This window comes from Hippocampus comes, unplaced genomic scaffold (genome assembly GCF_001891065.2).
Source record: "Hippocampus comes isolate QL1 unplaced genomic scaffold, H_comes_QL1_v1.1 scaffold261, whole genome shotgun sequence".
Lineage (NCBI taxonomy): Eukaryota > Metazoa > Chordata > Actinopteri > Syngnathiformes > Syngnathidae > Hippocampus > Hippocampus comes.
Genome location: NW_017805824.1, coordinates 6555345 through 6695864, shown reverse-complemented (window position 1 = coordinate 6695864; position 140520 = coordinate 6555345). Strand labels below are relative to the sequence as shown.

Sequence of the window (140520 nt, the reverse complement as noted above, 5' to 3'; positions counted from 1 at the left end):
GGGGGCTGGAGCCTATCGCAGCTGTCTTCGGGCAGTAGGCGGGAGACACCCTGAACTGGTTGCCAGCCAATCACAGAGCACACACAGACGGACAACCATCCACGCTCACACTCACACCTAGGGACAATTGGGAGTGTTTAATCAGCCTGCCATGCGTGTTTTTGGAATGTGGGAGGAAACCAGAGAAAACCCACGCAGGCACGGGGAGAACGTGCAAACTCCAAACAGGAAGGCCGGAGCCGGAATCGAACCCACGACCTCTGCACTGTGAGGTTGACGCGCTCACTTCCACCCAACATCCGTAATATTGATTCTCTTCCCACATTCAAATCCCATCTCAAAACCCAGATATTCAAAATCGCATACTCAATTTAAATTCATCGCCTTTTATTATTTATAATTTTATCTGTGGTTTTATTGTTTTTGTTGTTGATTGTAAAGTGTCCGTGAGTGTTTTGAAAGGCGCTTATCAATAAAATGTATTATTATTGTTATTATAACCACTCGACCGCTGGGCCGCCCACCATTGTTAGAGTATTCTTTAAAAATCTTTTCTCTTTTCAACCAGCGGCTCCCAGTTTTGAAGAATCAATCGTACACCATTTCTGTGGTAATTTGTATTAGCGGTGTTCCGATTGTGTGGCCACTGATTGTGATCGTTCGATTTCCATAAAAAAAGTATGTGACTGGCGCAGGTGTGGATCAATGCCTTTCATTGCATATCACAAAAGGGCTTGTACGTACTTTGCAGCCGGTAGCCAACAAGAGACCAGCTTGTGTGCAGTGCAGTGTCCCCTCCCCATTTCCTTAACACTGCACCTGACAGACCAAACCAGTAACTGAATCGTAATATACGTGTGCGCATGTTCCGCAATGTCAATTTGAAATAATGTCCTGTTTTAGTGTCACAAAGGGATGGAAATTTAGATGAATTAAATAAATCACAATCATTCGATAAATCGCTTCATCAAAAAGGTGACTGACAGATAATTATCGATGAAGAAAATAAACATTTGCAAGCAGCTGTAAAATTGAAAGATGTGCAGCTAATCCATGTGATCCGGACTGAAACAAGATCAGCCAATCTCACTCATAGAGGATCGTATCGGAATCGGCAGCATAAAGCCCTGCTCACCACACCCCAAGTTGATATAATTATTTCCTGGTTTGTAGTGACATGTTTTGCTGAAAAGTTCATCACATTTGTCCTTGGATTCACACGACAACAACACAGTCAATTTTATCGAAATCCGTTGATGACTTTTTGGAGCTGTGACCTTGCTGCAAAAACAGGCCCTCAATGAATCACATTTCCCTTGAATCATACAAAAGCTCCTGGGAAATGTTTTCAGTCTCTTATTCCATGTATTTCGTGTTTTGCATAGCGATACACAGACATTATGAGCCCATCTACTCTAATCTACGGAATCCGCAGTATATCCATCCAGATGTATCCATCCATCCATTCTTTATATGCTGCTGATGCCGTTTAGGGTTTCAGGGAGTTGCAGCATGTCCAATTAACACTCACATTCACTCCCTGAGTAGGAACTGAACGCATGCAAGTCAAGCGAGTCAATCACTGGACTGTGATGCGTCTAATCAAATGACATCCAGCACCAATTCAGCATGAAGATCATAATGATCAGTTTTAATCATTAAGTGGGAATTTATTTAACAATGTAATTATTATGATGGGTGTAGCTTATAGTGTGGGTATACCATTTACTAGCACAGCTCTCAGCATGATCCGATCCAACTTGACACCAGTGCAAACTAAAATCACAATAATACACATCCAGTTAAATGAATACCTTTTTGACAGTGTTACTCAAAACCGAGGGCTGTTATTTTTGCAAAGACGGAATTGTTGATGCAGCTCTGATATTACTGTAGATCTCATTTTACTGCAGATCTTTATAATGTTGTAGGTGGGTGGTGTTTTTTATTTCCCGATGGGATACTGTAACCACCAGGAATTTTATTTCCTATCTGTGATATGAAGGAATGTTTTCACGCCACTAAGTTCAAACTGTCAAAATGAAAGCAACTTAAAAAGGGCATTGAAATATGATTGGTTAAAAACTCTACCATAATAAATAAGTTATTTTTCGAGTGGCGTTCAATGTTATTTAAAATAACATTGAAAGCCACTCAACTAAGTGGAAATAATATGACGTAAAGAATACAGAGAATAATTTTGTTAACATATTTATAAAAATAAAATAACAAATTTATGTTATTCTCAGAAAAGTAAATTTACTTTTCTGAGAATGTTTAGGCCAGCAGAGAAGGCCTTGCTGGCCCTCAGGGTCCGCCACTGCTTAGAAGGAAGCGGGGCATTTGGGTGGCATCTTACGGTGTTAGCAAAAGAGCACAAGATAATGCGGATAGGCATGAATGGGTGAGTTTTTTCAGCAAATAGTAAGCTTGAGATTCTCCCCCAAAGCTTTCCCAGCAGGTCAGTTTGCAACTAGTGAATCACCAAGGCATTCACTTACACTGTGTAGTATGAATCCATATCTGGAGTCTTTCTTGGAGCACCTTACATACATATGGTACTGTATATGTTTTCATAATGCATTAAGTAGACCAGACCTTGGCAAAGAATGGCACAGGGGCGACATCCGACCCGCCCACAGTCTCTCACCGACCTTCAAAGTGACCATGAAGTCAAAATATTCTTTTCTTTTTCTTGAAAAGTCCACCATGAAAATAATTTTTCAGTCATGTACAGTCCTCCGCTCGTGACTTCATGCATTCAATTCCTCTTGAGTAGGTCTGAACCAATTGGAGGACGGAAAAGTGCTGATGTCCCCAGATGGCTTCTTGAAGGCGTGTATATTGAATCTGAAGTCTGATTGGTTCAGATTCTTTAACAAAAAAATCCCCAAAACGATCATGTCGTTTCAATAGTTTGGGGCCAGCAATCCTGAATTTGAAGGCATTGGGAAGTTTACATTGAAACCTACAACTGACTGCAGCCAAGACACACACTATTAAATGCAGAGAAAAGAATGTTGGAAATGCCGTATTGGCCTGATTATAAGACGGCCCGGATTATAAGACGACCCCCTCTTTTTCAAGACTCGAATTTGAAAAAAGACTTTTTGAGCACCAAATTAATTTTTATACAGAAAATAATTACAGTACATCTGAAACAAATGATTATAACAATATATTTGAGAGAAAAAGCACTTTATCTTTCCTCATTCAAATCTTAATATCTGAACATTTAAATATGTAAACTAAAGTGCAATCACATTTGTAAATGAATGGCTTCTGGTTTTTGAAATGTAAATTACATCATAACTTCTCAGCTGCCGTTAACCTGGCCGATCTTCGACCCACTTTTCTCCAGATTGTCGCTATGTTTTTCCATTTTTTGTTGTCTCTTCTATTATTTACGTCTCTTTTCTTTCTTACCGCTATTTTTTATTTTTCTTCTTCATGCTACTGCTATTTTTATTTTTATTCTTCGTGACAGGGATTCACTTTGGCCTGGGGAGTAAAGTTCAGCATTTTATATTGAATCTGAAGTCTGATTGGTTCAGATTCTTTAACAAAAAAATCCCCAAAACGATCATGTCGTTTCAATAGTTTGGGGCCAGCAATCCTGAATTTGAAGGCATTGGGAAGTTTACATTGAAACCTACAACTGACTGCAGCCAAGACACACACTATTAAATGCAGAGAAAAGAATGTTGGAAATATATGTACTGTATGTCCGATATTTAATACATTTCTCCAACTTTTTCAATGCAGGCTGGTGCGTTTGATAATGTTTAGGCCAGCAGAGAAGGCTTTGAAGAACCTGACGGGATGCCACTGCTACATATTAGACTGAAAATGCACACATCGCAATTTATTGGCTATTCAAGACAGCCTTTTCTCAATTCAATAATAATAATATTGACAAAGTTTAGGTTAAAATGTTGGCTTGGCCCACGGCAAGTGTTACAGTTTCTCATGTGGCCCCTTAGCAAAATTAATTGCACATCCCCATGTAGACTTTCAAAGTCGTTGCTCTGCAAATTAAGCCACGTTAGGTTGAAATAACACTGCTAATCGCACTGCTCGAGTTGCTTTGAGGCACTGATTTGTAAGCCGTGCCCTACAACCACAAAACAGCTGTAAGAGAGTGCATGTCTAATGAAACAAAATAACCCTGACATATTTTAGTGGCCACATAAGGAAAAGTTCTAACAGCTTTTAGATTTTTATGTTTTTGTAATTACAAATGTTATTTCTAAAGCTTGGAAAACAGCACAAGAGAAGATGATCTGGACACAAGTCTTTGTTATGCTTTGGGCCTGGTGCCAGATCATTTGATTGTTTGGTGTCTTGTAAGTCCACACAGGCTGGCTGTACTATTGCATGCATGACACAATCATAAAAATGCCATTCATCATTTGTTCATTCGTTCACTGTAAGCACAGAAACAATACTTGTAAACTGCAAGGTTCTACTGTATTGTACCTCTGTGGATCCTACATGATCAGGGTAAAGTGATGTAGGCAGTGCCCCTATATGTGCATTTTCTTGGAGCCATTTTTATTGTCACCGCAACTCAAAAAACCCATTTCAGTTTCAGATAGCATCACACTTAATAGAGCACAGATTTCAAGGACGAACCGTGATAAAAGTAAAATAATAAAACAACAAACAAGTCATGGTGGACTTTTTTTTTAAATTTTTGGCCACAGTTTCCAGTTTGACAAGAATGCGGCAGTAGATGACAACAAATGGCCTTTTAAGTTGTGCATCTTTTTTTCAGAGTTTAAAACAATTCCCAGGTGTCTTTCGAACATGTCTCTGCCATGTTTTCATCAAAATACCATAAGAACCAAGAATTCTGTACATTTCACCATTTTTTTTTTTTTTTGCCATATGGTGAATTTATGTTTTCTTAGGGGCAGATTTTTCTCATGGGAGGCATGGTGTTCAATTGATTAGCATGTCCACCTCACACTGCAGAGATCCTGAATTCAAATCCGGCCCCGGCCTTCGTTTCTGGAGTTTGCATGTTCTCCCCGTGCCTGGGTTCTACGGGTACTCCCACATTCCAAAAACATGCATGGTAGATTAATTGAACGCTCTAAAATTGTCCCTAGGTGTGACTGTGAGTGCAAGTGTTTATTTAGCTATGTGTGCCCTGTGACTGGCTGGCAACCAGTTCAGGGTGTACACTGCTTGCTGCCCGAAGACAGCTGGGAAAGGTTCCAACACACCCGCGACCCTCGTGAGGATGAGCGGATCAGATCATGGGTGGAAGGACGGATGATTCTCATGCAGTGCGCCGGCCTTCATCCCGCCCCATTATTGCTGAGTCAATAGTGAGCCTTGCTTCCATGAGATTGATAATCCAATGGGCTGAATCTCCTTTTGCCGTCTCATTTTGTGTTCACGTTGACCAGCGGCCTACTTCTACTGGTGAGGATTTTTTTCATTCATTTTAAGTAACATTTACAAAGAACATAACATTTAAAAAGAAACACGAAGCTCTTAAACTCATCCAGGTGAGGGGCTGGCAGGCTATAATATAATGCCCACAACTTGTAAGTAAATACTTAACTAATTCCCGTCATCAATGACCCACACCATTATTTGCAAAATTTCTCAAAAACAAAAAAAACAAAATACAAATAAGAATGTGTTTTTTGCCGTTGACGTCACGGATCAGATCAATATTATTAACCTGTGCGTGCCCACGTGTGTGTATAGGCGTGTGTGTATGAGATGGTGGGATTGAAGCTAACTCATCTTTTTGTAACTTTTACTTGTAACAAACAATGGTAATATGGAAAGGTTGGAAAAATGCTATTAAATCAAATTTCACTCATGAGATGAATCTATCTATCACTCCATCCACCCAACCCATCACTTTGATTTTATTTTTTAATTTAAAAACACCCCATATTTGGTATGGAGTAATTCACAAAAGCCCCACGGTGACATCAGGATGGAAGAGAATAACAGCTTGCTCACAAGACACATCTTCAGAAATGGGCAAGATAACTGAAGATTGACTTGATTGTTTGATTTCACACTGAGTCTGTGGGCAGGCACCACAGAGACCCAACTATTTGTGTGCACGACATTAAAAAGTCAAATTTCCATTTTGTACACTGGTGTAACATCCATTTGTCAACATAATCAACAAGGATGACTCAATAACACAAAGAGTAGTACGCATGTGGTACATTGATGACGTTATATGACAAGATCCTACCATTTTTTTGGGGGGGGGGCGGGGATGTTTTCACCATTGTTGAAAGCATATTTCATTTGCAGGCTACTTTCTGGTCTAACGAAGAGTCAATGTCCCATGACTGTCAATTGCAGTCTGGTTGGTTCCGATGTGACTCCAACAATAAAATTGAAAATAAATTTGCACCAGGGTTGTATTTAACATGCTCCCCTTAACTGTAATTGCTTGTATTGATTGGGTTACCGATCTTTGCTTTATCTCTTTAAGGCCTGCAGGACAGTGTTAAACAGTTATAAAGCAGTTGGTCAACAAATTTGTAATCTGTGCAGTTTTATCCTACACATTCCTGAGTGGAAAGTTGCACTCCTCATTTGACATTCGTTAGGATTCCTAAATGGACACAACTATTCAATTCCCCTGCAGTTGGCTAAATTGGAACACAGTTTTTCGTTTTATTATAATTACCCTTTCTACAGAGATCCAAAATGGATTTTGGTAATTTTCAGTTAATTGCAGCAATCCAATCCAGTTTGATAAGAGTAACCGTCAGTTTACGATTCCTTGAGGTACACCCAGTAATTCAATCGCTATCTTGTGATATATACAGCAATAACAGTAGGATACATTTAGTCCGCTATCAAATGATCCCACTTACTGCGGCAAAGGCCTGTGGTCGAAAGAAGATGAGTTAAGCTTCTCATAAAGACCAAATTAATGGGTGAAATATTCACAGAATCACAAGGGAGAGAGATGTTTGTTTTTCTTAAGGGTGAATCGAGACAGACATGGTGAAACTATTTCTTTTTGTGTAATTGATGCTTTTATCGAAGACACGCATCAAAAGATGTGAGGGAGTCAGAATTCATGTTCAGTGTTCAGGCAGAAAAGTGCAGTCAAACAAGAGTGTGTCATCATGTCATTTACTGTTTACCAAATAAATCTCGTCTGTCGGGATCAATAAAATGTCATCAAAGCAAATATTCTGCAAGACGTTATGTTCCCAAGTCACAAAGGAGCATATTATCCTTCTTAAATAACCACCTGGCAATCCAGAAGTGGGATTTTTTTTTTTCTTGCCAACTCCATCAATTTAGGAGAATGGTAAATAAAGCCTTACAAAATCACATATTTTATTCATAAGGACCTGCAGTGTGCACAGTGTGGGCTGCAATCAGTGTGTCGCCCAGTCAGTTTCTCATCCATCAGTGTTGTTGCCGCTGACATCTTTGGCATTTGCACACACCAACCCCTTTTTTCCACAAGACAATTTTATCTTGCACACTATGGTTTCCATTATTATAAAATCAATTCCCTGTACTGTTCCACTATTATTAGCATTGCCAAAAATGGTACAGGATACATTGCAGTGTGTTGGGATTTCTCTATTTCTGTGTGAAAACAACTATCTATCTATCTATCTATCTATCTATCTATCTATCTATCTATCTATCGAATCTTATCTAGACATCCATTCATCCATCCGTCCATTCACCCGTCTGCCATTCTCTAATCTATCAATTCTATCACGGGAGCAAACTGCTCCATCTGTCTCAGGTTCGAAGTGTGCCTTTTCCAGACGGCATGTTTCAACTCCTTGCTCATATGGGATTCAGATCATTATCATATAAAAGGCCACTTCAGACTAGTCCGGTATTTCATATTTTGTACTGAGCCATTCTGTGGGGGTGTTTGTGACATTATCTTGTCGGAGGAGCAATGACCCATGGCTGACACTGAGCTTTTCAACAGTAGAGAGCAGATTTCAGTTCAGAATGCCTTGGCAGACATTGTTTTGCCCATTTTAAGCCCTCAGCCATGCCTTTGATACAAATTGGGACGATGTTTTAACTTATGATAAAATATTATCCATAAAGTAATCTGTCTGTTGGCAGGAGACTTAAATAAATACACTTAGATGAATAAAGCTCTTTGCTCCTACAGATGCCTCCTAAGAAAGAGCAACCGATCCATCACATCTATAATCTGATAATGACATCATTCTGTGACCGTCTAGAACTTTTTATCGTTTGGGAAATGTTTCACACCTCCCGGCATCGCTCTAAAGCCCATCCTGAGTATGCGGTTGATGGATGTGCTCCGAAATGTTTCAAGCAGTCACACGCGCCCGCAGGTAGAAGATATATCAGCCATCAAGCAACTCATCTTTTCTGTAATATGAACGAATGCTATCGGCAGGGACTGGTGGTGACTAAGATGGCGCTCTTTTCACATTTCTCAAACGAGCAAAAAGAAAAAGTAAAACAGTTGTATTTCAAGGCCGGGTTATTTTTTTTATGCTTCAGTCGCTCCTACTTTGCTGACTACTTGACACTTGCCTTCTTTTCTCTTGCGGTTCAAGAGTCCATCACGCTGCTGGTTTTCTTCCTCATAAATGTAAACTCTGTTCACTCTTCAAACACAGATGCCTGCGGTCCCTACTCTGGATGCCCCCCCCCCCACCCCCCGTGCCCCCACACGGCATTGACTGTGACCTACTTGTCCTCACACTTCTCTTTGTGTGTCCACAGTTTTTCATCCTTCTTCTGCTCATCTTCTTCTTGGAAATCCTGTCCATCATGCTGTTCTTCATCTACCAAGATAAGGTAAATGCCATTTTCTTAGATTTTTCTTCACCGTAAAGCAGCCGAAAGGAATATTCTCTTTCCGTAACTGCACATTAGACGTAATTAAAGTGCATTCATTGGTTATGTGCACAGTATGTTTACTGTCAAACACCTCTATTTGCATCAGCCTTTCTGTGACCTAACGATGTTTCTTCAATGAATGGCTTGTTTAATAGCAAACGTGTGATGACTATCCAACATCTAGGTGGTGCAGGGAAGTGAGAAAGAACGGAGGTCATTTGTTCCATAACATCACACGCTATACGTTATAAAAACACCTTATTCGTATTTTACTGCAGGTCTGTCGATTAAGGCGGCTGGATAATTTCAATGCGCAATCAGGTTCTTGTGTAGTTTAACAGCGTGAGCAACTATAGAAAAAGAAATGGCAGCATCGCTGCTGCTAATATGGGATATTATAGACTGCTCGAGTGACCTTGATTAAATTATCTGTCCTCATAAGTTGAAGTGTAATTTATAATTGATGCACTGGAGACTGAAATGTGCTGCTGCTGCAGAATTTTAGCAGGAGCAAAATCTTTTGACACGGCATGGCCACTGTCACACCTGACGATGAACGCGTCATCTGTTCTGTCTATTATGCACCATCTTGGCAGTCCAATTGACTGTGTGAGAATATTGGGTGCTGGGGGAATGACAGTCCACGTAATACTTCTGGGATGATGTACAGTAGCCAAGACACTTATGGCACTGGTGCATAAGGCCTTGAGGTTCAATGCCATAACCTGATTACGTTTATGTGATACTGTGATGCTGAATCGACTGAACCGTAGTCAAGAGGGCACATCACATCACGAGGATCTGCAATCTTGATAAACATGACACAGACGATTAGAAATAAGAAAATCAATTTGCTGTTTTGTTTGAATCCCGGGTCATGTGCAAAGCAGCAGTTATCAAATCAGTTCCTACTTTTTCGACTATCTTCTCATTAGCTATAAAATACAATGAGCTGTGTGTGGGAGTGCTGGTATGTGTCCTTTCATTATAGACTAATTTCTCATAGACCTTGAGTGACTAATTTTACGGTGTCAGATATGACAATGAAATATTTAATCAAAAGTACATGGCTCAGTTTTCCCCCCAAAACCCAGAAAATCTGTTTAATAACCTTAAAGTAAACAATGATTTGCGCTCAAGTGACAAATAATTAGGATGCCGTAATTGTTTGAGCCTGAGAAGAAAAGAGCTGAAAGTCAACAAACTCTGCTTGCGTTGTAATCACCTGAAAGGCAAGTAGTTACAGTGGATGTGGGTTAGCGGTTGTCCTCTAGAGACACATAATGACCACAGCTTCTGCACTGCTTTTGAATTATGGGGGCTGTTCATAAATCACCAGCAATTCTAAACCACCAGTGTTGCATTATTTATGTGTTGAGGCAAAACATGTTGTCTCCGAAGACAGCAGCCAAGGCCAAGCCTGTCGTGAGATGCCTTAATGCAGAATTTAGGTAAATAAAAATGTACTGTTCTACTTTGACCAGTCTGCTGTCTACCATGATAGACCCAAGAGCTCTTTATTGGGTTGGTTCTACTATCTCAGCTCAAAAGCTCAACATTTTCTTTTCTTATTACCTTGGTGATTCCCAATGAGTCGTCTTGAAATGGTAAATGTGTTCCTCAGATTCTACAATCTATCTTCAGTTTCATTGTATGAATGGCATAAAGACATTCTTACCACAAGGCTGTTAGTAAGCACGAAGCGAATGTGGTCCCACATCCACTTTCACTTCACATTCGTCATCACACAAAAGCAGAACGTTTTAAAATGTTCAAACGAGCCTGAAGTTTCATGGACATTCTTTTCTTTCATTGTTTTAAACCAAATAATATTTGTAAACATCCACCACAGTTAATTTTGCCTTATCATACCCAACAAGGCTGCTTGAGACCAAATGGGGCCCGAAGAGAAATTTTTTTTGGAATCCCCCCCCCCCCCACCACCACCCACCTTATTTTCCACATGTATCGTAGGTACAAAATGACCATACCACCGCATGTCATAAGGCAACCTTTAATTAACAGTAAACAGTTAATAGTGTGAATAAAATACAAATAGATTCAGCTTGAATTAAATCAATCAATCAATCTCAAATGAAAATAACTTCAAACTCAAATAAATAAACATATCTATAGACATAGGGCCCTATTTTGGCTTGGCGTAAAAATGGGCACATCATTTTGATGCCGGGACAAGTCTAACTTAACATCCCGTTTGGAACTGCGATGCGCCTCAGTGGGCTTTGTTCACGGAGCTGCCGCACCCACAGTACACTTGATAATTTGGTAAGAGAAAGTAGACTGCACTCGACGTAAAAACATACGCATCTGCATTTTTGTGCCGTCTATCTTAACTTTGTTGTTGTTTTTTTTTACTGTAATTAACACATGACTAATAAAAATGAATTCAAATGCACGATTGTCTCTTTTGTGCACAACGCCACGAACTGTATATAAAGCACAAAGCATTTCCTTATATAGCCAATACTGTTTACTCAAGCAACCCCGCCGTACTCGCACCAGTGAACGAACAAACACGAGACGGGCGGGACTTTCCATCATTTGTCAGCAAAACGGGGCGTCTGTCAGTGATGAACTGACGGACAGTCTCTAAGTAGTGACGGAATGCTCACCTCTGATTTTTTTGTGGAAGGTTAGCAAAGTCTTGCCTGAGTATCTCTGACTTTTTTTTTCAACACATCAAATGTTCCTGTGTGAATTTCAACCGATTTGACAGTTGGAGTTACTCATTAGCGATCCTCTCAACTTTTTTCTGAAATATCACACACCATGTCATTGTCAAAACACAGAACATTTGTGTTGTTTCTGCTACATACAGTAGCTGTTTCTTGCCAGATCTGGCTTTGGTGCCTTATTATCGGTTGGTGGTCCAGTAGCTGATCTCATTTGCTTAAAAATGTCCACTTTCATATCTTTCACTGGTGCTGTGATCTACCGAGGCTTGCTGGTCAGATGACAACAAGGCAAACCTGTTTCTCAGTTCAATGCCCGTGTTTCGCATTCATTTTGTGCAATACGGTTTCCTTTTTCTTGCGGGTATCAAAGTCCAAGACTGATGATTTCTTGATGTTGATGCAACCTTTTGCATGACCCAACAGGCTTCCTTATGTATTTGTTAATAGTCAGATCTGGCTGTTGAGGGAAAACTCCTCACTTTTGGCTTCACTGCCAGCAAAATAGAGGCACTCTCAGTACTGATATCAACAATTCCAAATTTGGTCTTCAGCTGTGTACAGCTTCTGCATGGCGACTTCTGACATGTTTTTATGTTGGTACCTATCTTGGTTTGCCTGTCGTGCGGCACGGTGGATGACTGGTCAGCATGTCCGCCTCACAGTGCAGAAGTGCAGGGTTCGATTTCGGCACTGGCCTTCCTGTGGAGTTTGCATGTTCTCCCCATGCCTGCATGGGTTTTCTCCGGGTACTCTGGTTTCCTCCCACATTCCAAAAACATGCATGGCAGGTTAATGTTCCGAGGTGTGAGTGTGAGCGAGGATGGTTGTTCGTCTCTGTGTGCCCTGTGATTGACTGGTAACCAGTTCAGGGTGTACCCCGCCTACTGCCCGAAGACAGTTGGGATAGCCTCCAGCCCGCCCGCGACCCTCATGAGGATAAACGGATGAGAAAATGGATGGATGGTTTGCGGGTCTGTACCATCTTCTTAACCGCTGGTTTTCCACAAAACGGTACTTTCATATGAAAGCGCCGGAGATGCACTTGTCATCTGTGTGCAAACAGAGCTTCCCAGGAGTTTTCAGGCAATTTACAGGGGAATCCAAAGTGACCTCAATGTCAGATTTAAACTTGAATCTTGCATTTGTCGCCATGTTGTTGTGTTAAATGAAGCTGCCATCCAATCATATGCAAAGTGTCCCTCGCTGGCCTGGGGTGAATCAATTCAGAGGATTTGCTGAATCAATATTGAATTGTGGTGGGTGGAAGTTGCTGAATCTATATTGAATTGCAAGGGGAAATATTGCAATGCTGTGATGAAGCCATATTTTCCTCCCACCTACCGTATATTATTCTCTTATGTGAGGAAAAATCTCTGACATTCCAATGAATTGCAGTTACTATGAAATATTTAGCCAAGCATAAGTATGATCGCATTCATTACAATACTAATATAATATCTTTGTGTGACATAACCTAGATTTGATAATGTTATCTCACAACCTTTGGAGCCCTGATCCTAATCTATCTGTGATCATCAAGCTCTCCCGCTCCATCACCATGGTAACTCCTGAGAAGCACCCCGGCCATTGGCATGGATTTAAAGCCATGTGCTGAGCCTTACAGATGCCATTACCTTAAAAATCAATCAATCAATCAATAAAGAGTGCTGCAGTAGGTGCATGTTGGTCAAGTACATTTGAGGAATTGGGGATCATCACACTCAACGGCCCGCTTTATTACGCCTGCTTTAGGCTTGATGAAAGACTTCATGACGCAGCTGGAAGCGACATCAAACGGCTCCTAGATCTTCCTCACAACCATTTGTTTCACTCTGCTGGCTCCTAAGGGTGATGGAAAGTCCTGTGAGGTTAACATCAGTGGAAACAGTGTGACACAGTAGTGTCAGAGCAAATCGAAGAAGGCTGACTCAGTGGTGCACGATTGAAAAGTTGATGGATGTGGGTTTTATTCAATGTCAGTGGTTTTACTCTCTTTCAAATTTACTCTGCAGTTTTTCATCGCCTCCGACAGCAAGACTTTTATCAACAACGTGACTCTCAGGTTACCTCTGACAGCCATCAGTTGGATGCTTTGTGTTAATATTGCTGTAAAATTGAGGAAATAAAGACAATCAAAAGAGAACCTGAACAAAAAGGAGACAAGAAAAAGAAACGGGGATCTTACCAGGAGGGTTCGATGTTCGACACTCTACATTACTTATTTGGAAAGAAATCATATTTTATTTAGGTGAGACAAAAATGTAACAGTTTTCCTGTCAGCTGAAGTGAATAACAATATCCATTGATATTTTGGTTAACGTATCCACACTGTAAAATAACATGTGGCCAAAAAGCCAACTATCCCTCCAATTATATCTTTATTGGTTCTCCAGGGGTCTATCCTAGCTGACAAAGGGTGAGAGATCCGCAGCCAATCAAAGGCCTAACACACAGACACGGCAACCATTCGCACACGCAGCGACACGCTATTTAGAGATCTCCAATTAACCTTACATTGATGCTGTTGGTCTGTGGGAGGAAGCTGTCACCCATAGAACCCACACATGCACAGGATGAGAAATACAGTCGCACCAAAAAAAAACAAAACAAAAAAACAAAACAAAACAAAAAAAAAAGCCCATCTACCACCAAACACGGTTTCCAATAATATCTCTAAAACCATTTCGCCTCATTCTTGTGAATTATATATATATATATATTTTTTTTTTTTGCTGACACTGGTAGGTATTGCAGTAATGGACATTTCGCATTTGAGTTTATTCACTCATGAAAGTGCCTGTAGAGATTTTAAAGGTTCCTAACAAAGCACAATGAGAGAAGATGGAAACCAATTGAAAGCGCTGACGCAGAACTGATCAATACAAGAACGCTATCACAGCATGTGCCTGCGTCATGGCTCAGAGAAGTTACCCTGAGGTGTCTATCAAGTCCTTATGTAACGGTATTGATGCATTTGAAGCCAGTTACTGTACACCAGTGATGTAAAACTAGTTATAAAATTATATTGGAAACACATGCTCACCTTATTTCCACTCATCTTCTCTCAAAATGCCAGTGGAGAGGGCAAGACCGACAAACTTATCTTAAAGTGTCTGTGTCGTCCTGCTGCTGGCGCAGTTCGTCTCCTCACCTCTGCATGACATTAGCCGTGAGGTCAGTGCTGACATGAGCTGTTTCCTCTATACACGCCTCTACCAGAATGTGTCATAGCAAGGCTGTAGGGTTTGATTTGCAGTCTGTGTGCTTTGGGACAAGTCAAGGTGAGGTAATGCTGCAGTAAAAAGCAAGCGGTCAGGAGTTATGCCCATGTAGGTCACAATATACAAAACCGTAGTTTGATGCTCCAAGGGGTTCTTTTTGTTCTTATTCATATCAGTGAGGTGAATCGACAGGACCACTCAGCTCAGCTGAGTGGGAATAATAAAGTTTGGAAATGTTTGTCATGGTGTGTATTATGTTTCTGTTATAACATTGCTTCTGACCAATAGATCTGTTACGCAATTACAAGGCTTGTTTAATTGTCTTTGAAATGATGACACATGTAATTGTGGAAGAAGCAGCACACCAGAGTATGCTCGAGTCACTCATGTAAAATGCACCAATTCAGAAACCGAACAGGAAAGGCAAGGCAGGTGTGCTCTCAAAAACTATTTACCGGTAACTAGAAAAACAAAAACAAGGAAAACAAGACACTTTGGGAAAAAAAAAAAAAAAAAAAAAAACTAAATTAACATCTCTGAACCAAGATTCAAAGTAACAAACCAAAACCGGAGCTAAAATAACCGCAAAAGGAAACTAGCAGGACACCAGGACACATGACACAGCAACAGGGACACATGTAGCAAACAATGAACCGAACAAAGACAGAAAGAGCCTCATGTTCAAAGACTTGCATGCTTTTTGTACCAAAACACAATGAGGGGCAAATCCAGAACATGTCGCGTGCACATAAAAATCCAGACGCATGAAACTGTGATACGCATCGATCCAAGCAGATACCTTTCATGAATCCCAATTAATGCACAATAGTTGGAGTAGCAGACTCTTCCATCCCAATGCCTCCATATAAACAGGCAAATTACTATAAAGAGGGCTTGTCAATGAGAATAATCATGCTGCATTATCAAGCCATGAGTCACAAATGAAAAAAAGAACTAAACAAAATGTAAGCGTTAGACCCTTGTAAACAAAGTCAATGCCTGAAAAGGTGTTCTTTTTGGTACACTGTCCTCAGGAGTCAACAAAAGGCTCCGTGATGAAAATCTTTCGAATATGTCGGCTGCCTCTGATCGTGGTGGAATGTGCAAGTTAAAGCAGCATCAATTTGTGATTGCAGAGGTTTAAATTTAAAAACAAGGTCGGATACACCCTCCCCTGCCCCGCCGTCATTAAAAGTATTTCAGGGCATTTCCACTGCCGATAGTAGATAGCGTGTTCAATGCGCTTCTTGAAATGGCATAAATTCGTGATCGACTGGCCATTCGCCCCAGGCATTCCCTGCTTCTCACGCCATTTATCGACTGCATGTGAATTTCTGACTACCTTTATGTCCACACTGCCAATTATAATCAACTCTGCGTGTTAATTGTTCATCTGATAAATTATTTTTTTTCACATTAATAACTAGAGATGGGCACTTTCGTCTATTTTGCCAACCCATCTTCCATCCTTCGTCCGAGCCCTGGGCACCCTGACGTTATTGTCCCTCTGTCCTTATTTATAAAATAATTGTCCTCCCTCGCCGTCCGTCCTCAGCCTTTTAAACTGCTTCCGTCATTACAATTCACCAGTCTATCCGCCCCCCCACCCCCCAAAAAAAAAAAAATCTGGCTATTACAATAATAATATTATCCTCTAATTAAAATGACATCAAGCATACAGGATATGTATTTAAAATGTAAATACTGTATACTGTAAATTACATAAATACACTTTTTTTCCCAGCTATATCTGTCAGAATGATGCCGTGTGCTATTCAGAATTCCTATCCAGTACAGTATACTTTTGAAAGGCTGCATCAGGTAGGCAAATAAACTCATTGGTTTTATTCTATACAATGCAAATAGATTGAAATGTATCTTACTCCGAGAGAAGATGTCTCCTGGTGGAATTTGTTGACAAGCGTGGCTCCTCCTAAGTAGCAGTTTGAGGGTTTGCTTCGGTCTCATGTTAACAATTGACGACACGAAGCCCATCTCCGGGCTAAACATGTAGAATCATTTGGTGAGGAGAGGGAAAAAAAGACAAATTCATTAGTGGACAGAGTGCTCGTTCTATGCGCCCCCATATCTGTAAAGCTTCAAACAGCCCACCCGTGAGACGAGCTAAGTTCCATTTCAAGCGTGATAGCTCCCTCTTTCCACATCATTACTGTTGCAGCAACAGACGTCGGACCACTGGGGCTTGTAAAGATATCACGCGGCTGCAACTCCGAATAATTTCCAGCTTGAGTAATTTTCATTTCTCATAGAATGCCAAATGAAATTGGACAAACACCGCCGGCCAATCACGTCAGTAAAGTTTAAGCATATCAAGGAAGTGCTCATATGAGAGAAAACAAGATATTTATTTGTATAAACGTGGATAAATATGACAAGTGCGCAGTGACAGTTGGACAGCTGCAGATAACAATGCCGAGAAATTGCAAGCATAGTTTCATTAGTAATTTGAATTGAAGGCAAAAAGTCAATCTTATATGTTGAGCATTTTGACAATGTTTAGGTTTGTACGGCATCCCTCAAGTGACATGGAGAAAATAAACCAAGAAATAAACAAATAACAAACGTCCTTCCCCGCTAGCGCAAGTTTATTTACCTGCGTGAGCTAGCTTCCTGTGAACGGCAGTCAATTTTTAACCTGTTTCCAGTGCAGTGAGACAATGTCAGCAGAAGAGGAATTAAAACTCTTTCGTCAAAACAAGGACTATACCAAATAGTGTAATCGACCCATTAAAAGAAGTCGTGGATAATTGTTACGGTAACTTCCACATGGATAGACCCTAAATGTTACTCTCTTTGTCACCCTTATTTACTCATTGACTCATTGTTAATATTTTGTGCTGTTATTTACATCAGCACAATGCACAACGAGTGATAATTTCTTCAGGTACAAAAGACATTTTTTTTTAGATGAGAAATGGATGGGGGTGAGATCTTGCCCCAAGTGGAGGAGTTTAAGTATCTTGGGGTCTTGTTCACAAGCGAAGGCATGAAGGAGCGGGAGATCGACAGGCGGATCGGTGCAGCATCTGCTGTGATGCGGACTTTGTATCGGTCTGTCGTGGTAAAGAAGGAGCTGAGCCAAAAGGCAAAGCTCTCAATTTACACGTCAATCTACGTTCCAACCCTCGCCTATGGTCACGAGCTATGGGTCGTGACCGAAAGAACGAGATTCCGGATACAAGCGGCCAAAATGGGTTTTCTCCGCAGGGTGTCCGGGCTCTCCCTTAGAGATAAGGGGAAAGAGATGTCTGTGCTTCCCTGCTGAAGCTGTTGCGCCCGCAACCCGACTCCGGAAGATGGATGGATGGATGGATGCTGTGTGTGTGTGTGTGTGTGTGTGTGTGTGTGTGTGTGTGTGTGTGTGTATATATATATTATACAGTGATAATTTTACAGTTTGATCCCTGCGACTCCAGGGACTCGTTGATCAGAAAAGTACGTGTCGCATTATGCATTGAGAGAGTCCCAAATTTCAAATTCTGAAATCGTCTACTTATTCAATTGCATATGATAATAACACAAACAACAACAATATACATAGATAAAAGGTTTATTTCGTTTTAACAAATGCTCCAAAAATTTAAATAATTCAGGCATACAAGATTTGCTGGGAAATAGGTTCTTGTTTCATCCCATGTTTCAGTCGTTGAGTTTATAAATTCTCCTCTCTTTACTCTGCTTCCAATGATGCAAGGCTTTCTCAAAGTCAACTTTATGATATCTCTGCAATAAAGTTTCACAACACTTGTTCGCAACACTTGTTTTAACGTTACACAACTTGGCAATCATCTGCTTTCCACGAGGTGAAGGCCGATCCCGCCAATCTCGAACAGAAATCTCGTCACGCGAGATTACTTAACGCGAGATCAAAACAACAATGGCGGCGATTGTCAAACTGCGATCGTTGCTGGAAAAAAAGATTTACCGTAGTTTTTTTTTTCTTTTTACTGAGAAATTTCCTTGCATCCCAAAAACACACATTATTTGGAACTGTGCATCTGGCAGGAAAATTATGCGTCTAGGACGCGAGATGCAGAGGTAACGGGATGGCTGTTTTATATATATATATATGTATGTGTATATATATATATATATATATAAAGCTCCATATTTGGGCTTTACTTAAAGACTTAAAGGACTCTTTGTATGGTGTCAGAGTAACTTTGGCCGTTAAAACGCAGGCTCAAAGGATGTAGCCCTAAATTGGGACTCAGTCAAGCTCCGAGTTGATGGGACTGGCTTGTAATCTGTGCAACCGAACTGTCGTCTAATCAACTGCCTCTCTTTTTCAAAAAAATGTAACATTTTCTGAGATGAATTTGTGAAAAAACAAAAATCTGAAATGTCATGTCTGTTGTGCTTCTGGCCTCAAAATATTCATGCTCCTTCAGGACATCACAAAGAGCTCAGTTGTATGTATGATGAGTGTGTTGCTTTACAAGCACCTTCGGGGAACTGTGTGGGAAAACTGATAACAGATTGGGGTGAACTGGCAAAGGTGCAGATTTTTTTTTGTTTGCTGACTTTTCGTGATGCATGGATTTAATTAAGCAGTTAAGGGGTGAAAGGCGTGCACTTGAAATCCAACAAGGTTTTGAGGCAAAGGATGAAAAACTATTTCCAACCTTGTGCTGTCAAATGTTAGCCCTGGGTGAACATCTGCGATATTACAAGATCCTTCAAGGATTGTCTGGGCTGCCGTGACAATAACAGCAGGGGACTACAGAAAATGCATAAAGTTAGAACCGAAAGGATTTTATATCAAATAACCAACACAAGCGTTCAGCACAGTGGGGGCGTGGTTCGCACATCAACCTCAATATTGAGAAGTTCAGGGTTCAGTTTTCATCTTACGTATGCAAAGTTAGCCTGTATTCCCCAAGGTTGTCTGGTTTTGTCCGAGGACTCTGCTTTATTAACACATTCCAAAAACATGCATCATGGGTTATCTGAGGACTTGTGCGAATGTGAGTGCGAACGGTTGTTTGTATGTGTTTTATATGTATGTTAAAAATGACGCTGTCTTGCATTTATGAATTTTATGATTATTGTGTAAATCTTTATGATCTCTGAAAATTGAGGTAATTCTCCGTAAAATGTTTTTTTTTTTAATTTTTAATCAGGATTCACAAGTTACACTTGTACATAAAATTATCTGTGCAGGTGTTACGAAGAGCGTGTTTGGTTTTTATTTTGAGATATTATGTATATGAATAATCTATTAGTTTATGAACATGATATCAGAACAAGAGGTAGGACAGAATACGTTTTTCCACTTGCTTACTTTGAACAGGTAAACTCCGTTGAATGATGAGATCCTTTAAGTTTTTTTGTTTCTTTCATTCTTTCTTTTGTTTTGCATTTTGTAATGTGTCACTATGCTCAATAATTCAATCAATCAATCAATCAATCAATCAAATGAATGAAGTTGGGGCAACGTCTCCTTGATTCCTTCACTTCCCTCATCTTCCTTACACCATTGATCGTCTCCTTTCATGGCCGGCAAGCATGACTTGATTAGAAACAGCGAATGGAAATGTGCAGGCATTGTAAATCATTTGGCCCAGCTAATGACTTCGATGAGTTGTTTAATAGTAGACATTTACGTGTGTTATTGCCATGCTCCAGGACCGAATTAGAAGTCGAGCCTTTTATTTCAGATCCCGGTCATTACCTGAGGATCTCTGCGTACTACAAATCCCGTGTTAAAAAGGTTTGTACTTGAGTTTAGTGAAGCTGTAGAAGTTCCCCAGTATTGACTTATCTGTCCTGAGGCAGGAGAAGACTATAATGTGGATTGTCTACTGGAGTGGCTTCCCCCTATTTGAAATGTACGGCAACACTTCCAGTGATTTACACCCACACCCCAAGCTGGGGGGGAAAAAAAGTGCCGTGCAGTCAAATGAAATGCCCTTGAAAAGTTTGACTTGGACTGAAAATGGGCTTGTAGTCAAGGGAAGGTTCCCTTGGGCCAATGATGTAATTAAAGTATTCACAGGACCCAGGTCTCACCAATATGCATGGACAAAACCACCGTGTGAGGAAGGAAGGAAATAAGTCTGCAAGTTCAGACAGAAACGTAGGGCAGCGCATCACGTGAGCATCGAGTGATTTTCTTCGCTTGGGAAAAAAAAAAAATGGTTATTTATCAATGACTTCCACGTATCAAAATAGCAATTCAAGCCATCAATCAATCATGTTCAAATCTTTCTCGATCCTTTGAAGAAAAGGGAACATTGTTGTTTTTTTATGCAGTCTGGCATATTGTGACAAAGTAAATTATCACTCGTTTTGGTGTTTGCTCACGGGTGCCTTTATCTGCTACCCTACTGTCTGCCTGCTCCATTGATGGCTTGGAAAGGCTCGTCGGCCTTTGCAGTGAGCTTCTAAAGTGAGGCATTTTTCTCGTCATTTTATACTCTGTGTGGGAGTATGTTCTTTCACCTGGGCCGTCCTTTGTTACATACAGTACTGTACCATTTCAATGTACAGTAAATGCATTGCTTTGATGAAGCTGTAAATTTGTTGTTTTAATTTTGCTCTCCATTCTTACATTGCCTTTGTCACGTTTTGCGTGATGGTAGTTGTAGGACCCCAAAAAGCAGGCAAGAGGCAAGGAGGAGCAGAGTGGACTGACCAAGGTGTACAGTATTTAACAGGAGCACAATGTAAAAACATGAACTTGAAGCACTCAAACAAAGTCCTGGAAATCACAAGGAAGCCAAAGTAAAAAAAGAAACCCGTGACATTAAAATAAAACGTGACCGGAGCACACAGAAACTCACAGCTCACAATTACCCAACGAAGACTGACAGAACTCAATGTGCAATGTGTGCCGTGTGAACACCCCTAGAGACTGAGAGAACTCTGTGAACTAAATCCAAGCAAAGTGACGAGACAACGAGAAACACCTGGACAAGACATGAAGGGTTGAGGGAGCTGATTGGTTAACACAAGGGACACTGATAACAAGAACAGGTGGCGAGAAAAAAGGGCACATGAGGGAACAAAACCAAATGGAACCAGACAGAAACATAACAACCTTTACATTTTATGGTTTCGATGTACAGCAACCAATGTTTGCTTTGGAGTAAAAGTGGCACATTTATATGAATTTAAATTTCTTTGGAGGAAAATGTAATTCTGACATGTTCAAGTGCTTTCAATTTGCAAAAGCATTTGTTTATGCGTACTGCTCTGCCTGTATAGACGTTCGTCTGCCCCGGAACATGAATGCTTTCACCCCCTTGTATGTGGTTCACTGCGCCAACGTTCTGTCCTCTCCATCGCTTTCTCAAAGCCATGTCTTTCTGTCAGTCCTCACACCGCCATATATATCTCATCTCATCTCATCTCGCATCTCTGCTTGTAGTCTTACCATGTGAATAATTGATGCACCATCTTGGACTCGTCTGGTGTAGTTAAAAGGCAAATGAAGTCCCGGGGACAACGTCAATACAGAGCTAAAAGTGAAACTGCGGCTGTTGCTTGCCTGGCTGACTTTCACAGGAGTCACTCTTTACTAATGACCCACTTTAGAAGCATCTTTCTTTTGTCATTTGCAAAACTTCAGGCTTTTGCAGTCAACTTGAATCTCATGTAACAGCTGCTCGAGCTAGATTCTTGCGTCACATGCCGCCTGCCACAAGCTGCTGTTGTGATGTCAGGAAGCAGCATTTAGCGGGGCTCTATTTAGAAACCAGAACAATTGCTCTTTAAGGTTGCAAGAAATGCGATTTTGCATCATCCTTTCATTCAGAATTCTCTTTCAACTCCATCTTTCCGAGCGTTTCAGCCAAATGATGTTTAATTAATGTTTTGCACGGTAAAAACATTTTCTGCATTTTTAATAAAATCCTGTAAGCGTAGGCCATTGTTTTGAGTGCACGGTCACACTCACTGTGTGACATCGATTGAATTTCAATAGTTTTATTCTTATTCTTAATTTGGGTCACCACAGATAACCATTTGAATGATTTCCATCCGTGGCAGAAAATGAGTTATGGCATTCAGGGCTCGGGGAGGAGTGCGGGGAAGGGAGGGCAGCACCTGTGGAAACACATGAATGTCTCCAGGCCTTATTGACTAGCCTGACGAAATTCTTGAAAATCCATCCTCTCTTCCTGAAGTTGTTACGAAAGGTGAGAAAGGTAAAAAAAACCCAGGATGACCCAGATACTTGCTTCGGTGGGTGGATGTCAGAATTACATTCATGCACTTCTGCTTCTATTGATTCACTGTCTGCTGGATGTGAAGGCAGGTAAACACAAACAGCAATAATGCAAAGAAGGAGAGGTCTGATCAACACTATGAAGAAATCTTCACACTTTGTCGTTGACACATTATACTCGCTCTGTTGCTTCCGTTGGGATTTTTATAAGCTTGTTCTCGTTAGAATGTGTTTGAATTGTGTACAAAGAATACATATTGAGCGTAAACCTTTTCTAGGTTATCGGAACATACTCCAATTGTACTTGCGGTATTTATTTTTAAATAATTAAAAAGCAACAGCATGCATATTTATATTTTATATTTTGTTTGCATGTTCTCACCATGCTTGTGCGGGTCTTCTCCAAGGAACCGCGGCAACACGCATGTAAGCTTCAGTGAACAGTCGGAACTGCCCGTAGTGTGGACATGAGTGGGAATTGTATGTGATTTGTACCCTGTGATTGGCTGACAACTAGTCCAAGGTGTATCTCACCACTTGCCCAAAGTCAGCCGGGATAGGCACCAGCTCACCAGTGACACCAGCACAAGCACGATTTAAAAAAAAAAAAAAAATCAAGTCATCTGCCCATACATTTTGCAAAAGCTGAATGGTGGACATGTTTGTCAGCAGGGCTCCAAATTGTGGTGTGTGTGTGTGTGCGTGCGTGCGTGCGTGCGTGCGTGTGTGTGTGTTCGGGCGAGGGGGGGGGGGGGGTTAAACTCTCCCAAAATCTTATCATATCCTTGTGAAAACAAGCGGCACTGTTCTGAGTTTCTTCCATATTCCAGTGAGTTCTGCATTAGAGGAAAAAGTATATTTCGTTGTTTTTGACACGAGTGTCAAAGCACCCGAGGATAAAATCATTATTTCGTCTTCGCTAAGACCTTCGAGAGCTTCAATAATAGGGTCTTTATGACAACGGAATACACTAAACAATTGTGGTTTTACTGGAATATGAGCAAGCTGGAAGATCGGCTCTGGTCAGATGTTTGCTTCTTGCAGAAAATCTTGGTTGTTTGTTCTTGGTGAATATGTGACGCAATGCAATATATCTTCTTTTCGTGCAGCAAATTTATTCCACCGTGCCCTGGCAAATATGTGAATGATGAAATGTCTTTTTTTTTTTCAAACAATTTGATGGTCAAGAATACAATATGAATGCCTCAGTTGCCCTTCACCTATTCTAAATGTAATTTCATGCCTATGAGAGGATTTTGGATCAATATGCTCGACTGCCTTCCTCTCCAACCATATTAAAATCAGAAACTGAGGGAATATGATTTTGAAGGATTTTATTTTATTTTTTTCCAGTTGAGTTTCTTGTAGGAACTGTCAAAGAGCAGCATCATCCATGTGTTTTCTTTTTTTTGTCACTTATAAATCCCCAGTGTGGCTGTTTTGAACAGTGGTTCAATTCACCTCTCGACCATGTCCAAATGACAGTGCGATGTAAATCAGTGGCCTCGGGCTCAGCTGGTTACTTTGGTAACCAGAACATTCAGCTGGCAAACTTTTCCTCTGGGTCAAAACTGTCATATAAAACAATTAATATTCATCCGTTGTTGAAGGTCAGTTTTAAAACACATCGACTGCTTAGCATATATGTCATCTTTATTGTCCAAATATGTAAAACATACAAGGAATTTGTCATCGGTAGTATAGGCTACCTTACCCTATATTGCAATAACAAGCAACTACGACAAACAAAGACACGACATATAAGTATAGAAAGACTTTCCGGAATGTCAGGGTACCATTGTGCAGTAGTACTACCCACTGACAGCTGTTCGAGTATGTGCAGAGTCATCAAGCAGAGGTAAAGTGGTGCCGTACTTACAATACTATGATGGTTGTGCAGTTGGTGCAGATAATCGTTGCACCACTGACTAGTAGCATTGATTGTAGTTCAACTTTAGGTGTGCCATTATGCAGAAAGTCCTTGAGCGCTTTGAAGTGTCTGGTGCTGTGGAATATTGATCAAGGATCATGTACGTAGAGAGCTGGAGCAACAATGATCAGTGCGGTAATGCTGGTCCACAAAAATGCAGAGCCACGATAGATTTGAGTCACTGTTTAGGGAAGAAGCTGTTTGAATGTCTGCTGGATTTGGTGTGCATAGTTCAATAGCTCTTACCTGAGGGGGTAGCTGGAAGAGGTGGTGGGCAGGGTGTGCGGGGTCCATTAGGATTTTCCTTGCCCTTGTCTTGGTTCTTGCGGAATGCAAGTCCTTGAGAGTTGGTAGGGTGGTGTCAATGTTTTTTTTTTTTTTTTCCGCAGCCCTAACTGTCCATTGCAGTCGCTTTTGTTTTTTTTGTTTTTTTTTGTGGCGGCACCAAACCAGACTTTGTGTGTGCGTGTGTGCGTGTGCGTGTGTGTGTGTGTGTGTGGCTGTATAACCCTATAACAATCTAACCCTCTAACCCTACAACCTGCGCAATATTGTGCATGGCCTGAATAAATACAATGTATCTTTCTTTTTTGGCATAAGTTTCCAATGGGAAAAATAGTGATAAATAGTTCACCATATCTTACACTCCTTCCTGTGGGAAGGTATCATAAGCTTTGTGAAAAGCAATCATTAATTCACCAACAAACTTACCAATTTTAAAAACAGCCACATTAGTTTCACATTCTTTTACAATAGATTTGAATTCTCCCAGAGTGATACGTTCTGGCAAGTTCAGATCCTTTTGTGAATTATTCCATGAAAAAGGATCAGCATATTTCCTTGCGACTAGAAAAACTGTTTGCAACCACTAAAAACTGTTGACAAACAACCGTTTGCAACGTTGACCAAACCCTGGAAAAAAAAAAAAAAATCAACATTCACTACGTTCACAAACACTCGTAAACCTTTGCCGCTCTGTGCGATACCGACTTAAGTTCTTACAGTAAATAGGATTTTTAAAAAAATCTTTTGACCCGCTGAGATATATAAAACAAAAGAAAATGTATTTTCTACATTTAAATCCTTTGACTTGAAGTTGCATGAAGCCCCACACTTGCCAGTTGTAACATTTAATCGGGATGATGTCCTCCTTTACATAGCCAGGTTGGAAAATGTTGAGTTCACATGATGTTTGAAATTGATTTTAAAATCAATGTTTTGAAAATTTCTGGTAGAATGTAGTTGATGCCCATTTTAATTGTATTGTTTCATCCCTCAAGCTATGTACTGTATTCAGTGAGGCATTTTTTAAAATTTTATCTTTAAAAAATTTTTTGTGAACGAATCACTTAAAATCAACCACTTCTAAAGTAAAATACATTATCTAAACTTTCAAGCAGTCAGGGCAGCCTTGGATGATGACAATATCATGAATGGTTTTATTTGAGTAGCTGCAAATGTCTTGTTGATTTCACCTTGCCTCGTCTATGTTTGCAGGTGGTCAAATGAATCTCTTGAATTGCACTGCCGCGTAAACTCACAGCCAAGATGTGGAATTTTTATTTTCCCTCTTGTTTCTCTCAGATCGACCACTACGCCCAGAGGGATTTGAAGAAGGGCCTCCAGCTTTTTGGCACAGAGGGCAACGTGGGTCTGACTAACGCCTGGATGATAGTTCAAACTGATGTAAGACACGATGACCAGTAGTTGGATCCTACAGAAATAGATTCATCATGTTACCCAATACGTTCTTCACATGTCTTGCTTTTTATCAGTCATTTGCAGGTCTTGGTCTGTAATCATTTTTGAAGTTAACAGAATGTGTCACTTTACAGTCCATGTCGATTTTACTTACCAACGTTCAAAAGAAAAAAATCTATCAGCAAAGAAAAACAGCTCATATATCTCTGCCACACTCCGAGTTTCCCCAACTTTAAAAGGCTGTGGTGAAAAAGCTGACAGATAAATGGATCATCCTCTCGGAGAGGTAATCTTTGTTGCCAGCTTTCACTTTGATGTGCTTTACCCGAATATTTGTTTTCAATTTCAACGGAAAAAGGAGAAGCAATTTGTGATTTTTGAATAATGTGGTGAGGATGCGTGGAGCTGATAGTGCGGCTAGTGAATGTCTTCAGGAGGCATTAAATGACATATCGGAGCCTCCTGTGCTCTTTGGGTTTATTTTCACATGCACGAGCGAGCGTTCCAGCGAGCAGTTTTGTTCCATTAGGACATGATGACAGGTCAGGCCTGTTTATGTGTCTGCGTTAAGCCACACAGCAGTCACGTGTTTGCGTATGATCAAAAGCCTCCACGCTGACAACGGTAAATAAAATATGCAATAATGTGTGTCAGCCTGCGTGGGCGTTAATGTGCACTTTTAGCTGCATGCAGGGTGATGGCGTGGGACTGGTCCGTCTTAAGCGGAGCAGTTTGACACCGTTCGTGTTCAAGCATGATCGCACTTCACTGTTGTCCCATAAGTGTATGTTTGTTGTTATGTGTGTGTGCATAAGTAAGAAGCTCCATAAAAACTGAGTCTAGTTGAGCTAAAGCCCATTAAAAAAAATAGCTCGTGTTTTCCCACAGCTCTCTCCACCAAGCCTCCTTCACACATGCTGAGTCACTGAATAGATAATAAGGAAGATGTCCCTGGAGCAGAGTTCATCCCGAATAGTATTAACTCACTGAATACTGAAGCATCTCCTTCCACAAAATGAGAAACAATAGACTGGATATGTGGAAAGATGAAAGGTGTCAAAATTCATCAATTAATCGGTCATCAAAATTATTCAACATATATTTTGAGACTCAACTAATCATTTAGAGAGAATATTAGAGTAAATATTCTCCTATTTTTGTAGTCCTTCATGAAAGCAGAATGATGATCTTTTGCTTCTGCTTTGGATAGCAATCTGTCACGTTTTACATGGTGGTAGTTGTAGGACCCCAAAAAGCAGGCAAGAGGCAAGGAGGAGCAGGGTGGAACTGACCAAGATGTATTTAACAAATATGCAAACAGGAGTACACTGGAGAAGCACGAACTCGAAGTACTCAAAGTCCTGGACATCACAAGGAAGCCAAATTAACAAAAGAAACCCGTGACATAAAACAAAACGTGCCGTGACAGGAGTGGAGCACACAAATACTCAAATATCGCACACTACTCACAACTCACAATGACCCAACTAAAGGGGTGTTCACACGGCAACTTTTACTCCGGTGTAGCACCGGGGCTGCCCCCCGTAGAGCGTTCACACATACAAAGTCATACCTGTGTAGCCCCTGAAAACAGCTGAAACCGGAGCAAATGTAACACTGCTCAGGAGGTGGTTTAAAAATTTATTCCGGAGTAAATGCTAGTTTGCGAGGCAGCACCGATATAAAATGGGACGTGTGAATGCTACAGGAGTAGACTCGCTACACGTGAGAAGAGTTGATTACATACGGGTATTGAATGCGTTGCTTTCGTACTCTGTTGTACGGTTGTTACGGTGTCTGATAGACCACAGCGTTGATTTGTCTGGAGAAGTATAAACCATGGTTTTTCGATATGTCACAAACAAGGTAGGGAAAAGGAAGGGAAGTACCCTATACGCATGCCCTGCTCAATGTCGTATCGCACGGCCGCACAAACCGCCGTGTGAACGCAAGTGGGGCTGCGCTGGGGTTAACACGCTTCTCTTTATTTAGTCAGCGGCTTTGTACGTGTGAACGCTCCACAAAATTTGCTCCGGTGTAAGATATATCGCAACAAAATACATCGGTGCAGCACCGGTGCAATGTGTGCCGTGTGAACACCCCTACAGACTGACAGAACTCTGGGAACTAAATACAAGCAAAGTGACGAGACAACGAGAAACACCTGGACAAGACACGAAGGGTTGAGGGAGCTGATTGGTTAAACACAAGGGACACTGATGACGAGGACAGGTGGCGACAAAAAGGGAACATGAGGAAGCAAAACCAAACGTGACCTAAATGGAAAAATAACACAATCATCAACATTTTACCTCATTTAAGGACAAAATCAGTAACTGAATCATAATTTTCAAAAATAACACTGGTCAACAGCAAATTTGTATCAGAGCAGGCTTTAGGTGTCCCAATTGATTTAAAAATTGTCTAATTTTTTTCGAGCACTTTGGGTTTTTGAAATATTTTCATTTTTGTTTTTAAATTTGACAGTGCACAATATGGATTTCACCATGTATTGTAATTGATAGCTATGATGTTGTTGGGAGAGAAAAAAAAATCACCTGTTGCCGAACCTAGCAATTATTCAGAAATATTACTAAATATGTTACTGTATATTGCATATTATATCCAGAATCAGCCCCACCCCCCCAAAAAAAATCAGCTAGAAAATTTTGCTTACTTCCTGATGACAAAATTTTGTCAAAAGATTGTTGACTGGTGTAATTGTTATATGCCATATCAATAACCTGTAATTGACATTTAATTGAATCTGAGTAACCTCAGAAATGTGAATCCAACTTGTTGCCCTTTGCATTGATCACTACCCAAGAAGTAGCTCTCTGTTTCAAAATCGGTGAGTGCAACATCACTCCCTCTTGTGTGATAACTATTGTTTATTTGGGTTTGTTTCATCATTAAACAGTACCAATTAACAATCAGTTAATAACCAATAAACAGGAGAAAAAAATTGCATAATCACACCGGATTCTTTGATGAATCAAGTTAATAATCGATAGACTAATCTAATGTAAAAATGTGATAGAAACAGCCCTTGTAAAGACTCAGTCATCCATCCATCCATTATTTAGTCGGACTGTGTGTGATATTGTTTTAATTTCCTTTTTTTCTTGATGAAAATCCATTCTTCAGTCATTGTTTTATGGGTGAGCCAGAGACACTGCAATTCGTTAGCTGGATTACAGTCCGCAGAGAGCGCAACATGTAGGGCACTTATCTGATTCTTTTCATGAAATGCACAGATTTGTGTATTATGGCAAATGTGAGACCTTGTCAGATCATGTAGCAGCACAAAGGAAGAAGACAAAGAGGTGATGAATTAAGTGGGTTTAGAAATGATCTTCGAAGCAAAAGAGATGTGCGCGAAAGAAAAGTGGCTCATTTGAACTCGATGTGTGTGTGTGTGTGTGTGTGTGTGTGTGTGTGTGTGTGTGTGTGTGTGTGTGTGTGTGTGTGTGTGTGTGGGGCGGGGGGCGGGGGGGTTACGGATCTTATTCAGAGCCACTCAATGAGTTGCGCTCTCACTGTGATCGTGACATGAAACTGACAAACACTCTCTTGTCTGCAGTTCCGCTGCTGCGGAGTGACCAACCACACGGACTGGTTTGAAGTCTACAATGCTTCTCGTGTGCCGGACTCCTGCTGCCTGGAGTATAGCGACAACTGCGGCCTGGACAACCCGGGAACATGGTGGACAGCGGTAAGCACTGGCATGACAATGCAACCGGAGGGTTTCTTCTCAGTCTTTTCATCCCAGCTTTGATCCCCAAACAATAAAAACATCTCAGAGTAGAGCTCTGTTACTCCAGATAGCAATGTAGGAACTGGATTTCATTTCGGGTTCACAAAACCCAAGAGTGGAAAACGCAAGCAAGGTTTAAATATGCAAATGTGAAAGTTAAGATGCAGGCCTTTCAGCAGTTCTGCCCCCCCCCCCCCCACCACCACATTAGTGTGGATTCAATTTTATCCGAATTGCAGAAAAGTTAGTCAACGGCTTACAAGTTGGGCTGCGAATACGCTCACCGAATTTTGCTACTGGCAGTGTGGGTTCAGCTCCCACTCAGTGATGGTGTGAATGGTTGAATGGTCTCCACATGTTCGCTGCGATTGACTGGCAACCAATCCACGGAGTAGTCTGCCTTTATCCCAAAGTAAGACGGTTGGATCATTGTGTCACAGATTTTTTTTCAAACGGTCCCACACAAGGTCAGCAGGAGATACTTTTTTAAGAATCCAGGGAGATTGAACCGTCCGCTGTTTCATCCTTATGGAGAATTCAAGAGAGAGAGAGAGAGAGAGAGAGAGAGAGAGAGAGAGAGAGAGAGAGAGAGAGTTTTTAGGGGGATTACAGCATCTGAAATTCTGATGTGGCAGCAGCATGGATCCAGTAGTTCGCTATCTGTCATTTTTGCCAAAATCATGATGATCATGAATGGAAATGCATTGATTCTGTCCTCTTTTTTTTTTTTTTTTTTTTTTTTTTTATTGTTTAATTGCATGATTTGAACTTATGATAGATTACGCTGCATAGGTTGTTGATGTAGTCTAAATGGAAAATCCATACTTGACCCTTTTAGAGTGTTGTAGAAGATTTAATGCTGCTGTGTGCTTCTAGTTAATGGCTACAGCACCTTGAAATACAATTAGTACCTCCAGTCTATGTTGCATGATGCAGCAGGTTTTTACTCAAGGATTAAAGCTGCAGAAAGCTATGTAAGAACAGCTCGCATCAAATATTCATTCAGAACAAACACCACATCCCTGCGACCTGTTCTTCACCCCTGCACTCTATTGCACTGCATTTGTAAAATTGCCCGGTTGTTTGCACTTCCTATTAACTTGTCACTTAGTGGCATTAGCGCCATTCTTTCAGTCATGAGCTAAGTGGGAAACCCAGTGGCCTTTCTCCGTCTTTGTAAACAGGAATGGAAAAAAATTCATCCTGAACAACCATGGCCCCATCTTCAATATGTCCTTTGCCTTCCCTAGTTGTTTTTTTTTAACATCACACCTCCATTTTGGTGAATTGTAGTGTAATTTTAGCATCCCAAATTTACCACCTGGAATACTGTGTTCTCTTATGGACAGATTTCTAAAATAATGTTCTATTCTTGTAAGATTCCAGCAAGCCTTGTCCTCATTGGCTTCAACAACAAAATAGACATTGCACAGTGCCCAAATGGTCCATTTTCACCATGTTAAGATGATTGACTGCATATTTTTATGGGTACCACCATTAGGCTATCACATGTTGCTAAGATGCTAAAAATGTAGGTACCGGTAAACAAACAAGAGGAAGCCATGAGTTCATATGAAATTTGTAATGAATATAATAATCAAAGTAGTGAATGAACTAATGGAAAAATGTGATTAATTTGTCCTCCAAATAAATATAGTGACACTGTGATAAAACTTATTCATGCTATGGCTGAAAATGTGAAATATTCATATTTCAGACGCATAAAGCCAAGTCACTCTCCATCTTTACCGCTCTATGTAGGAAAGTTGCTAACAACGATGCTGCTCGAATACAGTTGTATTATTTTATGACTGTGAAGGTTGCATCTTAGAATTCGAATGCACTACAATCATTGATACATCAAGGTGGGAATGGAATGGGAACAGAAATGATTAAAGAAATGCTAAATAGCACAAAATTGCAGACACTAATAGCAGTAGCGCGAAGCACCTGTCCTAATGGCTAATGTTTATCATCTGGTAATCACCACAATGACAATGACTACTCGACCACAAAACGATTCTTCTTTACCTTTTGGCGTGTCCCGTTAGGTTCGCCAAAGCATGTCATCCTTCTCCAGCGAAGCCGATCTACTATGTCCTCCTCTCTTACACCAACAACCTTTGTGTCTTCCCTCACTACATCTATCAACCTTCTCTTAGGTCTTCCATTAGATTCCTTGCCTGGCAGCTCTACCCTCATCATCTGTCTGCCAATATACTCACTCTCTTATCCGACATGTGTCCAAAGCATCGAAGTCTGCTCTCACTAACTTGACTCTAACCTTGGCTGTCGCTCATTCATAAAACATTCCAGCCTAAACATAACCTCCACATCTTCAGCTCCTCCACCTCCAGTTCTGCTTCCTGTCATAATTTAAGTGCCACTGTTTGTAATGAGTACAAAATGGCCAGCGTCACAGACCTTCCCCTTCATCCGAGCAGAGACTATTCTATCACATAACACTCCTAACGCTTTCTTCCAACCTGCTTGGGTCTGTTTCTTCACGTCCTTTACTCCACTCAACGTTGCTCTGGAGTGTTGACCCCAAGTACTTAAATTCTCCACCTTTGCTATCTTTTCTCCCTATAGTTCCACTCTTCCTCCTCTGGTGCATGCCTCCACCTCTCTCAATGTACCCCCTCCTGTTCCCTGCTTTTTTGATATGGATCTAAATGTCATCTGTAAACATCATGGTACACAGTGATTCCAGCCTGAACTCATCTGCCAACCATCACTATTGGAAAGAGAAAGGAGCTGAGAGCGGACCCCTGATGCACTTCCACCTCCACCTTAAATTCTTCTGTCACATCCAAAGCACACCTCACCACTGTTCGGCTACCCTTATACATGTCCTGTACTATTCGAAGTCTCTGCCACTTCAGATTTACTCATGCAACAGCACAGTTCTTGTCTGGTACCCTGTCATATGCTTTTTCGAAATCGACAAAGACGCAATGCAGCTCCCTCTGACCTTCGGTGTACTTCTCTTTTAACAGCCCCAAGGCAAATTATGTATCTGCTGTACTTATCCTGAAACCGTACGGATTCTTTCCCACAACTTAATTCTGTGGTTCATCAACTTGATTCCTCTATAATGTTATACTCTTTTACTAGTTCTATACTTTTAGAACAACTCTGCACATTAACCTTGTACTTAAAAATGGGCAATCCTCCTTTGCTCAGGCATCTTTCACCTATGAGAATTCTATGAACAACCTGGTCAGAGCCACCTCTCCTTGATATTTCCATACCTCCACAGGCATGTCATCAGCACCAACTGCCTTTCTATTTTTCATCTTCTTTAGTGACTTTCTAACTTCCCCCTTACAGGTCAATGCTACTTCCTAGTCCAGCACAATTGCCTCTTCTATTCTTCCTTCTCTTTCATTTTACTCATACATCAACTCCCGACTCCTTAAAGTACCGGCACCAGTCAAGACATTTGCATCTTTATCCTTAATTAACCCTGACTTGCTGCACACCATTCCCGTCTCTACATTTCTGTCTGCAACCCTAGTGAGGATAAGAGGTTCAGAAAATGGATAGATGGAGGATGGATTGGCAACAAATATCTATCTTTCTCTCCTTTTTTTATTGTCAAACCTGGCATACATGGTGTCATATGCGACTTGTTTGGTATTTGCTGCCTCTATTTTCGCCTCAGGTCGCATCTCTTTTCATTCTCGTCTCCTCTCCTCATCCTCTCAGTACTCCACTTCTTTGCTAATTCTTCACACATATCAGTTGTGTCATTTGGCTTGGAGAAAATGTTACGTCTTGAGCTCGCAAATCAGCTCTGACTTCTCTAACATGATTTATCTATTCTCAGATACACCACTGAGGTCCACCCGGGTTCTGTTTGATGAATAACACTGGAGCAGGCTCACTGCATTACTTTCCATATTGATCCTGCTGAGAATGAATGTACCTTGTGCTGCGAGATATAAAGTATATATTTTTTGGTTCCTGTTGTTTCAGGCAACTGCAATATAAATTGTGTCTTTGGTTTATGTGGCTCTGATTCAGCTAATTCATATTTGGATGATATAAGATAAGATAAGAAAACCTTTATTTGTCTCACAATGGAGAAATTCCCAATTTACAGCAGCAAAATTATGAAAGGGAAAAGTAGAAGAACAAAAGTATATAAATAAATATAAATTATAAAATATAAATACAAGAAAAATGGGTGAGTGGGGTGAGTCCAGGTTTTCAGGTCTGTCTATTCAATAGCCTGAGAGCAGTCGGCAGGAACGAGTGGCGATACCTCTCCTTCTTGCAGTGTGGGAGTATCAGTCTCTGGCCGAAGGAGCTGCCCAATGCTGTCAGGGTGGCCTGGAGGGGGTGGGAGGGTCTGTCCATCATAGCTTTTAGATTGGCTGCCTGTTGCCCACCTCCTCCAGAGTGTCCAGGGAGCAGCCCGGAACAGAGCTGGCCCTCCTGACCAGTCGGTCCAGTCTCTCTCTGTCCCAGGCTGAGATGCTGCCTGACCAGCCGACTATGCCATAATGAATGGCTGAGGCCATCACAGTCTTAGAAGGTTTTAAGGAGTGACCCCTGAACTCCAAAAGACCTCAGTTTTCTGAGCAGGAAGAGTCGGCTCTATCCCTTCCTGATCAGAGTGTCCGTGTTGTTAGACCAGTCTAGTTTATTGTTGAGAAGAACACCCAGATACTTATAGGAGGTCACCCTCTCTATGTCCGTACCCTGGATGTTAATCGGTGCAGGTGAAGACTGTTTCCTGCAGAAATCCACAACCAACTCCTTAGTTTTCCTGTGGTTGATCTGGAGGTGGTTCTGCAGGCACCAGTCCACGAAGTCCTCCGTCAGTCCCCTGTACTCCCGATCATTAGTACTGTACTCATTAGGTCCGTAATGAGGCCGACGAGTTCCACAGCTTTGGAAAACGTCGTGCCTCGTCCCAGTGCCTAAGACCCCCCCACTGGAAGGAGCTCAACAGCTATAATATAGTATAAATAGTACAGTCACCTATCTGTGTCTGTAGAAATTAATTATTGAGCGAGAATGCCTGCGCTGTATGGTAGAAGCAGCTTCACCCGTTCTTCACTCAGTTCCAAAGTTAGTTCACTGATCAGAAGCCGACACAGAGCTCAATGTCTAAAAGTTGCCTGGGGCAAACATTTGCCACCCAGCCCTTCTCGCAAATCATTCCACCATCACTTGTAATCCTGCGTTCACCTTTTCTTTGACACCTCTCCTCCTTTGTGTCACGCCCGTCCATCTCTGACCAAGAGGACACTGCTGCAGTCTTCCTCGATGATATCATTTTACCTCAAACAGAACTTCAAAAAGGATTTTCAAATACAACGCAGATGGTGAAAATGTTCGAAAAAAAAAAAAAAGAATCAGAATCAGAATCATCTTTATTGGCCAAGTATGTAGAAAACAAAAGGAATTTGTCTCCGCTATCACGGGCTGCGCTCGTATTATCCGTAACACGACTAAGTATCGAAAGGCATTCCGTAATGTAAGGGTGCCGTCGTGCAGTAGTACCACCCACTGACAGATAGCGGGACAATGTGCAAAATATCAAGCAGAGCTAAAGTGATCAGTGGTAGAATATAATACTGTGACAGTTGTGCAGTTAGTGCAGATAATCGTAGCTCAGGTTGTTTGGACCGGTGAAATAAAGGTCAACTTGTAGAGCACAGCAAGAAGATAAATGTTTCAGGAAGGAAAGGAACAAAATTGTTAGATGGATAATTGCCTTAAACACACTGCGATTCAGTGGCCAAGTCTGTCACCTTTAGAACTTGCTTTTTCACTCGCTGATGACTAAAGCAAAAGTGAAAACGGCGAGACCCACAAAGAAGCAGCAAATAAAGGTGGCAGCAATGGCAAAGCATCTCCGGGAATGCAAGTCACATTTCAGTCATGCATGCAGTACGTTGAACCGACTACATAAAGTATAGTTGACCCATATCGGAAGTAAAATTGGCAGCAAAAGGTTGCACCTTTGACTTTTCTCTAGGAAGACTTTCTGCAATATTTGAGGGTCTCTGTGGGAATATTTCATATCATCATTCATCCAGAAGAGCATTTATGATGTCAGTGGTCATTGACGTTGGACCTTGAAGAGGGTCTGGCTCACAATCTAGTTTTGACTTCATCCCAAATGTGTCGGTGCATCAAACTTTTGCAACTCTGCACTTTATGGCCCTTGCTTTATGCACTGGGGCACGGTTAGGCTGGAAAATAATAAAATACCCTGCTCCAAAATATTGCCATTGAACTATAGAAAAATGTCTTGGGAAGACTAAAAATTAAGATTAGAAGAGAACTGCAACACTGATTCATGAAGTAACTGATATCCTTAGGCTGTCGTCGACATGTTCTCCCCTAACAGACTCACATGAAATGAATCTTTTTTTTGTGCGTGCGTGTGTGTGTGTCAACAGCCGTGCTACGAGCGGGTGAAGGACTGGCTTAATGAGAACCTGGTGGCCCTGTGGATCTTTGCTCTATGCACAGCCCTTACTCAGGTAATTAAAGGGACTCCCGTGATTTGTGTGTCTCTTTTTGATATTTCCACTTGCATGGAGACACTCATGACTTTTGGTTCGATAAACCGAACATTTATGGTGTCCTTTGAATTAAGCGCTGCCGCAGGATTTCTGTGAATAGCAAAAGCGCAGACTTCTTTGGTGCGTTCGCACTGAAGACCACATGAAGGGTGGGGGTGGGGGGTAGGGGGGAAGGGGGTTGACACTCCATAAAACTCTTTTATCTCCTTTGCAGCCGATTGCTACGTGACATGCCTACACAACAGGAAAAGTGAAACACTGTTCTTGAAGGCATAAGTCACGTGGTTCCTCTTCTGCGGCAGCTTCATGCTCATTTGTAGTCAGCCATTAGACTCTCAGCGGTGCTTTGAATCTTCGAATACAGCCAAATGAACCAGAAAGTAGATGTAATCAACGTAACAGTGTTTGAGCGTCTATGTAATTATGGCTCATGCAAAATGATGCATTACCTTTTTTTTCCCCAGAGTAACTATTTGGGAAATATGCGAACTTGGCCGCGGCTCAGTGAGCTTAAATGCAAATACAAATCTCTATTACGACTCTCTTAAAATGCAAAATATGCACGGAAAAGCACGTTTATTTTAGTGTTACATTAATGATGGCTAATATTTACAAAAATCTGTGTAATTTTAGTAAATCTCTGTATAATTGAACGCTGAGTCCCCACTACTGCTCAAGCATTTCTTTTTTTATTATTTGCAGTTCTCTTCGACTACAATCTTGATAAGGATTGATTGGACAGCTCATTGTTTTGTCTTGAGACATTTAAAATAAAATAAAAAATACATTTTTAAAAATGGCATATCGGAGAGGAAGAAACTACTGTATCTGCGCCTTTATCCAGATTCTTACCAACATGTTTTCTGTGTAATACGTCCAACTCTACCTGTTCTATTATTTATTGCTTTACTACATATGTCAAAAATAATTGCTTAAAAAAAAAGGGTCATTAAAACATCAGAGCTCGTGCCTGCCTCTGCACAATAATAACACATTTCATATCAAATTCTGATTTTTATGAGGGCCCCACTCATGAGTGTAAGTCAGCAACGAATGGCCCCAGCTGAGCAGGATCAGCAGTAGAAAAAAATTAAAAGAAAAAAAAACGAACAGAAACCAGAAGGAGTGGGTGAGCACTTGTCACTGAGCTAAGCAGTGGGAGAATCTCAGATCCTTGCAGTGTGTTGCTCAAGGACACGTTTACCATGTAAACATCGAGAGCGGGAGACGAAATGGCTGAACCTACAGTTTAACCGGCAACCTGCTGGACCTCGGAATCATAAATCCCGAGAAATGTCATTTATTACGACACGCTTGTGTACCCTTTACTTCCTCTTGTGTGAAATGACGGTGATGAACTTGTGTACTTGCATGGTGTCACTCTCTTTTAGATGTGTAGACCACACTAATAAAACCGCTGGTGCTTAGCACGAGCTCATCTCAATCCGACTGTTATGTAAAGGATGACGTATTTCACCCACAATTTTCTGTTGCTGGGATGCGAGCCATGACTCACTGGACACAGCATTTGATACACAAATTCAGTTTTTTTGAAGGTGCAAAGGAGTTGCAGGCAAAATTACTTTGTTAAAACGCCAGTAAATTTGTTGAAATAATTTTTCAAGTTAGGCAACATGGTTTTTCTTTTAATTGTAGACATTTCGGGAATAAACAGCTTTGTTCAAAAAGTTCAGGGAGCTCAGAGTGTCATTATCATCATCTCTTATATCCATCCATCCATCCATTTTCCGATCCGCTTTATTATCACTAGGGTTGCGCAGGGTGCTGGAGTCGATCCCAGCTGTCTTCAGGCAGTAGGCGGGGGACACCCTGAACCGGTTGCCAGCCAATCGCAGGGCACCCATAGACGAACAACCACTCGTGCTCACAATCACACCGAGGGACAATTTGGAGCGTTCAGTCAACCTACCATGCATGGGTTTGGAATGTGGGAAGAAACCAGAGTATCCAGAGAAAACCCACGCAGGAATGGGGAGAAAATCCAAACATCACACAGGAAAGCCGGAGCCGGAATCAAAACCTGCACCTCTGCACTATGAGGCGGACGTGCTAACCAGTCACCCACCCTGTCACCCTAACCACCGCGTCACCCTCCACTCTTACAGCTAAATGAAAATTTAGATAAATAAATCAGTAAATCAATAGATACATGGGTGGCACGGTGGTGACTGGTTAGCATGTCCGCCTCACAGCACAGAGGTCCAGGGTTCGAATCTGGGCGCCAGCCTTGATGTGTGGAGTTCACATGTTCTCCCTGTGTCCGCATGCTTTTTTTTTTCCAGGCACTTCGGTTTCCTCCCACATCCCCAAAACATGCATGGCAAGTTAATGAAACACTCTCAATTGTCCCGAGGTGTAAGTGTGAGCACGGATGGTTGGTCGTCTATGTGTGCCCTGCGATTGGATGGCAACCAGTTCAGGGTGCGAGAGGCTCCAGCACGCCCGTGACCCTCGTGAGGATAAGATCATCAGATAATGGATGGATCTGTAAATCGATACATCAATAAAAAAAAGTTGTTGCAGTTACCCCATTTCAAACTAATTTCTTTTCGGCCTTCAGATAAAAAAAAAAAAAAAAAAAGATGCTGGTATTCAGTCTATTGACAAACAATGGTGCCATTAATCAATCAGGATGCTAATCCATCTATTCCTAATGATAGCGTTGATGATGGTGATGATAATGTAGATCTAACAGTTGAACTCACAATTGTACATTGTTACTAAAGACTGAATTTTTGATCCAGCTCTACAAATACTGGATTTAGATGACGTGGCAATTGAGCGTGTATGAATTGATTCATCCTAATTTAAAATGAATATGAATGTTGAATATTTGATGTTTTCCAGATCCTGGGCCTGGTGTTCTCCATGACGATGTTCTGTCAGGCAGTCAAAGTAGAAACCTTCTACGCTTAACGCTCAAACTGACGTCCGCGAGCACATCTACAACGTCCCTGCACTTAAGGTGGATGGATGCAATTTCCCTCCTCTCGTTCTTTCTGACCTTCCTCCTCCGGTGACATTTCGTCAGGGACGTTGTCACTTCGCATCTTAGCCGCTCACTTTCAAACAAGCACAGTCTCAGTGTAATGCGTTTCCTATGATTTGCTGTGTCAAATACTCATTTCTGTTATTTTACCTAGCCGTATAAACGGACGTGTGTTCAGCAGTGTTTTTAATGTATTTGTTTTAAATTATTTTGTTTTTATGTGTTTCCAAAAGGAGAGGCTCAGTGAGAAAAGTGCACTGTTGAAGTGCTGCAAGTGCATGTCCCCTGCGATGGTGTCTATTAAATGTTTTGATCTCTCGCACAGTCAGTGTGTCATTGCTCATCGCAAAACGCTTGAGGCTTTTGGTGCGTAATCCTGTTGTATTGGCGTCTGAAATCCTTGACGTGACAAAGACTAGTGCTGGTGTAAACAGAAAAATAGAACACAATGTAGTCCGTTTCGCACCCAAAATAACTCCTTGGCTGTACTGAATGAAACGCGGCGTTGTGAGGTGGATTTACATGAGGCGGAAAAATCAAAGCATCCCCAATGCAAACATTCTCACAGGTATTTGAATTCCGAAAGCAGGATGCATCCAAATGGCCCTGGGCTGTTTCCCCTCCAGCTCCAATAAGAGCTCCAATGACAAAGATTATTCTGGAAACTCTGAAGCCTCCTTCGGGTCTTTTGAGTTCCCGTAAATTCTTCCTCCTATCGTCGGCTGTCAACTGTAATCCATACTTTAAACACACATCAGACACACTGATGGAATATTTCCTAAAGCTTTGGGTTCAAACTCAGCTAGCAGTTAACTCCTGCAGTTTTTGCTGTTTTGGGAGATCCCTTGAGCAAAAATCACAGTCACAAGGCCCCTGTGTACCATTACGAAGCCTTCCCTTAATTGAATTATTCACATATGCTGCAAGCCGCATGTATTCAAAAAGCAATATGAAAGCATTCTTTTCCCGAAGGAGACAGGAGCAGGCGTTTGAAAGTGGTGTATTTCGCTGCACCTACCGGTGCTGCAACCTTCCGGAGGTCAGTTGTAAGAATCATACGAGAATACGTATCGTAAAATGAGTCATTCCACAGCATTGCCTGCTGCCTCCATCTTTTCAACCATCTTACATAAATGACAGGAGGCACAAACACAGCTCGTGTGATAACATATGTGGGCTTTTGTATTTTATTCTACAAGCAAGACAAATGTGACAGTAATGCAATCCACAGAGTATACACTACGCATAGCCTCCTCCATTTAGGACTATCAGTCCAATAAGATAGAGGAGGAGAGGCTTGTCTCGCAGATTTGAGAGTCCCCCCCACCAATCCTTTTAACTGCCTTTCATGCCATTTAAACGACACACAGCCCATATGTGATGATGCATTTTACGTCTGTGTAGCCAGCAGCCCATCTGGAGCACCACACGTAATTTATATTAACTACATGTTTCAAGACAAAATTTACAGTTGATTGTAGTGCAAATTTGACACCAAGTTGTCTTTAGTAGAGACAATGTGATTCTTGCAGTCAATGTAAGTCAAAGTCATTCCATTCATATCAGAGCAAACACCCAACATGGCTGAGAAAACATTGTTTGCCATTCCATGCACAGTCATGGCGTCATACATTTAAATCTATACTAAACACACACTCAGAACATTGCTCAACACATTCATTATACAAGTAGGAGCAAACCTAAATTAAAATTGCGAAGAATTGTGAGACGTTAGTGTCATCTTTTTAGATATGCAGCTGCTGTGAAAACATTGTATGAATAAAGATGAATTGTATTGTATGATTTGAATGAAGGCCAGACCTGTGATCCAGTGGTTAGCGCATCGACCTCACAGGTTCAATTCCAACACTGGCCTTCCTATGTGGAACTTGCATGTTCTCCCCCCCAACCCTTGTGAGGATAAAGTGATGCAGAAAATGGATGGATGGATTTGAATGAACGGGCCATCAATCAGTATGCAAAAATGGGTTGGCTGTTGGTGCCAACTGACCACTCTGATTGGCCGTTAGCTAGCAAATGCAAGTCTGTGCATGCGATAGAGCTACACTATGAGTACAAACAAATCAAGCCAGTGAAAATCAAAATGGCATGATCTATTCAGTTAAGCTTGGCAAAACGCTGCTTTTTACTTACCGGTAGGTTTGTTCCTACTTGTATAATGAGTGTGTTGAATAAGGTTCTGGATGTGTGTGGACGGTATGCTAAACATTGTCTTCTCTGTGACAGAGTTATGAGTGCTACTGTGAAGTTCTAAAGTGCGCTGGGCTGAACTGCAGGCCTGAAAATCTGTCTCACTGCCTGCATGTAGATAAACCGTTATTACAACATGCACAATGTGATTGCCGTAAATTTTTTACAGCCACTTTATGTCTCTCAAAAACCGAATACGCAACTCGGCCATTTTTTAAATTACGATAAATTAAGTTAATGATGTAATATTACAAACCCCTCAATAAATATTTGATAGGGGAGCAAAACTCATATGTGTGAATTGTTCACAAATGACTTGGATGCTGAAACATTCCTTTTTTTTCCCTCAAGCAGTCTCAGCTCACTACCCAAGCGCCACTCTTCTCTCGTATCGCGTGAATGTAAACAATAAACCTCTGTGGCTTTGGTGATGGGCGGAGATGCTCTGGAAGTGAAATCCACTTTATGTGATCAGCCATTAAATGAAGTCCGTCCCAAAGTCTCATAGCACCTACTGTACACGAAAGAAGAAAAAACGCTATTTGAAAAGGACGCTTCACACCCTCCGGCTTGTGAATCGTCACTCCGCAAAAGAGGAGTCAGCCATTTTGACTGTCTGCAATAAAGAAGCATACACAGTTCAGAATGTTTGAGGATGAGTGGGAAGAATTGCAAATTAGCTTGACACCATAGTTGACCCCATCAGTTCGTGGAAAGACTTTATAGAGAACATACGGCAAATGTGCGGGAATGCTCGGAGATGTCATGTCTCAACCAAAACACGTGAAATTGAAAACAAATGTTTGTCGATATAGCACACAAATAAAATGTCCAACGGTAATTCAGGCAAAATATGCCTCCACAAAATTTGGTAGTACATGATGTCACTGGAGATGACTCGCAAGATTACCTTTACAAACAGTTATGATCTCAACTTGGATCTTCTTGCAGAAAAATAAACAATATTTGAGGGGCCAATAACATTGGATTTTTATGTATGAAAAGTGCTATAGAAATAACATTTGATAGATGGATCGATTGAACAGTCTGGAGTGAGAGTAGCTCACCTGGCCTGAAGTATCCATGTGCTAATGCAAAAGCCAGTCTATATACTTGTAATTTGCATAAATGCAAAACCACGCTCTGTAGCCGTTATAGTGGGTGCGAGATGTCAGAGGCACAGAGCAGTTGTGCATTCAGTGGATGCAAGGCAGCATTCTGCTTTTCCAAAATATGCATGTTAAATGAAGACTACTAATTGCCTCGAGGTATGAATGTGAGTCAGTCAATATCAATGATTCCCAGCAACTCTGCCGTGGCGCAGCGATGTGACATGAGCATCAAGTCTCGAGAATCAATTGGAAGGTGGACAAACATCCCGACTCCCCCAGAATCGTTTACGTTTCAAAAATCCGCTGACCCGTTTCGATGCCCTGTCTGCCACCGTAATCCAACAAAGAAGTGCGCACATGTGCAGCGATTGAATTTGTGGCTTAACTTTGTTCCAATAAACGAAGCGTTGCCTCAATGAAACACTTCCACAAGATTATATTGTGTAAAGGAGGTTGTACTATGCATTGAAGTTAATGGACTGATGTCTCTGACAAGCTCTGTGGACTCTCCCGCTCTGAGCCTCAGCCCACAAGCACGCGGAATTTAAATCAAGTCATAATCTGGTGAGTTAAAAAACAAAATATGTCTATTGCCAACATCGATGTATCGAACAAATAAACAGTGGAGCTAACTCAAATGCAATTAACCCGCATTAGCATTATTTATTATTTTTTATACCTGCAGTCAGACACCCCTATGTACACAACAGGCATATTGTATATACACACACACACACACACACACACACACGCATTGGGGTGCCAAATTGCTCTGATAAAGAACTTCTCTTCTCCTGCCTTGCCACCCAGTGTCGAACATAAATAATGTAGTACAAAGCAGGCAAACCACATGGGCACTGTCATATGTTCTTTCTATTCGATGGTGTGAGCTGCAAATAAATGGATGGCCGTAGTTAGAATTTTGGACACCCCTGATTGAAACCTGTTTTTTGACTGCCCCCATAAAGAATGGAGAATCGTTTGGAAGCGGAATAGAAACAAGGAACCAGAGTCAAATTCATATTCAAATGATGTTCAACCCTAGCCACGAGAGATCATTAGGTGTTCTTCGAGAAATGATCCAACGAGCAGTCAATACATCCCAAGCCTTACACTGACAGCAGGCATGTCCAGCTCCGGGCCTGGAGGGCCACTTTCCTGTCTGTTTTCCAGCTCTCCCGACTGCAACACACCTGATTCAGATGATCAGCTTATCAGCCAGCTCTGAAGCAGCATTAGAACGATCCTGATGATTTGATTCAGGTACGTTGCTCCTCGGAGAGCTGGAAAACAGGCCGGACAGCTTGAGGACCGACTTTGGACACCCCTGACTTACAGCATGCTGGTCTTTTGGTGTCTTCTGAGAGCTAAAGAAGAAGTCAGCAGGTTCTAGAGCATTTTCTATTCAGGAGTTCCCTTCCCACGGAAATTAGAACACTTCCCTCTGTAGAAATGTTTGAATCTTGAGCCTGACAAGAATTATTTCGACATGCACTTGGTCAAACCACAGCTTGTATGCGGCTAATAATTTTGCTCTGGCTCACGGACTGACATATGGATTTTGGCCTGTTTTATTGCTGCTTCTCCTTCATTTTTGTTAGGTGGTGTGCCATGAGTTTTATCAAATGTAAAATATGTGCCATGGCTTTATAAAGATTGGGAAACAAACCCCAAAGTGACTATACACTTCCTTTTGTCATGATGCGTGGTGGTGGAGGACCCCAAAAAGCACGGAGGAAGGAGGAGCAGGATGAACTAGACAATTTGTATTAACGAAATACTGAGGAAACTAAATCCAAAACAAACAAAGTCAAGAAAACAAAAATAATCTAAAATAACAAACAAAAACCATGGCTGAAGCAAAAAACTAACAATAACAGAAACAGCAACAGAAACCATGACAGAGACAAACAATGACCCGACACCGAGTGGTCGTGCCGGGAGTCCTTTTAAACAGACACTAATGACACAATGACCAACAGGTGTGCAGCTGCAGGCGGAGCTTGACACAATGGCCAACAGGTGTGCAGCTTTTGACAATAAAGTTGAATCCAATCCAATCCAATCCAATCCAGCTGCAGACAGAGCGCTACAGTGCCACCTGTTGGTCACAAACAGAACCATGACACCTTTTTTCAATTTCATTTGAGGTATCATTCGGATAAATGAAAAGCCATCAGTATCAAGAGCGAAGGCTTTACAGTTTTTAAATGCATTGCCCATCACTTGCTGACATTAGAGCAGCATTGCCAAATTGGCGCATGGAAAGAAGTTATGTGTTCCTGACCGAAATTTAGGATCAATTTGTGAAGATTTATGAACTTTGCATTGCTCCGATGCACTCTCCCATCTACGCCATTCATGGCAAGTTTCTCAAAAACAGGATCCGTTTTTGACAAACCACACAGCGGAAGGCCTGATATTATCACCACAGATGCAAACACAGAACTCCCGGAGCAGTTGTTCACGCAAAGCCAGAGAAAGTCTATTTGGAGGGCCGCACTGGAATTAAGCATCAACAAAAGCTCGATTAAGCTTTCCAAGTTCTGACTTGAGGTTGAACAAAGACTTCCAAAAACTGCAAACGCCTTGCTCTCAAATGTTGACGGCCTCATGTTAGTCTAAATGATACCCGGAAGGAAATTGAAAAACGAAGTGTGTAATGACGTTTGGGGCACCAGCTATACGCCCTGTGATTGTCTATAAGCGCGATGGAAAATGGATGGATGGAGTTCACAGAGCGATGGTGCTGCTAGGACACAGACTGCAGAGGTTTGTACGCATGTGTGCACCAATTCCAACTGTAGCGCAAGAGTTCCTGTTGACTCCATTAGTCAGGACGTGTGGTTAGTCCACTTACAACACAGAAAACCTCCTCCAAACCCCAGAGTCTCCTCTCATCCCCCTGTTGCCTCTCCAATTCACCTCATCGCTTCAGCAAATCTCTGCATCCTTTCCTCTCCTCCAATACATTATTCATTCCCATGTTCACGGGCTTTCTCCCATCTTGTGCTTGATCAATAAAACATACCTGTGTGCTTGTTCCTTCACCTTTCCACCCTATTGCCATCTTCCTAAAGCCAAATAGTTGGCCATGTAAAGCAGATAAAACAGCAGTGATGGTCTTTTGACGGTGGAAGAAATTGACTCCATTTTTGGCCACGTTGCCCTTGCGTGAACCGAGTCTCTAATTTGGGTGTATATCGCCAAAGTAGTTTCACCACAAATCCACTGGTTTCATCTTCTGAGTGCAGTCCAGAGAGAGATAAACACCCCCTGCACTTCACAGTTTTATTCTCTCATTTGAGAAAATAAAAGTTCGTTTGAGGGCACTCAATGGCCCACAGGTATCTGGGGGTGAAACAGAACAAAGCGGTGGACTGGGACATCAATGGGGACATTGAAAGGAGAGGACAAAGTAAGTCTGCAAACATCTTTTTCAGTAGACATTCACTCTTGCACCAGGACCACTTGACAGAAACAAGTGGCAGCAGCTGCATTTCGTACCTGGTCTTTTAGTGGGGACATGTCTGCCGTAATCGATCTTTAATAGAATCACTAATCATACTGTCAATATAGAAATCGTCAATACTGTGCAAAAACACAATACAACAACACACAACAATGCCACCTACATCATTTGGAGCACTTCAGAAACATCCATCTATCCATTATCTGATCAGCTGATCCTCAGGAGGGTCGCAGGTGTGCTGGAGCTTATCCCAGCTGTCTCCGGGCAGCAGGCGGGGGACACCCTGAAATGCTTCTGCCATCCAATCGCAGGGCACACATACACAAACAACCATTTACACTCACAATCACACCAAAGGACAATTTAGGGAGCGTTCAATCAAACTACCATGCATGTTTGTTTTTGGAAATGTGGGAGGAAACCAGAATACCCAAAGAAAACCCACACAGGCATGGGAGATGATGCAAATTCCACACAAGATGCCGGGACCCAGATCTGAACTCACGACCTCTGCACTGTGAGGCGGCCATGCTAACTGGTCGATACTGTGCGGCGCAGTTCAGAATCAATATTTATCTAATAAGGCATTCAGTGCATTAAAGTTAAATGTCAAACTGTAGAATGTTAAGTCATACTTCCATAGTAGATAGTAATTAGCAACTTGCTCAACATGCCAACATGGCTCGAGGAACCACAAGACCAGAAAAGGAGATTTGAATGTGAACTCCATCCTGTAAGAAAGCCCAGCCGAGTATATTCTTTCGGTGGTGACTAAGGAAAGACGGCGTTCTCCAGGAGCTGTCCCTCCAGTCCTACATGACAGCAATTGAATCACTGCTGGACTCATCTGTCACAGTCCAGTTTGCAGCTGCCTCTAAGAGGACAGCAACGGACTGCAAAGACAGCAGAAACAAATACTTGAACAATCAGAACGGAACAGTTTCTATGCACTTGCTAACGTGCTCTTAATTAAACATTTCATCACTGCAGTATAATCACAATGTCATTGCCACTATCAGAATAATAATTAATAGTAGTAGTAGTAGTAGTAGTAGTAGTAGTAGTAGTAGTAGTAGTAGTAGGGTTCTGTGATTGGCTGGCAACCAGTTCAGGGTGTCCCCCGCCGACTGTCCGGACAGCTGGGATAGGCTCCAGTATGCCCACGACCCTCGTGAGGATAAGCGGATTAGAAAGCGGATGGATAAATTTTTATTATTATTATTATTGTTGTTGTTGTTGTTGCCTGTATTATTTGACTTTATGTGTGTAAATATTTTCTCCATTTACACATTTACTACTGACAGAGTATAGGAAGGACATATTGTGTGTATTAATGTGAAGCACTGAACATGAGGCAGTTTAATTATGTATGGTAATATGTAGTTACATTTATTTTACAGATTAACATATTACATTTGGCGATGGTCGTGGGTTGCTAGAGAAATGACATGCTGAAAATATGGAGAAAATGCTTGTGGGTAAGACTTTAAGTCTGCATTATTTCTGAAATTACTAAGCACAAAGTTCTAAAGGGCATTGTTAACTTGGTACGCACTTATGTTAGCATTTTCCTGGAATCGTTTATTGATATTAACATAGTGCTGAGGCTGCTCAGTTTCTGTGCCCTGGCACCTAAGAATAATTATAAGGATTCCTTTTGTTAGTTCCGGAAGGACAAATTGAGAAATTGACAAAATACATTTAAAATCTCTCTCACACACACACACACACACACACACACACTATAAAAACTTATCTACAGGATCCATGTAGTAATGGAGGAATGTGAGCGTGTTACACACGAACGAGCACCCTGAGCGGTGCTTTGCTCAAGGGCATATCGACATTGCTCAGGATACAAATTGGCTACTCTCCAACAAGAAGTCCTAATTTCCCGACCCATCCATTTTCCGTACTGCTAATCCTGTTCAGGGCTGCATTGAGTTGGGCGCTATCCCAGCTGACTGGCAAGGCAAATGGCAAACTGCACCTTAGACCAGTCAGTCAGCCAGCGCATACCAGAGACAGACAACTATTCACACTCAAATTAACAAGGTCACTGAGTAGGAACTGCACCTACCGTGTCAGGTGAGTCCACAGCTATACAGCCAGTTACATTTCCCCAAACATTTTTAGAAAGTGATGGAAAATATGTAGTTTATTCATGCATAATTGCTTTTCCATGAGATTAACATCTGGACATGGCAATAAGAGAAAGGCTGCTTGCATGCCTCCAGTGTATATATATTTTTTAAAGATTCATCCTCCAATGTAGGGCACATTATTAATTTGAATATTTTATGCCAAACATCAAAAGTATAGTGAGATAATGTGATAAGAGACCTGACATTATTAACACAATATAATGGGAAAGCCGAGTTTAGAGAAGAGGTTGCAAAACATCTTTCTGAAGTTTAAAAGACAATGAATACGACCGTGCTGATGATGAGGGCTTGTAAACTCCTGACCACATCTGCACCCGTGTGGATGACCGACCTGCAGTAATGTAAAGTAACTCAGTCAAAACTCAACTGCCGCAGGAGGTGAATCACTGTACAGTAAGAAATAGTGTGACAGAAAGTGGTAACTGCGCTGTTGCCAAATGCATTACGCATGCCGCTTAACCCCATTTTGTTCCTGGAAGGGGGATGAGGGGGAATACATCTTTTCTTTTGACGACAAGTTCCAGTGAATCTGTGACAGGAACTCTGCTTTTGGTCCAAGGAAATACATGGAAGCTGAGTCGAGGTGCAATGAAACGGTGCAAATATACGAACGGATGTGAATCTATTTTTGACAGTCTGGAGGTGGAATGGACTTGGTTCAGTGGTTCCGAACAGTGAGGTCAAAACCTCACAGCAGCTCACGGGGAGGAAATTGTGCAGGTAAGAAATAAACTTGACCATGGATTGAACAAAAAAAGTGTGTCATGTTTTTGTCAGGCATGTCATTTTTCTTCCACAAATTGGGCATCTTCAGCAACAGAAAGTTAAAATCTTTTAAACTTCTCAATGACTCATGTTGGTTTGATCATGTTGATTGAATAACACTGAGGAATGCAATTTTACATTTTATGTTAAGTTAGGTCTGACTGGTGTTATTAACTTCAGTATTTATTTTTGTATGAAATTCAAAATTGGTCCCAGTTTTTCTCGATCACGTCAGGTTTCTGAGCCATATGACCCCTGTTTTCTTTTAAAAATTGTGTGTGGATGTAAATAAAAAGAATCAAATGGAATAGTTAAAACTAAAAAAAAAATCAGCAGAAAACGACAAATAGCACTTCGCAGACGATGCCCATAGTTACAAGGTAAAGAGAAAAGCCAGCACTTATCATTCCGACTATGCTAGTTTTCAGTTTGCAGATATTAGTACTGATCCACTGCAAGCTGCACATACCTCTCTCCGCACTGTCGCCATTGTAACTGCGCAAACAAGTTGCCACGTAGTGGCAAGTCATACTCGGGCTAATCAGTGGAATTTTGGTAAGCGGTGAAGAAAAAAGTTGACGTGCTAGGAAAAAAAAGATTGCATTTTTGGAAGGAGCAATTTTAGTTTTAATCTGTCTAAAAATCTAACTACGCAGATTTTTCAAGCTGTTCACCATTTTAAATCTAATACAGTGATGTTTAACCATATAAGAGGTACTGTGAATGCCTCAGCTTTCACACAGGTGTTCACCGAACCCTTTGTACATCCATCCATTTTCTAGACATCTTATCCTTGTCAGGTCCGAAGTGGAGAAGTTGGAGGACCCCAAAGAGCAGGCAAGAGGCAAGGAGGAGCCAGGTGGAGTGACCAAAATATATTTAACAAAAATACAAACAGGAGTACACTGGAAAATTACGAACTTTAAGTACTCAAACAAAGTCCTGGAAATCACAAGGAAGCCAAAGTAACAAAAGAAACCCGTGACATTAAAACAAAATGTGACAGGAGCTGAGCACACAAACACATATTCACAACTCACAATGACCCAACCAAGACTGACAGAACTCAGGGAACCAAATATAAGCAAAGTGACGAGACAACGAGAAACACCTGGACAAGACAAAAAGGGTTGAGGGAGCTGATTGGTTAAACACAAGGGACACTGATAACGAGAACAGGTGGCGACAAAAAAGGGCACATGGCGGAACAAAACCAAATGTAACCAGACAGAATCATAACAATCCTAAATGGGGTCGCGGCTGTGCTAGAATATCTCCCAGCTGACTTTGGACGAGAGGTGGGGTACATTCTGGACTATTCACCAGTCAATCGCATGGTACAAATAAACACATGATAACAAAGTTGGAACAGGTACGGTAATCATCAAATGCATACAGAAGACAGCGTTCAAGGGGGCGGAAAAAAATCAACAAAACATGAATTTCATACATACAACAAAAACATCCATCTATCCATCCATTTTCTGATCTGGTGATCCTCACGAGGGTCGCGCAGGGTGCTGGAGACTATCCCAGCCGACTTCGGGCAGTCGGCGGGGGACACCCTGAAGTGCTTTTGCCAGCCAATCGCAGGGCACACATACACAAACAACCATTCACACTCACAATCACACCAAAGGACAATTTAGGGAGCGTTCAATCAAACTACCATGCATGTTTGTTTTTGGAAATGTGGGAGGAAACCAGAATACCCGGAGAAAAACCCACAGAAGCACGGTAAGAACATGCAAACTACACACAGGAAGGCCCACGACCTCTGCACTGTGAGGCCAACGCGCTAACCAGTCAACCATCAAGCCACCTACAAAAACAAAAATCATTGAATTATTACTGCTCATGCAGAGATGAAGGCTTGGCATGCCACTCATATCAAAATAGTCCAGCCCTTTTCTTAGTTATACTGTATATCTACCATCTTCAACAAGGATTGCTTGCAAAGATACATTATAACAGACCCTATTACTATCTCAAGGGGTGAGCTTATCGAAGTGCGTGGTAACTGCTCGATTTAGTTCGCCGGGTACAGAAATATCTCAGATTCCAGAGATCAGCTGCAGCCAATCATGGCCAAGCAGTCTGAACTCTCAGGATGTAAGAACAGCCATCACAGAAGTAAGGTGAACGATATAGGTGAACACACACACACACACACACACACACACACACGCACACACACACACACACACACACACTCACACACACACACACACACTCCCACACACACACACCAACACACACACACACACACACACACACACACACACACACACACACACACACACACACACACACACACACACACACACACACACACACACACTTACACAAACTGCCTTGCCCTCCGCCAAAATCCTAAAATTGACTCAACAATCCCCCAGACTTTGATTAACACAGGTTAAGAAACATTTTTATTGGATGTTTTTTTTCTGTTTGTTTGTTTGGTTTTTTTTAACTGTTCTATATATTGCATCGTCATGCAAAATGCTATATCTAGTATATGCCTTCTTATGTTGGAACATATTTTTTGTGATTCTTGAAATGACAGTCTGGGGAGTTGACGTCAACATAAAACCTGTGCAATTTCAAGTGATCCCACCACAAGCAACTAAATCCAATAGACATGTGTTCAAAGATATCAACAATGTCAATCAGACATGTTAATCGTCCGTTGTCAGGAGTTTCTGTCCCGGCACAGTGTAGATGGGCAACATGGGACTCGCCCTGGAAATGCGGGCCAGCGCGACCGACCTGTCGGACCCGAAAGAGAGGATAGCACCTGCATCAATGCACTTATGGTGGTGTTGGGGGAAGAGCGGCCTCCTCTTCCCCGCGTGTTCGTTGAATTTCGGACGAGGAGAATGTTGGTTCTTCAAATAAAGGCTGGAATCGATGAACAGTTCCTTCGAAGGGTTTAATTTATTTTCTGCAGTTTGCGAATCGATTCGGGCTCCTGAGGGTTCCAGATTTCAGTCAGGAAGCGTAAAAGACACACAATCATGAGATTATATCGAGACAATATGATAATGAGAGGCGGAGAGGTACGCCTCTCATGCAAATCCCGGAAACAAAGAAAGTACTGACCCGGTGTGGCTGGAAGAAGTTGGGAGTGGTGAGGTGAGACCAGCCCACCACTACCCACCATTTGGTGTGATGGCAGGAACACAGATACTTGAGATAACAGTTCCTCTTTTGATGTTAAACATGTCCTATGGAGGGGGGCCCTAAAAGTGGTGGGGGTCGAGGTGCACTAAAGGTGATCGTAAACACAGTGAGCAGGAAATACCTCCAAAAACATTCTCCATTCTTTGTTTCTTTCAAATCCAACTACCAGAAAGGAATAATACCTTAACAGTGGTCTGCCAGCCTCACTGATGCAGCATGACCAGCCCCTGGAGAGCGAGCTGCGGACCAGCTAGCAAACCATTGTCTGTCGCAGATGGAAAGGTGCCCACACTCACCACCTAACACTCTTCTCAAGCTAAGACATTTGTTTAATCTTACTTTACAATACCCGTCATGGTATACCTGTTCAAATGCTTAATGTTGCATCTGTGTGTGTGTGTGTGTGTGTGTGTGTGTGTGTGTGTATGAGCACAGGACTCAGGGCCCCCCCCCCCACACCAAGAATAAGATAACATTGAAGTATAACATTGAATTTTTGTACAAAGCAAATTATTCAAGGATGAAACACGAATGTGCACTATAAAGGCTTTTGCCCTCTGTGAAGAGTGTTATTTCCACATGCCAGAGCAGAATTTGAACCAAAAGACTTCAAGGCATTTCCACAATGCAAGTAAAATCCACCTACACTTCAAAATCAATATACTGGTCAGAGTTAAAAACACAGTCCAGAATTGAATTAGTTTAAGCCTTGAAACTCATTTTTGATGTGTTTAATATATATATATATATCAATGAATACCAACCAGTCTGCCACTGTGATACTCAAGCGTGCAGTGAGAGATTTCACTTCGTCCACCCATCCATCCATTTTCCAATCCGTTTATCCTCACCAGGGTCGTGGGGGGTGTTGGAGCCTATCCCTGCTGTCTTCGGGCAGTAGGCGGGGGACACCCTGAACAGGTTGCCAGCCAATCGCAGGGCACACAGAGACGAACAACCATCCACGCTCACACTCACACCTAGGGACAAGTTGGAGTGTTCAATCAGTCTGCCACACGTTTTTGGGAGGAAACCAGAGTACCCGGAGAAAACCCACGCAGGCATGGGGAGAACATGCAAACTCCACACAGGAAGGCCGGAGCCGGAATCAAACCCTGCACCTCTGCACTGTAAGGTGGACGTGCTAACCAGTCAACTGCACTGCCACCCTAATATCACTTCATTTGTATGAAAATAATTTAGCCAGTTCAAATATATCATTGTTCATCTATCTATGCCACTGATGTATAATGACAGGCAGAACAAGTAAATGCTCTTCCATTGGATGGCAAATGGAATAATTAGCCTCTGTATCCACATGCTGTCATTCAATCACAAGTTATGTTCAGTTAAACAGGCAGATATGACACGAAGTCAATTTGTGATTGAGACCAGATTATCATGATTTCATTCATCCATCTATCCATTTTCCAGTTCTTCTGTTAGTGGTGTGATGTGCCACAAGATTTGTTTATGAAGAACTGAATGACTTTGCTCGATAAAGCTTGGGAACCACTGCTCCAGGTCCAGACTTTTACAGTATAGAAATGTGCAGGTGACGAACTTTTTTGGATGTGAACACCAAAGCTCATTTCCAGCCCGCATCTACTGCCTTCAGATAATTTGAAAAATATATTAAATCAATGCGTAATTTATCTGGGTTTGGGTTTATAAGGATTAGAAATTCAATTCTACGTTTTACAGGTCAGTGAAGTTAGCACTGGGTAAATGGACATATTTATGCAAATACATATCTTGTGTCCCATGACTACTTACAAATAAGTTCCTATCGACATACCGCTTTACAGAAGCTCATTGGCTGTCGTATCCATTTATAAAAGACAACAAAACAACACTAAAGCAGATGTAAAGGAGTTCTGGGATTTGACTCAACATCCCTTCATCACCGGATGAACCACACAACAGTGGCAAATAGGTGGTCTTGTATTCCCCCCACCAACATAAAATATTAATGTTTTTGTCTTATACTATTTTTTCCAACATTAGGGATTGGATGTGCCATCGGCACAAAAGGCCATTGTAATAAATAACATTAATTGGAGTTGTTTTCAACTAGTGTTGCCATGAGCAGCATAATGAATTATTTGTATTGGACTCAGAGCACGCGGCCAAGCTGAACCAGAATGTCACTTGTTATTTGCTTTTTGGCCGAGTGTGGGCTGTGAAAACATTTTCGACGACATCTTCATCCAAAAACAAACCCCAGATAGCCGGTGGCTGTTTCTTTCGTTACTATTTTATAGTTCATGTGTGTAAAAATGTGTGTTGGTGGTCATTCTAGAGCAGGGGTGCCCATTACATTGATCGCGATCGACCGGTAGATCCCGGACTGGTCCCAAGTCGATCGCGAGTGGTGTAGAGGAGGAGTCTTTGTGCATGTTAGTAATATATACTTTTTGGTGTGTTAATGTACACTGCACCCTAATCAACCTATCAGTCTCATTTTCACAAAAAGTATTAAAAATAAACAAAAAATAAAGCAGGTACATCTTTAAACTATGGTGGCGCGTGACCTGCGTCCCCGAACTTGTTAGCGCTCAGCAGTCTGCAATTGCAGCTTGTGATCGGAGCTGTTGCGCTATATTTTTTAGCGTTATCATGATGCTTATTCAGAGTTTGTTTCGTGCACAATTCACTGAGGGCACGGGCAAAGAATAGGAATCTAGAGGACCGAAGGAAGCACTTTAAAATGGTACGTGTGAGCTACGACAGTTAACAGGCTGCAAAAGTGCATCGCATGCCTCCGTGTCAGGCTATTGCTCATCATGACGTGCATGTGTTATGTGGGTGCGAGGTAACGGGTCGATCGCGGGAGGTTGGTTGATCGAAAAGTCGATCATTCCAAAAAGTTTGAGCACCCCATGTCTTGGGTGTATTTGACCTCCAGCCTAAAGTCACCCGGGATTGTCTCCAGGTCGTCATGACCCTGAACTGGATGGATCGATAGTATGTTACAGATCGCTACTGTATATACAATAATGCTGTAAACCAAAAGCAGGTGTTTCCACTTTTAAAATCACCAAGACATGTTTCATTTTGAAAGATAAATGATGTAAATTGGTCAAAGGAGCCGAGGACAAAGATCAACACGTAGCCTTTTGTAAGGGGGCAAGTAGAAAATTTACGGGAGCACACTAAATCAACTTGCAAAGTAAATTTCCACTCCACTTATTTTCTCGATATTACTGATAAATAGGCTAAAGTGTAGAGCAGAACTTTGTGAGCAAGAAATAATTTTCTAGAACCGAATTTTTTTTTTAATCCAATAAAAAAATCTGCAGCTTTACTGGTCGAACAGGCACAAATAGATGAAAAATGTACTTAGGCTGTCTCATATTTTAGGAGCAAAATGCCACTATTTAGGAGCTGCTTGAGTTCTGCATAAATAAGTTATTGGGCAATGATTTGTTTCAATTCTTTTAAAAAAGATTAATAAGGTAAATTTCACAAGGTGACGAATCTTAATGAAGCTTGACTGAAGGAAGACATTATTAGTCTGTGCTAGAAATTCAACCTTATGTACGATCTTCACCGGTGGTGAAGAAAGTATTGATAATGGAAAAGGTACACTTGAATAAACCGACAGACATTTATGTTATCATCACTGTCTAATATAGAGCATGTCTCAAAATGTTCTTATGCTTTTTTTGGCTTTCATTTTCTCTTGTCATAAAAAGACATGTTGTGACTGACAATGAGCATCAGGAATAAATACTGTGAAGTCACTCACGAAAACCCAAAGACAAACAAACGAGAAAAGTCCTGTAATGCATTCCGCACATTTTCTGGGTCCCAAATGAAGTGCTTTGAATATGTGAAGACAGTGAAAAGTACACCGCCAAGAACACTGAAACCAAGATGACGTCATTGCAACAAACCTCAAGATTTGTTTAATTTCAAACAAACATTGCCGAGGTCAGCGCAGTTGGTAGCATCAAAGCAGTTTCATCTTTGTTGTCCTCTTTCGAAGCCGAGTCCCTGACATTCCATATTTGGGCTAAAGCAATTTGACGCAAGTTGTCAAAGTTAGCCGAGGTCAATTGCTTCACTGGTACCTATTTTCCTGGGACTGCACATTGTCACAGACATTCTCATTAATTTATATTTCTTATTTGAATTTGCTCATTTCACACTTTGAAGTCAGGCGGCGCGGTAACTTCAGCATTTCCCATCCTTTGAGGAAGACTAGCGAATCCATTCATTGTGAGATTGGGTGAAAAGTTCAACAGTCTGAGCCGTGAGTCACACGTCTGCGGTGAGCTAAACGTGATAAAACAGAAGAGATATGTGTCCTCCTCTAAAATGCAAATACACCAGACCCTAAATGAACACTGGGTCGGTAACCACAATATGCGGCCCGGTAGTCCAGTGGTTAGTGAATGAACCTTACAGTGCAGAGGTACCGGGTTCAATTCCAGCTCAGGCCTCCCTATGTGGAGTTTGCATGTTCTCCCCCGTGCCTGCGTGGGTTTTCTCCGGGTACTCCGGTTTCCTCCCCCAATCAAAAACATGATTGAACACTCTAAATTGTCCCGAGGTGTGAGTGTGAGCGCGGATGGTTGTTCGTCTCTGTGTGCCCTGCGATTGGCTGGCCACCGGTTCAGGGTGTCCCCTGCCTACTGGCCGAAGACAGCTGGGATAGGCTCCAACACCCCACACGACCCTCGTGAGGATAAGCGGATCAGAAAATGGATGGATGGATTTCGTAGACGCAATTAAACAATTATGACTAAAGCAGATTTATTCACCATGCTATACATCACCACACAGTGTGCACACATACAACCCGTGCTGTACTATGGCTGTATGTGCACAACTGGGTGACTATATTCAAGGTATTCATTTTGAAACATGATATATCAACTATTTCATATACCTGTCAAGTCTTCTTTGCTGTCAGTTACAATTCCACCTGTAAGTATTCGCCCTACTTTTACAGCCACATGATGAGTGAGGTCTGTGGCTTTACAGAAGTTTATCTAGAAATTTCCATAAGAGTTTTCATTGTGAGAAGAGAAAAGAGGATTCAAAAAGTCTGAACAGAAAATTGGTTAAAGGATCCATCAGAGCAAAATGAAGGCATCCCACTATGAGGACGAAAATCGATCAGAGCCAGCAGGCAACTTCCACTCTCACTAGCTGTGTGCACCAATAATGTTAAACTGCAGAACCTAAAAAAATAAAATAAAATACGCTGGCAAATTATTTACACCTGTGGTATTTGATCGAAACCTGAAGATCAACACAAATTCAAGATGAATGAATGAGGAAATGCAATCTTCTGCACCACTTTTAAATGACCGTTAATTTTCATCCGAGCATTCAAATTGACTTTCATGCATTCTCACATTGACAAAAGTGACGGGATAAAATAGCACAGAAAAAGGATCCAGGTGATTGTACTGATGGAAACATGTATGAACTACTATTTTATGCAATTTCTTTCCAATATTATTCCTGGTGAAACATAACCCCCCCCCCCCCCAAAAAATCAAATTAGCACAAACTTCAGCCTGGATATGCATCTTTATGGGGTTAAAATTTAATTGTTTGCCGAGGCTGAGTAACAGTTGAGAGCACCTTGAACTGAATCCACAAAGGCAGAAATGGCTTACAAAAATATTCTAGACATGTATTGAGGAGATATAGTCAAATATTTTAGCTAAATTACAAATGGTAAGGGAAAGAGAAAAAATAAAAATAAAAATATTGTTTTGGCTATATTACAAAAAAAAAGTACTGTACTTATTTTTTCAAAGTGGCAAAGAAACCCAGACACACAGAGTTTACAGTTCTAAAGCAATGTTTATTAGAACAAAGAAAACATCACAAAGACAAAATATCTATAAATCTATCATTTTCTGTTTTTTGTTGTTGTTCAGACTTGAATAACCCCAGACATGTGAAAAGCGGTTACATTTCACTCGTGGCATGAAAAGGACTTGCTAACCTGCTTGAAACTGTCACAAATGTGCTAAAAAAAAATTTCGATGAGAATATGGGTGTTTTCTCGATTTTAGTCAAACATTATTCCACATCGACGCAGCCAAACACATTCACACCAGTAATTTATTTTTTCCCTACCCCATTGGATGCAATGCTTGGCCAGGAGATTCTTTTTTTTTTTAATGAAGAGTTCAATGCGGCTGCATCTTCAAGGACTCAACCGCGGACAAACATGCACACATTGCTTTATTTATAATTATTTACAAATCTGCCGGGCCCAGGGACATCTTTTCGAATTCATTTCTCCAGTGGACCATCTTTCTGTGTCCGCGGGGCATGAAATACTAGTGGATCCTTGTCAGCTCCTCGACAATCTTAATGACTTCGTCCACAGTGGCTTCACGCTTCATGCCGCTGCCGTCATCGATCTGGAATTGAATCACATGAAACAGCGGGCTGTCATATGTGAGACAAAGCTCGCCAGTGCTGGTTATGGCGTAAACAAACAAGCACACGGAAGGCCAAAGACAGATTTGCGTCATTGATTTTAGCTGCGGAATTCGATCCTTTATTACTTTCAAAATGAGATGAACTAAAAGTGCCTTATTTATTTATTTATTTTTAAACAACGGAGGAGGTCGTTTTCCATTGGAACTTCATCAATAGTTGGGAACCAAATGTAAGAGAAAACAATGTTTTTTAATCAGCCCACAGCGGAGCCACAGCCAGCAAACAAGGCCAACGGGGCAACAGCATATGGCACCTGCTCAGTGACATTCATATTTTAAATTTGAACAGGACAAGAAGGAGAAATCTCAAATGTGCGTAACTGTTGAGAGATGCCATCATTGTGTGCAAAATGCGAAGGAAAGAAATTTGGGGGTGGGAGGAGGTTGCACTATGCATGTGAATAGATATCCGCCTATTATCAGCGATGAGAGTGGCTAATGGGACAAGATATGGACATTGAAGAATATTGCATAAAACAGCAGCAGAGCCAAACCTGACATATGGTGATTTCAATGTAAAATATAAAGCCTAAACATCATGATTCTATGATAGACCAGTGGGGTTACTTTGTTTCTACCGTTAATAGCAATGGCTTAGTACTGTGCACACAGCCACTTTTTTTTTTTTTTTTTAATCATTAAAAAGGTACTCCTACAACCTTCGACGATAATTATGAAAAGATGGATTGACATTTCCGGTCTGGAATCAATCCAATAGCTTTCATTTGTCTTGAATGTGCTACTGAAAGGTGTTACACTTTAGCGTTTAATTAGACGGAAAATATGAGAAAAAGGGGATTTAATTTCTTTATTTTGTGTATGCTTCCGTAAGGTTACTCATGTTTACTCCCGAATAAATCGACTATTCTTTAATCGTTATATGATCATATTCTTGTTGGCAAAAGAGTGCAATCATTTACACCTCAATTCCCAGCCCCATTTGGATAGCAAGCAATATAATATTTCCCTCAGGCATATGGGGTACATTGGTGACATGACAGCAATCTGATTAGACACTTAGGACGGCAACTTCCATAAGCTGTTTCAACATCAGTGCCCCATTATAGCTTTCAACATTTCCAAACCAATTAAATATTTGGGCTAGGAAAAGCAATCCCAAGATGATATTTAGAGGGAATATTGTGGCGAGGCGGTATCTGAATGAATGTCTCAAGAAGATGAAGATTTTGCCCACCTGTAGCGTGCTGACGACCTCCTGCATCTTGGCTCTGCCTAGATCCAGGAAACTCTCAATCAGATCGCCATCAATAAATCCTGTGGCCTGATCCGTCTTTCGCTCGGTGTGGAAGGACCTCCAGGTGCGTCAATGTCAAGGGTAATGAATACAAGATAGCTGAGCTGCTCTGCCTGAAGGTGGTACTCACATAGGGAATAAATAAAGCTTGTTTCGCCTCGGGTTTACCAAAATCATCCTGAATATGTGACAAAGAATGCAGTGGACTGATAGTTTTTAGGAAATGGAACTCTATCAGCTATGTTCATTACAATCACCTAAAGTGAACCCGTGCACATTCATGGTTTAGCACTTTGCAATTCAGATTTTTTTCGGCGGGCCCTGTCCTCCGATATTCCCTGAGGAACTCCCCTTTTTGCTATTTTTTGGGCTCAGGATTTGCAGTTTGATTGCTTTTGTACATCCTGTGGCAGCATGGTCCCGATGAACATATAATGAACATCCGTATAAGTAACGAAGCTTCATTTGGACAAAAGTAGCGCTTTTAGCATCCATAGGCAATTATTTCAAGCTTTTTTTGGGGGGGGGGGCATGTCAATTGCTTGCGGATTTGTGGTAGGGCTCGGTTCCTACTCCTGTGAATAGAGGGGGTCACTGTAGTAGTCAGTTCTTTTCCCGATTTACTGGAATTGATGATTTTTTGGGCCTTCAAGCAATTGAGGGAAAATGGAATTCCCGATTACTGCAAACAGCAGAGGCACTCTTCATTCGGTCTCAAATCATTTTTTTCCTCTTAAGAACATCATAAAATCAGCTAACGCTCTCACATAGCGAGGTCTAAAACTCGTGTACAAATTTTAAATGACTGAAATCAGTGTGCTGTCACATACATTTAAGACCTTTTCAACTCAATTCCAGTTCTCTTAAGAAAAGTGTGAGGACTGTCTATGTGCTGCATCCTGTCCCGTAAGAGATGGCAAGCATGCAGGTGAACGGGGAAAAAAAAGGATATAAACTGTGTTCTATTTTGCCCACACTCTTGATGACCTTGTTGAGGCGGTTTTGAAGGTCAAGGAGAAGGCTGTACCACCCCTCGGACAAGGAGGTTACCAGTCCTAGCACACAAATTACAGAGAAAGGAAGAAACAAACATTATTGAGAGGACTAAAAACTGAGTGCTGTGCGTCAATACAGTTATCACCGAGCCAAAGTATCAAAACAACAAAGACTTTTCATCCAGGGAGAGGAATAGCCTTGTCACGGCTGGTCGTGTAATAGAACTCAAAACACTTCACATGATAAATAAATGAAAGGATCATTAGACGGACAGTGTTCCTCATAATGCAACTTTCATGCTCGTATGCCAGAAGTACTTTATGGAGAGTGAAACGAAACATTATTTCATGACATTCAATAATTCATTGTGATTTCTTCTTCAATTTTACAGTTGCAAGGCTTTGAAGGGGGTGCAGTATGTGGGGTGGAAAATACACAAGTTCACTAACTTCGGCATTCTTCTGATGCACTGGGGTGGGGTGGGGGAGTGGGGGGGGATGCATAATCTGCATTGGAACATACACAGCTGCTGAAAGATGATGACAGCGGGGCTGAGTTGGGTGACAATACTCATCACATACTGTACTGACTTATCATATGTTCATCTTTCCCAACAGCACATAATATGTCGAGCTAGGTACCTGAACTATGGGAAAATGCCACAAGGTTGATTTGATCTAATCCAGAAACTTCTCTGCGGTCATACTTGCAACCTGCTGGTAGAATGTACGTTCCACACCACCGGACTTGGCTTTCCATTTTATATTCCTTTTGATTTAAACAATCACTTGATATTTGCGTACATACGTTGTGTACACTAAAAAGAGATACACACAGAATTGATGTTCCCGCGCATTTAATTTTTGAATCATTTTACCTGGGGTTGGATTTGTATGCTCAACTACAATTTGTGATGCAATAATACGGCTCACCAATCAAGACTTGAAAGGCATCTTAAAAACACTTTGGCCTGACAAGTTGGTACAATGCTTTGCATTTTGCTTCAATATAGTACGTAGTTCATCAGTAACTATCAAAAGGGCCTGAGCGAAACAACGTAAAAAGCTAAGTAATAAAGCACAACATGAAACGACAGACCAAAAATTGTTCAATCGTCTGTAGATCATATCATATCTTCCTTGAAGCAAGTAAACAAGGAAAGTTTACTTCCGTTGGTGTGTACTTGTTGTCCTTTGGGCCTTTCCCACAAGCATCAGATACATCACGGTCTCAACTGTTTCCACGGGCGATAAGGCTAACAGGGTGATTTTTCTTTAGAGCACAAAATGGCAGCATTTTTACTCAAGTGTACAGAGATGGTTCTCATTTCCCGTTAAACCTTCCTCCGAGATGTAAGGTGTGGAGGAGGAAAAAAAGCTGGCGAAACGTCGAAAAGGTTCGTCTCACATCTGCTAGCCAACACTCCGGAGGCCTCTCAATCACATTTACATTTTCAAAGATTTAATTGTCATTCTTGCGAGGTTCTTTGAGAGACAAAGTGATGAAGATGATTAATGAGACCTCGCACATCATCTCTACTCTAGCAAACCGCAAGACATTGCCGGGTATGATTTGCAACTTGGCCGCCATTATTCCCTTTGGATGTAAAAAGTCAGTCAACACACACAAACACGCCAGGTCGAGTTGAATTTGATATTTGTGCGGCTGTGCCTACCAATCATGCCATTGACCGTGCCAAACAGAACAGACCCTTGGGTGGGCGTGGAACTTTCTCCCAAGTTCTGCAGCACCAGCGAGCCGTGGCAGAAGACGTTAACAAATTCTCCGAGGTGGAAGAGGCCCACTTCCTGGAGGTGTTGACGCTCCTCGTCTGTGGTGGCCGCACTGGCAGAAAGAACGGGTTGTCATAATCTCAGTCGTTACAGGGCAGACACGTTGAAAAAGGGGCAAAGGACAAATTGCCTGGGAATTGCAATGAGGGAGAGAGAAAAAGACACCGAAAGCAATAAAGGATAGTGTCTCGAGGTGTATAAAGGTGATTGATTAATCTGAAGACAAACATGAGCACCAAAACATTTGAGAGGCTTTTGTAAAGGTCAGAAAATAGCAGCGGAAATGGATAACCAGGTGAGGAGTAGTAGAGAGAGCGCCGGCAAGAGATATGCGTTACAAAATTAAAGGTCAATAAGATAGAGTGCCCGACTTGATGTATTAAGTAGAAAACAAGTGGCGGCACAAGTCTCATCATTTTTCATAATCATTCGTGTAATGCTTAACACGGGACAGTGAATCTTTTCACTGGGATGTCTCCCAGTAATATCACACAAAAATAACAGTTAAACTACCATGGAAATACACAGACAAATCTTATGAAAAATAACTACTACAGTATTGCATTACAAACTCGGTTAAAAAAAAAAAGTGATTACACTACCCTGATTCAGCTTAAGATAAGATAAGATAAGATAAGATATCCTTTATTTGTCCCACACTGGGGAAATTTACAGCCTTCAGCAGCAAGATTGTGGGTAGAAAGAAGAGAAAAGAAAACACAGTTCAATTAAGTGCAATATAAATACAAATATGGAGCTTCTCACCTGTCCTTCTGGCAAACAAACAGATTAAAGGCGTTCTCCGCCCCAAGGAAGTTGTCATCATCCAAGATCTCCACTGCACTCATCCAGTTGGGATTGAAGTCCCGTGCAATCTATGAAACACGGGAGACATGAGCATCTGTCTGAGGATAAGCGATGGGCTCATGCAAAACTCAGTTTACCATGGCAGGATGTTTCAAGCATAAAGTACCATACCGTTTTTAAAACTGTACCTTTTCTAAAGTTTTTGAAGACAGCAACAGACAACCCATCTGTCATACTCTATGAACAGTATTTTATTGATTGGGACACTGTGTTTCATTTTTGCTGCAGTAAATCCTATGTTTGTTTCCGCATCATTTAATGTGTAGATCGCTGCTGTCTGGCGAAATCTTTGTGCCTGCAAAATCACTACTGCTCAGATAATTAAAAAAAAAAAAAAAACTGCATTGCTGAAGTTGCTAGTGCACCTTATATTGCTATTATATACCATTGTGCACCAATATCAACATAATCCACCCCAAAATCATGTTGATATATAAAAAAATGCGGGTATATTATGCTGTCATTGCTAAAAATGGTAGGATACTCATCGGCCATCCACATCAAAGTCTGCATCCATAATGAATCCTAAAACAGACAAAAGGCCTTTAAACTTCACAAAAGCTAAACAACCATGCTGTATCATCTTCCCAAGCTCTTCCGCAAAGGTCTTTAAGCCAGGAGGAACATAATAAAACAATCGGCTGACTAAGTAGTTTCATGGGTGGAAAGTAAAGTGAATGCATTTAACCTTGGGGTTGAGCATTTTTTTTACTGCACCAAAACATTATAGCCATCCGTTTTTAACACAACAGGCTGACTCACATAGATGTAACCAAACAATGTCTTTCAAAAAAATCCAAACTTTCAGTCCTAAGAACAATAATATCTATTTGTAATGGTGCCATTCTATTCTTTTAGTAGCCCTTAATTGAAGAGCTGTAGTGGTGAGCTCGCCTTTTATCTGCGTTACAGGTTCTGTGAGCACTCTGCCTCATGTAAACTTGTTCTTATTAATCCTAACTAATTGGAAACTTGCACATCCTGATGGTAACAATATGACACACCATCTTATAATGCTGACAAACATATTGCCATCCCATCTACACATTCTGTAAAGGAAACATAAGCAAGCAGGATGAAATGCACCAAGGCAAAATTAACTGAAAGGCTAATTAAAAATATTGTCACCGGTTTTTGTTTTGAAAGAACAGAACCTCCCGCCGAGAGATACATTCAGATAAATACAGCGTTAAACCCTTTTAAAGTATGTGGTGCCTTAGTACCGTACCTCCTCGAAGTTGCCCTCCATGGCTTTGTATGCCAGCAACAAGACAGACCTCATCAGGTCTCCCACCAAGATGAAGTCTCCTTTGGTTTTCAGGTACAGGGCCATGATGTTGTTATAGTGGTTGCATTCGGTTCGAAGCTCTTTCTCAGCCGTCCACTCATACAGACGGACCTGAAACACACAATCCAAGTACGTAAGTAATTGAATGCTCGTTTATGAACAAGCCCAACTCATAACTCATTTAGCTGTGCTGCTGTTTGATGTAGTGGATGAATTTGCAAGAAGAGCAGGCTATTGTTTTGTATATGGTGCGCCTCTATCCAAAACAATCGATGGGCTGATATTTCTGACTTCCGGGTTGAGTGAACGCTGGCGCGTTTTGGCTGCCGCTGCTCAACCCGCATTGTTCTGTGTTTTTTGTTATTGTAAAGTGTCCTTGGGTGTCTTGAAAGGCGCTTATAAATAAAATGTATTATTATTATTATTATTTGTCTGACAGAGGAATCCATATTAGACAGCCAGGCAACTGCTCAGAACTTTCGGCATTTCAAATTATTTTGAGGGTGAATACTCAAGTCCACAGTGGGATCAAGAATGTCAGCCTGTAATCACGGCTCAATAAATGCAATAGCGGACATTTTCAGAGTACAGCATTCCTCAAAACCGTCTGTGCAGGAATCATAAATAGGTATGCCATAACGTATTCTTCCAGAGATCCAAAAACTGACAAAGCCACAGCTTTTTGATTTTTCTCATCTTAAGATGAGGCTCCATTTATGGCTTGAATCCTTTTAGTCTATGCACAACTCCGGGCATTACAGGGCAGTGATTTATTTCACACTGTGTCAGGGGTTTTACAGAACAATCAATACCAGATGAATGTATATGACACTCTAAACTTCACAATGACCGTGGGGGTATTTTTTCGAACCCACCCCTCCAGTTGACATACACTAGCACCAGTCACAAACTTGTTCCATGACTGTGGGACTGAGGACATACCGAATCAATCAGTGTATCATTCGTTCATTCGTTTATCCAGAACAAAAGGGGAAGTAAAAAATACCGGTACATAAAACAAAATAATGCCATCTTTTGTCAATACTACTTCCGAAAAATAAAACGGAAAACAGGGCTACCCAACTTCTTTCCCAATTTCCAATTTTGTGCACGAGTGGAAAATGGCTCAGTTTCAGAAAACAGGTGATGTCATTTGCAGCTGACAGAACGTGACAAAATGGCCGCCCCCTTAATTGGCTAAAAACGGGTGGGCTTTGCTGCTTGACTCCTATTGTACAAACACAATATTAAATCGGAGTGCCCAAACCTCATGAGCAAACTGCAGCAATAGTCTTCAGATAGAATGTTTCAGCTCGTTCTGCAGACGGCCAATATGATTTAGATCAGGGTTGTAAAAAGTATTTATCATTACTTTTGTCAGAATCAGGTTATTTCTGTTACCCTTCCTTTCATTAACAGAAGGGTACCAACAATATCGTCCACGTGAGTATATTTCTTAAAAATGAAGATGTTATGAAGCATTTTAAAAGTTAAGCAAACAACAATTTCTTTGTATGTAGCTTTGAGAAAATGGAAGTTGTGTTAAAAACAGTCTTTTTGCTGAACTTCTCAAAAACTAATGGAAAAAAAAGTTTTTAGTTTTTTTTTTTTTTTTTTTTAAACTTACTTGCCATCCCCTATTCCCCAAGACTGCACACCAGTCCATGGTAAAATATGTGCCATGAATTTCCAAGCAATAGACAAAAGCTATTTTAGTGCATGAAAATAGCCAAGTATTATGTCTGAAATACTGAAGCAATGATTACCGTGCTATTGATACTGGCCAAGAGTTTGCCATTGAACTCAACCATCGAGTAGACAGCTCCTTTCACCTCCTTTTCTGCTACCGTTTGTAGCTTTCCTAAAGGGAAGAGAGGATACCAACATTTAAAGTATTCATTTTCACCCTAGACGAGATGTTAATGAGGCAGAGCTCAATTGGGTGAACAGTGACATTGATGTGATTTAAAAAAAAAAAAAAGGAAAACAAATAAAAATAAACGGGTTGTGTAGCATTCACACAAGTGTGCAAAGCAGGCCATACACCTAAGAAAGGACGCGGCATGAAAGCAAATGAGAGGAAGCTGTCGAGGTTAGCCACACGTCTGATAAGAAGTGATAAGCAATGATTAAGTGAAGAGCGGAACAAGAGCATTGTAGGACAAAGTGTCCCTGAATAAAGAAAACGGACAAAGCAGATAAGAAGAAAATGAAACCGGCTGTAGTATGACAAAAGCAAAGAAAAATGAGACAGATAAGAAGACAAACAGCATACAGTTGAGAAAAACATTCAGGTTAGTTTGCTTGGGCTTGGAAAAGAGAGACTTCTCGATACTGACCGTCAGTGTAGTGGAAGACAATTATACGCCCCTGCTTGGGCTCAGCCTCCTCCGGGTAGACCATGGCCGTGCCGACAATAAAGTAGACTGACGGGTCTTTTCCCAGTCGGCAGGACACCATGCTGAGGGCATATTCGCTTGGGAGGAACTGATGGGCATGGAGCACTGATGGGAATGCGCCACAAAAAATATTTTAGAACAACGCTATCCCTGGAGAACCCAAGAACCCTTTTCTTCTTTGGAAAATGATGAATTATACATTAAATGACTGCTATATGTTCATTGAACACCAAAATATACATTTTTTTCAAATATTCAATGCTTTAATCCTAATTTAGGATAAGGGCCAAATTTGACCCTTTGGGATTTAAGGGCAGCATTTGAGGAGCAGAATTTATAGGGGCCAAATTTGACCCGGTGGGTTCTCCAGGGCTGTGATGATGTCATTGACATGTATATGTTGTGTTTTTGCAGCAAATTGCTTTACTGTGGAAAGGAAGTCGTAGACAGAAAAACAGAAATCCAAATTCTGGATTGTGATTTTCATAAAATTTGATTCTCGCCTCAGGTTTTTCTCCAGAGAGTGACTGGCTTCAGGTCCTGAGCCCTACCCATCGGCACAGTCAAGGATTTATCCCATCTTGACCACAAAAAAATATCCCAGTACAACTGGTGTGCTAGAAATTGTATGCAAATGCAATCAACTGTCGTTTGCGAAATGTATGTAACAAAACTAACAGTACCATGCCACTGACATAAAACCTCATCCAGTTGGTGTAGAAGCCTACGGAAGAGGAAAAGCAACTCATGCCGTAGCATTTGGAGGTTTCTTCTATATTTGTACCATATATTTACTATACCACTGGCCTCTTTCGACCTTGGTGAGATCAAGCATGTGAAAAATACTGTAAAATATACATTGTAGAAGCAGGTTTATTTTCCCCCTGTTGTGTAAGGACACCTTTCATTTTCAATGCGTATTTCACACAGGGTAAAAGTACCCTTGGGTGCCAGAAGCAGAAGAATTATGCATCCAATAAAACATATTTGACATGGCCAATATCAATAATGCAGCAGTTGAGGAATTTAGCCATTCCAAGAAGTGTATGCTGAAGTCAATGGACCATTTAAGCAGTTCTTTAAAATGACTTGATTTAATGCAATGACACAATCATAGTTTAAACATAAATGTTTCTACAATATGCATGCGCTTGCATTTTTTTTTCCAACAGGGCAAATAAGTGCTATTGGACTATGCCCATGACTGATGTAAATGGATTAAAAGTAGGGCTGAACAATTAACTGAATTCAAATCGATATCGCAAATGCAGTAGAATGCAATTTACAAACAAAAAAAAGAAAGGCTTTTTTTTCAGTCGGTTTGCATATTTTATATATTTATTTGTGATGTCTGATTAAGTTCAGCAGTTAAGAAGTGCAGTCTGTATGCGGACATCCCATTGTTTCATGAAATATGAAAAGTACAGCTGATAAAGGCACAGATTTGTTTGCATTATTGTTGGAATCTGATTTACTGATTTGTTTACGCCACACTTGTTTAGTCGGATTTTGTGATGTTGTCACAGTGAACATAGTGAAGACTGCAAGTCAAAGTTGTAGCAACTAATTTAAGTCAACAAATTGCATTTCATCTTAATTCATGGTTCATTTTCCTTTATTTCAGCATAGGGCTAACCTATAAGACCACAACATTAACGTATACAGTATTACAGTCAAACCTCGGTTTTCGACCATAATCCGTTCCAGAAGGCTGTTCGAAAACCGATTTGTTCGAAAACCGAAACCACGCTCTTAAAAAAAAAAAAAGTTTATTGAACATGTCTGCTCACAATGGAAAGCGACACGAGGAAGCGTCACTTCCTCGTCTACCCGAGGAAGCGTCACTTCCTCGTGTAAGGAAGGCGAGAGGAGTCAAGTGCATTCAAGTGCGCTCAGTTTGTTCGACAACCGATCTTCGGTCATAATCCGAGGCATAAAAAACTCGAAATTTTTGGTCGAAAACCGATTTGGTCAAGAACAGAGACGTTCGAAAACCGAGGTTTGACTGTATATTATGAATCTCACATTGACTATTGTAATTTGTGTTCCAGATTAATGTATTAATTTGTTATTAATTGTGTATTATAAAATAATACATGGGAAGAGGACCTTGAAACAAATAGTCACATTGAATTGCAATATTAAGGTAGGGGGAAAAAAAAAAATCAAGATTATTTTAGAAGACATTCAGCACTAATTAAAAAAAAAGGGGGGGGGGGTCATGAAGTCAGCAAACGATGATTAGACGCATTTGGACACAGACTGATAACCCGTTCCCTTATTTACATAGTGTGTCCTAATTTATGCAGTGAAGTCGAGGGTCTTTTAAAGCTAGGTGGGGTGCATCAAAATCTGCATTACAAAACAAAACAGAGCAAACGCCATATAGACCCTCTAACTGGGTTCAATTGGAAATAGTGAAAAGTTCAAGCAGAGCATGCCAAAATGCTCGGTTATGCAATTTATGCCACCCCATGTGAGCATTGAGCTATGAAGCAATATTGGTTGTGTGTTCCATATAGAAAATAAGAAACTGCATGCAGGTTAAGGATAAAGTCAATCTTGAAGCAAGTCAATGCAAATATGTTGATGCGCCTGTTTTAATATGTATGAGCAAATAATAGTTTGATGAATGAGTGTCAAGTCAAGGCTGAGGAAAATGCATACCGGATTGACCTGATAAACCTCATAGTTATTCTCTAGGCAGAGCGTATTATTTCACCGTCAGAGAGGAGGCAGCATATGAAGGTGCCAACAGTGAGATCAAAAAAGGCACGTACAGCTGGCTGTCTTACCTTCAAAGGTGTGCTGATCCACAACTAGCAGACTGTGAACTTCTACCTCGTCGCCAAAAGATGTCTCATGGGGAGAAGTGCTGCTGGGGAAGAGCTTACTCGAGCTCACGCTGCTGGAGAGGGCCTGGAAGGATGCAGATTGATGAGATACGACTGGTACTGAAATTAATACAAAGAGATTCATAATAAGGGGTAGACAGTAATTCACATCTCTGTCTGCAAGAGCTCCATAGGAGATTTGGCACCATCTGCAGAACCAGATGTGCAGCATCCAAATCGGGTCAACTGCTTTTGTGGTCACTGTGCAAAGGGCTTTTTGGCAATGATTAAGTTGTACACCCTGATAGGAAATGTAAATTCATATAAAATAGGCCCACAGGGTTGGCTGTGATTCTTGACAGGGTGAAAACAACATCCTGTGACATTAAGAAAGGCTGAAAGGATTATAAAGTGGTTGATCATTGGTGCATTTCTTTCAAAAGCCATTTACTAATTCCTTTTTAATATATTTTCACCATTCTTTTTTCATTATAGATACATTTGTGAATCTTGGGCTGTAGCTATGATCGTGATAGGACAGAGTCCTTTTGCCAGACCAAAAATGTTTGAAAAATTTTAAAAATTAAACAAATTGACCGCACCAACATTCAGAATAATAGAAACAATGAACTCAGTGAAGAGCTAAGGAGAATTTTTAATTTACACAGGTTGCAGCAGTTCATAAGGTCACATACCAACATCAGTTCAGACAGTTGTATTTCAGCACAAATTAGCATTTGGACATTAGGATGTGCCAACATTTTGTCATGGTCTGAAAGATGTCACCCTCTGATGAATGGAAATTGGTGAAGATGTTCAGGAAAAAGCCAGGACCACCAAGGCTCTAACCTGCCATGAACCGGAAACTGCTAGAAAAGTATGACTGTACACAGTGAAGCAAGTTTTACATCACCATGAACTGAGAGCGTGCTGGCCAAGAAGCAGGGCCCTACTTCAAAGGTGATACCTTCAAGCTGGACAAAATTTTAATGGTGAGGAAAAGACCAATGCGGTATTTGGGAACAGTGAAAAAGAAGTATGTTTGAAGGGGGGCACAGTGAGGCTTTTAAGATGAAGCATGCGGTACCAGCTGTCAAGTATCGTGCTTAGCATCAGATGCTGATGAAATAGGAGGAGTACATTCTTCAAATACACCTCAAATCAACAAGTAGTGGAAACGTGGCCAGAAAGCTGCACAGGGCAATTGTGGCATTCCAGCAGGATAATGCTTCCAACCATAAATCATTGAATCCGATGAAGCAGGTAAACAATAAGCAGAACATGAAGGGTTTCCCCATATTTGATCTCTGTTTATATTTGAGCTTCTATCTATCTATCTATCTATCTATCTATCTATCTATCTATCCCTCTCTCTCTCACACACACACACACACACACCCACACACACACACACGCACACACACACACACACACAGACACACACACACACACACACACGCACACAACAGGTGTCATTTAATTTGCGCTCTCAAGACATACATTGAAATGTAGTATGTACATCATCATAAAAAGGCTTTCATTTAAATTCATAATTAGCTATGTTTATAATGTGCCACTGAAAGGTCCATTATATAATTTAATTTTAATTATTGGATACAACAAGATTAATTTGGGCAACGTTTGCGTTGAGAAAAATTCAAAAGTGTCTCCCCAAGTCTAAACTGCAGTGCTGGAAAAGATGAGGTAAAGAAAACAAGAGTGAAAATAATTGGAGGGCGATATTTACATTTGTCAATGCCAGAGCATGGCTGCCAAGTCAAGGGCTTCAACAGGTTTCAATGAGAAAAACTATGCTTTTGATTTTGATTTAGGTCATTTTACATGGAGGTGTGTTTATTTTGCTCTTAACTGGGCTTCTGATTTTTGAAACTGGCAAATAAAGGAAGGAGATCAAAAGCTTGAACCGCTCAGTTACATAACTATACCATCCTTTGAAATCCTCATTATGATTCACAACAGCAACATCAAATGTACGAATAAATAATAGTCATAGCTACAAGTGTTATATTTGCCTTGTCGAACTGACAAATAGGACTTATTCATACCTAACTAAACTTAAATGGAAAACATACAAAAATAAAACTAAATCTTCCATTTTGACATAAAATAGTTTGAGAACATAGTTTCAAGTACGATTTTCCACTTGCCCTAACAAGCTCAAAGTCTTACGTGACACAGTAAATAGCCATTGCTCTTCGTCAGCATGGCTGTGCAGTAGGCCCCTGGGTGCTTATTATCCCAACATAACACAAGCTACAGTACCTGGGTGCTTGCACTGGGTCGTACAGCAGACGTGTTGCCGCTCACATCCTGAATCTCCACCCGGCTGGATAGAACCCCAAAACACTGTGAAACCTCCTGGTAACAGATCCGCCTGGGGTGTGAAGAAAAGAAGAAAGAGGTCGAAGGACACACAAAGAGCTGTGAGAGGAAGCTGGTAAACAAGGTGGGAGGGAGTGTGGGAATTACAAAATAGCAACAAAACGAGGCCGTCACAATGGAAGAAACAGTGCTCTTAAATATCACGACTGTCAACAGAGAATAACAATTTTGACAATTCACTGAGTCATTTCTGTCCACAGAAGAATGAGGACAAGGTATTGCAGCAGATGTGCAACAAACAAGACTAATAGAATCTTGTTGTACTTCTCCCTTTCATAATTTTGCTGCTGTAGATTGGGAAGTTCTCCATTGTGAGAAAGTTTTTCTGATCTTAAAAATAACAGAAAAAAAAGCAGATGGAAAAATGAACCAAACTGTCAACATTCCAATTCACTCAATTAAATCTGAGATAAAGACTGACCTGGGGGATTCGTAGAGAGGAACAGTACGGATGTGAAGTTTCTGAATCTCGTCAATAGTACCAATGGTCAGAGTACTGTTGTTAGCCAGAGCCAGACTGTAACCAGGTGCAGATTTGGTCAAATATATTTTTTTGTTCCAGTGCACATGACATGTTTCACAGTTTAAGCTTCTGTTTGAAATTTATGTTTACAACATTTGAAACTCCCAAGACTACACTTGGTTGGAAAGCTTGAAGGTTCAGACTATCAGTATCTGCAGTTCTTTGAAATGCTGACCTGTCAGGATAGCCTTCCGAGTTAAGTGGGCACATATAGTTGACCTCCTTAAGGTTGACATTTGAAAAGACCAGCTTGTGGTTGGAAGAATAAATGACAGTGGGCCGGTCAGAGCAGGCAAAGACATTGGAGGTGGACAAGGATCGGAAGGTCCTCAGCACCGTGGGCTGTGTGCCCAGGGTGACTTTCTTGCGCTCACTCAGGGCACCTACAGCAAAAGAAATACACCAAGTTATCTTGAGTTTGACAAGTGGAACTTGGCTCAGCAGCACCATTTAAACATGAGCAGTACTAAATACTGTACCTAACTCTTGTGGAAAGAGATATTTCCAGTCATGTTGCAAACAATTCAGTGACTGGGTACATATGGTACAATTTACAGGGCTCAAGACTGCAATCCATTTTTTCAGCGTGCAAGTAAAAATTTCATCTGGTGGTGTTTGTGCCAGTGCATACATTTTAATGCTAACAAATAAAGTGCTTTGTGTGTGCACACAGATGATAATGTGGTTCCATTCATGCTGCATGTCAGGATTCGCGTTGGTACGTGATCCACATGGCCGCAGTGGTCTGGGCATCCCCATTGATTACGACAATGGCATGTTAATTTCGAAATACAAAGTTCGACTCTGTGAAGAGAAAAGAAACAGAGCTCTGCTCTGTTGTTTTTTAGTATAGTGGGATTGGAACAGCGACAGATGACCACATGCTCCTACAAGCCGCCATCCGTCCGCCGGAATCTCCATCTTCATAATTCAAAGTAAAAGCAAGATGACGGGAGCATGATGGTTCAAAGCTCTCGCCGTTAACTATCCCAACAAACATTACAGCAAACACAAGAGCTGTTACGTTTCACTTTCTCAGTGCCAGCATTAGGATTATTTAAGTGCACGAACAAATGTGCGTGCGTGGAGGACATACTGACATGAACCACCAAACACTGTATGAATGGAACCGCGTGCACATCAGTGGTCCACGTGCAGTTCAAAGGTGGAGGAAAGTATGAATAGGACTTTATATTTGTTTATGTCGTTATACACTGAAGGCCGGTAATAAAATTGCCCCTGCTCCCTAAGTATCATTGATGCCTGTGACACTGATGTCTCCACAAATGACACAAGTGCGAGATTGTCGATGCCTGCACTCAAGAAAATGGAAGACCGTCCAATATCCTGAACTGCCACACTGGTGTTTAGCACGCTGATGCAAAATGTAGTGTGCCTTTCCGTATTTATAAGGACAATGAAAAATGTTCTAAAAATGAACAATAGTAGTCTTGTACACACGTACATTACTTGTTTGCACCTCTCAGTTCATAAAAGAAAAACGCACAGTGGTCACAGAAATAACTTTACAACATACAAAAATACATGTAAATTAAGCAAGGAAAATCAGGCATTGCTTTTGAATGTAATTCTACAGAATTAAAAAAAAAAAAAAAAAACACAACAACAACAACTCATGAAACAGGCCTGGATAAAAGTGATGGAAGCCTAACTTGATATTTTGTTGTTCCACCATTTGAGGCCATCACTGCAATCAAATGATTTTTGTAACTTTCAATTTGAGTTCTCCACCTCCCATCAGGTATTTTGGCTCAATCTTCATGATCAAACTGCTCCAGTGTCTCAGGTTTGAAAGGTGCTTTATCCAGATGGCATGTTTTATCTCCTTTCACAGATGTTCAAAAGGAAAGGGCTCATCCAAGGCCACTTCAGAATAGGCCAATGTTTTGTGCTTAGCCATTCCTGGGTGATTTTAGCTGTGTATTTTGGGTCATTATCCTGTTACGAGACCTGTGACCTAACTTTCTGACGCAACATTTGGTAGCATATTTTCCATCCCCAAAATCTTGTCCGAATGGCGGCTGCATCACTTAGCCTTATGCTCGATTGACTTTCAAAAATGTTTGTCTGTTGCTGTGAAAAGGACATACCCGTCTGCAGATCCAGCCCAAAATAGAAGAGCGCGCCGTCTCCGAGGGCACACAGCAGGTAGTAGCTGCCTTCAAAAGTGGTCATTAGGATGGAGCGAGGGATGATCTCTAAGGATGGTCACAATAACATAACGTTGACGTTATGAGACGTAATGGGTTAATTCATCAATACCACAGAGAAATGGTGGCTAAATTGTCTAGACTTGCAAATCAATGGCAGTTTTCAGCCAGGAGGCAAGCAAACTAAATGTTTAACTAACAAAATGAACATGGAATCTCAGGGGAAATATAACATTACACTGCTACTGGGATGCCCACAAATAATTAGAAATCATAAGAATAATCTTTTATCTGTTTTGTGGAATGATTTTATTTGCAGAGCTATTAACACACACACACACACACACACACACACACACACACACACACACGCACACACGCACACACACACACACACACACACACACACACACCCACACCCACGTACGCACGCACAGTTTGTAAATTTTGTATGCTGCTGTGTAATTAGGAGATATTCATCACGGTTGAAACATTAATTGGAGAGAAAAGTCCTGTTCACAAAAAAGGGATTTGGTCTCCACAGATTGCTAATTTTTTCATAATTTTAACCAAATAAGATCTCTCTCCTTTAAAATATGAAATACTTAAATGGTGGGCATCTATGGAGAAAATCACTGCACCCTCCAGTGGTTCATAAATGTGGATTGCAGAGTATTAGTCATTGACTTGTACTTGAATTTTTATGTCCGAAGAAGGTCCATCACATAAAATGCCAAATGAGGTGCCAAATTGCTGTTGGCCTAAATTCAGTGTGCTGTTTGTCACAAAGCAATTTCCCTCGCCTCTCTGGTTTTACTTATGTGAAGGTTTTAGGGATGTTTTTGTCTTGCCTCTGAGAGTGCGGGAGCTGTAAGGAAATTTCACTTTAGTGGATTTGTTAAGGCCATTAAGGCATTAAACTTCACTTGGCACCCTAAAAGTTGACAGTACTCTCCGAGAAGCCAGAAACAGCCTTTCTATTTTCCTGCCGGTGAAGCCAGCCACCGTTTTTCCCCTCACCTCCACCCAGCATTTCCTTGTGGAGGGCAGTGAAGCAGGGCAGTTTCAGCACACGAGCTGAGATGTCAGTCCACAGGCCCACAGCGCACAGCGGTGATTCACCACCACCTTCCCCAAGTGGGGTGATGTCTAGGCAAGCCACCTCATGTTCCATATCTGTGTTGCTGAACAAGACACAAAAGACGTGGACACCCTTACTGTGAATGGCGTCAATGTGGACAGGACAGAGCAAATTTTGGAGAGAGGAATCGCGTTAATAGCAAAAGTCCAACGTGTATGGCAGAGTGGCAAATATGGCCGTATAGAACCACCCCCCAAGAAGCATCCATAAAAAGCCGCCAGCCCTTCTTACAGTTTCATGAATGAAATGTTCATGAATTATCTTAGCTATTGCATATGTTACCAAATCTAAGACATTTAAGTCAATACATTAACATTAATTGAACATGTTGTGAACTATAGAGTGGTGATACAGTGTCGAGGAAACCACGTTTTCTAAAATATCACTCAACTTTTAACTTGAACTATTCCTGATTTTGCTCCCATCACTTGTGAACCTACCATCACTCTTGCAGAAATATACCAAGCAACATTGGTGGGTATATAACACAATTACTAACGATGTACCAGTAGGTCAAATTGTCCTACCTAATCTGTTTGAGCGCTCCAGCTAGGATCTGGAGATAGTAAAGCGCACGGCCAACGGCAAGCACCACTTGAGTGTGGTTGCAAGCAGCCACGCTGATGTTCCTGCCCTGCGGCTCCTTCCATTCGCTCACTAATGCCTTGCTGTCCTGAAGCACCAAGCGAACAGAGCCGGATGTGATCTGCAAGTACACAAGGTTTTTCTGTTAAAATATTATTCTGCACAGCACCTCTAGCAAGTGTCAGAAGTGGTTAGGGTGACAGAACGTGAAGCCGCTTCAAAGAAAGCTTCATTGTTTACATTTGGTTCGATGCCAGGATTGCGCCTGCTCGGAAAGATTTTTTTTTCTAATTGCTTTTTTCCACAATCTCACAATTTTTGCTCAGAACAGCAAAGATAAAATGTGACGCCCTTCAAACAACTTTTTTAAAATGCTCTAAAGTAATTTTCTGCAAGAAAGGGGACGTCCGAAAGTATTTTGCACTGAAATCAAAGTTCAAATTTGAGTCTTTAAAGGCTTCAAGCATTTAATTATCTTCTCAATTTTATCTGGTTAGCCATGACAACTGAGAAGCACTTCAAAGTATTGGTAGTCAATATTTTGTTGCCATGCTTTTAAAAATTATTTTACAAGGACATCTCATTGATGATTAGAGTTTACAGATAACGAAAACACAGTTCTATGATCCTCCAATTTATTGAGCAGAACTATATGTATGATTGATTTTTGATTTAGTACTGTACAAGGTGGCTGGCTGCAGAGATTTCAGGAGTGACAATATACACACGTGGACAAAATTGTTGGTACACCTATGTTAATGAAAGAAATGTATTTAGAATTTAAAAAAAGAAAAAAATAGTAATAATAAAATAAAATATTTTATTATATTTTCCATCACAAAATATAGACAATCCGTAAAAGTTGGCAGCTCTTCCGTAAAAAAAAAAATCAATTTCTTTAACTTGATATGTACAAAATTAAACATTTCTGCATTAGCAAAGTCTAGGAAAGACGGCTTCAATATCAAACAAGTGCCAATTTTAGCCAAACGGGGCACAATCCCGTGTCATGGGCAGATGTCTGGGACACGCACTTTATGCGTGAGCCTGTGTGGATACCAACCTGAATGAGCTGCTGATGCGCTACGTTGCCACAGTAAAATGTCTGCTGATTGTCCACAAAGCCTGGAAGTTCCGTCTCCTCGACCTCCTCGCCACTCAGCATCAGCACGCTAAGACAAAACATACAATTAAGGTGAGACAAGGGACTTAATTGACACTATGAGTCCGACATAGTCCACTGTGATGGCTCACCGTGTTTGACCTACGAAAGACAGCACCAGCATGTCATCCGTCTCTCTTCCTGCCTCTGAGCGGAGTGGCCATAAACCTGCAAGACAATTCAAAAGAAAATTACTAGCTTAATCAATTCACGAATGAGAGAAGTACAAAATCCAGCAACTGTCCCAAGAATTTTCAGTTTTTTCAAAGGTAAACATTTTAAGACAAACACTGCAAATCCCTCTCAGAGTGCCATTGATTAGTTAAGTGAATAACTGTCTCAATTCTGAGGCAGCGGGCAGCGCTGAAGACATTTAGGGCAAAATGGATCAATAAACATTTGAAATCTTACGAGTGCAAGCAGACCTTAACTGGTCTATGTGGCTCACTTAAGTTATCGCAATGACCTGACAAAGAATCTAATTGCCTGGGACTAACAAAAGTCTGCTATGATTAACACATGACAGGCAAATTGACACTTGGCATGTAAGCAATTATAAGACATACTCTGTTGTACTAGAAAATACACAACAGCAGCAGCAAAGAAAGCCAACTGCTATTGTCAGGGAAACCTGTTATATTATAGAGCTGTGAAAAAAATAAAATAAAAAACCACACAGTACATCAGGTGGGAATAGTCAACACTGACGCGAGGAGGTGATGCAGTTTTCCATCACCGGATAACCTTCAGCAACAATTTGAACACTTCTGACAAAGCCAGTTCATAGCATGTACTCCTATATCATAAAGGCAGCAGAGGCAGACATTTCTCAAAAGAGACATCTGAAAGGCAGGCTCAAATAAAAGCTAAAAAATACCATCCTCCAAGCCTAAAATAATAATCAGGAACGCACACGATCATTTTTTTATGTCAGGCACTTTGTTTTGTTGAATACATAAATACTCCCTTGACAACTCTTATTTTTTGAATGGGGTCCAATTGACCCCAAGAAGAAGTTAAAGGCAGTTGTACTTTGCAATCGGCACATTGCACTTTGGCTTCTTTTATTACGTGTAAAATAACCCCAAAGTAAGGATATGTTTGGATGGCAGGTCAATTCCCATTTTTTTGCCCATATGCGACATGTATCAGTTTTTTTTTTTTTATTACAATGCGACCAGTACCAGTCCGATCTTTTCAAATCTGAGCCGGCCCTCTTTTGTGTGTGGATATAAACTAGATACAACGCGTGTGCAGAATGAATTCTCATCCGTACACATCCGACATATGTGTCGTGGAGAGCCAAATATACACTTTGCAGGCGTGGAGGGAGCTTGGGAGACTACTTTCAATCATCTGTGAATGTGAAAAGTTGTTTAGAGTATCAGTTACATTAATTTTTGACTTTAATTTTAATTCCACTTCAGCAAAAAGTGGATGTTTGCGGTGAGAGTCCTCTTTCCTTCTGGCTCATACTTATTGCTCTGCAGTAACACTTGTATGGAAAAATAATGACAGCGAAACCCTGTGATATGGCGAAAAAACGCGTGATACAATAAATAAATCACAATCATTACTATTATAGCTCTGTTAAGGAACTGTATAAAGCAGTAAGAAATACTTCAATTCTATTTTGACACTTATACAGCGATGTTTACCAAAATTGTGAAGGTGAAGTAATTCAATTTAGACCGCACAGCCCTACCATGAGGACTCTCAGGTAGGCCAACAACTGGTTATCCATAAGTCCAAGTTTATAAAAGGCTTTTAGATGAGAGGCTAAATGTCCTTGCCTTATTGGTTACCGGTACTCAACCTTCATCGAGCGCTCAACAGGAAATCACCTTTTAAAGTAGTGCTAAATCTTGCTGCTTTTTCAAATGAAATGTTTTCAAATGGCAATTTTTCAGATATTTTGATGATACCAAGCTGAGATTCATGACAACAGAGCCATCTGTTCACACACAGATACAGAGCTTAGAGAGGCAGCAGCTGATGGTTGGGCAAGGGCACCCAAACAGCTGGTGCAGCCCCTGCCAAGTAAGGGCAAGCCTTAAGACCTCAATAAAGTCAGGGCTTGAAATGGAGGTGACGAAACACAAACCTTTGATTCCTGGCAGGTCAATGCTGGCATGTTCATGAATCCCAATGCCGTTGCGGATGATCCGAAGAGAGCCTTCTTTGAATGCACCTGAACATGTGACTAGCTGAAGGCAACAAAACAAAAAAAAGAAACAAAATATAAAAGAAACATGAGCTTCGATATGAAAGGCATTGAGATGCTACAAGCAGCACAGAAACAGTAACAGATAATACAAGTTGGGATCACCTTTTCTAAGATGTGTACTTATCTCTCTAATGCCACTTTAGCAGAATCTCTCTTTACACCTAAGTGACAACTGTTTTGATCCAAGACCCCTGATGTCAAGAACTCCCGTTCGCTTTCCATTCGGGTTGATCGGATCAGAAAGTTGAACATCAACCCGACATACACGAGGGAGTAAGCTGTAACCCAAAATATGTTATTTTGACTTCAAAATGGCGCCACGAGAGTGGCTGCCTTTCCAGCAGCTCCTATATTTTGTTGTTCTACTTCTTCCTTTCATAACTTTGCTGCTGTGAATTGGGAATTTCTCCATTGCGAGACTAATAAAGATTTCTTATCTTATCTTATCTTAAAACCCAGCAATTTCGACACCAGTCAAAATGTGCAATTTCAGTCTAACAGCCCACCACACACCTGTCAGTATTTTCTTGAGTCATCACGTTTTCTTTTTTTGTACCTACATGCGGGTGTTCTTTAATATCACATCTGCAGTGCATTTATGACAGGATGCTTTCAGCGGACTATAAGTGAGGTTCACTGACAATCTAATGGCATGCGTAGAAAGAAATGACAGTCCCTTCCAAAAGTATTGGATCGGCAAGGTCAATTCCTTTGTTTTTGTTGTATACTCAAGACATTTAGATTTCGGATCAAAAGATGAGTAAGACAAAAGATCAGCATTTCAGGTTTTAGTTCAGGGCATTTACATCAAGATGTGTTCAACAACTCAGAACAGAGTATTTTTTTGTTTGAATTCACCCACTATTCAAGTTAGCAAAAGTATTCGAACACGTGACTGATGGGTGTTTCTCGTTGCTCAGGTGTTGATTGCTTAAGAGAGCTGTGAAGTAATACCCAAAAACAACAGTTAGTGATAACACTGCCAACCTCCACAGGGCAGGGGTGAAGGTATGACAATACATTTTTCAAAGAAGACTGATAAAAACAAATTAACAGGCCGTACCACAACACGCGAACTACTTAATGGCAAAAAGAAACTGAAGGTCACATTGGATCTTGAAATACAGAGATTAGCCACAAAAGTTTTCGAACAAAGTTACGATGGAACAGCTTTCTAACACAATAAAGTACAAGGGTTAATGAAACATATGGCCACATTTATCCTCTTATTATTGAACCATTTGACAACTTTGCACGGCAATGCCATTTTCAAATCATAAGAGGGGAGGATGCAACCACCTTTTTTTATTTTTTTTATTTATTGAAGCGCTACAGATAGTGGATGATTTCTGGTGTAGAAAGGGTTTCAACTTTGTAAAGTTTCATTCCCGAACATCCCCGGCAGACTAAAGATTTTGCGGAGGCATCGAAAACAGACGCTATTTTTATTTTACATGTGCCGCACACATTAGACAGCACCGGTGGATGCTCACCCACTTCAAAAGGGCGCCACGAGAGTGGCTGCCTTTCCAGCAGCTCCTATATTTTGTTGTTCTACTTCTTCCTTTCATAACTTTGCTGCTGTGAATTGGGAATTTCTCCATTGCGAGACTAATAAAGATTTCTTATCTTATCTTATCTTAAAACCCAGCAATTTCGACACCAGTCAAAATGTGCAATTTCAGTCTAACAGCCCACCACACACCTGTCAGTATTTTCTTGAGTCATCACGTTTTCTTTTTTTGTACCTACATGCGGGTGTTCTTTAATATCACATCTGCAGTGCATTTATGACAGGGTGCTTTCAGCGGACTATAAGTGAGGTTCACTGACAATCTAATGGCATGCGTAGAAAGAAATGACAGTCCCTTCCAAAAGTATTGGATCGGCAAGGTCAATTCCTTTGTTTTTGTTGTATACTCAAGACATTTAGATTTCGGATCAAAAGATGAGTAAGACAAAAGATCAGCATTTCAGGTTTTAGTTCAGGGCATTTACATCAAGATGTGTTCAACAACTCAGGACAGAGTATTTTTTTGTTTGAATTCACCCACTATTCAAGTTAGCAAAAGTATTCGAACACGTGACTGATGGGTGTTTCTCGTTGCTCAGGTGTTGATTGCTTAAGAGAGCTGTGAAGTAATACCCAAAAACAACAGTTAGTGATAACACTGCCAACCTCCACAGGGCAGGGGTGAAGGTATGACAATACATTTTTCAAAGAAGACTGATAAAAACAAATTAACAGGCCGTACCACAACACGCGAACTACTTAATGGCAAAAAGAAACTGAAGGTCACATTGGATCTTGAAATACAGAGATTAGCCACAAAAGTTTTCGAACAAAGTTACGATGGAACAGCTTTCTAACACAATAAAGTACAAGGGTTAATGAAACATATGGCCACATTTATCCTCTTATTATTGAACCATTTGACAACTTTGCACGGCAATGCCATTTTCAAATCATAAGAGGGGAGGATGCAACCACCTTTTTTTATTTTTTTTATTTATTGAAGCGCTACAGATAGTGGATGATTTCTGGTGTAGAAAGGGTTTCAACTTTGTAAAGTTTCATTCCCGAACATCCCCGGCAGACTAAAGATTTTGCGGAGGCATCGAAAACAGACGCTATTTTTATTTTACATGTGCCGCACACATTAGACAGCACCGGTGGATGCTCACCCACTGTTAACCACACGCGCTCCAACATACAAAGGCAGCCGACACAACACCAAAGACAAGGCAAGTCTTACTTTAACGATACGAGGCGAAAAACATCAAGCACGTTAGATACTCGCCTCGATGTCTCGTGAGACGTAAACCGCACTGAAAGCGAGCGCGTCAGCTTTCGCTTTGCCTTCTCCGGTCCACTCTCAATACAATAATGAACAGTCAAATCACAACCTTTATATATATATATATATATATATATATTGCAAATGCAATAAATCGTTCAGCCCTATAGTATTGTATCTAGCTAGTCATATCTAAGGACCATGGCTGCTGTTTACTTGGGTGCGTAACGCCTTTGGAACAAGCTATACTGTCCTGTTTTGGTACAGCATACAGTTGTTTTTGTCAAGCCTTTCTCTATGGCAGGCTTTCTTTAAACTTTTTCCTCTGTGGGCTGCATACATAGAAATTGAAGAATGCAAGGGTCACTTTGGCATTCCTCAACTTTATTAATCATGGATCAAGCAATCATATTTATTCCATGAAACTGTTATATTGGATCTTTCTGTTAAAGATGTTAAGGCATATAGATTGGATTTTGGAGTGGCTCGCAGTCCTTTATGCCACTAGACTAGAACGGCCCCTGCCCTGAGCTTCATTGCCAGTACCAAAACAAGAGCATTCTGAAATAAGATGACAGCCTTTAAAGCAGTGTTTATTTCAGGATCCAAATCAATCATAAATGTGCTATGTTCCCAAATTCGACCTTGATGGGGAGTAGAAAGTGGAGGAAAACATTTTTGCTGCTGAAACGGGATTGCCTTTGTTCAAAAGGCATTATAAAGACAAATTTGATGACTATTTTAATATTTTCTTTGCATATGTACACAAGTGCTTTGTATTATTCGAAGTAGAAGTAGTAGCAGTTGTACTTGTTAGGTGGGTCACACCCACACATTGTCGCAGCCCCTCATTTTTACCGCCCACACTCAACGGTAGGGATGGTTCGATCCGATCCAGTTAATAGGTATCGAGTGCAATCCTGGCCAAAATGCCTGGATCTGTATCGGATTGTCTTCATTAGAACCAATTCGATGCAAATCCATAAACTACATCCTCAACTGAATTATCATGAAATCATTTTATAATTGTGGAATAAGCTTTGATAAAAAGCCAGAGCGGTTTCAGATGACTTCAGGGTGGTTTCCGTCATTCTTTAGAGGACCAGTATAGGTGTACAGTAAATGTGGTGTTTTTAGATGTCGGTATCAAGCAAATTACATTTACGTATCATGAACAACTTTTAAAGTAACAAAAACAATCTGATCGGTATAAGAGTGGTCTCAATAATCCTTGATGCTGCCGTATTGGTATCGGATATGAAAAAGTAGTATCGCACCATCCCAACTCCCAATGCTACTTTTTCTAATATGCTGTGGGCCATTAAAAAAAGGGACAGCTGGCTGCAAATGGCCCTCGGGCTGTAATTTGGACACCACTGGTAATACAGGTGGTGGGAAAAAAATTAACATGAAATTAACCAGCTGCATGCTATTATCACCCACCCAAGCACCACAACTAGTGACAGCCCTAGCTGTGTGCATGTATGCGTGCAATACGTAGCAAGATAGCGAAACAGGCAACACTGCCGCCACATAAACAAGTAATGTCATGGCTAACTACTCTCGAATGTGGCTCCGAGATTTTTATACTGTTTATTCGCAGTGGCTAAAACATTTCATGACCCAGTGCCAACCCTCTATCAGTCATGAGCAACAATTAACAATAAAAACATATTTTTACAGGCTTCTCCGGAGAGAAACTGGGGGCTACATAGTGGACTGCTGTCCGAGGGAGACTGGGACCGGGCCGGCCTGTGAAAATTCTTAAATAGGTGGAGATTTATTTATTTTTAATCTGAGATTAGGTAATTTGCAGGTACCAAACAGTGAGTATGTGGGCTTTACTGTACTTTCAAAGCAGAGGTGGATAATTGTCAAGGGCTAAACAGACAAGCTAACCTCAATTGCATTCAATATAGATTCATTATCTTTATATAGTGCAGTATAGTATATTGCTATCATAACTGCTACATGTACGGGTGTGATATATGTAGTTACAATTAGGAAATAATAAATCCTTATTAAGATTACATCATATATGGGACTCCTAAATCATTATTATGACAAATCCCACTTTTCTGTTCACCCGGCAGGAGATTAGAATTTTGCTAACATGAAATAAATCATTGCTTTCAGACACACACAAACACAAAACAACCTTAGAAGTTATACCTTTGGCGAGGCGCACAGATGCTTTCAAAATAAAAGCATCAGTTTCAATTTTGTATTTATTTATCACTGTTAGAGACTTTATAATGCCATAGTCTGTTCTAATCTGATAAAACTCAACCCACCAATTTTGCGAGCCGACTATAAGGTTAGGGTGAAAATATCTAAAAAAAGCAATTTGCTGAAGGTTTTTTTAGTGCAGCTCACAAGGTTATTTTTTTTGCTATTAAATAAATTTAAAACGTTTTCCCACACCATCATTATTGCATCATCAATCACCAAAATGCTCTTGAGAGCCTCCACACGATTGAAAATATGAATGATGAGTGGCAGTGTAATATAGGAATTAGTACTCACCTGGCCTTGCCCTTGCCTCTCTAGGTCTACCACACACATATCCACAATAGGCCCCAGATTAGTGAACGTCTCCATGACAGCCACATATGAGCCCTGGTCATTGCTGTCCACATTGAGCTGTTGATGAAAAACAGCATATTTGTAAGATTAAAGAGAATGAAATGGAAAAGGGAGAGGACCGAAACACATTTGGCAAATTTTTAAGGAACATAGATGTGGCAGTATTATTTGTTCATTATTTTAGGGTTTTAAGAATATCAACAGTTTAAATGTTCCTTGGAACAGAGGTAACCAGTTGCGTACCTTTACCAGTTGGGAGTCACCCAGTCTCGATCCCACAAAGACAACACCATTATCCAAGTAGGTCAAACACTCAGCAATGGATGTCTGTCAGTGCAGAGAAACACAACACAAAACACATTAATTTCTACATGAATAGGAAATACCAGCACTTTTAGAAACCAGTGTGGTATGAAATTCAATATTGAATTCAGCATCACCCCTGAATTCCAATTCACTTATTGAATTTGAATCGAGGTAGCAAACAGAAAGCAATTTGCAATTGAAATTTGAATTGCAGGAAGTAGAATTGAAATTCAAAGAAATTCGTGATGCATGTGTATTTAACAATGAAATTTTGTAGCATATAAGCCTATTTACAACATGAATTTTATACAAATATTATTGTAAGGACTTTAAGCCCACAATTACCTGTAATTATAGTAACTACTAAAGTGTCGTAATTATTTTTAACATTAAAAGCATACTCAGATCAAACCGATCATTAATATCGTATGAATATTGTTTCATTGTATTACTTTAAAATTAAGAAATAATGCTAAACCGTACATTAGGAAATGTAGATTTAACATGTGTCTCTGTACTTCTATTTGGAAGAAAAATGTGTGCAGAAAGTCCCCTTCTCCATATGTGATGAGAATGACTTTGAATTGCACTGAATTCAATTCCACTTTCTACAATTCAAATACAAATTCTTACATTGAATTAAACTGTATTCTGCACAGCCCTGTTAGAAACACTGCAAAATGTTAGTTATTTGAACAGAACTCCAGAACAGTCAGAAAAAATCTATCAGACGCTTTTACTTCACCAGATCAATAAAAGAAAGAACATGAAGTTTGTTTGAAAAAAAATCCTTGATCAAGGATACACATACATGATGTGGAAAGTGCTTGAAATGGAGCTGTTTAGGTGCAGAAATGGCTATACACTGTCGAGTGAGATATTTCTCTTGCATGACAATGCAGAGATGCTGCTGCCTGTTGGCAGAGCAGACTGGTCCCAACAATAAAACCAACGATTTAAAAAGCAATCTGTCTCGAGCTCAGCAGTTGCACTTCTCTTGATGGCTTCTACCGCCAGCACCACTCAGAGGACAAGCAAAACAGCATTTACTATTCTGTCTCTGGCAGATCATGAGCGAAAGGTGTCGCAAGCCAGATCTCTCTACCTTTCACACGAGATTTGGCTTTAAGGCTTGATATTGGCATGCAGCCAGTGTTTAAATCACTTAAAAATGAGAAGTGACACCCAGCAAGCAGCAAAGAGAGAATGATTTGTCACATCCTCTGTACAAGTGTGGAAAGCTCCATTAGATGCTGTCGTGGTTATAAAACACTAAAAATGCTATAGTAGTCCTGAGAGGATGGGAAAGCTGGAGAAAAACCAACAAGCTAAAGAAATAGTGGCCATGCAACTTAAAAAAGCAAAGGGAGAAATTCCACAGAAGAGGCAGGTTGGCTAACATAGTGAAGTCGCATATCAACAAAATAAGAGCAATACTATGACCCACTGCTACATCATGGTTACTTTATCGCATATGTTTACACTGGTACAGTGTTTACACGATAAGTGTCTATGCAGTGTCCTCGTCATTCGCCCCTCGGGCCATGAGGTGTTCGGATGGTTTTACGTAAATGTAAATTACCCAGAAAAAATGTTCACCAGTCGGGCGATCGCTCACTGTGCTGATGTTTGCCTGAGAAATTTTCGAAGGATTGTCAAAAGCCGATAAAAGCCTCGGATCAGTTCTTTAAAAAACGCCAGGCAAAAACCACTTCTGAGAGAAAACATGGACTAGAGGGCAAAAAACGATGAGGACGCAGTTAAAAGTTAAATGACCATCATTTGTATTCTTTACTCTATTCTTTGGTTTTTAAATTACGCACAACTCTCATTTATTGTGCAATAATCTAATTGTAACATGTATTTGTTACATATTTTGATGCATTTTTATGCCTTAGGAAACATGCGTGTCTGAATTTGAGGGGTGGGGTTGTTGGAAGGGGGGGGTGGAACGAATTAGGACATTTACATGGAAAACGTGTCTCTGCTTACAAAATTTATGAGTTAAGAATTTTCTTCCAGAACCAATTAATTTTATAAGTAGAGGTACCACTGTACTGAATTCTGTACATGCAAGTTGTTGCGCCACACGCACCATGCCAGATAGCACAGAGGTCTACTTGAGGGCATTCAGCATATAGAAGAGGAAGAGGAGAGAAGGTCCCCAACTAAATTCCAGTAGGTTCTCCACAGAGCAAAAAATATATGCACGTAAGTAATGTATCCAGTTTGAATACGTTGCGGCTTAGTGTGCTAAAGTAGCAAACACAGCTGTTTTGAAAGGTTTATATTTGTGGCAATATCAATGTTAATTTCTTATAGCCTCTTTATGGCATTTTGTATTTTTATTGTATTATTAAAAGTTAGCAATAAATTAGCTAGATAACTGTTTGGTTGAACATTTTCGTATTTAATATATACAACATTTGATTCTATTTTTTATGTGCCAGTTTTAAAGTAAACTTTAACTGGGAGTGACAAATAAAGCAAGCATGCTTAGCCTTGTACTGTATTTGGATATCTATGCGAGTGAGAATGTTACTTCAGCTTGTTCAAAGTGATATATGTCAATTCGTGACAGTAAGCATGAGAATAGCTGGTCAGGAATATTTTAAAAAGTGTGTTTTAACAAGTGGGTCGCGATTGGGAACGTTTCCCCCTTGATAAACGGGAGTTCACTGTAACAATGAAATAGAGCACCTCTCCAAGCAACTCCACATGCAAGTCTTTGAGGGCAACCGTTCCATCCATTAGCTCCTCTTTCTCCAGCAGCAACATGAAAAGGCGCCCTTCCATATCTCCCAGTAGGTAGCGTGATCCATTAGGGTCCACTCGGTTGTGACAGACTATAGTGCTTTGCTGCAGTTAAACACAAAGATGATATGTCAATAAAGCTAAAGGCAAGGTGGTTCTGGTAAAATATTCAACAGGTCAAATTTAGCTCAAGAGCGGAAATAATGGGGACCACGATGCATCGGTGTGAGGAAGAATTATACTCTACATGTTGATTTCTAACATAATCCTTCATACAGTGGCATTTCTAGTAGTCCCTTCAATGGGTTACAGCTCATTAAAGCTACCATCATATTTGTGCAGGCTTGTTTCAGGAATTTGTTTTCTAAAATAATTGTGATGAACCACAATTCAAAAGCAATGACTCATTTTCATCACATTTTTATTTTTACTTTTGTCAGATTCAAGTTATTTATGCGACCATTATGAGTTATTCTTTCAGCAAGAGAAGGTCTCAATTTTTTTACCCCCACACGTATATTTACTGTTTCAGACTAACTGCAGATTTTATCAAATCAAAGATGTCTAAAGATGTCCTACCAGGTTTGACAACATTTTAGTTGTTTTTTTAAGCATTTACAGTTAAAATGAACTAATATGATAAAAAATAATTTGTAAATGATTTCTGATGTGTTTCTTCAATAAATGACCTCCAAGAAAGGAAAATCTTCACACTTTTAGTCGTCACAATTCATAATAACCTTGTGTGACAAATTTTGGTTTGCCAAGGTTTCACAAATGAAATTCAGTATTAATGGAAAAGTGTCACACATGTAGTTCAAATCTTTATGCTAGCTGACAGGTTGACCGTTTTGTTGATTTCCTCTAAGCCCCAACAACTATGCCATCTAACCGAGAAGACATAACTGTAATTCTTGTGTTTCCCAAGATGCACAGAAAATACATTTACATAAAACACAATCATGGAACAGTTTATACAATTACCTTGATGGTGGGAGGTGCAATGGCCAAATATTTGTCTCCATTATGGTAAGAAATTGACTCCTGTCCTATGATTATAGCACCACCAAAAGGCTCTGGCACTACAATGCAAGCACAGCAAAGTTACACAGTACATGTAGCCAACCACAATAAAGACTATCTTACTGCCATTTTGTGAAAGATTGCTTTGTAAAATTCTCAAATATGATAACTAAGTGAAAGTACAATATTTGAATATACCTATGAAAGGCCTCTTCACACTGTACATAGCACTTTCGCCCAGCCCATTCATTGTGTACGTGCTGTTGTGGTCTAACAGCAGAGCACATACGATTTTTTTCCCTTATAAATCCAGCAGCAGGAGCTGTCACAACATTTCGACTCATCCAATACGAGAGACCGTGGTGGAATGATTACAAAGTCAAAATAGTAACAAATATTGTTCTCCAGTGAACAGTGTAAAAGAAAAGAAAGAAGGATAAAACTGAGCTACCAGAATAATTAATGCAGTGTCTCAGGGTCCTGATCTTTCGAACCTGTCGAAAAAAGACATGACGTACGTATCGTGATGTGCTAAAAATAGTATGGTGATGGAGGGACAGCTCCATTCACACCTACACCATAGGGAACCGATCCCACGCTGCCCACACAGAAGTCAGGCGAGTCTAACACTACACCATCAGCGATGCTAACTGAAAAATAAATCCAATTTCTCACGAATAACACACATTTTTGGGGTGAAAAAATAAATAAAATCTTTCAAAATCGGGGGGACCATTATACAAAATTATGACAAAAAATTATTGCAGTGTATGGAGATTTACCAATCCCCGTGTGGTTGGGAAAAAGGTGTACTTTCATTCCAATGTGACATTTAGTGTCTAATGTTACAAATTTATACAGTGGCTCTCAAAATTATTTGGCCTTGGACTTTTTGACCTTTTACCACATTTCAGGCCTCAAACATAAAAAGATATCAACTTAGATTTTGTGGAGAATCAACACCAAGTGGGACGCAACAGTGAATTGGAATGAAATTCATGCGATATTTTAAACTTTGTTAAGAAATAAAATTCTTCAAAGTGGAGAGTCACGATATTTGGCCCCTTAACTGTCAGTGCAGACAACTCACTCCAGAAGTTCCCTGAGGATTTCTGAATGATCCATTGTTGACAAAAATGACTGATCCACCTGTGTTTAATCAATCTCAGTATAAATGCACCCAATCTGTGATTGTCTCAAAGGTCTGTTTAGAGTGCAAGAAGCATCATGGAGACCAAGTGACACACCAGGAATGTCTGAGGTACTGTGTGGAGAAGTTTAAAGCCGAATTGGCATTTAAAAAGATTCCACAAGTTTTAAACATCTCCCGGAGCACTGTTCAAACAGTCATATTGAAATGGAGAGAGTGCAAGACCACTGCAAACTGACCAAAAATAATCATAAAGAATAATAACAAAAAGTTTTAAATATCATAGAAATTTCATTCCACTTCACGATTGTATCCCACTTGGTGTTGATTCTTCAGAAAAATTCAAATTTTATATCTTTGAGGACTGAAATGTGGCAAAAGGTCAAACATTTCAAGGGGGCTGAATACTTTGGGAAGCCAAACCAAGTGCAGTGTTTAAACACCTTTTCTGATTTTACGGGTCAGTAGTAGAATAAAAACACTCCACGAACCTGGTATGACCATAGATGCTTCAGCTTCAACGTTCTCCTGTTTCCAGGGGCCCGTATTGAACTCCTTTTCCCTCAAAGAGACCTCGTAGGTCTTGACATGGCGCCCCTGGGGGTCCTGCATTATATCACAGGCCAACAGAAGACAGAGGTTAAGACATCTTCAGGCAAGATTACCGTCCACCAAATTTTACGCTTCAACTTAGATTTAGACCTCGGCAACTGCAACTGCAAAAGCATCATTTGGTCGACAACCACAGTCATTTGATTAGTTCCCTAATTGATCCACAATCCGCAATCTTTTAGCCGTTGTAGTAAAGTGAAAATTATTGTAAAATACGCAAAAATTAGAGACTGCAAAACAAAAATAGTTGTTATTTTATTTTAGATATTTTAAATCAATATGGCATTTACTGCACTGTATATGCCAACAGCACTTTGCAAAACATACCTGATAGATGAGGCACACAGTTGGGGCCTGGCAGCCATAGAGGAAGTGAACATCAATCACTTGCAGCTCCTCCAGTCGAATGTTAAAGGCCTTAAGCTCACGATTGTCTCGATCCAAAGGGATCACCTTGAACAACCCATCATACAACCGCAGGCCAATCATACGGCATTCTGGGTCAACAATTCCAATAATACCGGTCTCTGAGGGCCGCCCAATGCGATCCTGTAATAAAAAAAGTCAATTTGTAGGGGTTTATGTAAGTAGTATAAAAAAAAAAATCATTTGAAGAATTGCAAGTATATTACAAGACGACACTTTTAGTACGTTTATGCAGCTGAATGTCTCTAAAACCCTACAGTCTACAAGCCTTGGGATGTACTGGGCTAACATAGGACCTCTGGGATTTAATTTCATGCCATGTCATGTGTGTTGGTATGACAAAAAAAAGTCCTTGGATTTTTTTTTTTTTTTTATCCTTGAATTTTGTGGAAAGGAAAAATTCCTTAAGGGGCGGCACGTTGGTAGACTGGTTAGCATGTCCGCCTCATAGTGCAGAGGTCATGAGTTTGAATCTCGCCCCGGGCTTCCTGTGTGGAGTTTGTATGTTCTCCCCTTATCTGCATGTTTTCTCCAGGTACTCTGGTTTCCTCCCACATTCCAAAAACATGCACGATAGGTTGATTGAACACTTTAAATTGTCCCTACGTGTGACCGCAAGAGGTTGCTTGTTTATATGTGCAGTGCAATTGGTTGTTTTCGGTATACAACAAAAATAAAGGAATTGACTTTGCCGTTTAAATACTTTTCAAGGGCACTCTAAGTCAAGTTTGACTTTATAGGGACTGGTGCTTTCACAATTCTGTCAGAGTACACGTTATCCATGTGACTGAATCAAGACGAACTTTTTTTGTTTCAATGATCACCCACCTGGACATTCCCATGGGCACGAGTGATGATGTCAATGCTTTCGCCATTCTGTTTGTATTCAAGGATGCAGGCGTTGTACTTCGATGTGAGAATAAATAGCAGATCCTTGTTTTCACCCTACAGAGCATAAAAAGGTGATGAACCATAAACTACTCTGGGACTTTGTAATTCAAGTTTAATTACCGATAACTGATCCAACATTGAAAAACATGTTTCGTCTTGGCCGTTTGATTTCCTCCAATGCTTTGCTTGTGAAACATTTTCACAAAATGAAAATACATCCATCTGATATCTAAATATTACACATGGCATCTTAACATAACAGAAGTGCATATGAATGAAGACTTGATTGCCAGGTAACGTGCATTTTGACATTGACACAACTTACCGGGGTGTACAGTAAAAAAGAGGTGAAACAAATCTGTACCTTTGGCCTAAACAGCTCCATGACAGCAATCTTGCCATACATCCCCACTTCCTTAACGGGTCTGAGTCCTTCAGCTGTGACAACATAGATCTCCAATCTTGTGTTTTTTGCTATTAGCAAATTGAGGTCCTCTGCAGAGGTGAAGTGGCCTGCAAAATCATCAAGACATAACATGCTGTTTACGCTCTCATTTATGTATATGAGCAGACAAAAGGAAGACTGAAAAGTTTTATTTTGACAATGCATCATTTCTGGATAAATATCCGCCATTATTATTTTGTTACTCGTTGTCAAATGAAATTGTAAGAGGAATATTTAATAAATTGATACTGCCACCAACACCAGTTTACACAAAACAAAATATGAAACAACGGATTGGTAAACGTGTGAGAAATGTGATGCTTTTCCTTTTGGGGCAGCTATTAGATGTAGGAACATGAATAAAAATTATTCAAATGTTTGACTGCTATTGTTATTTGCAGACCATACAATTAAATGAGACAACAAATTCTAGATTAATACAAAATCTACTTGCAGACGCAAACCTTAAGGCATTATTGTAACATTCCTTAAACGTCACGATAAAGCTGCATATTTCATATTCATTCATAGCTCAGATTCTGGTTACCTTCTGTTTAGAGGGTGACACTAAAGCCAAAACAGACAAGGGTCGAATTCTTTAAAATAGCAGACTGTTTTAATAGTCAGTTGGTACTCGTGAAAGGCTGTCAATCAAACGGTCATTCCATGCGACGATAATAGGGCCCTACCTTTAAATTATTACTTGGCTATAAACAGCATGTTTTCAAAGAAGGTGAAAAGTGCCTGTGAAGCGATATAGTAATGGCGAGGTTTGTTTATTTACTTGGAAGTAGGTTACGTTCAACAACAAGTGCTCCGATCATCAGTTTCCCCGGTTCCCATGTAAGCTACCAAACAATGCAAATACATTGCACGATGAGTATGAAACGTGTAGCCAAGACAGAGTTGTCAGGTAAAAAGATCTTAGCCCAACCTGAGCTATCAGCTACCACAGGCCCGTGTGGAGCTTTTTGGGCGTGCAGCGCGGGAGTTCAGCGAACATGCAAGCTTATTGCTGCGATAAACAGCAAAACGGGACATTTACCTGTAATGCAAGCATTGACCGCCGTGGGTTTTTGAGCTGTAACCACGTAGTTGTATGACATCTTGACAACAGTGGCAGATAAACACCAAAGTAGTGTTGTATCGCTCACGCGAGTGACAAAAATCTTTGAACTACAACTCCCGGAAGTACTTTGTTACCAGAGCCGTGCGTCCATCTAGCATTGCGAGCTAAGAGCAACTACAGCCTACAGCGCCCTCTTTCTTACGGAGGCTGCATGGAGAAAATTAAGTATGCCTGCAATATACGGTACACTTCCCCACAAAACTAGTGGAATGGCAAGGTCAATTTCTTTGTTTCTGTTGTGTACTGAAAATTGGGTTTCGGATCAAAAGAGGAATATCAGACGCAAGTTCGGAATTCCAGATTTTATTTCATGGTGTTTACATCAGGATAGAGCACATTTTGTTTGAAGCTATGCACTTTTCAAGTGAGCAAAAATATTGCAATTTACATTATTAAGGTGAATTCTTCTTCTTCTTCTTCTCCTTTCGGCACATCCCTATTCAGGGGTCGCCACAGCGAGTCAGCAATATCCATCCGCCCCTGTAAACCGTCCTACCAACTCGCATGGTCGTCTTGGCAAAAGTTTTACGCCGGATGCCATTCCTGACGCAACCCTCCCCATTTCTCCGGGCTTGGGACCGGCACTGGGGAACAGTGCACCCCCAGGGGAGGGCACTGCCCCCCAGCGGCTGGGTTACAATATTAAGGTGAATAACATTATAATATTCAGAGGTGGGTATCAACAGTACGGTGAGTCCGTCAGTGAGCCGTGTCATTGCCGACAGCCAAACGGTGTCGATAACGGATTTGCGTGTTGTATGATAAAAGCTTCTCCTGATTAGTTGTCATGCATTTTTTTTCTGTAAATTGATAGACATAATGTTTTTGTTGACTTCAGAATTCATTCTGCTCTGACCATCAAAAAACTTTAGGGTGATTTTTTTTCAACCAAAATAATTATTTTAAAAACCTGATAAACATTCAAAATATGTTGTCCACGAAAGATGGGGGTAGTAAGGGGGTGACACTGAGGTTTATAATGCCATATACTAATATTTTTGCGGACTTGGAATGATATGCATGACAAATATAGAACATCAAGAATAATTTTTGAGTTAGTTGATTTTTGTGAAAAAAAAATACAAAATTAGTTTTGGCACTTAATGTTGGTTTCTTGCTCACGGGTTTTGTGCCACCCTTTTAATGCAAGAGTGCCTTTTGCACGAGAAGAAAAATACAGCATGTTGTTATTTTGTCTTTTGCTTCAAAACCTTTGTCGTTGGGGTTGGGGGAGGATAGTGAATCTTTTATAGATGCAATGTATTACCAAAATCAGCACGTATTTCAAACGTATGAACAAATTTTGAAACAGCATTTTTGTCATACATCTGGTTGTCCATCACAAATCAATGAGAGAAATTGCAGATAATTTTTTTTCCATTATGCAATGGGTAGTGGATATACTTGACGGCTCATTTTTAGTTTTCCTTGTGTCCATTTTTTAATATGTACTTTTTACCTCTACTAAAGGTATTGAATCAATATTTTTACCGTTTTGTTGTGTTTCACAAGTCAGCGTACTTGTGAGTACCTTTATACCGCCTCTGCCATTATACCACACGTGGATTTGTTAGTTGAAGTGTTTGCCTTTTGTGGGGGAAATGACATATAACCTCTCTCTCCTGTGGTTGAGAGGAAAGAAATTTCATCTGTGCTGTATGTTGCACATAGAGCACATTTGACAATAAAGTTGACTTGAACTTGAACTGATATAGAAGGAAAAAGAAAAGTTCAGCTCCACAGCGGAAGCTGTCACCATAGTGACCACTTTGCGGAATGTATCTTTGTGACGTCAGAGTACATTTTGGGAGTGGCGTCACGAGAAGATTAGTGTGCAAGATTGTGGAGAGGAAACAAAGTGCGAGAGAGGTGTCTTTTAAGGTCCACCAGGCACCCCATGGAGCGAGGCTTTCTTTTTTTGTTTGTTGGGTGCGTTTTTTCTCTTCTTTGCGTGGCATTCACAAAAAGTTACGTTTGACGGCATGAAATGTGTTTGGTGAGTTATGATCTTCGTGAATGTTGTTTAACGCCAAGCGCGAGACACTGTAGAAAACATATAAGTGAGTTTTTATGATAACTCGTGGAAAATACATCCTTCATCTCAACAAAAGCAAGCTGCAACTTTGCCTTGTACGTGAAGCGATGCGGCAATTGCAATGGACTGAAAACATTGGTTGCTATAGGCAACGGTTTCAGGAACGTAAATAAAACGCAGAAGCGAAAATGCTGTCCCTTCGTGGTTCGTGGCAAAGAACGAAATAGGACCCTGTAGATGAGGCAGTACACTTTTAGTAAAATTTCGAGAAACTATCCTCATAGCTTTGCTATGTTGCAGTTATGCATCTGACGTTCTCAAAAACTTAGTTTGCGTATTTATGTGTTTCAATTCTTCTTCTTCTTCATCTTCTTCTTCTTCTTCTTCTTATTATGCCGATTGACTAAAACGTGCAATAGTTTCTCTTTGGCGCAGGTTAAATAAAAAAAAAAAACACCTATTTCTTTTGAAAAATGCTCTAAATATTAAATATCGAATGGTATTATGTTAACAACTATATAGTATAGCTTCACATATTAAAATCAGGACATCATGAAATACAAAATAATTAAATGAACACTGGGCAGCACGGTGGGTGGTCAACTGTTTAGCACATGTGCCTCACAGTCAAGCGGTCCAGGGTTAAAATCTGGGCTCCGGCCTCTCAGTGTAAAGTTTGCATGTTCTCCCTATTCCTGCCTGGGTTTTCTCCCACATTCCAAAAACACGTAGTGCAGGTTAATTGAACCCTCTAAATTGTCCCTAAGTGTAATTGTGAGCGTGAATGATTGGTTGGCTGGCAACCAGTTTCGGGTTGTCCCCTGCCTGCTGCCCAAAGACAGCTGGGATAGGCTCCTGTACATGAGGATAAGTGGAGCAAATAATGAATGGATGGATCAATGAACACTAACAGTCACAGTCGACACTAATTTCTATAACTGTCATTCTCAGTTCGTTTCACAGTTTGCCTTGAATGATGGAGTCTGGTATGGAGTCAGAAAACGTATTTGACATCAAAATAACTATCACTCGTGCAACTAACATGGTGAGTAAAGACAGCTTCACATTGTCTTCAGATCCTGCTTTCTTTAAACAATTAGCAGAGAGGCCATTATTCATGCAATTTTCCATTGATTTGTATCATTTTGAGATTTGTTTGATCACTGTTTTACTAACACTCTACTGACTATCATGTTATGCTTCGTGTCAGCACCCTTGATTTCAGGACAACAGTATTACTTTTTTTTTGACAATAACGTTAATTATGTCTTATTGAATGGGCACTTCCACTCCTAATTCAAAATTACTTCTTTTTGTAAGCATGGAAAAAAGGTTGGAAATATCCAAAGTTTTCTTCGGATGGAGATCAATGGTACGATGTTGGCAGAGTCTGAAAAGCGTACAGTTGATCCTGCAGCCCAATACATTGAGTATGACTTCACCCACAGTTTTCCCTGTTGCAATGCAGTTCTGGCTCTCAGTGACATACCTCATAAACCAGTCATAGGTAATGTAAATTGCTTCGTTCCGTTTGTTTTTTTTTTTTTTTTTTTACTGAACCAGTGCATGAGACACTTAATTAGCTCAAATATTTCTGTTCTGTTCAACTATTGCTGTACTTCCCTTCGAGAGTATTGGAGCCAAGTCATTTATTTTTGCTGTGGACTGAAAAGATTTGGATTTAACATACAAAGATGATGACATAAGAGATCAACATTTTCACTTTTATTTCCAGGTACCTGAATTGACATTTTGATCTGGACACACAATGTAGACAGCATTATTTAGAAAGGGGCCTAGCATCCATACAGGAAGGCATTTTTCCGGTTAAAGTATTTTAACAGATAGACTTTAAATCGGCCGAAATGGCTTTCTTGTCAATCTTTTTTTCCTGCTCTAAGAGTATTAAGTTTGTGGACGTCTAACATAACAAAACTTTAATAATTTTCTTCTGTGATGTGATTTCACTGAAGCCTCTTTCAGGTGTTTTAAGGAATGGCTCCATTCAGCCTTGAAAAAAATGTGTGATAGGTTTTAAATCTTGAGACTAATTTATCCAGTCCAAAACCTTTCACTTCCTGCCCCTGATGAACTCCTTGGTTGGCAGTGTTTTGGGTAATTATCTTACACCAACAAATATCAATGACCGTGCCCCACAAGAAGACATCCAAGCCCAAGCAACGAAATTACCTGCACTTTTTCAATGAGCGCATTCGTCACTTTGATAAAGCTTCGTCTTTGTTTTGTATGGTGATTGGGTTTAAACAATGGCTGTTACCTTCTAAGTCAGGGATGTCAAACTCATTTTTGTCACGGGCCACATTGTAGCTACCGTTATGGGTGTGAAACCATATCATCCCGGGCCTTGTGTTTGACACCTGTGTTCTAAGGTTTAAGTATCGTGTAATAAAAGCTAAAATGTTCTTCTCTTCATCATTTAATGATAAACCCAAATGTCTACAGCAATAACAGCAACAAAAAAAAAAGCAACACCCCCTCCCCACAACCCCCAAAAAAGAGGAAAATACAACTCTTACTTAGTTTTGGAATGGATGGAACAGTTACCATTAGAATTATTCCCATTCAAGTAGTTTTTGCAAGAACAATTCAAGTTTGATTGTGAACAAAATAGTACATTAATGTGAATAATTTTGTTACCGTCAGTGACGTTGATAGAGGTTGTTCCTGAGAAGAAAAAAGTGGAGGCAAAGTCAATAGTCCTGGCCCAGGCAGTGATTGACCTGCTGCCTTTGCTGCAAGGTAAATGCTTTTAATATCCTTGTTCATTTTACTGATGATTTTTTTTTTTATTGATTCGTGAACTTTTTAACAGCCAACTAAGGAAGATTGATAAGTATGACATTTTGATCTTTTAATTCAAATGTCATAGGGAGATGCTGTACCATTTTCTAAGCTACTTAAAGAATGGTTTATCAACTAAGTAATATACACAAAGAGTAAAGAGTCTCTTGATGCCTGGAGAATCCTAGCAAATTTCCCCAGTGTGGGACAAATAAAAGTTATCTTATCTTATCTTATCTTAACAACTTTCTGCGGACAGGTCAGTGCAGCTTCTCATGCACAGTGGCACTGCATGCAACGAATGCTGCCCCAGAGAAGGGATCCGTCCCACCCCTCATTGCCAAGGTCAGTAAGCTTTGCTAAGAACTGCACTGATCATACCGAAAGGTGTTTCATTAATTTTGACACTCTGTTGCAGCTAAATAATTTAACCAAAATGATGAGTGTCTATCAACTTAAAACTCCATAAACTTTCCACAAATGTGTCATAATTAATTATAGTTAAATATTATGGTTATTTTATTTCAATTTGTAGTTTGTGTGAGTAAAAATTGAATAGAGTGTGTAGCATGAGTCGATAATTACATTCTTTTTAGTATTAAAAAGGTGCTTCTCAAATGACAAAGTTATGAACCAACAGTGATTTCAGTTCTTGTTTCCTGTCAGTAACAGAGGCTTGTTTTCGCAATTGATGTTCAAAGCTCGGATTGCCTATTCCCCACCTGGGGATGAGTGAAGAAATTATTATTATTATTATTTTTGTCATTAGACATAACCCACTGCTGTATTCAGACACAGTGCTTGCTTTGTACTTCATAACACACTGAGATGCCTTCTGTTGCATATCCTAAGAAGAAGTTTGTTGCTTCCTTAGTCATCAACTTAAGTTTTCACAATGCCATACCACACTACAGCCTGTTTGACGTCGATTGGATTTAGTAAACCACAAATTATTGCAAGGAACCCAATGCATATCACACACACACACACACACGCACGCACGCACGCACGCACGCACGCACGCACGCACGCACACACACACACACACACACACACACACACATTATGATTACATTGGTTAAATTCACACCTATCAGACTCTCATCAATTATATGTAGATGTGGACTGAAGATAAAATGACCTCCTTCGTTTTGGAAGGAAATCACTTTTGCTATTTTTACATTCTAGTGTTGTTTTCACACAATAATCCAGGACATTTTACCCATGCAGCACCCCATTTTGGACGTATGTGTCAGTGCGTCAGCTCCATTACTGACTGAAGAGCAACTTGCAACCTCCAACCTGATGAAGGTGTCTTTGGAGACAGCCTATTCGCTCCCTGACACATTTAATCAAGGTTTTGGGCCAACCGCCCCTCCGTATATATGCACTGCTATGATGGAGGTCCCATATACCGCAGAGGTGAGTGTGACCCTTTGCTTTTTATGTACCCTCTTATCTTACAGTACAGAATAGCCTGGTATGAACCAGAATGACACCCAACAGTGTGCAGACCTTCACCGAGGCTCAACACTTAACAGCACCCCCAAAAAAAAACGTCTCTCTCATGACTTGTATCTGTTTGACTAACTCTTCGGTAGCTGGCAGGCTACTTCCTGTACATAGAGGACGATTGAAGCCTTTTTGCTCAGGGAATTGTGAATGGGTTTTTTTAACGGCATAGTGAATCAACCCAAAATAAATAATTCATTGAGAAAAGTATTTGTGCCTACATTTCACAGGTTGTTCCTTGGCTTATGCATTACCTTTGTGCAAAGTTTTGTGAAGTTATGAAATAAACATTTTATTTGAATAACAACAGAACCCTTCGCCTGCGCTTTGTACTTGGCGAAGATAACAATTTGAATTCTGATGTTGTATTGCAGTATTATTATTGTCATGAAAAACGGTTCGCAATTTTTCCTGCAACTTCCAAAAGTAACTGCTTTGGTGTTCAATTGCTCCTCTGCCTCCCAGAAAGACCAGCTCTTGTTGTTTAGCGAAGGACAGCTAAAGGCCGGGGGCCACAGAGAAGACAATGGCCGACAGAGGAAGAGACCTCATCATGCCCCGCTCGCTCCAGGGAACCACTTCTTGCCAGGGGCTTTTTTCCACACCCAACCCATTGATCAAGAAGATGGCGAGCTTACTGGTTTAGAGGTAATCTACCCCCAAATTCAGGCAATACTGAATATAGTAGATAGTACTATTCACTAGACTCTGCATTCAGTACAGTGGAACCTCTGAAGTCAAACTCCCCACAGTTGCAAGTTTAACCAAGTATGCATCGCAGTCAAGACTTAGCCAATCATCATCATGTGTGACATCTCACAAAACTCCCAACAAATCTTGTGAGACTTCAGCTTTCTTCGCAAGTGATTTTTTTTTTTTTTTAATTTGTGGTTTTTGTGGGTAGGGGCCCAAAAATAGAAGGGTGATGATGACCGTTGAACTACAATTAGAACTTACTGTGACATATGGAAGGGCCTGGCCGACCAGGGCAATAAAAAAACAACAGCAGCAACAACAAAACTGTTGATTAAATAAAGCAAGGCTCTAATTCCAAAAGTGCCTTTGAAACAATGCCAGGCTTCTTCAAAGATTGAATTATATTAAAAAAAAATTAATATACAATGGCTCACTTCTGTTTATGATAGGAATGTTAAAATGTTACTTCTGTCCGCTCTCAAATGCTGCAGGCATATCCACTCAATGCGACAAAACCATGCCAAGCTCAACTGTCAATCAAAGACCACTACTACGAATGGATGCTATAGACTAGAGCATCATTCTTATGACTGCACACATGGTATATGTCAAAACATATCAATGGTTTATTTGATTATTGACTTTGAATTTAGAGGAGGCATTTCAAAGTATAGAGAAGAAGATAATGACTTAAAATAAGCCACAAGACTGAAGGTGTGAATGTCCACTACAGGACCGTGAGTTCCGTAATGAAGCAGAGACCTTACTGAACAGAGTGAGCTGGGACACAGAAATGCCCTGTTTTCTGGATGCAGAAGGAGTTAACAGGTCAGCTTCACACAGGACTTTATTTCCCCATCTGAGGGATGATGTGTATAGGCATTACCAAATTCATTTCTCACCAAAAATATCTCCCTGTGAATTGTTGAAACTCTCAAAAGTCGCTTATTGAAATTGTTTTACTTCATGCGCTTACTTCACAAGCATCACATTACAAATAACACATTGAAGCAGATAGATGCAAGCATAGGAGACTTATCTTTTGGCTGATCGTTAACCACAGGCAGCAAAATCCAAATGCAAGACTAGTTTGATGAAATGGGCTGTCCCATGATTCTGCGTGTGCCTATGCCATTCAAATCGTATTATATGACATGATGTGTGTGCAGTAATAAGGTTGGCATTAATATGCAAGATGATGTATTGCAATACTGCCTGTGATTTCAGGCTGCGTCAGAAAATCACAGAGAGCAGATTCTGGCCACTTGAGATCATGAAGTCAACTATTGCCAATGAAAAGTCGGGAGCAGCTTCCAAGGTGGTGAGACTATCTCTGCTAGGATGGGAACATTTTATGTGTTGTGTGGCTTTAACCAGCTAATGCAGCACCTTGCTGAAAATCAAACTATAGACCAGCATAGGTGCTCACCAACATAACCTCCTTATGCTGGTTTTGTTTTGTTTTCATGATCAGCAAAACCAGCACGGAAACACAATAAAACCAGCTGATGACACCAAACCAGCATGTTGGTCTTGCTCGTGTCACCAGCAAGACCAGCATGCTGGTAGCTGATGACACCAGCATGAAAACAACAAAAATAGCGAGGACTGAAAAGGTTAAACCTTCGGTCACTGATCAACCCGCTGTACCACCTGAGCCACAGTCGCCCATTAAAACGTTCATGCTTTGTTGCTCTGGTGGGAGCTGGTGATACCAGCAAGACCGGCACGAAAACATAACAAAGCCAGCAGTGAACGCTTGCACCAGTGTGTACCAGCATTAACCACTGTGTGGCTCTTTTCTGATAATGAATAATACATTTTTTTTCTGTGTAGCAAGCTGAGGAGGACCCACATATCCCCTGCCATGGTGTGGCCTTTATTGATATGGGCCGCTTATTGTATCCAGGAGTTACCCATATCCGAGGAGCATACAGTATTCAACCTTACTCGAGCACTTTATTACTTAACAAGGTACTAGAAGCACACTTAAAAATGTTTCTTCAATTAAAATTTTGAATTGAGCTTCCTATATTCATGATTCAAGATGTCTTGATGAATATTTCCAGTTCGGTGGACTTTTATTGACATCATTTTTCATTCAACATCTGGTTCTCATTTTTAGTTATTTTTGGTTGTTAGTCAATCCGGTTAATGAAGTCCCAAGAAAAGAAATATTTACTCTCACCCAGAGGAGTATTCAAGCCAGATAGACAGTACCATACCCACAGACCTATGACAGTTATGATCAGTTGATTCACCACTCATCACTGTGAACCATTTCTCAACACTAATGTGATCCCATCTGATATCCTTCCTGCTTTCCTGTGTAAATGTTGCATGAGGATATTCTCTCACATCATAAACCAAGGCGGCCGTGGTCCAGTGGTTAGCGCGTCGACCTCACAATGCAGAGGTACCGGGTTCAATTCCAGCTCCGGCCTTCCTGTGTGGAGTTTGCATGTTCTCCCCGGGCCTGCGTGGGTTTTCTCCGGGTACCCCGGTTTCCTCCCACGTTCCTGCATGGCAGGCTGATTGAACACTCAAAATTGTCCCTAGGTGTGAGTGTGAGCCTGGATGGTTGTTGTTCTTTGTGTGCCCTGCGATTGGCTGGCAACTGGTTCAGGGTGTCCCCCGCCTACTGCCTGAAGACGGCTGGGATAGGCTCCAGCACCCCCCGCGTCCCTTGTGAGGATAAAGCGGATCAGAAAATGGATGGGTGGATGGATCATAAACCAAAGGACACAGTAATTAATATACACCTCATATTCTAATGATGTATTCTGAACTTTTTTTCTGTGTTCTGTAGACCAGGCGAAATGTCAGTTTGTTGAAAGAGCAGTTAAAGCCTGGAGGCAACAAAGAACGTTCTGGTACAGCTACAGCTACAAGCTCTGTAAAGACAAATACGGGAAAGGCCAAGGACACCAAGGCACATGTTAAGGTTCGTATGTTTAGGAACTTCATACTTTATTTACATGGTGGGAAGTGATGCCATCTTCCCTGTTTTGTTCTACATAGTAATAGGTACAAAATATACAGTACTGGCCTACAATAACTCTGAAAACATAAGGCCTTAACCTAGCCTATGATAAAGTATTAGCTCTTTAGATATCATGAGCAGTTGGTTGTGTCCCTCCTCTTTGTTTGATATCTATTAATCTCCATTAGAAGCAACAGGTACATTTTGTGTTGTTTACCGCCAATTTATTTTAATTGGTGTGGTCGATATTGTGCCAGGCGACTGGCAATCAGAGTGGAGTGGCAAGCGTGACTGATTTGAATGGAGCTGATCACATCCCTCCAGACAGGAAAGTAAGCTTGCGCATCTTTTCCAAAAGATGACTCTTGAAATGAACCCTCAACATGACACAATCTCTTTTTCATTAATGGCAGGCGTACATAGACTTCAGGACATATGTTATGATTGAAATTACACTGACGAATGCACTAATCCCCAAAACATCTTCCGAAGAGTTGGCAAGAAGGTACTGTAATACACTCCAGATTACAAATCCGGAGTGCTTACCGCAACCATATAAGATTTTGGCCCAAAGTTGTTGCAGAATATGAGCTGTAAAATAATTTTGACAGAATACTCTGTATGCTAGATGTTTGCAGGTTAGATACATGATGTTGGGAGAGTGAGTAAAAACATGCATATTTCTGTATCTCCTGCAGAGTGAGAGCACTGATCCCTCCGAGACCTCCATCTTCTGGAGGACCTAACAAAGCTGAACGAGTAAATAACATTAACACCATTTATATGGACATACACGATATGGACAAAAAGTATTGGGGAACACCTTTTAACCTGAATTGACACTGAATTTGCTAATGTTCCAGACTGATTTAGTATGGTGCCCAGCCAATGTTTTTTTTTTTTTTGTCATTTCAAAGTGACTCATATCTGATAAGACCGCTTACTGAAGTAACCCGCATGCGCAAGCTTGAAACACAGGCAAGCATCCATGCTGTTACAAAAGCTGAAGTGAGAACAGCAACAGATAGGAAGTAAACAAAAAATGTATACAATGTAATTGGTGCCTTTTTAATGGCCATGAAAAACAAAAATACACACAAAAAAAGATGACAAGCAAGATACTGGGTAAAAAAAAATTAAAAAGTGGGGATTCTGTAAAATAAAAGGTGAATTGCAGTTTATTTATTTATTGTTGTGAATAACAAGGATAGGTTCCCCACAAAATCTGTGAATAGGAGAATTCATGAACTCCAAACCGCAAATGCGGAGGTTCACCGTATACCCAAAACTGCATCTGATTAGTAAATACTTGAGGCAATGTCATGGCATCATCGCCATTGTGGAGTTCCAGGGTGTGAAGCTGTCAAAAAAAGTATGATAAAAAAAAAAAAAAAAGTTTAATAAGGGGTACACTGATGGATCATCAGGTACAGAAGTATTGGCTTTGCAAATGCTGGTAAAAAGTGGTACTGCTTAACCGCACTGTGCCAACTGAAACGTTTGGTAGAGGAGGGTTCATGGTTTTTTTTTTTTTTGTCATTCCTTGACAAAGGCGCTTACTTCCAGGGATTTTGAATGGACATTTTCAGCTTACCAAGACTTTTTGCACAATAGGAAGTGAATGACTTGTTAGGCATGTTAGTCCTGAAGCAGTTAATCTTACGGATGGGTTTGATCCACACTTCAACGAACCCAACACACTGTACATGTTTTTGGACTGTGTGAGAATGTCTGTACGCAAACACTATTAGTCATCACTCATATCTTCTTTACCTACTAAACTACAGTAGGGCTGGGCAACCTTTGTGCTAATGAGCCACATTTCATATTTTAAAATGGAAAGATTGTCCACACCATTTGGAGATGGGATCGAAAGTGTATGTAAAATAGTTTAGTCTGATGACAAAAGATTAATTCATTCTATTTTCAAATTTATATTATTTAATTTAATCATAACTAACCAATTATTTAAGAAAAAGTAAAATTATTATTTTCTGTTATTGTTTCCAGTACAGCAATACAATAATTATTTAATGATACAATGAATATAATTATTTAATGATAAAATGAATAATAATAATATCGATGATGATGGGCGGTTGACTAGTTAGCACGTCGGCCTCACAGCACAGAGGTGCAGGGTTCAATTCTGGCTCCGGCCTTCCTGTGTGGAGTTTGCATGTTCTCCCCGTGCCCGCGTATCTTTTCTCCCAGTACTCCGGTTTCCTCCCACATTCCAAAAACATGCATGGCAGGTTAATGGAACACTCTAAATTGTCCCTAGGTGTGAGGGTGAGTGCAAATGGTTGTCTATTTGTTCTCTGCGATTGGATGGCATCCAGTTCAGGGTGTCCCCCGCCTACTGCCCGAAGACAGCTGGGATAGGCTCTAGCATGCCCGCAACCCTCCTGATGATAAGCTGATCAGATAATGGATGGATGTTGATGATGATGATGGTAAAGACATTTTAATTAGCCAGTTTCTTTGGGGGTACAAAACCGCTACATTAATGCAACAAACATTGCCGTATTCTTGATAATATACAGCATGTGTTTGGTAGGCAGGAATAGAGTGAGCTATATGTGGCGTGGGGGGCCATACTTTGCCCCAACCCTGTACTAAAGTATTTACACTTTTTCTTTTACACAGGCAGTGCTGAATTTTCACAAGCAGGTGGGCAATGTGGTAAAACATATTTTGGAGCAGTATGAGGAGTTGTTTGGAACACGACTCAAACTGCCCAATGATTGCAATCGAGAGCAAATGATGGCTCAGCTCATGGGAGCTCTTAATGTGTCCGGGAGATATTTTGCCTTCAAAGAGCAAATAAAGGTCTGGATAACTCCATATGTCACCATTTTACTTTCAAAACATAGATGTGTCAGCCAGGTGTGCTGTCGTCTGCACGTTTTATGCAGTGATTGACTGTGTGTGTGTTCTTGTTGTGTGCAGCCCACTGTGGTGAGGTTTGTGCGTGACAAGATGCAGCAGACAGACACATTTACTGAGCAACAGGATCTGCATGAATTCATCAGCAAGCTCTACGTGGACCTGGTGGATGAGATGCATGTTGCTCTCAACAAAGTACATACAAAAACACTTTCCCAACCACATGAACACACCAGGGTTATAATTGTTTGGAATCATTAGAATTAGTTTTTATTTCATTTTGACTTATCAGTTTGAATTAGTTTTTAGAGCAGGCTTGTTTGTTTTAATTATTTTTTATTTTCTGAAATGCTTCATTTCAGTTTAGTTTGTATTCAGTGTTTGTCGAGTGCGAGAAAAATAAGTAAAAAGGTCACTCAGTATCATGTGATAAAGTAGACTACAATTCCCAAACGACTGTGCAACCTTCCTTCTTTTGTACATGCATACAGCAATACTAAAATAAATACATCTAAATTAACTCTGAAAACTCATGGATGACATTCATTGACAAAGAAGCAAACTAAAACTTGCTATCTTTATAGTCTTCCAAATGTAAGATGTAGTTTTTTTGTTTTTGTTTCATTTTTTTTTAAAGAATATTCATTTTTTATTTCGTTGACAACAACGGTTCCTCAAATTTAGTTGTAGTTTTTTCCATTAGTTTTCATTAACTATAATAACGTTGGCACACGCAACACACATGCATTTGCAAACATACACAGATGATTTTATAACTACTTTAATCCTTTCCCCACTAGATTTATTCAAATGGAAATGAGGATGACTCTCCTGAGGAGATCCATTTGAATACCTCTCATCTGAGTCACTTTGCCCGAGAGGCTCAGCTCATTGGGGATTATCAACAAGCTGTTCGCTACTACCAAGAGGTGCAACTACACTTCAAACAAAACTCAACTCTAATTTGAACCTCTTGCTCAAATGCATGGTCACTTCAGATTCCAAAGTATTTTGCCCTTCTGAACAATCGTGCTGATGACTGAAGCAAGCCAAAAAAGTCCAGAAATGGTGTGTCTAATTTTCTGCAGCTCGTTGTCAGGCATCCCCGTGATCCCTCTTACAAGTTTGAGTGGGGAAACCTCTACATGCAGACCGGGGATTACATGAAGGCGAAAATGTGTTTCCATGATGCTGTTGCCGTCCAGCAGTCCCACCAGCCCAGGTCAGAGCGAGGCCGTCATGGTTTCATGTTGAATGTAGTTATTCAAATGTGTGTGCTAAAGAGAGGACCGCTAACTCAGAACCTGTTTGTTTATGTCATTTAGTCTGATGATGTGTGGTGTGCTGGCAGCCTTGTTTAATGATTTTGAGCAGGCTGAGACTTTCTTGGAACGAGCAACCAGCATAGAGCCTCTAAGTTTGATAGCCTGGACTTTGCTGGGTAGGTCTAAGCCCTGAAACTGGGGAGATGCATGCAGAAGGAAGTCTCTTTCTGTTCTCATTTGCTTTCCAGGTTTGGTCCAGGACACCCAGAATAAATCCATCCTCGCTGAGAGGGCTTTCCTAGAGGCCAAAAGCCTCCTGAAAGCAAAAGAAGCAAGCAATCAGACACAAAAGACGGAAGAGTCAGATGTAGATGAGGAAAGTGAAAAGCAGAAGGGCCAGGAAGAAGACAAGACCATTCCACCGACAAGCCACTCTCCTAATATGAAGCATAGTGGTAGGAATCTAATGGCACATGGACGGTTTCTATTTTAACACTTTCAGGAACAGCGGTTACTACAGTGGACAGCCTATCAGATTACCAGGTTCTCGGTTATCATTATTGGTGTATGAAAGGGTTAAGAGTTTCCCGATATTCGTGCTTTTGTAACGAATTTCTGATGTACTACACTTTCATACAACACGGTATTGTATTATATTTACATTTAGGTTGCTTCAGAAAGCGGTCAAAATAAAAAAGCAGTGCGTTACTTAAAAATAGAATAAACACCCAGAGCAGATGTGCATTTTGAAAAAAAAAAAGCCCATGTTAAGTTACACTTAATTGAGTACCGGTAAATAATTTTCAAGATACAGTACTTGAAATTCCAATTAAAAAATATAGATAGATAGATAGAATATAAGACATTAATATCGGTATATTCATCTGTCTTTTAACTTTTTTGTAAACCTGAAAAGATTTGAGTGGTAGTGAGGCACCATTCTACAATGGCCGTTTTCTCTCTCCCAGACACTGAGAATGGTGATACCGTACATAGTGAGCCGAAAGAAAAAGTCATCTCCAAATCCATTTACACCGAGACCCTTGAGTTTCTGTTGCACAACCATGCCCTGGAGGTAAATAAGCACACGGCAGCTCTTTTTTCAAGACTCACACTGATCAAATGTAGATGAAAACAAATTGAAGAATTGACTTCTATTGTAATGTTGTAACCCTGTGGGCAAAATGTTAAGTAATCTCTCTTCAACATATAAACATAAAAACCTGGGGAAAGTCACAGATCCATTTGTAACATCTACAGTGAGTCTGGCACCTTCTCTCTATTCTCAGATGGCAGAGCGCGCTCTTTCCAAGGAACTGTCTTCAAAGGGCAATCACAGTTTTCATCTGGCTTGTGTCCAGTTGCTCAGAGCTGAGTATTGCAATGCCATTGTCACCCTCAGAGAGGCGCTGCTTGGGGTAGAGCAGGTAGGGACCCCCTGCTGGTGTCATTCAAACACACCTTTTGGAATTATAATCGCTCGTGATTTATTCAGACTATGTCACATTTTCCCACATGCGTTTGTGGCATTGTGTTGACTGAAGCATGCTTTTTTTTTCATGCTGCGAGCAGGTTGCAGATATGTGGGCTCTGGATGGTCACTGTCACTACTTATGTGGTTCATTTGCCGAGGCCCAGGGGAGTTATGAACGGAGCCTAGACTTCCCAGAGCAGCCATTAGACAACCACCTTGTGCTTCTCCGCCTGGGATCCATCTATCTACAGGAGAGAAAGGTTAGGCATAATATATGCCAGGCATTGCATGGCTCATTGCTGAATGATTGTGACAGTTGGTTTGATGTCACGGATTCAAATTGTCATTGCCCTTTTCTGCTGTTCTCTTTAGTTTGAGCAAGCAAAAATGACTTACCTGCGAGCCTGTGAGAAATCTCCCTCCTGCCTCACCTGGTTGGGCCTGGGTATCTCCTGCTACCGGGTAAAAAGCCATCTAGGATATTACTAATATTTAGTGACGCTGAAAATTACGTATGGTCTTACAAACTATATTCTTTTCTCTATATTATCTGTCAGGGAAAACTAACCACATCTTCAATGTGGGCAATATTGCGTGCTGTTGGGAGAATTGTGTACACCATTTTGCAAAAAGTTATTGTTATACGAAATCCGCGCTGCAATTAATTTCCAAGCTTGTGTGCTTCTATGCAAAAGCTTAAATTGCTCTCGTAAGAGTTTGTGATTAGAAAGACAAATACAGATGCGGAGAATGGATGGAAGAACATGAAATAATGCAAAGTCTAGGTTGAAAGATCAACAATACGTTTGACTGGACAATCTGTACAGGTATCTCTTGCTTTCCTGTCTTGCCTGACAAAGGTTGCTTTGGTATACAGTAACTATATATACACACACACACACACACACACACACACACACACACACACACACACACACATATATATATATATATAGTAATCCCTCGTTTTTTGCAGTTAATTGGTACTGAACACCCCCGCGAAAAGTGGAAAACCGTGAAGTAGGATTTGAATGCCTCGGAGTTTTCGTGTATGTGGATGTAATGTTTGCAAGCAGTTAAATGTGAACCAGGATTTCACGGTTCCACAGTATGTTAGCACTCTCTGTTGAAGCAAAAATGACTTACCTGCGAGCCTGTGAGAAATCTCCCTCCTGCCTCACCTGGTTGGGCCTGGGTATCTCCTGCTACCGGGTAAAAAGCCATCTAGGATATTACTAATATTTAGTGACGCTGAAAATTACGTATGGTCTTACAAACTATATTCTTTTCTCTATATTATCTGTCAGGGAAAACTAACCACATCTTCAATGTGGGCAATATTGCGTGCTGTTGGGAGAATTGTGTACACCATTTTGCAAAAAGTTATTGTTATACGAAATCCGCGCTGCAATTAATTTCCAAGCTTGTGTGCTTCTATGCAAAAGCTTAAATTGCTCTCGTAAGAGTTTGTGATTAGAAAGACAAATACAGATGCGGAGAATGGATGGAAGAACATGAAATAATGCAAAGTCTAGGTTGAAAGATCAACAATACGTTTGACTGGACAATCTGTACAGGTATCTCTTGCTTTCCTGTCTTGCCTGACAAAGGTTGCTTTGGTATACAGTAACTATATATACACACACACACACACACACACACACACACACACACACACACACACATATATATATATATATAGTAATCCCTCGTTTTTTGCAGTTAATTGGTACTGAACACCCCCGCGAAAAGTGGAAAACCGTGAAGTAGGATTTGAATGCCTCGGAGTTTTCGTGTATGTGGATGTAATGTTTGCAAGCAGTTAAATGTGAACCAGGATTTCACGGTTCCACAGTATGTTAGCACTCTCTGTTGGTGAAGGTCTGAGACTACAAGCAGTTGACCACAGACCAGTTATGTCATTGTCTGTCTGATTATTGATGTTATTGCAAGCAACAAATATCACAGGTACCAGCATGTTTAAAATACGTAAACCGTATTTATACTTAACATATTTGAGACAAAGATTACAACAGTACACGTATTTACTTAAATGTTTAACTATAAAACCTTATACAGTAATTAACATTCATCAACATTGCCTTCTTACAAAGGCGAAAAGGCTTGTGTTGATGGCGTGGAAGGCGCCTCTCACTTGACTTGTCGGCTATTGTGCTGGAGGCACTGACGCAACTCCTTGCCGCCGCCGTTGAACCAACGTGACCCTATTGATGCTGTTATCTCCGACGAGCGGGTTTACGCACTCGCACACAGCCGGGACACATTGCTTCGGTGGAGGCAAGGGCTTGGAGAGCAGCTTAACTAATCGAAAAAAGTTATCATTTAAACAAAAAAAGTTATCAAGGACACAATATTAACATACAGTATGCGAGGCAGTCAGTCGATAGACTGCTGATGATGCGTGGCCAGTAAGCACACAGGATAAATCCACTTGTGCTGTCATTCGTCGATGTCGCGTCCGGACAAATTCCCGCCCCTTGTTTGATTGGACATGTTCAAAGCCTCTGAGTCACATCTTCTCATTGTTCGGCATGCATGCTTCTCTTTCACCGCATCACCGTGAAACGTTACGCCTTTCTGCAATATGGTTGCCGATATGGCTGCATTTTAAAATAAAATATTGGAAAAAAGAAACGTGAAACACTGAAGCCGCAAGACTTGAAGCGCGAGGTGGCGAGGGATCACTGTTGTCCAGATTTTCATTGTGAAGCTTTGTATAATTTTATTTATTTGATTTTTTTTCCTTTGATGTTCATGAGGAAAAAGGAAGACTGTGTTAAAAGTGTCTTCACGTGTCTTGACTCTATAGCTGGATGAACTTTGGATAGCTGAAGAGGCTTTGACAGAGGCCAACCATTTGAACAACCAGAACGCTGAGGTGTGGGCCTACTTGGCGCTGATTTGCCTCAGGGTGAGTGAAAATGATGCTATGACTGGTGTTGGTTTCCTGTGACATTTGTTTTGTTCAAGTTAAAAGACCTCAGGTTTACCCTCAGATCAGAGAACACATGCACTTCCATCACTTCTCTGAACTTGGGAAATTCCCTTTTCACAGCCACAATACTCGTGTGATGTTGTCATTTCAGTTTGACAGACAAGAGGAAGCGACACTGTTCTACAAATACGCTATCAGGGTGAGTTAGACTCGTCTGTTTCTCGAAATATGTGTTTGTGCATTTCTTTTTTACAGCCCAAACCTGACTATTTTCTTGGTGAGCTTTATATTTTCTCGTTTTACAGTTCAACTTGGAGAACACGTCACTTCACAAGGAGGTGAAAGAGCTGCAGGATCAGGCCCAAACTCGTCCTCTGGCGTCATGCTTTGAACCAGACTCTTAACACAGAGGTTTCAATCTTGAGAGCAAACACAAAAATAAAACCCAGTGTCCATGATATGGTACAGGTAGTTACATTTTTTTCGACTACAGTGAACTGTTGTAAAACTATGTACTGTTTATCTAAGTGGAATGATCAGATTTCTGTTGTTAAAATAGACTCTTGTTACTCAAAGATGTCCTTAGCATCTGAGATGGTGAAAAAAAATGGATGGAAAGCAGAAGAAATGTGACCCCTTAATTTTTAATCACCAGCACCATAAAACAGAGATTCTCCCTTACATACAACAGGCGATCCCTGACTGTTTTCTCAGATCTTCTTAAATGGTGGAAGGCTTAAACGATTTGGCATTGATTGAAGGGTGACAGTTCATAAATCTGCAGTAGTTGAAGGTCTTATTTCACTGTAACCGAATAACATTCTCTGCAGTGTTATTCTAGTGGGTCCCATTTACTGGTGACACTCTTCTCATGGAACTCACATAAAGAGGAATAGTTGAACTGTTATCCATGAGAACAAACATTTTGCACACAAAGCTCAGTGATGTATGTCATTACAGTGTGTTGTGAAGATGATTGAATAAGATAAGCAAATGGTAATTAGTTGAGAGCTGACAAAAATATTTTCAATGATAGAAATTCTAAATAATGATAGAATGGTTGTGTCAAGGCTTGCAGTTATATTGGAGAGCATCACTGTGGGAGTTCACACACAATTTTATAAAGTGCTATGGAACTCATATTGCTGCAAAACAACCCAGGTTGAAGCCAAACCTTAACTCCGATGAATGTTCAATAAGTGACCGACATCAAAATAAAACTGTTTAATCTCATATAACAAACACAACAACATACATGCTATGATTTGTATGTTTATAAACCAATGGAAATACAGGCAGTCTTTAAAAGTATGCAACACACACAAAAAAAGGACATGAGACTAAACTTGTTCAGAAGTCCCAACGTGACATTCAAATTTTAAAACAAAATAAGACTTAAAATATATGGACACATTTTGGCACATGGAAATAACATTTTTCACTCTTATAATTCCTGTGGTGTGTGGCAAGTTCAGTCCGACTAAGTATGTCAGAGGATATGCTATTCTTGCAAAATAAAATGCAGCAGCTTTTGAGGAACAAAGCCCATTTACCACATGCTACTGGTCTTAAGGATTTGAGAGAGTCTTGTGTCTTTTGTGTTTGGAGGTAGGGGTGGGGATCACTGCCTGACCTGTGCAAAGACCTCTCGCAGCCACGCTGAATCCTCATACAGGCGAGGGTCACCCAAACACTCCGAGGTCCTCTTGTAGAAGTAGTAGTACAACACAGATGCTGTGAAGACATTTGAAAACATAACAATCGGGGAACTACATTTCTTAAACACAGTATGATGTAAAGTATCTCTGGGGAAAAAAAAAAAAATCTAATTTTGTCAACAACGCGAATACTGAGAGTTACTGCATATCAGCTTTTCACTCCAATGCTTTGCCACAAATTAGGTGGCACTTTTTATCATGACCACCAGAGACACATGACAAATATTTTGAAATATTGTTTTTATACTTTTATCATTAAAATTCATGGCCCTTCCAGGGAGTTGATGTACAGTTTTGATTTTGAAAGGAACGTTTTCAAAACATCAGTTGGGTTTTACTCATTTATGTGGGCAGTAAATAACCTGCCGTTAAAGCGCTCGGACCACAGAACACAGCGCAGATAAAACCAAGATACAAGGGTATGATATGTTTTGGGCAGGATCAAATGGAAAGAACAATGACTGCATTAGTTCATTTGCTGATCCACGTATTAGATTACTTGCACGTGTAAATCCAAATTACATGAAAAGGGTCACTCCATGAACCTGTTCATATCAAGAAAAACTGCACACAACGTTGATGATGCCCAAGTTTGCTATCTCTGGCCTTCAGTGAAAATGAATACAAGATGAATCATGTGGAGAAAGACACAACATCTTAAAATTGGCTTAGTAGCCTTGAAATACCAGCTGTATACAATACTTGTTTCACGTTAATGCTTGGAATCAGCTATACGTGCTGAACAAAGAGCAATGAAAGGTGTCGTTACGTGATGAGGTGTCTCACTTGGGTTGAAATATGAGGGACATTGGCATTCTTACCAGCTCTTTGGAACACAAATAACACTTGAAGGCCATCTGTCCAAATAAATCGTTTGGTGTTTAGCCATCGCAGATTCTGAAAATATGGAGAAAACATCACTCTTGACTTTGCTCTCAAGCATTGCTTTTAATCACACAATACAAAGACCAGATGTGGAATGAGCAGATAGTCGGAGTCACTGAAACATATTGAATGCTAATGTTGTTTTGCATTCAAACACAAGGCTTGATGAATATAACAAAGTGGTCGAATCCAATTTATAGTTTGGCAGATGCTGATCAGATTGAATGCCGATGCAAGGTTTGGACTAAATCACATGTGAATAGATGATTGCTGTTGTGGCCAAACAACTTCCAATTTTTCTGGTTTTGAGGTTTACAGACAACATTAATAGGTGGCTAAGTCACAAGCCTGTTCACCAAGAAAAAAACAATGTCTGGTCTCCAATGGTAACCGATGCAATACAGCAAAGTTGGTGAACTCATATTAACCCAAACCCTGTGTCACAAACTGCCTTCCCTTAGGTACAATCTTTTCACTGCACTTTTAGAATAGAGTGCGAAAGCATTTTTTAATTGGTAGGCCTACTGGTTTGAAAGTTCATGTTAGCAGTATCATATTTTTGCAAAATACCTGCTTCCACTCACCATGAGCCAGGAATGGAGTATTACACTGAAGGTCAAATAGAGTGCAGAAAGCATTAGCAAAGCTCTAAATCTCTCCAACAATATGGCTACCAGGCCGACCTGGAACACGTAGGTGTTAAACAGCATCAAGAGAATGATGATGAGGTTGAACAAGATGGCAATGTCCTGAATTCTATAAATGAAAGACAAGGAAAGAAGGGAGTAGATATTTTATAACATGGAAGGGCTTTGTCATTATCAGATGGGTACAACAATTTTCTTTCTGGAATCATCTCCAGTGTGTTTCACTGCACTGTTGGACTTACACAAAAAGTACCAGTTGGACAGCTTGTTCATCTCGAAGTAGCTCACTGAATGAGTTGACAAACAGGTCGAAGGAGAGCAGGCTGAGCTGAATAAGCAACACCAATGAGTAGTTGCTGGGTTGGAGCTTCTCCGTTCCACAGGCTGGGCGCCCGGGCGGATTCTGATTCCACAATGGATCCAAGGCTGCACTGATCTCTATGTACAAACAACAATCTGCAATCGGACCTCGTGATGGTTTGAGAGGCGCATTGAGACCTTCCCTTGGTTGGTAATGGGGTCACTTTGTTGGATGAACTGTCTGGAATAGACCGCCGACATGTCAAGGATGACACTGGTAGTATTGCATCAGTTCAGGCGGCGTGGTGGTGAAGCCTCCACTAATGGCAAAATTCTACTTATTTTCATTTTTTATTTTTATTTTTTAATAATTCTTCATATGGAACGTGGAGAGACGTCTGCAGCCAAATGCAGATCCTGTGGAAAATGACACATGGGAGACACATTTGTATTCTACTTGAGAGTGTCATCCTGCAAATCATATTTACTGCATAGTGCAAATGTCATTCTCTTACAGATTTGCATTTATTCATGAGGTGTCCTGAATTTGATTGGAAAATTCACACGCGCGCAGACACGCACAGATTGAGTCTATGTCCTTCCAAACTGTCACACAGGAAAGAGGGAGAGAGAGAGAGATGAGTGTTTCTGGCTACATCAGTCGATAATCAGGACTTTCAATAAAGGACCCAGTACTGGGTGAAAAATGTGTCTTTGTGTGGGGAGTTTGATGACATTTCATGACGTCTGTCAATACAATCGGAATACATCAACTGCTAAGTCAGATACGGTTGACGGCAATAAATTAGAGGCCTAAATACAACTTTCTAATTGTGTCGTGTGAAGGACCCAACATTTCTTGAAAGATATCTGCTGATTTATGTTCTGTCAGCTGCTTTGCAAAACGAACAGCAACATTAATAAACTGTTTAGTATGATCTTGCTTGACCTTACATCTGGACCTAATCTTGACCAGAACACATTTACAGCAATTTATCAACAAGAATAATAAAAGGTCTTTAACTAAAGCATCATGTAGTGCAAAGCGATTTCAAAGAAAAGTGAGTTTTAAATTTTGAAGACATTTCAAAAGACCTATTTTGTTTGAACATATTCCATGCAGTCTTGCGATTGCGCTTTCCTTTTGTTGGCAGCTGATGTTTGTAAGAATGTGATTGCTTTAATGTCTGATAAATGCAACCCAAATAAAATACCTCTAATACACATAGCTACATATAGGTCATATTCCACTAAAGGCCCCACTGACAATTAAACTGAAAGACATGTGCAGATGGATAAATGAAAATTGTTTACCTGAATGCATTCGTCGAATGCTCCCTTGTGCGATGATTTTAAATATTCCATAAAGAAAAGATAACGCATGAGTATCGAGTTACTTGCATCCGTTAAAAGAATAACAGTCCCAATTCATCACCATCTGCCATCTGAAAAAAACAGGTCCACTTTTCATTGTAGTTGCTGCCTCTGGGATCATATGTGAGGTCTTATACATACGTTTCTCAGACCTGTCTGTATCCTCTGAGCCAGGATGAATGCACGACAGTCCCCCAACCGACACCTGGTGTATCCTCTTTTCGACCTATGAGGCCCATCCAGGAAATGTATTAATAGCTTGGCACAGCCATAACAGGTGTGTGGGAGATTAGGCCTCCTCTTCCAACGCAGAACAACAACCTAGAGACCAAATAGTGACTAATGGAGATGAACAGAGGTTAGCGGTATGCTTGTCCATAAACAATTTGATGAAAAGTGTGACTACAGAAAGTGAGGAATGGCCCTGCAGATAAATGGGGTAGAAATGCTCAATTTTAAATGTGACAACACTAAAATTTATTCATAACGTCATCCAGCCTATTCTTAATCTCATCATCATTTTTTTCTAACCGGTGCGTGTGTCAGCACATTTGTATTCTTGTGATTACTATTAAAAATCTGTGGTCTCTGTGATGGAGTATGTAGCTGCGGTTGAGCTGACAATTTAGTACTTTCCCAACTAATGTTTTAGAATTCCCAGATATTTTGCCATTATTGAGATTATATTCTCTTTGTTTGTGACGATCCTCTAAATCCAAATGGCAACACTAACACAAATGCGTTTGTTTACCTGTGATATAACATGCCCTGCTCCAAAACACAGGGCATACTAAGTGATAAGAACTGATGGATGTTTTAGCAAATGTTTTATTTGTTCCGTTTTGCACTAAGTGGTTAAAATGCAAATGATATTGAAGGTCACCACTTTAAATACAGATTCATCTCAGTAATGACCAAATAATGTAGATGAAATGGTAAAATGATTTTTAAATGTGTTTATTTTATTGTGAAAATGTTTTTTTAATTTTCAATGTGATTTTTTTAAGTGGTATGTACCCACCCTTTGTACTACATTTAAAGTGCATAACATGGACAGATTTATGACCGCTCACAATAATAATACTGGATACTGTCTAATGGGGTCAACAACCTTTTTGAAATTGAGAGCTATTGCGTAAGGTACCGATGTGATGGGCTATCAGACAGTTTATATCCATCTGTTTTCTCTGTGAAGAATTTTCACATACATGAATGTAGCTAGAGATGAATATAAGCTGTCTTCACTGAATACACCGTTGATGTCCATTATGTCACACAGAAATTAGTCATGACAGTTGAGAAACTGAAAAGTATTCAAAGCTTTATTGCATTTTGTACTATACCTTTATTAAAATCTCAGCAAAAGTGTTTACATTTTCAAACGACCACTGAACTTTTACAAGAGCAACTTCAAGGAAATCACAATGTTCCACTACTGACGAGCTACATTAGAAAAGGCCAAGGTTCTACTCAAGTGGTACTTGACCTTCTACTACTATTTGGTGACCAAATTCAAAATGCCTCGTGGGGGTGGATGAGGCGAGCAGCTTGAAGAAAAACATTGCCATCCAGTGGTGAGTAAGGTTGACTACAGTACACAATTCTGCATGGGCCGTTCAAGTTCGATTAGCTCCTGCTACAGTTGTCACAATAGTTTGTCATAATTAATTAGTACACCCTCATGCACTTCTACACAACTCAAAACTACGATCACAAAATTAAATACTGCTAAATAAGACCGAACAACCATTATGCACATTATCGAGACATCCTTACAGGATCCTTTTGGAATTTAAAGTGTTTAGCAATTAAAGTGTAGTTGATGACGTTACTATGTAACTTATGCTTATCGTGCATTTTGGGGGTAGTCTTGTTGAATTTCGTGAACATGTTCTGAGGAGTTCGTTTACATTTTTAATGTTACAAAAAGGAACATAATAGTTGCTGAGTTTGAAATCCGTGGGCCTGAGTTAGCCTAACGACGTAGCCCCGGGACAGGAAAAAGACGCACTCTGTCCCGGAAGGTTTCCTGGGGTGGAGCTTGTGTGCTTGGAGTTTTTGTTCACTCAACAGACTTGTGAAACAAAAGGGCCAAGTAGGGGACAAAAAAAAAAAAAAAAAACTAAACCGGAAACATTTCGAATTCGTGTGTACATTTCAATCTTTTGTCTGGACTGCAGTCATAAAGAACAGGTGAGTGAACGCGAATCTTAATCGTTTTACCTTAAACGGGATATGACTATTCTCGATTCTCAACCTTTGCAGAGATGCCGTCCTTTCGCCCTCTAAGGACACATATAATGTCTGTAACAATTTATAGTTAACATACTTATATTTGCCCCGCAGGCGATGTATACTTGAAAAATGAACATATATTGTTTAGCTCTAAATACCGTAACACCACTGGCACTAGCTCGGTGATGTGCGCCTGTTAGGGTTTTAGCTAAGATTTCTTGTCGTTTATAGTTTAAAACCAAACTGCAGTCAATATTCATTCGAAAGACAAAATAATGACACAAAATAATGTCATATCAAACTATTTTAAAGTCTAGAGGAGACGTCAGGACTGTACCATTCAACAAGTGGGACGTTCAGGTGAGGCTCAAACCATATTAAATGTGAGTTGAAATAAATCAATGTTAACAACCTAGTAAGTAATCTTCAGAACAGGGAATAACCCAGATACTCCCCGAGGACTATATTGGGTAGAAATAAGAGCAATTTCTACGATACACACATCTCCGGTCATCACACAATGTCAATGAGGATACAAGACATGGATGAAAACATTGTGCATTTATAAAGGAGTGGATGTTCAATAGGATGCAGTGCAGTTCTACACCACTGCAAATTCAAAACACACCAATAAACATTTTTAGATTAATACCTATATGACAGTGTTTTCTATGTGACAGTGTTTTATCAAAATTTTGAGCATTATCTTTGCTTAGTTTGAGGTACTGTACTTATCGAATCAAAGACTGTATTGTTCATGTGCACTTCATTCTGTATGCTGAACTAATACTCGAAAACATGAAATTGATGGCCAAGTAATGACTTTTGATTGTATGTTGTCATGTGGGATCAACCTAGTTTTTTTTTCAAACCAAAAGTGTGTGGGGTCCGTTGACAGGAAATATTCATTAAGATTGATACAAGGATGTCAGGTGGACAAAATGTAACTGACCAACAAGAACCATAATTTATGTACTGAGTGTGTATAAAATTCAAAGCGGTGACAAGACTCTTTTCAACTGGTTTCTTATTTTAGACATAGGGCGATGTTTTTGTCAGGGCTGACAGTGATTATTAGCAGTCAAGAGACTGATAACCGATATTTGGAGCCAATGTCAGTTTTCAGTAAAATATTACAGCACGTAATTTTTAATAATACAAACCCCATCACTTAACTTTGTCTGTATATTTTTAAGCATGTTTATCAAACAACTTTTTTTTTCCTTTTTATCTGGGGCAATAGCCATCTTTGTTTTGAAATTCTAACAAAAAGTACAGGGATATCCTAGATCCTTTAAAAAAAAATCAGACTTTTAAAACATGAATACTGCGAGTATTTGGGTTCTAAAGGGGTTATTGACTGCATGTAAACCTAGACATTGTTAGTACAGTATTAGAGTTTAAGATTTGCAATACAAATCGCCTGCTTTTTTTTCCCACGATACTTGAGTGATTTTACAGGACCGGTGAGAAACAAACAAAATACATTGCCTTCTTTACCCAACTGTATTGTCTTTGAAGTAATTGCAAACCCCCCCCCCCAAAAAAAATCAATAAAGAAAACATTAGCGCTTGTTTGAATTTAATTTCCAGGTGCATGCAAAGAGTGTCGACCATCTGCCAACAGATGGTCGACAGATTCACTAATGTGCTCTCTGTGAATTGATAAGCACCATTTGTAGGAAGAGGGAGGGGAAGAGAGACGATAAGAGGCAACAAGGCAAGTCTGGGCTTGACGAGCAAATCAGCAAATAGGTGCAGTGAGGTTAAAAATGGTGTTAGCCAACAGGGTTCTTCCGTAATGGGCTTCACCATTCAGGTCCTGCCGTTCCAAAGGCCTCCTGTATTTTACGTTTTGGCAATGTCATAGAGTCATGACACTCTCAAGACATGAATTGTGAGATGGTATGATTCAAACTAAGGTGGTAAACGAACGCCATGGAAAAGCCCCATGACCTTGTACCGAATGCTTACTCATGAATCTCTGTGTACACATAGAATAAAGCAATCAGTATAACTGAGTCACGACAGATCTGCTATTCCTCCATGCAAACTGCAGCAGCTGTGCAACCGCTCATTATGCTAAGTGTACTTGCAATCTCTTTTGTTCCCTTTTTTCAAACAATATTATATTGAAAAAGTTATCATCTATTTTCAGACTCTATGCATGCTGTGCTGTATATAAAATGTAAATGGCAATGAAATTCCAGTAGTGTTGTTCGTCGTTCGCTGCCACAGCGAGCATTCCAAATGTTTTTATTCACGAAAGAAACCTCAAATGCTTGACATCCTCATTTATTGTGTGTTTTGTTTATTGTTCAGCATGGGTGCGCGTGAAGAGAAGAAAGAAACATGTGGAACCATCTGCCTGAAATACCTTCTGATCACATTCAATGTCCTCTTTTGGGTAAGTCTCCATGCAATAAGAGTTATACAGTATTTCCATACATTTCTGCACAGATACATTCTTCGAGTTTAAACACCCAACTTTTATAGTCCAATCGTTTTATTTTACCCAAGTATTTTACAATTTTGTGGCAAACTTTCCATGTGTTGACCTATGTAATACACATATTAATCATACCTTACTGGAGCCTTTCATAGTGTATTTTAAGAAAATCATTGCCAGTTCCATCTTAGAAAATCAATGCAAACAGCCCATTCGTGTGGCAGGAAAAAAAGAATCATTCAAAGCCAAATTTGAGGTTTTGTTTTCAAGCTTTCATAGGAAACATATCTAGGAATCATATCTGAATTAAAAATGGTGCATCAGTTGGCACGTTATACTTTGTAATACTACTACTACTACTACTACTACTACTTCTACTACTACTAATAATAATGATAATAATACTACTAATAATAATTTGGTCATCTATATCAATATTTGTTACTTTACAGTCTGTGAAAGTGTCTCATTCGGCATGCCAGAACATTCAAAAATATTTATTTCATTTGTTCTCCATGTCATCACAAACGGTGTATAAATTGTTGCTAATGGACAGTAAATGCACCTTAAGGATTGGATCAATTAAAGTTTAACTGTACGTTGTTTATGTGACAAAGTACTGTACAATAACTGTACATTTACTGAAATCTCTTGACAAACGACCAATCAGTGTCAGAGTTACGGCAGTACCTCTTGTCACCACGTAGGGGTGCTGGACACTTAATTTCAAGGCTCTCAATGGTATTTGTGTGTTGCTGTGGTTTGGTTTTATTAAAAAACAAGTAAATCAGAAGAAATAATGACTGAATGGTTAGAATAAGAATAATGTAGATCTCAGGATATGGATCTTTTATTTATTTATTCATTTATTTTAGTAGATCTTAATTTGTGGTTGGACGTTTTTTCAGGACGAGGTTGCGTTGTTGACATCAGTAGCAACCATTTGTGATGGCAATATAAATGTAAAAAACCCCAAACACAATCTGGAAGACAGTCAAGCCAGCCATTGCTCCGCGATATGCTGCCGGGAACAACTTCAGAGTAAAAGCTTCCCAAGTCATTGATGTATACATATCAATTGGTAAGGTAAAGTTTATTTAAACGTTGGCCTTCTCACCGCATTGGCAGTGTTGCTGCTGTTAACTTGACTTGTTCTTCCTGACAGTGTACACATGAATAAAGGGTTACTTGAAGTAAATTAAATACTAAGAGTATCTATCTATCGATCTATCGATCTATCGATCTATTGATCTATCGATCTATCTATCTGTCTGTTTATTTATTTATTTATTTATTTAAAACATTGGAAAAGGTACCCAAATTACTTGGACTTGTTTCAGCCGTAAAATGAAAATAAATCTTTCACAGTGGCAGTGACTGTCCATCGTTTCAGTCATCATAATTCCACAGCATGAGTGTTGACATGAATCCTGAGTATCTCAGTTCACACTCATTCATTTGTTGACTTTCAGGAGTGTCAGACGCCTCCTCCTCTCGAGATCTGACTCATGTTGTGTTCTTCTCTCAGCTTGCTGGGGGTGTTGTGATGGCTGTGGGTGTTTGGACTTTGGTTGAAAAGAGCGACTACATCAGCCTTCTCCCCTCTATGACATATGCTGCCTCTGCCTACATACTGGTCCTCGCTGGAGCTATTGTCATGGTAACAGGCATTCTGGGATGCTGTGCCACCTTCAAGGAGCAGAGAAGGCTACTGCGAGTGGTAAGAGGCTGCGCACTGTGCACTTGTATTGAACATCCACACGACAACCAAAATGACAGCAGTCTGTATATGAACCACCAAATGGAAAATGGTGTTTAGGACAAGGCAATCATTTGGTATCACTATAAATCGCAAAAAAAACCTTGAGCTATAGCAGTAGAAAGTACACTCAATATAATATCAATTAAAATCTAATCAGGACTCCTACCCTGGCATTCTGCGTGCTTAAGGCAAGGGACATTAGATTTGCGCCACAATTACAAGCACCTAAGAGGAAATTTGGGGCACAAAAGTGTATAAGTGGCAAATAAGTGTGCGCTTGCATGTGCGAGCGTGTCTGTGGCATATGTTCGCTAGAGGTTGACAGGAGTCCCACGGGATTCTCACTGGATGGGTGTGAACTTTATCTTTCATCACAGGATTGGGGACGGTATGGGACAAAAAGTTCACAGAAGCAGGATTACCCAGTAGAAAAAAAAGCTTGGACAGATGCGCAGCCATTTTTAATGTAGCTGACCTCTAAAATGGGAGTGATACGGGAATGGGAGTCATTCTGAACGGGAGCAGGATGGGAGTAGCAGTTGTTGCTTACCAAGGAGGCTGAGGAGGGTGATCCCTCTGTAGTTGAAATACACCCTCTGGTCCCCCTTCTTAAAAAGAGGGATCACCACCCCAGTCTGCCAATCACGAGGCACTCTCCCTGATGATCACGCTATGTTGCAGAGGCGTGTCAACCAGGACAGCCTCACAACATCCAAAGCCTTGAGGAACTTCTGGTGGATCTCATCCACCTCCAGGGCTTTGCCACCGAGGAGCTTTTTAACCACCTCTGTGACTTCAACCCCAGAGATAGGAGAGCCCACCTCAGAGTCCCCAGACTCTGCTTCCTCTAAGGAAGGCAGGCGTGTTGGTGGAGTTGAGGAGGTCTTCGGAAGTATTTTGCCCACTGACTCACAACGTCCCGAGTCGAGGTCAGCAGTGCCCCATCCCCACTATACACAGTGTTAATGGTGCACTGCTACCCCCTCCTGAAACGTCGGATGGTGTACCAGAATTTCGTCGAAGCCGATCGGAAGTCAGATTCCATGGCCTCATCGAACTCTTCCACGCTTTTGCCTCGGCGACCCCGGAAGCTGCGTTCCGCTTGGCCAGCCGATACCCATTAGCTGCCTCTTGAGTCCCACAAGCCGTAAAGGCCCGATAGGACTCCTCCTTCAGCTTGATGGCATCCCTTACTGCCGGTGTACATCAGTGAGTTTGGGGGTTGCTGCCACGACAGGCACCGACCACCTTACGGCCACAACTCCGCTCAGCCGCCTCAAAATAGAGGCATGGAACATGGTCCACTTGGACTCAATGTCCCCCGCCTTCACAGAACGTAGGAAAAGCTCTTCCAGAGGTGGCAGTTGAAACTCCTTCTGAATAGGGGATTCTGCCAGACGCTCCCAAAAAACCCTCACAATACGTTTGGGTCTGCCAGGTCGGTCCGACATCTTCTCCCACCATCGGAGCCAACTCACCACCACGTGGTGATCGATTGACAGCTCTGCCCCTCTCTTCACCAGACTCCTTCCCTGCAAGAGAGGTGACATTCTTTGTCCCTCGCGCGAGCTTCTGTAGCCAGGGATCGGGCCACCATTGTCCCCACTGCCCAGCTCACTTTGCACTCAACCCCTTTGGCCCCTCCCATAGGTGGTGAGCCCATTGGAAGGGGGGATCCACCTTGACTCTTGGAGCTGAGCCCAGTCGGGCCCCATGAGTGTAGGCCGGGCCACCAGACGCTCGCTCACGAGACCCACCTCCAGGCCCAGAGGACTGACACACGTGTGGGCCAGGGAAAATGCCATCCAATGTTTTCATCCATTATAAGGGGTCTATGAGGTGTGCTTCGTCTGATCCCTTACCTCAGATCTGTTTGCCAGGGGTGACCCTGCCAAGGGCATAAAGCCCCAGACAACTTAGCTCCTTGGAACACTGGGACACACAAACCCCTCCACCACGGTAAGGTGATGGCTCATGGAGGGGAATATTTGTCCCCCCAAAAAAAGAAAAAACAAAAGCGTGTCCATCATTTTGAAAATAAAATATCTTGTCTTAGTAGTGAATTGTATTGTTGACATCAGACCAATAAAGGTGATGGAATTTTTCCTAACATCGGTCTGATACTTGTCTTTCTGATGCTTTTCATGCATCCCTTAAGTGTATTGTGCTTTGACACTAAATTGATTTTTTTTCCCATACATTTGGATTCCTTGCCAAGTAAGCTTGATTAAAGTGAGATTTTATGTGCGCTTCAGAAACTTTGTATTTTTTCAAGTGTTTAGTCTTTATCATCAACTTTGCTGAGCAGACCACAGTGTTAATATCTGTCATGACCAAATAGATTGACTATGAACACAATACTTTTTGCATGTTGCCTTGCCAAGGGACCTATGTGTCTCACACGAAATGATTTTGTTGTTGTTGTTTTTGTTTTTTAAATGGTTTTGCACAATTTAAAATTGATGTCTAAGTGATATACTAATTCCGCATTATCTCTGGCCTTATGCTTTTTTTAAACCAGCCAAAACAAACAGGGAATCCCTGTTGGCTGACAAATTTAAATGGCTACCTGAAATGGAATTTGGGTTAGAGGAAAACATCACTAAAGGGACTTTGTTGTGTAAACAGTAGAATAAGTCCCCTAAACTGTTCTGATGATGTGATTTCTAACAACTGTTGGGTTGTGTCAGTGGTTATCTTGTGTATTTTCAAATGCCCCTAGCTTCCTGAAGACCAAAGATTAGGCCGATGAATCACAGTGACGGAATGAACTTGTTGCCAAGGAGAGATGCTGTCGAGATCGTTAAAGAGGGCAAAAAAAAAAAAAAGGCAGGAAATAGGCTGATTCATGAGGCTCCTTCCTGTGTTTGCTGGGGGTATGCACTCTGCCTTACCTCGGACTATATGAGCAGCAGCAGCCATTGTTAATATGCGCTTCTGTTATCAACATGTCACAGGTTTGAAACGTAGCAAGCTGACTCTTGTCACTTTACTGCTGTGAGGCTTTGAAAAGATATAGTTTCTTTCAAATGAAAGAGGAAGAACAAAAGCTAATTTATCCCCTTGACCCACAGAAAGAAGGATGTGCTATGTGTCAGCAGATTCACAAATCATTCAGTGTAATCATTAGGGGAGAGGAGGAACGATTGTTGTCTACATTTGCTTCTTGCAAAGCCTGCCAACTCTTGTTAGAGCGCTGTTATTAATTTGAGGTTACTCAATAGGTACCATATATCATAATTAGTTGTCTTGATTGTTCAGGCTGTTTTCCTACAGCTCTCCTGGGGGAAGGAAGCAATACCTCATCTGTAAGGACTTTTGGAAACTCAGCTGGCAAAACATTGCAACGATATGTTGGTGAGATGCTAAACTGGATGCTGACTGCATCATGACGCCTCTCGGTTGTGTGGTCTGCTTCTGCGTGTGCAGTGTGTAACATTTTTTTGTCATATAGCAGAGTATACATTGAATTTCCTCAAGTTATTATCATCACTTTCATATATTTAAAAAAGCGAGGCCTTAGGTTGACAGAGGTGCATGCTGAAGAAAAGGTGAACGGGAGCTTAGATTCATAGTTCACAATTCATTATTGTCAGGTTGCTCAGTTTACAGCCCTATTTGTGCTGCAGACTGATAAGTCTTTCATGACTTGTTTTTGAAGATGACGCTCAGAAGACTGACATATTTTATACGTATCACATTTCTCTCAAAAAGTCACGTGCCATGAAGCAATACAGGTAGGTGTGTGCATCACATATTGCCTCTCAGTGGAAGCATGTGGTGAGCATGCTGCCTCTCCAGATTAGGCTCAAAAGGTGAAAACATCCATTCAGTTTCTATTCTACTTGTTTTCATTAGGGGAATGGATCAATGAGAACCTATGATGTGCGACGTTCATGTGCTGTGGGGTCTTCTTTTCAACCTGCGGGATTTGCATGCCAAACAATAATTGTATGTTTTCCTCCGTCAATTCACCAAGGCATTTGAAGTGTGGTGAAACAGCTTTAATCAATGCTTTAAAAAAAAAGTAGACAAAACAAACCTAATGTCCAGATGTATCTGCTTCAGCCTCAGGAAAAGTCAGACCCACAAGGTAAGGAAGTTGAAATGCAGTCCTGTGAATCAGCCTGCTGAGTCATGTTGGCAGTAATTACACTGTAACCTTAAAATGCCTGCAAGATGATCATGACCAGTTCTCTGGAGTAGGACGCCTCTGCAGCCAACAAATTCTCTTACTCACTCGGTTGCATTTGTTGAGCTTGTTCTACAGTCTATGAGCAGTGTTTCATTTTAATTTTTTTTCATGCTGCGCTTATTATTCCACACACACCCATGCTCATTATGCACACGCATACATTCGCGCGCGCACACACACACACACACACACACACACACACACACACACACACACACACAGACACTTATTCCCTGAATATGCATTGCTAGATTACGTATCATTTTTTTTTTTTTTTATCTGTTTCCAGTATTTTGTCCTGCTGCTGTTCATTTTCCTGTTGGAAATCCTGGCTGGTGTCCTGGCTTATATCTACTATCGACAGGTAATTGAAAACTGTAAAATCTCGTTTCATTATTTGACAATACACCATTATTGTTTTCATCCTTTGGGCTTTGCAGTCGGGCTGTCACTAACAAATCTTGTTAGAATCGTTTACCCTATTGATTAGTATTTTTACTTTGACTTAATTTATTATTATTATTATTTTACTTTTTAGGCCTATTTTGCAGTAATTCCTCATATTTGATTAAAAATTTACATGTTGAAACAAATTATGTTGTCATGTTCATATGGCGATTTAGGCCAGATAAACACATAAAGGCGATTGGGCTCTTTTTACCCCAATTTGTCCAAAACTAGTCAGGCCCAACAATCTTAAATAATGAATGTGTTCAATATTTCTGACCAAAAATCGTCATGTGTGTGAGGGAAGCCGAGTTTTCCTGAGCTAGCTGATTCCGCAGACTGTGATGTGACAGAATGTAGCCAATCATTTTCTGAACTGCATACCACCCCACTGCCCACTCGGGTCATGGCAGTGCTGGAGGCTATCGTAGCTGTCTTCAGGCACTAGGCGGCCTAACCGATGTTGTTTTTTTGTAAAAGCGGGTTCCCCAGGCAGCAGGAAGTATTTTCAAAAGGAAGTAATTTTTTCCAACATTGTAACAACATTAGCATGTACCCAGAAGAGCTCATGTTTCCAGTCCTCGTAACAACAACTTAGTTGAGGCCAGACATCGTGCTTACATCAGTATCTTCAAGGCAGGTGCTATTGATAGAATTGACAGTTCCTTGCGAGGATTGAATGGAGGAGGCGAATGAGCGGAAGCGGTCAAAGTACCAGGAGCTAGTTGAGCGATGGCAAAGAGGAGGCTGGAAGGCACGCTTGTGAGCCCACTGAAGTGTGCAAGGTGCTCACTCGGCAACGCAGATGAAGAGAAAAGGAAGGCCATCAAGGCCACCATGGAGTCATCAGAGAAATCCTCGAAATGGCTCTGGGTCAGGAGGATCAGTGGGACAATGCTACTGGTACACAAGCTGGGGTCTGATCTACCCTGGTTGGGCCACCTGAGGGAGGGGTTATGATGTTGGAAGACCTGGAAACCCAGAAGATCTCAGGCACATCACTGATGACGTGTCCCAGTGCATCGTAGGATATATCTCACACCAAGACTGAGAGAAGCCAAAATCGAAATCCTGATTGCATTTCTATTTATTGTCCACCCCGAGTACTTGGCCTTAGTTAAGCACTGTTTGCTTGCGCAACAGTTCCCCATGTAATCTTGACATGCAGTCAGTAGTGCTGTCAGCGGAGCGGCTGCTGTATTATTTTAAAACGAGTCCATTGCGGGAAGGAAATGCCAGCCTTTTAAAAGACATAATTCAATTTTTTAAAAAATGCATTAAATTGATGATACTGAAAAGGTAATTGTGTTGAAATTGTATTCACTGCTCCTTAAAAACAAACTAAAAAAAACAAAAAAGACTTACCGTATTTTTCGGATTATACGTCTCTCCGGATTATAAATCGCACCAGCCAAAAAATGCATAATTAAGAAGGAAAAAACCTATATAAGTCACACTGGAGTATAAGTCGCATTTTTGGGGGAAATTTATTTGATAAAATCCAACACCAAAAACATACATGTCATCTTGAAAGGCAATTTAAAATAAAAATAAAATCAGAGAACAACAGGCTCAATAAATGTACGGTATACTAACGTTACATGACTGACATGCCTGGTAATGTCAGTAACGACGTAACATATTAAGAGTTATTCGGATAACTCTAGCATAAAGAACATGCTAATAAGTTTACCAAACTATCAGTTTCACTCCAAATCACTAAATCCAATGAAATTTTCATCCTCGGTGTCACTTTTAAACAACTCCCCCAACTCGGGAGGTAGACGATGCGCCGCTTCCTCTTCTACGTCGCTTCCGTCAAACTCATCGTCGATTTATCAACACAGGCTGAGAGCGCCCTCCTGTGGTTTAATGTGAAAATAACATGTGAAATGACATAATCATGTGTTAATAATTTCACACATAAGTCGCTCCAGAGTATAAGTCGCACCCCCGGCCAAACTATGAAAAAAACTGTGATTTATAGTCCGGTAGTACTGGAAGATTCAGTACTACTTCTCCCACTGGATGTTGAACAAACTGCTGTGCTTATTTGCTGTATTAAATGTGAAACAGAAGTAAAGCTGACAGCTTTTGTCAGCACAGTTTGACATCAGACTTCCTGGACATTTTTTTCCCCATTGCATTCATGTTGCATTAAGTTGCACAATATTATTTTCCACCGGTATCACAGCGTGACGTGTCTCAAGGCCTCACTGTTTTTGTCGGTCCAAAAGTGTGCTGCTCATTCTAAATTCCTTGTTTACAATACACACATTGGCTGCACACAATCAATCACTGAACTCTGCCAAGAGCGCCGTCTTCTTTATTCACCTTTTATGACTCTGACACGAACAAAGTCAATTCTCATCTATGAAAACTAGTGAGGGCGGTAAAACATCTAAATCACTCACAGAAGTCTGTAAGGCTCATTTGGCAAGCTACAGAGGATTGTTGAGTCATATTGCCGTCCTCTTTTCTGCTCATTTTATTTTTATGAGTGTTTGTAGAAAATAACAAAGGAGGATTTTATTGAATAAAAAGGGGAATATAATTAACCATCACAGCAACAAAAGTAGTGGTGCATGAGTTAAACTCACAATATTACCTTCCAAAAACATAGCTTAGCTTTCCGTCAGTACAATGTACAGTATTCTGAAACTAAATAACTTTGAGTACCTACTAAAATTACTATTCATGTTTTTGGCTCTTTTTCAATTCAATTGTAAATGAGGTCTGGTCTTCGATGCTGCTTGAAGAAGAAGCTTTGTCCTGTTCGTTATTGGGCTTTCTACAGACACGTAATGTCTTTTAGCGCTTCATCATATTGGAAGTATTGCCGCTTTGCATAAACCACACATGCCTGCACAAAGGCATTGTTTTACTCACCACCATCCATCATTGTCGAAGGTAATAGTACTGCAGTCGTAGCGATCCTATACAGGAGAGAGAAACAACGTGGGTGCATGTGGGTGACATTTCTAACTTTATTTCTCTTCTCTTTTGCAACTGATAGCTGCACTCAGCACTTGATCTTATACTGGTGAAGATGCTTTCAATTCTTTACCTCTCACTTAGAACAAAGTCTGAAAACAAACAAACAAATACAAGGTCAAATACGTGCCTCTAGAGCATTCATCAGAAATGAAGTGATTCGTGCACATGTTGAGACATCTTTGACAAAAGAAAATCTGTATATGATGCACAAGCAGAAGCAATTTCTTGCTCTATGTTGCAGTACACGACATACAACACCAGAGGTCAGCACCTACTATTGGAACAAACGATATGCGAATGACGGCACCTGGCACATGCTGGAGGAAAAGTTATTTGGGATTATTCGGGTGATGCCATCGAGCAAGGACAAGGTTGATTTCTAGAGGGGGCCCATGTAAAACCTTCGGTAATGCCTTGAAGTCCTCTTTACTTTTAGATTGAATAGTGGGCCACAGGTGTTCGGAGAGGCTTGTGTAATCTCATCAGTTTTCTTCAATGTCCTCCTTTCACTCGTTGACGCATTGTTACGAAGGTAATCAATGTCTGGTCAGTTGCTCTGAGAAAGAGAAAGGGAGAGAGAAAAATAGAGAGAGAGAGAGAGAGAGAGAGAGAGAGAGAGAGAGAGAGAGAGAGAGAGAGAGAAAGACAAAGACCTTTATAAGTCAGGAGGATAAATGTTTTAAAGAACTTGTTCCCCTGGACTTTGCAAAAGGCACACTTCCTGTGTTATTTTGTCCATTGTGAATAAGAACTAAATCAAGTCATTGTTAATATTGTGGCAGCCTCCAAAAAAAAAAAAAGTGTGTTTCAATGACCTGCTTGCTGCACTGTAGGGGAAATAGCGCAAATAAATGTGAGTGTGCCACTTTTTATCTGCTCCTTCTTTCAGTTTTGCTATTTATTATTGGACAAGTCCAATAAACTTGAATTACGCGCTGGTAAAATGCCAACACGACAGAGATAACCAATCACGGCAAGTCAAATGAGGTGTGTCGACTCTTTAATTGTTATTTATACTTCACTTCCTCAAGCGTGAACAGGTGCTGAACCGTAAGCCCCTTCCTTTTTGCTGCTCTCTCTCCCCTCCCTCTAATCTCACTGTCCTCTATATTTCCTCCCCTCATTCATTGCCTTGATATTGCTGTCATGCTTTGATTTACAGTGGTTTCCCCACTGGCTTGTTGCCATAGAAACTGAGTCCCTCCAGACTTCCCTGCTCTGCCACTGAGCATTCTTGAGAACAAAACATACATACTGCCCCCCCCCACACACACACGCACACACACACCGTTACTACATCTCCATGTATTAGATCCTTTGTCCACAACGTGTATCACGAAGACAGCATATTAATCTCATCTGCGCCAAAATTAAAAGTTGCAACTCATTTATTACCAGCTGTGGTCTGTGCTGGACTTTGATGAATCGTGTGGCTCAATTGTGAGTTGTGTGTACATTTATCTGTGTCTGTGGCCAGTTAAATGAGGAGCTGAAACAGAACCTGAGGGAGACCATGATCCAGAAGTATGAACAGACGACTCATGAGCACGTTACCAGTGCTGTGGATAAACTGCAACAAGAGGTAACTATTTGCCTACCGGGGCCCTGAGCGCGAGCACAAACTTTAAGATCATTTTACAACCGGGGCTGGGTATAAAAATATCAATTAGTCAAATCAAATTGATTTTCCTTTTCACATCCATTCATAAAACCATAAATCGATCCTTTTTTCCATGAAATCATTTGGTTTCTCGCATCATGCGAGAGTAGCATATCAAAACAGCACGGCAGAAGTACTGAAATCAGCGGCAACAGGCTTGAAGGCGGGTGTCTAGAAGTTTTGCGGGTCCTCACAAATACAAAGTGTGTTTTGGCCACTCTATTTACATAGCCTGCCCTGTGGTTGGAATTGATTTAAATGATTATTTATTGTTTTGATTGCCCTGCGATTGGCTGGTGACTGGTTCATGGTGTCCCCCACCTACTGCCCGCTGGGATAGGCGCCAGCACCCCCCGCGACCCTTGTGAGGATGAACTGGTTCGGAAAATGAATGAATGAATGTTTTGATCAAGTCATGTTCAATGAAACATGCATGATTAATGGAACTGCACTGGGTTCAATTCCTAAGATCAATACTCTTATTTTTTCTAATGCACCAAGTCAGAGCGAGAAGTTTCTACTATTTGCAGCTTTGCTTTTTTTGAGAATGTCTTCCGTATGAAAGTTAAATTGGTACTGTGTAAAATCCTTCACCGAATTGCAAATCAATCGACCTGAATTGTGAATTGTAAAATGAATTGAATCGGGCCTTTGTGAATCGAATCAAATCGATTTTGGTAATCTGAATCGTTACCCTGCCCTATTTTACACTACAGTCGCAAGAAAAATCAACCTTTTGGTTTAATTACCGGTATTGTACTTGGATTTATGCGTAAATTGGTGATAAAATATGAACCGAACTGGCATAAAAATGAAAAATAGTACTTTAGAATGTCTTCTTTGATTTCTTAGAATCAATCATTACCATTTGAGTGATGACAACCAATAATACGAAACCGTATTTTTCCCACTCGCTCACTTGTCATGTGACGCGGTTATTTATGCATTTTTACTGCCGAGCCTCAACCCGCCAATAGAGCTACCCATCGTCCCATCGCATTGGTAAATGACGACATCGCCCGTTTGTGTTTTTTATTGCTACATTTAGCTGTTGCGGCTTGTAATTACCGTGAGCGGTAATTTTTCTGTCTGGAAATTACAGTACTTTTTTCTGTAAAATGTATTGAATTTTTCAAAGGAAATTCAGGGGTGCATGTCTTTCCCGTTCGTAATCAAACTATATGAAAATACCCCATATACAATGAATGGATGGATGCATTCGATTATTGGATCAGTGGCCATGGAGTTTAGTTTTGAGAGAAAATGGTCATATATCATTTGAAGATTTGGATTGTAGCAGCTCATTTTTTTCGGCGGGTTTTGGAACATAATTGCTATCAGAAGTCAAGGGGTTTTTCTTCCCCCTTCATTTTCTCTCCTAATATGCGATTATGTATTCTGTGTCCGTCTCCCCATCAGTTCAAGTGCTGTGGGAGCAACAATTCATCCGACTGGGCGAAGAGTGTCTGGATCCGCTCCAGCGACGGAAATGGCCGGGTGGTTCCCGACAGCTGCTGTAAGACTCCATCTGAGCTGTGTGGACGTGGGGGGCACCCCTCCAACATCTACAAGGTTGAGGTGAGTCTGCGCCAGGTGCTGGTGTTCACAGTGCCATTAATAAGCAAATAATCGTAAACATAACATGCGTTTGCACTCGCACTTCACTGGTTACAGCATGAGGACTTTTTCGTTTGCCATGTAGGGTGGCTGTATCTCAAAACTGGAGAAATTTATCCAGGACCACCTCAAGATCATCGGAGCGGTGGGTGTTGGAATTGCATGTGTACAGGTAAGCAAAAGCGTCACTTTTTCAAACACAAAATGAATGACATGTATTTATCCCTTTATTTATTTATTTATTTCCATCTCCGCGCATCGTTCAGATAATAGGGATGGTGTTTACGTGCTGCCTGTACTGCCGTCTCAAGTCGGAGCCATACTAAAGAAGCAGAGGAGACGGAGGAAGTCACCTCATTGACATACTCAAATATCTCATCGCTTCTTTTCTTGTGGAGGGAGGTGAGGGATTAAATGATGCATCTGAGTTTGTCATAGCGGTCGGGTGGAAAAATAATTAAGGTTACAAGAAGTAATTAGACATTCAAATTCGAGTCTCAAAATTACAGCACTAAGAAAAACGTTGTAAGAGACAAAAAAAAACCCCAAAAACTGGTGGGATTATTGCCTCTGAATATTTAATTTGGTGAGGGATACCCTGTGTGGAAATTCAAGGTACGATACAATGATGTGAATGTTTTATAATGTTAGTGTGGTGGCTGGATTTGCCCGTTGAGAGAATTTCTTTTTGCCAGCAGCACCAGCTCCACGTTTTAACAAGCCCAATTGTCCAGTTGGAGCATCCCGTTTCCATGTTAACTGACCACTCATGCATTTGAAACATGTTTTCCATGGTGACCTTTTCCTTTGTCAATACTAAGTTGTATCACTGTTTTTGACTTTGTAAATGTCTATTTTCTGGAGCACTCTTACCAGTGAGCTGCGACTGTAATTGAGCCCTTATTGGCCAATGTGTCTTCACATAGCAATGTGCCACGGTTAGACCAGCCTCTTACCCCCACAGCGTGTTGGCAAAGACACTTTAACTGCCAGACTGACGGTACACTGACTGCACCTTCCTCACCAGCATAACTGCACCATCATTGTAATAACACAATAGTGCCAGCATTTTAACACTTTGTGTCTAGTCTAATGTGCAAGGCTGATGCGAAACAATGAGTATTGCCTTCCAACATTACTGTTTTTTTTTTTTTGGTTTTTGATTTTTTTGCTTTTTTTTTTGTCTCTTTTTTTTTTTTTTTTTGTCTACCACTGATACCAAAAATAGACACTGACTGACCTCTGTGCGCATCTACTGTGGCTTTGCCAAGCACCCTGACAAATCAATGATGTATGCAGATTGTCTTTTTAAGATTGATTTTTAGATATGATCAATATTATGTTTTTATACTATTCAGAATCCAGTTTTGACATTCTTTTGCATCAATAACCTTGTTCCTCAAAAACGTCTGATCACAAATATGTCGTCTGCCTTAGCCAAGAATACATATCCATTTCATAAATATCCATCTGTTTCTTCTGTTTTTGTTGTCGTTGTTGTTTTTCCCCAAGTCGGAAGCTAGTAGCAGTTTATCCGGACAGAAGGGTCAATATCCTCCATCTAAAAAAAACAAGACAAAACCAAAATATGTCAATAATGTGCAGTGTAACGGTGACTTTTAAGTGTCCTTCACCTGTCAGTGGCAAAGTCAGGCCACTCCCTTAACAAAACAAACTCGAAAATGTCTTTAGACCAGCTTGCCTGGAAGCAGTGGCCCCTACATGATTGTCACAGGCTTACAGGTACATTAGTGTATTAAACAATTCCCTAATGTCACTGTTCCGCGGGTCTGTCGGTTCATATTGTGAGTCATTTCCATGAAGGCTGCTGCCCCACCGCAATACCTATATTCCATGGCGACCAGTACTATGGCTTTATGTTCGTATTGTGTTGTTGCGATCTCTTGTCATGCTAACAATGTTACTGCGGCTGCAGCAGTGCTTGGGTGCAAACACAGGGAGGCGGCAGCCTCCACACTTCCATCAACTCAACAGCTGGTGAGTGTGTGTTAAAAATGCCCAGCGGCTATTCAGGATTACCTCCCTTCCAATAGTTCCATTTCCTAGTAGAAGCAGGAAAGAAAATGGACCCTTACACATTCAAAATGATGTGAAAAGGGGCACATTCATTTTTGTGTGAAGAATTTGTTTGTCTGAAATTCAGCTTGTCTGAGTGCTTTATTACTCCCCTGTCGGAAATCAAATTACACCCTGTGCCTACAGTGGAAAAATTGGTTTCAACTGTGAAGTTTGAAAACTAAAACAATGAAAATCTCAGTTGCTATGCAAATTTCTCTCCGCAACAGTGGGGGAACACAACACACACAGCAAAATCCCAATTGTCCTTGCAGTTGACAAAATGAGCAGGTGTGTTTGTATTTCATGGCGGGAGGTCGCAGTTAATGTGCTCATCGTAGTGAATGTACTACCACGCATGGCAATTTTATCAGAGCCCATCCAACAAGAAGACATCCGTGGCACACAGGTTATCTGCCCTCCCTTTGACTTCATTTATCGTCTAATCGTGATGACTTCGAAGCAACGTCGGAAGCCTTTGAACAACAAGTGTTCCCCAAGTAATGCTCCATGCTGATGAAAGCCATTGATCTCCCCTGTCTTCCTCACTGGGCAGGCGTGCAGGACGCTGTCTGTTTACAGGCTGTCTTCTTTTCTGTGACAGCTAACACACTAGCTAACACAAGTGCTATGTTAATAATGCCGGCCTATGACGTTTCTAAAGTATCTTTCCAGTGCTGCCCATGCAGTTGTCTGTTGGCTGCACGTCATCTCCGGTATAAGAGGTATGCTATTTTCAGACAGGAGAGCCTTTTGCACCCTTTGCCTCCCCTTCGCTCTTTATTTTCCTGGAAGCTGATTAGATTTCTGCATGCCTGCACGACAAATAGCCAGCAGGAATCTTTGTGCGTCTCTCTTTGTGTATCGCTGGTGACAGGCGAAGCGAAGTCTAGATATTTGTTCCTCATCTGACCTATTGTCAAGGATAACACAACATACCTTCGCCTTTGATGTTGACATGAGGTTGAGTTTTAAAAACCTGACTCTGAGATCATGGACATTGGGTCTGATCGACTTCAGAGCAGTGCCATTTCCATTTATTGCGAGGCAGAACATTTGTTAAATACAAGAGTGTCTTGAAAACAAAAGTTTAGACCTTATTTGTAGATAAATTCTCTCATCCTATTAGAAGTCATGTTTATAAAATAACTTGGTTGATCGATGAATTGACCGTGAATTCCCTTTCCACAACCTGATATCTCATTGGGATACATTCTGGTCGTCTGTGATCATGAAAATGTAATCAATCTACTCAGCTAAACATTTTGGGTGCTTCCAACTCTGTGGCTTGTTTACATTCTGTGCACATTGCAAGGTCAAAAAGATCCAGGACCTCAAGCCTATCAACAGTAATGCAACATTAATGACCTCTGACCTCACATTGTGAACAATTCCTATAAATAAACTGCAACGTCTTGTGGAAAGTTGAGTTGTTATAACTATACACTTGCAATGGGGAGGCTACCGAGGTGGCCTGGGAGCACTTTGAAATTCCACTTTGGAAGAGCTGGACAAAGTGGCTGAAGTGATTGAACCTAAGTTAGCCGAGGACAATGGATGGATGAATGGACGGATGCATACAAGAGAATATCCACTGTCAGACGTTGATTTTGGTACATTTGTAATTCGGCTTTAGTATTGACATACCGTATTGGGCCGAATATAAGACGGCCCTGATTATAAGACGACCCCCTCTTTTTCAAGACTCAAGTTTGAAAAAAGACTTTTTGAACACCAAATTAATATTTATACAGAAAATAATGACAGTACATCTGAAAAAAATGATTATAACAATATATTTGAGAGAGAAAGCATGTTATTTTGCCTCATTCAAATCTTAATATCTGAACATTTAAATATGTAAACTAAAGTGCAATCACATTCGTAAATGTGTCATCATTCGGTTTGGGACCAACAGGTGGCACTGTAGGGCTCTCCCTGCAGCTGCACACCTGTTGGTCATTAGGTAATTAGTGGCTTTCAAAGGACTCCCAGCCCGAGCAATCATTGTCGGTAGTGATGGGAAAATGAAGCCTCATGAAGCAATGAGGCTTTACATCCAATTGGTTCGTTCCTGGGCCGAAGCATCATGAGGCTTTATTTGTGCTACTGCGCCATCATGTGGAAAATAAATGTCATGACAGACAGTGATTAAAATGATACCATGGATTTGATGTAGAGGTAAGATCGGGCCAAAAAAATCCAGCCCGACCCGGCCTGCTGGTATTTAAGCCCAACCCGGCCCGAGCCCGACCAATTATCTTGATTTGCAGGCCCGAGCCCGAAGCAAACCCGACATTTCCTATTTCATTTGTGATGACTCGGCAGGAGGAGGGGTGATTTGTGGTAACAAATTAAAGCCTGTCTTTTGTCACGAAATCTAAGTTAAACAAGTCTGTATAATTATTTACATCTTTTAAACATGTATTTCTGTTTCTGCAGAGGGGACATTAACCGACAATTTTCCATCATTGACGGATTTTTTTTT

At 40.7% G+C, this 140520-nt stretch overlaps 5 protein-coding genes and 1 long non-coding RNA gene across 11 annotated transcripts in view; 4 read left to right on the top strand and 2 right to left on the bottom strand.

The window, feature by feature from the left end:
- The window catches only part of tspan4a (tetraspanin 4a), a 137798-nt gene extending 97564 nt beyond the window's left edge, over positions 1 to 40234 (top strand). For all 3 annotated transcript variants that reach the window (XM_019886714.1, XM_019886715.1, XM_019886713.1), the window contains 5 exons: positions 8740 to 8814; positions 26479 to 26580; positions 30179 to 30310; positions 36775 to 36858; positions 39769 to 40234. In XM_019886714.1, the coding sequence (XP_019742273.1) occupies positions 8740 to 8814; positions 26479 to 26580; positions 30179 to 30310; positions 36775 to 36858; positions 39769 to 39837 (462 nt within the window). In that variant the 3' untranslated portion in view covers positions 39838 to 40234. The remainder of the gene's footprint in view (positions 1 to 8739; positions 8815 to 26478; positions 26581 to 30178; positions 30311 to 36774; positions 36859 to 39768) is intronic.
- Positions 40235 to 58624: 18390 nt separating this feature from the next.
- Positions 58625 to 95132, bottom strand: ddb1 (damage-specific DNA binding protein 1). Its single transcript, XM_019886902.1, has 27 exons — positions 94975 to 95132; positions 93849 to 93997; positions 93422 to 93538; positions 92495 to 92716; positions 92047 to 92161; positions 90367 to 90464; positions 89329 to 89487; positions 86566 to 86649; positions 86263 to 86379; positions 80816 to 80918; positions 78804 to 78879; positions 78613 to 78721; positions 77492 to 77670; positions 76844 to 77007; positions 75764 to 75871; positions 73828 to 74035; positions 73551 to 73646; positions 73010 to 73121; positions 70688 to 70811; positions 67833 to 67997; positions 67260 to 67354; positions 65434 to 65604; positions 64104 to 64213; positions 63221 to 63390; positions 61502 to 61604; positions 60490 to 60613; positions 58625 to 59213 (listed from the first exon to the last, which is right to left on the bottom strand). The coding sequence occupies exons 1-27, from the start codon at positions 95033 to 95035 to the stop codon at positions 59130 to 59132; spliced, it is 3423 nt and encodes a 1140-aa protein (XP_019742461.1). The 5' UTR covers positions 95036 to 95132; the 3' UTR covers positions 58625 to 59129.
- A 1749-nt stretch (positions 95133 to 96881) lies between these two features.
- On the top strand, positions 96882 to 115433 carry cfap70 (cilia and flagella associated protein 70). Of its 3 annotated transcripts, none has more exons than XM_019886819.1 (27): positions 96882 to 96987; positions 98045 to 98138; positions 98414 to 98600; positions 99758 to 99853; positions 100155 to 100240; positions 101126 to 101317; positions 101873 to 102055; positions 102837 to 102931; positions 103331 to 103421; positions 103940 to 104077; positions 104913 to 105047; positions 105344 to 105418; positions 105500 to 105591; positions 105785 to 105845; positions 107736 to 107918; positions 108039 to 108170; positions 108776 to 108904; positions 109064 to 109197; positions 109301 to 109416; positions 109489 to 109695; positions 110209 to 110315; positions 110530 to 110667; positions 110813 to 110974; positions 111087 to 111176; positions 113545 to 113646; positions 113822 to 113869; positions 113976 to 115433. In XM_019886819.1, exons 2-27 carry the CDS (start codon positions 98067 to 98069, stop codon positions 114072 to 114074), a joined length of 3150 nt encoding a protein of 1049 aa, XP_019742378.1. In that variant the 5' UTR covers positions 96882 to 96987; positions 98045 to 98066; the 3' UTR covers positions 114075 to 115433. The 3 variants fall into 3 exon arrangements, with proteins under 3 accessions (XP_019742378.1, XP_019742379.1, XP_019742380.1); XM_019886820.1 differs by having other exon boundaries at positions 96882 to 97054; XM_019886821.1 differs by lacking the exon at positions 103940 to 104077.
- Positions 105852 to 106833, top strand: LOC109525928 (uncharacterized). The gene is made up of 3 exons (XR_002170229.1): positions 105852 to 105942; positions 106205 to 106211; positions 106483 to 106833. It is a non-coding gene; the product is annotated as an uncharacterized LOC109525928 (long non-coding RNA).
- LOC109525927 (transmembrane protein 138-like) lies at positions 115292 to 117263 on the bottom strand. Its single transcript, XM_019886824.1, has 3 exons — positions 116858 to 117263; positions 116210 to 116285; positions 115292 to 115404 (listed from the first exon to the last, which is right to left on the bottom strand). The coding sequence occupies exons 1-3, from the start codon at positions 116981 to 116983 to the stop codon at positions 115292 to 115294; spliced, it is 315 nt and encodes a 104-aa protein (XP_019742383.1). The 5' UTR covers positions 116984 to 117263.
- A 3344-nt stretch (positions 117264 to 120607) lies between these two features.
- On the top strand, positions 120608 to 137024 carry LOC109525926 (CD151 antigen-like). 2 transcript variants are annotated; one of them, XR_002170228.1, is made up of 9 exons: positions 120608 to 120787; positions 123152 to 123236; positions 124807 to 124998; positions 129525 to 129599; positions 134157 to 134261; positions 135759 to 135917; positions 136042 to 136128; positions 136223 to 136358; positions 136655 to 137024. XR_002170228.1 is itself a non-coding variant. In XM_019886822.1 (8 exons), exons 2-8 carry the CDS (start codon positions 123153 to 123155, stop codon positions 136280 to 136282), a joined length of 762 nt encoding a protein of 253 aa, XP_019742381.1. In that variant the 5' UTR covers positions 120608 to 120787; position 123152; the 3' UTR covers positions 136283 to 137024. The 2 variants fall into 2 exon arrangements, 1 of the variants encoding a protein (XP_019742381.1); XM_019886822.1 differs by having other exon boundaries at positions 136223 to 137024.
- Positions 137025 to 140520: the final 3496 nt, after the last annotated feature.

What these genes read in the sequence shown, in the direction of transcription:
- LOC109525926 (XM_019886822.1), top strand. Translation starts at nt 123,153, where the DNA reads ATGGGTGCGCGTGAAGAGAAGAAAGAAACATGTGGAACCATCTGCCTG. An exon ending in CATTCAATGTCCTCTTTTGG is followed by an intron (nt 123,237 to 124,806) that starts GTAAGTCTCCAT and finishes TTCTTCTCTCAG; the next exon opens with CTTGCTGGGGGTGTTGTGAT. An exon ending in AGAGAAGGCTACTGCGAGTG is followed by an intron (nt 124,999 to 129,524) that starts GTAAGAGGCTGC and finishes ATCTGTTTCCAG; the next exon opens with TATTTTGTCCTGCTGCTGTT.
- ddb1 (XM_019886902.1), bottom strand. Translation starts at nt 95,035, where the DNA reads ATGTCATACAACTACGTGGTTACAGCTCAAAAACCCACGGCGGTCAAT. An exon ending in TGGAGCTGTTTAGGCCAAAG is followed by an intron (nt 93,539 to 93,848) that starts GTACAGATTTGT and finishes TATGCTCTGTAG; the next exon opens with GGTGAAAACAAGGATCTGCT. An exon ending in CCTCTCTACGAATCCCCCAG is followed by an intron (nt 73,122 to 73,550) that starts GTCAGTCTTTAT and finishes TTCACACCCCAG; the next exon opens with GCGGATCTGTTACCAGGAGG.
- LOC109525927 (XM_019886824.1), bottom strand. Translation starts at nt 116,983, where the DNA reads ATGCTGTTTAACACCTACGTGTTCCAGGTCGGCCTGGTAGCCATATTG. An exon ending in TACTCCATTCCTGGCTCATG is followed by an intron (nt 116,286 to 116,857) that starts GTGAGTGGAAGC and finishes CCATATTTTCAG; the next exon opens with AATCTGCGATGGCTAAACAC. An exon ending in ATTTGTGTTCCAAAGAGCTG is followed by an intron (nt 115,405 to 116,209) that starts GTAAGAATGCCA and finishes ATGTCTTCACAG; the next exon opens with CATCTGTGTTGTACTACTAC.
- cfap70 (XM_019886819.1), top strand. Translation starts at nt 98,067, where the DNA reads ATGATGGAGTCTGGTATGGAGTCAGAAAACGTATTTGACATCAAAATA. An exon ending in CTGTTCGCTACTACCAAGAG is followed by an intron (nt 108,905 to 109,063) that starts GTGCAACTACAC and finishes AATTTTCTGCAG; the next exon opens with CTCGTTGTCAGGCATCCCCG. An exon ending in TGGCGCTGATTTGCCTCAGG is followed by an intron (nt 113,647 to 113,821) that starts GTGAGTGAAAAT and finishes TTGTCATTTCAG; the next exon opens with TTTGACAGACAAGAGGAAGC.